Below are 144179 nucleotides of genomic sequence, written 5' to 3' on the forward strand. Positions count from 1 at the left end.
GACAGACACTTTAGGATAAAGTGGTGGTGCCAGCTTGTTTGCAGTGATGCTCCAGTGATGGTCCAGCCATGAACCGTGGGCCAAGTTGATGAAGCAGAACAAGAGCATGAGGCCAAAATGGTGCCATCCCTCCGCTGCGTTCATCCCTCTATGGCCTTGCAGTGGTGGCTGCTGCAGGCTGCTTGCTATGGTGAGGAGGTGCTCTCTATTACTGCCAGTATTATGGAGGATGAATCACTCTCTTCTGGGACATACCAGCTCAGACTCTTATTCAAATGGTTCCTCCTTTTCCCTTGAAGGCTGGTTTGGAAAGCAGAGTACTGTGCAAAGGTGGCTGCCTTTCCACCCAGCTTTCATGATGAGGTGAGGTGGCTGAGTACTGAGTGACGAATGCCTGCATGCAACATTTTGTGTTGATTCCAGTCCCCTCTTCTGCTGGTAAGCTGCCTTACAGGTATGGAACCTGGGATTTAGTTTCTCCATATTTTTGCTTCTTCACTGTGTGATAGATGAAAACCACTTTGAAAGCATTTCAGGCCCTGGAAGAAGGAGTGTTTTTTTCTGTCCAGGGGAATGTGTTTATGCTGTAACTGTGCTGGGGTAGGCCTGTAATTACCCTGTGTCTGTCATGTCATGCTGCTGTCTGTCTGAGCTATTGCTGGGCACTCAATGGGGATAAAATCCAATGTGGCTTCTAAAAGTGAGAAAATTTAAGTTAAGTTCCAGGTAACATGTGGGCTAAAGAAGTGACAAGACGGGGTTCTGCAAACACAAGAAGGTGCTAGGCTAGGGTTTCCCTCCTTGGCTCCAGCCCAACGATAACCATGGGGTACAAGCAAGAGGGCAGAAACTCAGCAAAAAATGTCTGTGCTGGGTACTTCTGATGATGCAAGCAGTGAATGTGCATTTCTGAGTTGAATACTCTGAACTGGGCCTAATCCAGAGCAAAACATCCTGAACATATTTTCAATAGGGGTAGCTAATTTTGCTTCCTGTCCTGAAATTACCTTGATCACCCCCACACCTACACCTACCCTCTTACCCACACCCACCCCTCAACATCACGGAGTCCTTAGACCTACTGCTGATGCTCCAAATACTTGCAGATTATTAATTAAAATCAAGCAAGCAGAAATTTTGCATAACAGAAAGAATGCCTGACTTTGTTCAGGCAACAAAGCAGCTGAAGAGGGAAGCTGATCCCAAACTCTGCCTCATAAAACCTGAACCTGCTTGTCCAATCCTTGGACATAAATAATTTTTCTTAATAGGTGCTGCTGTTGCACAGAATCCTCCATGTTGATACAGTCCTTCTTCTCAAAGCCTTGACGCTGCTCTTCAATCCTACACCTCTTTCAGCTCTGCAGTGGCAGACAGGGAGGAGGCAGAGGCATGGGATCCCTGGTGAGGCATACCAAGTGACAGCTGCCTGGCTGCATGCGGGGCTGCCTATCACTGCTGTGCCATGCCAGTGGCACTGCCACCCCCATCTTCAGACAGCCCTGTGAGGGACACGGTGTATAGGGTGTTCTGTGGTTCGCTTTTCTTATTGCCCCAGGATGTGACAGAACAGGTCATTATTGAAGCCATTCAGATAGCCTTTGTGCTCAAAGGTGTCTTTTTTTGTTGTTATTGTTTCAATGTCCCTTCTCATATGGAGTGCATATATGGAGGAAAAACAACTCTCTGATTTATTAAATTAAGTGCAAGGTGTATTTTTCTCCTGTTCCATCCTGACAGTAAATTTTCATCTGCCATGTAGGGGTGAAAGATTTCTCTTGTGCTTTGTTTTCAGGGAAATTTTGAGGGGAAAATATGTCTAGTGAATAGTATCACTTTATGCACTTAAAACTCCAGATTTTGTCAGGACACAGACAGCTGAAGCTATGTCTGTAAGATCAGTCTGAGGTGAGGGATGTAGTGCAGTAAACTCTTGCTATTCATTATCTGAAGAACTGAAGGTTGGTGGTAACAGTCCACAGATACAAATTTTATGGGGCAGGATGAACAGCTTTTCCCATCTCTGTACATAGGGGATATGGAAAACACCAGGGGCGGTAATTTAAATTGAAGAGCTGTTGATTCTGGGTTTTTTACCTCTCAGAAAATGCTGTGGTGTTTTCCCTCTTCCTTCTGTTCTTTCTTCTTTGCAGTTCTAGACTTTTCTCTCTTGAGCAGAGGTTTGCATTGAGAACATGGGGAGAGGAGTTAGAGGTTGACTTGGGAGAATAACATAGTTTTTCTGAGTATGAGGAATTAGATATAGGTTGAAATAGAAGAGACATGACCTTGAAACCCAGCTAGAAATGCTACAGTGTCAAACAGAATATTCACCGAATTTCTTTGAGGCAATATTTCCACATTCTTTGAAAAATAGTATTTTATACACACATTGCAGCAGAGATGAAGAGATGTTATGTTTATTTTCCTGGAAAAATATTTATTATAGAAATAATGAAACTGAGGTGATGAATACATACATAAACATTTCCAAATGACCTCTTCCATTTTCATTCCAGTGTTAGTGCTCTGGTCTTTAGGGAATACTGCACCAGAACTTGAGACCAGAGACTCAGTGAGGCACAGAAGATATGGGAATATCTTTCCATGTTGATGCTTTTCCATGTGAAAAAAACAGTTCTAGAAGGTAACCTGGTTTGTATGAGCCAGCATTTGCCATATTGCTGGCTGAATTTTTAAGTGCTTCTATCTCTAGCTGACTGTCAGGACAGAAGGTGAACACTTGCACCTAGGATATTGTCCACTGTTTAAGATGCTCTTGAGCATCATGTGGTGTATGGGAAAGATGCACTTATGCAAGTGCTGACCTCCATCCAGGGCAGAGAGAGTGAGATTGTTTTGAGGATATCCTGTAGACAAAACCTTTGAGAAACAGGCATAAAATGGAGAGCAGTCCTTCAGTGACAGGCAGTGAGCTGCCATGCTGTGAAACTCCTTTCTTTAGTCACTTTGGTGACAACATGAGTGCCTACTTTGTTGTTCTGTCCAGACCCTTCATTCATCTCATCATCTCGTCAGCTTGCAGATGAGCTGACAGCCCCCTGGGGCATATCAGCAGCTTTGCCAAAATGTGAGTTAGCCCAAACGGTGCTCTCTAATGCTGTGGCACGTAAGTTTCAGGCTACTGATTTAAGTTCACCTGACCTCCCATCTAAGCATTCAATACAGATGCAGTCATGCTGTTCTCAAGCTCTGGCTTTGGTTTGAGGTCTACCAGTGCCCATCTCCACCTAATATTTCTGTTAATGCCAAGTGTGGTGCTTGTCTGTGATCTTGTTCTCTAATTACAATGGCTTTTTTTGTAAGATTGCTTTTGTAAAAGACTGTGTTTACACTATGTGAAGTGTCTTTCATTCCTAATCTTTTAAAATTTAAAAACTTCTTAGTAACTCCTTTTTTTCCTCATACACGGAAGTAAAAAAAAAAAAAAATCGTTTCTCAGCTAGAAGGTTTTAGTTATCTGCATTATGTACTGTGAACACTGACTTTCAGCTCACAGCTGTGGTTTGTTTCTGCAAGTCTAGGAGAAACCAGGCATCTCCTCTTTGGGGTCCCACTGGGGCTGGAAGGGCTGCCATCAGTGAGCTGTGAGTGCTGAGGTTTAGAAGATGTTCTCTGGAGGGTAGAACACAGTATTTTTCACATAACTTTAAAAATCCCACCCAACAGCAATGACAGAGCCAGTGATTACTATTTTGATTTCCTATGACAAGTTTACACAATGTAATAAGGATCTGGCAGAACATCACTTTGCTAATTTTGTGCTCAAGTTGTGTAACAACACTTCCTGGCCAAGCTCAGAATTAAAAAAATCTGCAAAGGCAACTGGAAAATGAAGCTATGCAGGAAGCTCTGAGGTTTTTTTTCAAAGATAGAGATGACCTTGGATCCAAACAAATTGGGGAATATGTTTTGAGGACTCTGACATCTTGTCATGTTTCTGCCAAATCCAATGGAGCCAAGATTCAGAGGGCAGGATTGCCCTCTTTGGATTGCATGGAATCTTTGATGGGCATTTGGGAGGTCAGGGATTCTGTTTCATACTGTGATTATTTTTTGGGGGCAAACTACTTCCTTGTTTTGTACTTGCCTTTGCTGTTTCTGTTCTGCATCTGTATATTCTCTCATTTACCATTTTAATCCCTGATTGGCACCTCAGTCATGAGGTGGTGCCCATGCTGCAGGACAGAAGCTCTCAGTCCTTGTCTGCTGGCAGCACTTCCCCAGGGTCAGTGCAGGGATCTCGCCATCGAGGGCAAAAGGCAAACAGTTGTAAATAACCTCAAATGTGTTTGGACTTTTGCTTTCTCTTGAAGCTCCTCTTTTGTGGAAATGGTGCAGCAGCTGACAGGTATTTTGCCTTAGCCTGGACTCTGTCTCCTGTTTCCTTGTGAAAGCAGTAATGAGTTATAAGCATGAGCCTTCTTACCAAATTCTCACTCTTTTGCTGTCAGACTGAAGGCAGAGAGATTGTGCAGCTCTCTCAGGCAGCACAAGGAGACCTGCAGTGCATTGAGCCACTATGGCCTGATGCAAATGTACTTTGATTCCTCTTGGCTCATCCTGGGCAGCTGCATTTGTACAAAGAGGTGCTTCTCCACACTTCTGTAGAACACATCTCCTTGGAGGTGTTGGAGGTGCAGAGGCCATTTCGTTCTGAGCACTCCTCCCACCAGATCAATTTGCCTTCATTAAAAGATAACCAAATCAAACACAGCCTCTGGCCTTTCATTTAAAGACTGCAGCAAATCACACCAGGGTCGCATGAGTCTGCAACATATGCTGACTTTTCAGGTAACAATATTACAGTAAGTTAAAAAAGAGAATTATATTTTTTTTGGTTGGTTGATTTCAATGCATACAGGTTACAAGACCTATGTAGAAGTGTTCTGTGGGGTTTGTGTTGTTCTATTTCTTTAAAATGTTGAATTACTCTGTCATGTGCTAATATTTATATGGCTTCTGATGCACTGATGGGTTGGTGTTTTTCTCACTGATGAGAATAGTATTTTTCTATGTACAGCACAGTGATGGAATGAAGCAAGTAATAGTTGTGTAGGGCTTCATCTCTTTTCCAAGCTGGCATTGTTGGTGCAAGAAGCCAGGAAGTCAGGTAAGGAAAAAGAAAATATGTGTCTCTTCTAGGTCCACTGGCAAGACATATTTTGTATTTGATTTTATTTAAATCTCTCTGAAATGCTTGTTCATTGATGAGTTTTCCATGTAAAAAGTGCTGCAAATTCTCACTGCACAGCAGTGTGAAGACTCACTGCCTTTCTTTGCTAAAGGAGGAAGCAATGGTTGGATTTGATGCAATTTCATTTTTTCAGCAAAGTATAAAAATCATAATAACATATGTGGCTAAAAACCTAAAAGAAAAAACAATCGCACTATTCATTTCAAACTTAGTATTCTGGAGTATTGTTTTGAAATAAATACTTTGGTTTTAAATGACTAGTTGGGTTGGGGGTGGGGGTTTGAGGTAAACCAAATTTATAATGCTCTACTGTAACAGCCTATCAGATTTCATGTTGATTCAACCTCATTATGAGGTCTGCATTTTTTAATGAATACATATTTTCTCTGGAAAATGGGGGGGGGGAGGGGGGGCGGTGCATAGTTTCTTCGTTTTTTTCTTTAGGTTTTTTTTTTCCTTTGTTTTTTAGTTTACCAAGTATTATTACTTCCTAAAAACTGCCTATAACCTTTTGTCTCAGCAAATAAAGTTTGATTGACCACTGGACTGAGAAACAGACTAGATGTTCTGTTTCTACTATTGGTGGAAAATTCAGATGAGCTTTGAATAGTGATGGTTTCAATAGGGTAGTCAAAATTTTGAGAAGGGAAAATTCACTGCAATAAAATGCTTATGCAAAAGGGGTTTATAGGCATGTGAAAATGAATTGGTTACAAGCTAATAGATGGAGCTGCCTAGTCTTAAGGTCTTGTTTGTTGTTTCACATACTGTATAGAAAGGACTCTCATATTTTTATTATTTCTAGAAAATATTTTTGAGGATACTTCTAAGTAATGAAGAAAAATAGATCTTTATTTGTAACATTCAAAATATTTTATAAGCAACTTCGGAGACAGAAATAATGCACAATTGTGTTAGTACTCCTGATAAAGAAGTGGCCAAAAACCCCATTGTGACTTCTGGTCCTTGAAGAATTACTGCTATGTAATCATTGCCCCGTTCTAGGGGCCCTAGGTGCCTTGCTTAGCTAGCACCTTGTATTTTGAGGCAGATTTATGGACTCTGCATTTTAGAAATGACATCTCTGTAAGAACTCTTGCATAACTAAGTGATAAGTTTCTTGAGCTTTTGTTGCTCATCTCTGTGATGTAGATGGACACCTTTGCCATGGGTGTGACTGTGCCAGTGCACCTGGTCCTGCTGAGCCTCATGATTGGGAGCAGCCAGGGGTGCTACTGTGAACATTACCCTTGGGGGTCGTGGTCTGCCTGCTCACAGACCTGCAATTTCGGCACACAGACCAGGCACAGGTAAGGCCAAGCCATCTCACTACTTCTGTGTTTCTTTTCTATGAAAAAAGAAGAGAGTGGCACTCATGTCTGAAGCTCCACCTACCACCATATATTGAAAAAAAATGTCATGCTCAAGCATTTATCAGATAAATAGATCATATTTTAATTACAATGCTTTAAAGTTATAAGATTTTGTGTATAGAACATTACTGCCCATGAGGCAGACAGGGAAGGGAAGGGCTGGAATAAAATGATTATTGAGATCCCCTCCAACTCAGACCACTCTAATGCTATGAGCCAGTTCCTCCAAACAAACCAATACCTGCAAATAGATGTGATGAGGAGGAGAGTCAGGTGGACAGTGGCCTTGCTGGCAGTGTGGTTTGGGCATTCAGCCCCTGTGGACACATGAGGCTGGTGTTCAGTGCCCCACTCTGGGCGCCCTGCACGGAGCACAATGCCACAGGAGAGGTGAGCTCCAAATTTTCTCCCTGCTCCATTAGTTTTATGACAACTGATGATGTCAAATAAAGACTCAGCAGCATCAAATTTGATGCAGCTCTGTGGTATAATCTAAACTTGAGAGAAATTCCCTTTATTCCTCCTGACTCTGTCTGTAGCTATCCTCTGGGACATCTGAAGTGGCATGAATCAAAAACAATTGCTCTTTAAACTTAAGGCATATTTGGATTTTTCTTGTAATCAACATTCTGCAACTGCATATTATCTCTCAGGGTTTCTTAGTTGGGTTCAAATCATTTTGTCAGGCTTCACCCACAAGTAGAAAACACCTACGATCTGTCTATTCTTTCCTAGCACAATTTTTTACATTTTTTAGGCAAATAAGAATGGATGATTATTATAGCCAAAACTTCTGTGACCAGCTGTGCACAAAGCAAGAATCTCGTGCATGTAATCAGCAAACATGTCCTATCAACTGTCAGCTTGGAGACTTTGGCCCTTGGTCAGAATGTGACCCATGTGTTAAAAAACAAGTAGGTAGAAAATGTATTATATGGGTTAAATGCAAAAAATTATGCTAAAGAGATCTTCTTGTTTCAACTTTATAGTAATTGATCTAGAAAATGAGAGTTTAGGTTAACAAGGGAAATTGGTGATGAATTATACTGGAGAGCACAAGTTAAAATAAGCAAGTCAAACCAGAAATGGGTGATTTAGTAGAGTAAATCCATTTATGAGACTGCTTGTGATGCTTATGATAAACTTCCTTCAAAGTCTATGTCCACTGTCATAATTAAATGTGATTTTTTCACATAAAGAATAAACTAAACTGTAAAAGTTTAGTTCATCTGTTAAACATCTGTTTAAGCAGGAGAAAGTCACAGAATCTTAGCTTATCTATAGCATTCTATGTGTTCTAAAGACAAGAAAAATAGAATCAAATCATCTCTTGAAAAGACTCAGCAAATCCCAAGTGCTGCTGGCTAGAAATTCTTAGGCTGTATTTTACACTGATAGTCAGGATCAGTTTGAGATTGCTATTAAGAAATACAGAGCACCATTCCCTGAACCTTCATAGAATGAACAACCTTCCCCCCCGCCCTCGACCCCACAGGCAGGTGTGCTAATATCTGTGGGATGAACATCCAGGATGGTGTTTTTTCCTCTTGGGCTTTTCTCTGCTGACAATGGTACACTTAGAGACAGTAGAGAGGAAAGAAATGAAAAATCTGGTTAAAGTGAATTTGACCTAATCAAATCAAGCCCTGTCAAATGTAAGGTTGTAGAGGATAGAGGTAAGTGACAGCAGATTGCATGGGTATGGCTGGTGGGTATGAGCTTTGAAGCTGACCATGAGAGCAGCTCTAAGGTTCTCTGCAGACACAGCCTACATGTACTACATGCACCCCTTGGTTTCACAAATCCATGCCTGAAGAGCAATCTTGAAAAATCTGTCAGACATCATAAGTATATCTTTACATATATATCCTATTTTCTGGTGCCCAAATAGGGTGAGAAAGACACACAAAAGCTGTTCTACATGTGAGAGGTGAACCAGCCTGTGGGGTTGCAACTAGGATGGGCAATGTGAGAGCAGAGCAAGGAGAATCACTGAGAGACTGGAAGACAGAAAGCTTCAAGAGGTGAAAGGGAGTGTTCCTCTCAGTTGGACTGATTGTAATGCCCTCTTATATATCTGAGTTTCTTACCTTACATCCCTGTAGAAATGTACTAATTTTTACTAATTTCAAGTATTGATGCAACATATACACTTCAAGCAAAAAGGTGCTTTTGTGGACTGTGGTCCATTTTCCCCTATAAAATATAAAGATCTTTGTAACCTTTACAAATAGGAACAACTAACAGAATGCAGGATGTGGATTACAGTGTAAGAGTGAAGACTAATGTAAGCAAATCCCCATTGATGGGGAAGGATAAACAAGGGAAGCTCTGACAAATAATACAGTGAGTGCTATGGAACTGAAATGGAGCATAAGGAATGGTTCTCATGAGCTTGAAAACTTTCTAGTATTGCTCTTTGCACTCTCCTTTCAGAGTCACTTGGTTACTGATTTTTACTAGAATCTTCCTATGCTGTTTGTCTCCAGGGTCTGTCTACAGGGAGGGAAGTCTGCAAGGAACCATACTTTTCCTGTGGGAAAAATTCTTATAGGAGAAAGTGCTCAGGCACATGCAGACAGGTCTCACCAGAAGTCCTGTGAAGTGAACGAGAAAACATATCTGAAATGCTTTATCTATCATCCTTCAACTTTACTGTTCTATGTGGAGAGTGCTGTCTCAGGGAAAGACAACTCAATGAGCTCCCAGAAACTTTCAGGAAAAGCATTTTTGTCCTCTCTCAAGTCATCCAGTTTTCCTCAGACAAAAGGACCCACATGTGTGAGTCAAGCCATCTAGGTTGTCACTGTCAGAGTATTTCTAATTCAACAGAGATGGTAAAGAATAGAAAAAAAAATCTCTGTAAGCCTGTTCACACACAACTTCCTATTGTATATACTGAAGATGCAGGGATGGAATTTCTGATTCCTTTGGTGATGTAGACCAGCTAGTCTGCAGTTTAATAATTTGTGCTCCACCAGGGCTAATGAGACTCTTGGAGACCAGTTCCCTGCCTGCCTCACCTGGGATGATAGCATGGTAGAATCGAAGGACAGGAATGACTGATTTTTCCTTTCAGGGCTCTGGTTCCAATAAAACTTCAGCAGCACTGAAGCTCTGCTTTGGGTGGGACTTAGCTACAAGCACAACTCACAAAAACAACCCTGGGTTTATTTTGTCTGCCTTCAGTTTCGTACCCGGACACTCCTTCGACCATCCCAGTTTGGGGGCCAGGCCTGCACCGAGCCACTGGTGGATTCCCGGCCATGTTTCCCAATTAAGCTCTGCAACATAGTGGAAGTTGACTGCAAGAATAAATTTCAGTGTGAAAATGGTAATGATAATCCTCTTCGTGTAATTGCAGTATTACCAGTTAGTCAAAAGATTAGATACTGTGACAAAAGACATCCATACATTCCATGCATAAATTCCAGGGAAAAGAGACCAGGAAGAGGAGTTCATGTGAGGATTTTATATGTATTAGTATCAGCTTATTTTTTCAGTTTCTTCTGTAAGTAATTAAAATGCAGTCCCTAAGCCTGGGATGCCGTTATGATCATGATAGGTGGACAGTAGCACTGTTCAAATTGTATTTCTTTGCACAAATTTTTCAGATACAAACATAACCATAGAGTTTGTCTGAACATAAATTCTCACTATTTTTATTAGACTTGTGGCTATTTCTTGTTTGCTTCAATTTAAATATTCCTGATTAGACTAACTGATTTTATCTAATTATTCTTTTGCTAAACTTAAAATTAAATCTTTGCAGCTTAACAAGGCAAAACTCACAGAATTGAAGCAATCATTTCATAACTGGGATAATTCTGGCCTTACACTAACTCAGTGTTAACATCTATAGCAAGCTCACACCTTTGCAATGGAAAAACATGAGGCTGCCCTTTTCTACATTTAGACATGATGAACCTCTACTGCTGCTGTTTCTCTGGTGCAGGTCGCTGTATTTCAAAAACACTGGAATGTAATGGAGAAAATGATTGTGGGGACAACTCTGATGAAAGAAACTGTGGAAGAAAAAAGACTGTGTGTAACCGAAAGTATGAGAGCATCCCAGGTGTACAATTATTAAGCAGTGGGTAAGCCAACTCTGCTAATTTTTTGTAAGCTTTAGTTGTTACCTCACTAATTTACATGAACAAAATAATTCCCAGTTACTATGTGAGAGCATTCATTAAAGCATATAATCTCTCAAATTAAAACTGGCAAGAAATTATAAAAATGCAACAATATAATCAGGCTAGACTTGCCTGCTGCATCTTCCAGTCCTGCTCTGCACTGCTGGTAGGCTAGATGAAGAGGTGTCAAGGAGCACTATCCCTGAGTGACTTGTTCTGTCCCACAGCAACCAGAGCATGTAAGGGCAACTTTCAGCTCATGGAATTACTTGCTTGTACATCATGCCAAGAAATTTTGAGGATGTTCATCTACAGATGTTGTTTGTCTGCATGACATTTCACAGGATACCAACTACTTCCATGCTATTAATTAAAGCAATATAAAGCCTCAACATGGGATGCCTATCCCAAGCAGACTTGCATTTTTAAATTGAATTTTGATCTCAGTGTTGTCCAGTACCCACACTTAGGGCACAAATAGAGAACCAGTAGTTCATTTTACTAGAACCATTTTTAAGTTCTCCATGAAAGACTGACTGTCTTACGCTGACTTTGGGGTTATCAGTAAGGTTAGGCACTGCTGGAAAGTAGGAAACTGGATTGATGCTACTGCATTTTTCAGGTGAATTCAATATGAAATAGAAGGTGTTGTAATTCTTTTCAAAGCAGTAACATGACCTAGGTGCTCACGCTCTCCATCGAGTCTACAATACCTCAGTGCAACGGTATAACTTGAAATGTTTCAAGTCCATACATCTTCCTGGAGTTGTTTAATCTCTGGAAATAAATTTTTTGTTAGATTTCATATTCTGGCAGGAGAGAGCCGAGGGGAAGTTCTTGGAAACTCATTCAATGGAGGACAATGCAAGACAGTGAAGCGCAATGAGACGAGGAAATTGTATCGTGTCCCTGCGAACCTGGAGGCTGTCAGCTTTCAGGTACTCTTAAGCAGCAGCTCCTAGCTGTAAAACCCTTGCTGTAATCACAATCCAAGTTAAGTGCTCAAGTGTTAGGTAGTCCTGTTATGTTTTAGAACAAGATTTTTCAACCTGATAAGGCTTGAACATGCTTGAACAGTTGATGTGTGGAAAGGGGATAAATTCTCTTACTCCACTCATGCTGTTCAGATCTGTGTTAGCTCAATGCAACATAAATGAGAGTCAATAGGATGGATTTGAGCTTCTTCTGCTTCCTTGTGGCAGTGGCCTTATTTTGTTCTGATTTGGTACCAAGAGCCTTCTCCTACCCAGACATCATCTAAGCAGAGGTTTGTTCAACTCCAAAGCTTATTCCAGCATCACTTCTGTATACTTGAAGTACCAATGGCTGCAGCTACAGACTCCAGCTTCCTTCCTGTCACCTGCAGCCTTGGGACCCAGTTCCTTCCTGAGGCATTTCAACCCCTCAGTTCTGCCTGTTCCCTCTCCAGCCCCTCCACAGTGTCGCAAGGAAAGGAGGCAGGCACTGAGCTTGGGAAGCAGGAGGACAAAATATACACAGCCTGAGAGGAGGTTACAGGACAGGCTGGGAAATGAACAAAATGAACTTGGAGTGTATCTTATAAAAAATCTAGGAACCACTAGATTTTTCTAGTGCCTTCTTCATTGACACTAGCATTCAGAAAATGCTTTGAATAGTGTGGTTGGGGCACAACACCTGGCTGTGTACATATGAGCAGACCCTGTTTGAAGCCAGTAGATACTGCATCGGAAAGAAAGGAATGCAGGATGTGAAGAAAGCGCAACTACTGGATGAAAACTGATGATTTTTGCCACAGGTGTTGTGAGATTTTAGAATTACTTTAACAGAGGCAACTGAAAAAAAGGACACTCTGCTACATTCCACAGAAACTGCAATTGAATTGGCCATGACATGTAGGATTTATCAACAATGGTGAAAAATTACTGTGTGCAGAAATACTTCAGAGGTAAAGCAACATTTTAGTTTGCCCAGGTCTCTTTATAGCCAGTAAGACTTTGTAGTAATTAAGTTACTGATGTCCATTTGCAGAACTGTTAAGGGTTTGTGAAACTCACATTTAAGAGTGCATCTTTATCTTTTAACATTTAGAGCAGCTTCTCATATAGAAGAGTCACTGGATTGCGCCTTCTTGTAACTCCAGTGTATTTTCCTGCAAAAGCACATCACTTGTAAAAATGAGGTGGAGGGGGAGAATGGACCACCTCATATCCCAAAATGCTTGGCAGCCCTATTAAGCAAACAGGTGTAGAGGAGGGGAAAAAAAATCTTGTATTTCAAAAACATACAGGGATTTTCCCAAATTTTGGGAAATAAGTAATTTCTGATCTGATGCTGAGATTGTCTTGGTGCTTGCTCGACAACCACCACTGTAGGTTTACCAAGTCAATCAGCAGGTTTGCTCACAATTCCTCATCATCTGCCTTGAATCCATCATGCAGTATAGGTGCTAACAGTCCAAGTATCCTCTAAGACTCTCTTGTGGAAAACTGTTCATTTTCTAGCTGGAAATTGAAAAGAAAGGTCAAGAAGCACCAAACTCTATCTTATACAATATAGAAGCCATGGGGTTGGGAAGTAGTCATGATGTGGACACAATATCTATGTCTAGAATTATTTTAAAAATATGTTGAAACTTGTTGGAAAATAGTCCTAAGGTTTAGGGCACAGGGGTGAGACATTTTAGGAGAAAGTGTTACAGCTTTTTTTGTTGTATGAACAACTAAGTAAGTTTACTAAGTAAGTCTCAATAGGTCTGCTTTTTAACTTGTATTCATTTTGCCTCTTAACCTTTCTCAGTCTCATCTTTTGTGTTAAGAACAGTTTTGTAGCTTACTTTCACATCTCAAATAATCAGGCATATTTTTCCATTAAAAATCAAGAAATTAAGAATTCTTTGCTTAATAGTTTTCTGTTTCATACTAGCTTTTATGCATATGCATTTTGCTTTACTTAATTGTCAGGTCACAGATGAAGAGGGTGATGTAACATCAGACTTCTATGAAGATTTAACTCCTCTGAGTGATAGTGCTTTTCACAGTAGTTCCTCCTCTCATAGTGGTCGAAGTTCTTCTGGTATCCCATTTTTATTCTCAAAAAAGACACGGGTCCAGGTTACATCATCTTCCTCCTTCAGGAAAGCTATTAAAGCCTCATATGAAAAGGTAATTGAATGTTGCCTCTACTTTCTTCCTTTTGATTGATTTCTGTCTGGTCTTTTCAGAACTGAAGTGCCAATGGCTACTTTCCCTATCAAGACATTGGCCCACTAGAATTAAGTATTTAAAAAATCCTCTTCCGATACTGCAACATATTCCTGGATCCTGGTTTTAACATACCTTTTGATGCATCATGGTTTTCTGGGTTTACTACAGAAAACATAGGCTTATTCCACTATTAAAAAGCATAGATTTGACATTATCATATTGGATAAGCCACTCCTTCCCTTATCTCTTATTAAGAGAGCATAATACCTAACACTAGCAACAATTCCAAAAATAAAGAAAGCGCACTCAAGAATGTTATACATATGAATGTACTGGGTATTAATCTACTTTTTTTTTTTTTTTTTTTTTTTTTTTTTTTTTTTTTTTTTTTTAATTTGGTAGCTCACTTGCATGTTGGAGTCTCATGTCTGCCAAGATGAAGAAAAAAGTCATAAAAATAATCTCAGAAATAACATACCCACAGAAAAGTTTCTCAGAACAGTAACATTTTCCCTATAAGATTCTGTGCCTTTAAATAAATGAATACTGGTAGGGTGAAAGATTATGTATCTTTATAGCTTAATGCAGTAAATGATGGAATATTGTTTGCACTTCTGCATGGGAAATGCCATAGGACTGAATAAAGCTAAGGCCTGTTGAAACCCAGGAGTTCTAATGCAATTACAGTGAAACTTTTGCAAAAATATTAGTCTTAACATTAAGATTTCCTATGATGGAAGTTTGCTGCGGGCCTTGCTCACTTAAATGGTTAAGCAACTTGATTGCTTGAACAGTCATTGCTTATAGTTTGAATGCAACTATCCTGAAGTTCCAACTGCTAGAAACCTCTTCACTTTCATGCCCATGTAGATAATAGTACACAGATCAGACTCTCTCTTGTACAACTGACAAGTTTATTTTGGGGCAACAGTGGCTTCTTTTTGGCTTAAACCCAGACCAGAGCTAATTATGAAAATGTTGGTTTAAGTTAAACTTCCAACAGAAAAGCTCTTTTGCATATACATTGGTTTTCAGCACTGTGGTCATGGAAGGTGTTGAGGTGCAGGAACAGGTTGCCCAGAGAAGCTGTAGATGCCCCACCCCTGGCAGTGTTCAAGGCCAGGTTTGATGGGGCTTTGAGCATCTTGCCCCAGCAGAAGTTGTTTCTGCCCACAGCAACGGGGTTGAACCAAGATGGTCTTTAAGGTCCATTCCAATCCAAACAGTTCCATGATTCTGTGAAACCCAGAAACCCACCAATAACTTAGTTTGGTGTTGGCTAAAGATGACACAGTTTAAAACCCTTCCTTAATGAATCCACAGCAGGATTGGGTCTTGATCATGTTATCTACTATATCAGACAGGAAGCCTCTATTTTTATCTCTATCTCCATAAATTGTATAAGTGAGTATTTGCAGGTAGATGTGTACTTGTGTATGTTTGAGAGACCTACCAGTAAATTAGCAACAATTCCTTATATAGTGAAAAAAAGACTATATTGATCACTTAAAAGGAGGGAGGAACTTTCCTGTGCTTTGGGATGTCCCATTCAGACCTATGTATTAGAAAAAGTATAAATAATACAAATGATATGCGTATATATATTGCATATACACATTGCATATAAATATATGCACAGAAATTTTACATTACTATCCCAGGGTCTCTAGAGTGCCCAAGCCCCTTGAAGTGCTATGCATTTCTCCATATTGGCATGGAAGAAATATGAAGCCTTTTAATTTACCAGAAAATTTTTAGCTAAAGTAGACTAGTCCTCTAGTATATCTTCATGAGTTCTGATCATAGAATTGTAAAATAATAGAATGGCTTGTGTTGCAATTGACTTTTAAAGGCTACCTAGTCTGATTTGCAAACAGCTGGGACATCTGATCTTCAATTAGATCCTATTGAACAGAGTGCTGTCCAACCCAGCCTTGAATATTTCCAGGGAGGGGCATCAACCATCTCTCTGGGCAACCTGCTTTAGGTGTTTCATCTTCATGATAAAAATTTTCCTCCTTATATGTGTTCTGAATCTACTCTCTTGAAACCGTTACCCTTTCCCCTACTGCTGTAGGCCCTACTAAAAGGTCTGTCTCCAATTTTCTTATATAAACCTCCTTGAACTATCACAATGCCACTGTGAGGTCTCTCTGGAGACTTCCAGGCTGAATAACTTTTCCAGTGTCTGCTCCTAGCAGAGTTGCTCGAGCCCTCTGATCAGTGTTCTGGCCCTCCTCTGGACTTGTTCCAACAGGTCTCTGTCCTCCCTGTGCTGGGACCCCAGAGCTGGATGCAGAGCTCCAGGTGGGTCTCACCAGAGCAGAGCAGAGCAGAGGGGCAGAATCCCCTCCCTCCCCTGCTGCCCACGGGGCTCTGGATGCAGCCCAGGACACGTTTGACTCTCTGGGCTGTGAGTGCCACAGCCACGGCATGTCCAGCCTCTCACCCACCAGCACCCCCAAGTCCTTCTGGGCAGGGCTGCTCTCTGTGAGTTCTTCTCCCAGCCTGTGCACAATGCCTGGGGTTTCCCAGATTGCATGCAAGCACATACTGAAACCAACTAAAGTTTTAGAATCAATATTTGCCAAAGTGACCCAGAATTTTGTGTGTCATGAGTGAAACGTTAGCTGGCACCATTGAAAATTGAAAAAGTGGAGTGGAGCAAAGCAGTAAAATCCAGCAGGAGAACCTACATATAAAACATAAGGTGTTTTATAATTAATCTATCTGCCGGTTGGTTATTTGCTCCAGTTTCCTGCCCTTCCTTTTTCTCTTGATCTCTTTGCTTTGGCCTTGTGCCTATAGGTCCTATAGCTGTCACTTTACAAATCCCTTTTTTCAGTATTTTCTATTTGTTTTCTTTCTACTTAGTAGAACATAAATATAAACAAACTCCAGCATTGCAAAAACACATGAATAAGCTCTTTCAAATGCATATATTTTTTTCTACATGTAAGAGATGTCCCTTCCACCTCAGGATATCCTAAGAATCTATGTTTCCAGTGCTTGAACATTCTCTTTTTTTTTTTACCTCTCACGTTAACAGCTTGACACTTGAACTCAAGGAGATCTTTATCCCTAGGTTTAGTTTTAGTTTTAATAGACTGCTAAATGGTGGAATTTCCTAAGAGAGTTAATGTTCAAAATACTTACTCACCAGATTAGCTGTAAACAACCCATAGACAGTTAAAAGGTGAACACTTCCTCAGAATCTTTTGATTGATGAATTGGTCATCTTACCAATTGCTGGGTTTATTTTTTTATGGCAGGAACCCTTCTTGATTGGTAGGTGTTTGGTAAGCCCTATTTTTTACTGGAATATTTGCTATATACTCCCACAATGCAAGATAGCCCTCAAGAACACCACAGAGCTCTTGGAAAATCCAGAGCTGCTTTGTTCATGGTTAAAACATCTTGATATCGGGATTATTTTGTTCTTGCAGTGTATCTCAGGATATACTCTTTGCTCCTCTAGTTTCTGTGCTTACCTCCCTCTGAAGGTGCTAAGATTCCCCATTTCTTATTTCCAGAATTCCAACTTTATTAGAGTCCATAAAGTAATTTCTGTTGCAAACTTCACAATGAAACAGTCAGATCTGCAGCTATCAGACGTCTTTCTAAAAGCACTTAACAACCTGCCCCTGGAGTACAACTATGCTTTATACAACAGAATATTTGATGACTTTGGCACTCATTACTACACCTCTGGGAAGATGGGTGGTTCCTATGATATTCTCTACCAGTACAGCTCTGAGGAGCTGCAGAACTCCGGTATGTAATCTTTAACAAGAAAATATCATTATTTGTTTAACAGCTTTTATTATCCCTGTTTTTAGGTCTTACACCACAGAGTAAGTTCTCCAATAGCAAAAAATTCTTTAGACTTTCACAGACTCATTAATTACTCACATTTCTTATATATAGAGCAAGAAGAAATTTTTGATCTACACTATATTTGAAAAGTTCAGGAGAGTCCTTATTTGGTAAATGTCACTGTGTTCAGAGAAACCACTTAAGACTTTCAGACCAAGACCAGGAAAAGGTTTTCTTGCCTCCTATAGCATGGGACTGAGGTCTGAGAGGTTTAATGGATACTTTTTGGGATGCATTCAATAAAGTTGATAGTTTAGATTAGAAATTACTCTAAAATTTTCCCATGACTGCTACACTGTCAAAATGAAAAGACAATACCACAAAAACAGAAATCTAAAGTTAAAAGCTATGATATTTAATGCCACAGCTGTAACTTGCATGGGCATGGGAGGGCAGATGAAGGATGCCTCTGTCCAACACTGTACATGGGGAAACACAAGCTGCTGTAGTGAAGTCTCCAGTGGTGAGTGAGGAGGAGGGGAAACTGCTGGCTCACCTCAGTGTGGGAGCCTGGGGCATAGTGCCTGCCATATATCATGGTTATGGTGATGAAGATGCTGCTCTGTGGTATTTCTAGGCCTGTCAGTTGAGGAATCAACAGAGTGTGTCCGAACAGAAACAACCAGGCGTGTGTTCTTCCGGAAGAAAAAGAAAGTCAGTACCAGATGTACCACAAACAGGATGACTGTGACACATGAAGGTGACCATGATGAGAACAGGGCCCATGTCCTGTTACTTACCCTGAGAAATACCACTTCCCTCAGCTGTCCCAGGTGACCTCTTAGCTTTGATGAACTACAGATGCTCTTCTACCACTGTCAGAGGAGCCACTGTTTCCTTGGCTGCCTCTGATACAAGCACTGAAATCGTATTCTCATTTGCAAAAGAAATTATGATGTAGGTGGTGCTATTTTCTGCTCTGGAGCACCATCACCGGGGATCTGGTGGCACTGGCTCTGCAGCTGGTCACAGGTCTGTCACACATTACCCCTGGCCCTGGGTCCAAGGCCAGGAATGCTGAACTGAAAAATGAGCAAAGCTAGAAATTTGCTAGAAAAATGTCCATGACTGAGTCCCTGATATTCTTTAAGGGTTGCTCAGAGCTCATTGAGAGAGTTGGGAAGCAATAACGCACTCCCCGACTTCCCACCTTCCTCATGCCAAGCAGACATTTATGTACCAGGGTGCCAGAAATGTGTCTCAGAAACTGCAGAAAGCTGGTGCATTTTCCATGAGGATGGCAGAAGTCATGTTCCACATCACTAAGGATAGGGATTTCATCACTTCCACCATGATTTTGTCCTCAGTAGTTGATTAATATCCGTTACTTAATGTTTACAGCCAGGATGAAATCTGCCATGCTGTGTGTTCTAGAGGGGGCTGCTGCATCCTCTGCATTTTCCACAACTGTCTTACACTCTGAATATCCCCATGGCTCAGGTCTCAGATACTTTCATTTGGAATATTATTACAGGCTGCTGTCATAGCAGGCAGGAATTGTTCTTCTGAGCTTTGACTTCATTTTTCCAAGGATAATTTTAAAAAATTAATCTTAGTATATTTTTTAATATCCTCTTATACTTTTTCTTATAGTTCTGCTGTCACATCCACTGTCTTTGGAAGCCTTTGTCTGAAAACACTGTGATAAAATCATCTTTCAGGTTCCATTTTGGAGTCAGCTGAACGATCAGTTTCCCTGGTAAAAGGTGGCAGGTCAGAGTATGCAGCAGCTCTGGCCTGGGAGAAAAAGGGGGCTTTTCCAGGACACAGAGTCTTCACAGACTGGCTGGAGTCAACAAAGGATAATCCTGTGGTGATTGACTTTGAGGTAAGAGAAGAACAAGAAAAACACTGAGATAGCAAAGACTAACTGGTTAGCAGCTCCTTCGTAGACCTGTGCCGATATTTTTTTCTTGTAAACAGGGATGATGCTGTGTGTGATATGAACATACATAAATATGGGCATAACATAAACATACAGAAATTTTATTAGGACAACTTCTTGTGCATGTTGTTTATAAGGCACACCAGTTTTGCACTGCCCATGAACAGTGGGATTAAGAGTGAGGAATGTGAATTAATTGCTCCTGCACCAGCAGGAGCTCAGGCATAGGCAGGGGTTAGTTACAGTGCAGGAAAACAGTGCATGGGATCATTCTCTTGCCAGGCCTATGTTGCAAAGTATGTCACAAAGTTAAACTGAAATAAAACAGAAACGCCCTCTATCTCTGTTCTGCTCCTTTGAATGCAGCGTGCTGGTGCTGCTGTGAGTACACCAAGCTGTCTCCCTCTCCAGCTGGTACAGCAGCTGCTCAGCAGCACTTAAGGCAAACCGCAAAACCTGCCTGAATGCAGCATCCACTGAGGCCTCTCCTGCTGCAGCTGCTGAAGGCAACGCAGGGATGTCAGACGTGACAGGGACTGGATGTAAGCAAACCCTACATCCCACGATGCGACGTGATGTGTGGTAGAGAGTGTCCTGAATTTTAGGACATAGTATCCCGCTTTGTTGATCTCCCCTGGCTCACAGAGTCCTAAACTGGGGAGATAAAAGCATTAAGAACAGGATAACATACATGTATAGCACTGCCATGCTACTTTAGAACATCCATAATTGCTGTGTGATACAGCTTCACGTGTAGCCTCTACCTCCTTTAAAAGTCTCCGGCTACCCCCTGCAGTGCGGCCCCTGCAGCGTTGGGGCTCCTGCTGACTGGTGTCGCTCTCTGCCAGGTGTCGCCCATCGTGGAGCTGGTGAGGAACGTGCCGTGCGCTGTCACCAAGCGCCGCCACCTGAGGAGGGCCCTGCGGGAACACGCGGGCAGGTTTGACCCGTGCCGGTGCTCGCCGTGCCCCAACAACGGGCGGGCGGTGCTCTCCGGGACGGAGTGTCTGTGCCTCTGCCCCGCCGGCACCTACGGCGCCAACTGCGAGACGCGGGCTCCGGGATACACAGCGGGTATGGGGGCCCACCGCAAACGTGCTCCTTCTGCTGCCTCTTTGTCAGGGTTACTCTGCCATAACCCGCCCTTACTAAATCCACAGCACTTCTTACCACGTGGTGATGTCCAAAAAACGTGAGAATAAATGTAAGGATTGCAAATAAAAAAATCAAACTGAATAGCCGTGACTTAAAAGACAGTGCAAGACACGGTAAAATAGTCCTTAGCTACATAATTAAGGTAATATGAAATGAGCTATTCAGCAATAAGGGTGAAGCTGAGATCAAGGATAATTGATGCAAAAAATTAAGAAACCCATTGCTTAGTTTTCCTTGTAGCCTATTATGCTTAAGACTAAATGGCTAATGAACATAAAAATTGTTGGTTACAGTTTAGAAGGAAAAAAACAGATGTCATAAAGAGAGAGAACATAATCACCATTCTGGAGAATTTAAAGAGCAATTTAATGCAAAAACATTTTTGAATTAAATTGACACTAGTACCACACCTTAGGGAAACAAAGGAGATATTATATATGTTTATAATCCACAACCAAAAAGGAATATAAGGTGAGGTCACTTAGGCAGATACAGGTCTCATCTGACCCTGATAGAGGAATATTTTGAAAGAAATAAACAACTGAAGACAGTGATGGATACAGAAAGTCTGTGGCATGCAGAAAAAAAAGGGTGTGTAAGGAAAAAAAAAGGCATATTTCATGGTGGTACAGGTAATAAATGCCAGGGATTAAGAGAAGACAGTAATAGTAATGTTTTCATTTAACTGGCATGGGATGTAGATTTGGGGTTTAGACATGGTGCTAGAACTCAGATTTATTTGAAAACTCATTAAATAATGACCTAAGAAATTTTTCAGTACCATGAAAATACATACATCCGTGTGTCCAATAAAAGTATAAAATATGCTGCTTCTGAGTTTTAATGTTACTTACAATCAAATCTAGAAAGGTAAATGTATTTTAGGGCTTTATGAAGCAGTTGGAATTTGGTTGGACACCTTTTGGAAAACTTCATGTTCTAGATGCAGCCTCCTCCCTTAACATTAACAATTTTAAATCTTCTGAAAATGGCTATTATGAATTTACCATCATCCCTCTCATATGTGGCCTTAAAAGAAATACCATGTATGGTGCTGGTCTGCCAATAGAATATGGTGTCTCTCCATTCCTTGCAGTTGCTGTTGATGGCCAGTGGGGTTGCTGGTCTGAATGGAGCCCATGTGGTGCTTCCTTCAAAAGAAGAAGAACCCGGGCGTGCAATAACCCCTCCCCCATGAATGGTGGGAAGCCATGTGAAGGGCAGTGGGAGGAAGAGGAGGACTGTTATATCTCTGTGTTCACAGACAGGTAAGATCAAAAGATCTCCATAGTCATGGCATAGTGAAGGAGCCCTTCAGAATGGCACTGTGACTACCAAGGAGAAATAGCAGACAACTTTCCCCTCTGAGTTTTTTCTGTGGAGCAGAGAAAAGGCAACCTCTGAAAATCTCTGCAATTTGCTTCACATTTGGATTTATTAATTTTTTATTCCTAGAATTTTGCTGTTGCATTGCATACTAAAGTATGCCTATAGATCTTGGATGATGCTTTGCTCAGCAATCTTTTCCAAAGCCAAGGAAAAATCTTTTCCTTCTCTTCATTGGAGTTCACAGTTTCTAATTTTTTTTTAATCTCCTCTTTTCTTAGAGGTTTAGATCTGAACTCAGTCACAGAGAGAGTTTGGATAAAGCTACCATGTTTCTTGTATTTCCACTTGAAGTATGCCTGACATATCTTTTTAGCATGGTTTCAACTTCAAATCCTAACCCCAAACTAGCTCAGTTTTTTTTCATCTTCAAGCCCAAGGCTTCAGTTTTTCCACTGGGACCAGGAGCTGAAACAGAATTTTCACTATCCCTGCTGTAATGACTGCAGAGGGGATTCTGGAGTGAATCTGGGAGGATTACAACCAGCGGGCTCCATGGTTCTTTGTTACTGAGTTAGACACAATGGGCTGTACAGCTCCATGCTGTGCAGAGACCAGCCACCCTTTACCACTGCCTGGTGGCAACAGAATTACCTGGATTATTTAGAGACTTCCTGTTATGTTGTTCTTTGCTGCCTCTTTTCCTTGCTGTATAAAAGTATTTAATTAATTATGTTGATAGATGCATTTAGCACTTTTTTGCTGCTCTCATGCTCTCCCCTCTATCACTTTTTTACTGCTCTCATATTCTCCCCCCTATCAACCTGCAGTTTTGTCCATCACCTCTTATTTATCAGAATAAAATTATAGGGGGAGGATGACAGGACACACTTGCAGCTCTCCTGACACTCTGCCATTGTTACTTAGTGACATGAATGCTTAAGATACAGCCTTACAGCAAATTTCACTTTTCAGAGGTGCTCCTTGTATAAATGATCATGAAGCCAAGAGAGAAGAAAATGTCTTGATTGGTGAACCTGAGTCTGGATGTTCTAGGCCAGACCCACCAGAATACGGCTTTATCAGGGTGAGCATGAAAAATGATAAGTGTAGTAGTTGCAGAGATTGGACATTTGACAGCTTCTCTGCTGTGTGTGTCTGATACCCAATCTAGCTACTGTGCTAGTGAGAGTGCTGTGTTCAAGGAATGCTGCAGGACTCTAGCCCACCACACTGCACCAGCAACTGAAGAAAAATCAAGGTAAAATTTATTTCAAGCAGTCCTTGAATTCTTGTTTTGTAACCATGACATCAGTTACTGCAACTGGACAAAGTTATCATTATATTGGTGAGTGGATGATTCATATTTCAGACTAGGAAATGCATGAATTCATTACATCTTATCAGGATTTTGCTTATTGTTTCCTTTGACAATGCCCAGTCCCGTTACCATAGATCCTTGCAGAGCTTTTTGGTGTGGGTTTTTAATTTTTAATTTTTTTTTTTTTTTTTTACTTTAGAATGAAAAGAACCAATATGCTGTGGGGGAGGAAGTTGAAATTGCTTGTGTGAGTGGTCATAGCCTCATTGGCTATCAATACTTTCGGTGTCTGCCAGATCAAACCTGGACACAGCAACATGTTGAGTGCCAACGTAAGAAAGAGAAAATGAACAAAATGCACAGCAACAAAATAGAAGGGGAAGAAAAACGTACAAAAAAGATTTTAATAAGGGTGTTTAAAAAAAGAATCCCTAACATATCTGAAAAGATAGCATTTTAAGAAGGTATTTCATGTAGACATGGCAAAAACATTGTGAGTCACTGCATCACTCCTCTTTCAATTCCGAAGTGTTACTATTATGTGCTTTGTAAGGAAATTGTAATATTCAGTGCATTAGAAAATCCTCAGATGGATGCTGCAAGATCCTTCTCTTTTCTAGTTTTAAATACATTTAACAAAAGGACTCACCTTTTGTTTTCAGACTTACGTAGATATCTTGAGTTTGATACAGTTACGAAGAAGAAATAATTCTTTCAGAAATTTGTCGACAATCTTTTATATTAAAAGGATTATGTGTTTCTAACAATGACCTCCCAGGCTGCCTTGAAAAGCTCTATCATAAATCAATGCCTTGAAGGATTTATAGGTCAGTTAAGAATTGAGGATCAGAGTTGGTCTGTGTTTGCTAACAAGAGAGATTTTGGTAGTTTTCTAAAACTTGGTGTGATTTCATTGACTTAGTCATCTTTTTATCAAAAAGAAGTACCTGAATATACTTATGACCTTTCTATTGCCATTGAGTTTTTTCCATTTACAAAAGAAAAATTAAAATATGCTGTTAAATGCCATTCTTATTTTTTTTAAACAGCAAAATTAAATTACTTATATTGGGATACATTAGAAACATATTGTCATTATTTAGTTATTACTTGAAAAATATTTTAAAGACTATGACAGTGCACTGAAAATTTCTAGACTTAATTATGTTAGATTTTTATTAGTTTTGAATGTCAGACAAATGATCAGTGTTCCTGAGTGTCTTTATATGGCTCTTCAGATAAAGCATTATGACTTTCTGTAAATATCCACACAGCATTAAACCAACAAGAATTATGCTTTTTTTCATTGTTTGTTACAGCCTCAGTATGCCTCAGGCCACCAATATCTGACAGTGTCACAGTTTCCCCATTTAAGCAACAGTACAACATTGGTGAAACAATAAAGCTGAGCTGCCAAGCTGGGTTTATAGTCACCGGTCACACAAAGTATACCTGTGGGAAAGACCTGTCCTGGATACCTCCTATTTTGAGGTCTATTACATGTGAAAAAGGTTAGTATTCCTGCGGATACTTACTGGTTCCATATTGCTGGTATTAACAGTATTGTTTATTTCAGCTAGCTAAAACTAGAAGACTGATAAGTGTTTAAGACATATAGCACTGTTCATTAATTTTAGTTTCACTTTGTGTCTCCCATGGTGACAGAATTTCAGCTCTAAACTTCTGCATTAAATTCAGAATTTTTGGATGCAATCTACTGTAAACTTTAATAATGAAATTGAGACACTACAACTATTTGCTTAAATCCAAACCAAACCCAACTGCATTAAGAAGGCTTTGTGGAAGGAAAGTAGGAAAATGCATTCTATTGAAACTTCAGCTTCTCTTGTTAAACAGTATTTTCCAGTGATTTTTGAAAAGACTGGTGAAAATACTCATAGCATGCCAACCAGGGAGCTTTTGAAGAGATAAACTTAGGAAAAATAGAAATAAATCCATTTTACCTTTTATGGTAGGACCATAAGATATTTCTGTTCACTCCTTACTAGTTACAGTAGTTCTTACTCTGTTTTTTCAGATATGCAAACTAAAATTAGAGGTATTTGCAATCCAGGACAAAAGCAGGTTGGATCTGAGTGTGTTTGTATGTCTCCAGAAGAAGATTGTGGGTAAGTACTGTAATTAGAAATCAAAGTTTCTCTAATGATAGACCAAGAGGCCATTGTGACACCAAAGAGGAAGAGCAGGAAAGGACAACTGCAACTCAAGACTACTCTCTGTTCAGATATTAGCTAGCTATTCCTCTGTATTCAAATTACAGCCCTGTTTGTAGCCTATGAAATAAATGAACAATCACAGAATCACAGAATGGGTCAGGTTGGAGGGATCCCCTTGATCAAATTTCCTGCTCAAGCAGGGCCACTTCAGAGCACACAACACAGGATTGTGTCCAGATGGTGCTTGGGCATCTCCAGTGAGGGAGACTCCATGATCTCTCTGTGCAAACTGCTCCACTCACAGTAATCCACTTCTTCCTCATATTCAGGTGCAATTTCCTGTGCATCACTCACTGCCCCTTTGTCTCTTGCCCTGTTGCTCGGCACCTCCGAGCAGAGCCTGGTCCTCTCTAACCCCTCCCTGCAGACACTGACAGACAGGGATGGGGTCCCCTTTCAGTTGTCTCTTCTCAAGGATAAAGAGGGCCAGCTTCCACAGCCTTTTCTCATAACAGAGATAGTCCAGTCCCTTGGTCATCTTTGTAGCCCTCCACTGGACCTGTTCCAGGAGTTCCATGTCTCTGTTGTGCTGAGGACCTCAGAACTGAGCACAGCTCTCCACATGTGCCTCACCAGGGCTGAGTAGATAAGCAGGGTCACTTCCCATAATCTGCTGGCACTGCTCTCCCTTATGCACCCAATTACATTACTGTAATGAGACACCACAGCACATCCTTTTAATCTACACTGCTCTCTGCTACAGGGGACCCCAGCTCTCTTCTCTTTATTTCTCCAATGTCATCACCATGCACAAAGAGTATGCAAGAACTATGATCTCTACGGTTCCTTCCAATCCAAACCATTGTATGATTTTACGATCCTCTTTTTGGAAAATTACTAAGCTCCACAAAATAATGCTGCTTGGAAATGCATGCATCTTCTAGGAATGAATTCACTCAGTAACCAAAAGCAATCCAGAAAAAAGGGAAGTACAAGCCGCACGACTGTTTTTGCCTGCCCTTGGTCCCAAGACAACTGTGTGTCAGAGATCGAGCTGCACACACAGCTGCAGGGAGGCATTAACTTAGAAAAGCCACTCAGGCCCTATGGAAATTTCACATCCTTGTGGAGGTAATGACCTCTACTTTTTCCTGTAGACAAACCTCCCTTCAGTTGGATAACAATTCTTCACCTCTCAACAGGACAGGACCAAAGTTTCCCCATCTCACAGCACTTGTTTTATCTGGTCCAGGTCCTGGAGTAGCTAGGGCAGCCTTAGGTCTTTAGCTGGATCTCCAGCCTGGCTATGGGTTTGCTGTGTTTCATCCAATGTTGATGGACTGTTTAAAAGCATGGACTTGCCTGCTAAATAGTTTTTCTTCTCTTCCTTTGGGCAGTCACTACTCAGAAGACATCTGTGTGTTACATGCTGTTTCTGAACAGAATGTGACCAAGCCCAGCTGTCAGTACTCAGCTGAAATGTGCCTTGGTGTGCAATCATTTCATTTCTTGCATGCTGGCCCTTGCCATGATAACTCCAACCTAGACTGGGCTATTGAGAGGGCAAAGCTCTCTACAAATAGCTTGAAGAAAGTGCCCTGTGGCTATGACATCTGCTATGACTGGGAGGATTGTGAAGGTATGACTTCTGAATGGTGAGGTTTAGCCATCCCTTTGAATCTAAAAGTAAAATGTGCTGACTTTCACTGCTTCAAGACTGCTTCCAGAAGGGGATTTACTGACATTGTGGTTCCTCTGGGCACACGGAGTGTGAAAGTGTGGTCAGTCCTTTGTCCCTGCTACCTAGGGTTATACTTCGATATGTGCCTTTTCCTTTTAGTCAGAACTAATGTAGTGTTGTTACTTCCCACTAGTAAGGCACAAGAGGAACTTAGAGATTAAGAGAATGTTTTCAGGAGAATCAACATTGAAATCTTTAATGACAAAAATTTAGTTGGTAATATTTTCACCCATTCCTTGGAAGACTACTAGCTCCTAGTTTGTACTTTAGGAATTAATTTGGGCCATACCCTCTATAGCATAAAACTAAATTATGAAATTAAATCATTATACTAGTTCAAAAGCAAGACTGGGGCCATCAGGCTTAATGGGATTTTAATGGTAATATTTGCAAATACCCATATGTGAAAACTGTGTTTATCAAGAGTTTTAGTTAACCAGCTAAGCTGGTAAAATCCCTAAGAGGATTATTTTCTAAACAATATTGTGCAACTTGGCTATTTACTGTGTAACCAGGTGATAAGAACAGTAGGTTTTTCTGTAAATGTCTGAGGTGCTGACTGGCTCCATGCACATCGAGGGCTTGCCAGGTAAAGGCTGAGTGATAGACACAGACACTCCATCCCTTGCTGCCAGAGACAAATCTGATTCTTATCACACCTGGTCTGCTTAATGATAAATAGAGCAACACCAGAGTGCAGCAATCCTAAGCCCCTCTTTTGAAGATGCAAGATTTCTGCAGCAGAGAATTTGAAGTAAATACAGCTGTAAAATAACTGCATGACCTGTTGTTCCTTGTAGGTTCAAGCAGAGGGCATGACCAGGTGTGTCCATCAATGGACATGCTCGGGTGGAACCTCCAGGCACCTTGTGCTCCTGGGAAAAAGATTATAATCTTTTAAAAATTACTTATTCCAGAGCCTCTAAGAAGCCAAGCTCTGCTTCCACCGTGCAAGTGTCTGCCAGCTGGATCTTGTGCCAGCACTTCAGTGTTTCTTTCTCAAAGGCCTACAGAGGAGCCCTGTTCAGAAAAATAAGAGAGAAGGGAGAAAAATATATTAAATAAGATTAGTTGTCAATGTGGTGCTCAAGAGACTAGAACTGGACTCTTCACCATCTCCACAGAAGTCCCCACTTTTCATGAGTGTGCACAAACATTTAGGAAATGAATGTTTTGTTTTTCCTGAGAGTGAGTAGTTGGTATCAACACAGAGACAGAACATACTGCAGAGAAGACACTGCAGTACCATGAAAGAAGCTAAATGGAGGAAAGCAAACATTTTTCATGTGTTAAAAAACTGAAGGCAGAAACTCTGCCTAGGGTATTTCTGGGAAAGAATATAAGGAGTCAGAACTTGATTAGATCAGAAATAGGTAATGAAATAACCAGCAGGACTGAGCTTTACCACAGGCCAGCAGTAGGTAGCTTAGCATTCATAAAAAGAGCTTTAATGAAATAGGAGCTGACACAATATGGACCTTAAGACTCCACTTCATACCAAGATTGTGTTCAAAGATAATTGGGAAAGGAAAGTCAACTTAATATATCTTTGTTTAGAAGAAAAGTCAGGGAAAGCCAACGGATAAAAATAGTTAGATCAATCCTGCTTTTGTATGGGCCATGGTTGCAAAAACTGTTATTTAAAGCTGATTATGTCTCTATTCCTGATATCCAACTATCTAGTGAATGCACTACAGGCTTTTTGTAACTAATATATCACAAACATCCAATAGTGTTTTTCCCTGTTGGACTTTGAAATGTCATCAAAGTATAAAATTTGGTTTTAGTCATCACATTTGCTGCTATATTTCCACACATTTGTTCCCAGAGACACAGACCCAGTGCTCCTGCCTGATGCCTTACCAGTGCCCCAAAGAAGAGATCCGCCCTCACTGCATTCAAATGGAGACGACAGGAAGGAGGAGGACAGTCAGTCATTGCATGCTGGCAGCCATGAAGTGTGCTGGCATCAAACTGCAGGTGCTGGAGCAGGGGAGCTGCCTGCCATAACCCATTTGCTCTCTACAGACACCATGATCGTTGCATCAAATGCAGACTGAGCTACCCACGGAAAACTTGGTCAGTTATGAAAGGATAAGTGGATCAAAACAAAAAGATGAGGAAAAAAAATACAGCTCACTTATCAGCTTTTTGGGAGAAGGGTGGCAGTGGCTTTTTTCTGTCTGAAAATGACCTGGGCTTTTAGGTATAGGGACAGCTTGTCATTGCTTGTACCTCTGGGGATGTGCAGAAGGAAGGGAGGGGAACAAATGGAAAGGGAGAAAAAGAAGTACTGTGCTTGGTCTCCCCTAGAGCTGGACGAGATTTTTTTTCTTTCCTCAGCCATTTGTTGCTTTGTCCTTGTGCTTTGACTGCTGTGCACTCTTGTCTCAGTGGCTGAGTACCTGCTGTATCATGCAGACAGACAGAGCAGGCACTTCAGCATCACTTCTGACATCAGATGGGGAAGGGGTAGCAAGTTCATGGTACAAATGGAAGGAGCAATACCAAACATTGAAAACCACAATTATGCAATGATTGAGTGAAGTCTTCAAAACAATGTGATTTCTAATTGGAGCTGCTGAAGGGAAGATGTTTGCTTTCTGTGTTTGTTCCCTGGGTTTGAGCTTTAGGCAGAAAGCCTGAAATTCTAAAAAGAATTTTAATGGTATCCCTCAAGGTGAATTAAGAATGTTTGTACTTTAAATATAAAATAAACATTTAATGAACAATGCACTAGGCAGAGTCCTACTGCAATATGTGGTTCTACCTGGAGTCTGCAGAAATACAACACAATCAGTTTCCTTGCATACACCTGCATCAGCACTGAACTGAGAACAATTGCATGGGGCACTGGGGCACCTCAGCCCAGCCATGGTCCATGCCTCCAGCATTCCTTGGTCAAAAATCATTACTTTCTGAGGAGTTGCAACTAGAATTTTCCCTTCAACACTCAGAATTTCACAAATCTGAGTATAAATCTGACTTTTAAGAAGGGGAAAACTGAAAGTCCCTTCTTTCCTTACCAAGACATCAGAACAATGACAATCAGGAAAAAAAAAAAAAAACAAAAAAAAAAAAAAAAAAAAAAAAAAAAAACCAAAAAAAAAACCCCACAGAATTGTAGAAAAGAATAATAGAATTGGCTGAGCTGGAAAGGACCCACAAGGATTATCAAAGTCCAACTCCTGCCCCTGCACTGGACACCCCAAGAATCACACCATGTCCCTGAGAGCATTGTCAAAATGCTTCTTGGACTCAGGCAGGCTGGTGCTGTGACCACTGCCCTGGGGAATCTGTTGCAGGTTTTCCACCCTCTGGGTGGAAAAACCTTCTTCTAATATCCAACCTAAACGTCCCCTGACAAAACTCCAGACCATTCCCTTGGGTGCTGTCAGTGGTCACCACAGAGAAGATATCAGTCCCTGCCTCTCCTCTTCCCCTTTCAAGGAAGTTGTAACTGCAGTTACAACTGCAGTTACAACTCTCCTCAGTTTCCTCCAGTTTGAACAGAGCAAGTGACCTCAGCTACTCCTTGCAGAGCTTCCCCTCCAGACTCTTCACCACCCTCATGGCCCTCATTTGGACACTCTGTAATAGTTTAATGTCTTTTTTCTGTTGTGGCACCCAACCCTGTCCCCAGTCCTGGAGGTGAGGCCGCCCCAGTGCAGAGCAGAGGGGCAATCCCCTCCCTTGCTGGGCTGGCCATGCTGTCCCTGATGCCCCCAGGACGGGGTTGGCCCTCCTGGCTGCCAGGGCACTGCTGGCTCATGTTCAACTTGCCATGGCCCAAGACCCCAGGGCCCTTTCCATAGCAATGCTTTACAGCATCTTATTTCCTAGTCTCTCCATACATCCAGGATTGCCCTGTCTCAGGTGCAAAATCCTGCAGTTTTCCTTATTGAACTTCATAATGTTGGTGACTGACCAGCCCTCTCATCAAGGGTCTCTCTGCAGGTTCTCTCTGCCTTGGAGGGAGTCAACTGCTCCTTCCAAATTGGTATCATCTGCAGATGTAGTATCCCTTCCAGTCCTGCATCCAAAGTAATTTCTGCAGATGCACAGGACCTATGATGGAGCCCTGAAGAACTCCATAAATGACCAGTTGCCTGTCTGATGTCACTCCATTCACTACAATCCTTTACATCTGACACATCAGGCAGTTGCTCACCCACTGCATGATGCATGAGAAATACCCATTACTGAACAATCTGCCCTATGTATAAGTGTTACACCTTGCCAGAGGCCGGGCAAAGTCACCTGGGAGCTGGAAGTGGGCTGGATGTGAAGTGGTTATCTTTCCCTAGAAAGACAGAAACATATTTGGAATGTTGTCAAGTTCCCTAGAACAGCAGCTAGTCTCAACTTGATGAAGCTCAAGAAAAAGAAGAAACTAATCCTGCCACTAAATACAATAAATGCATGCTGTTTTTTCTTAAAATGTATAGTAAAAATTATCATAAAAGCCTGAGACAGGCTTCCCTTTGTAGTTCTGTAGCTCTTTCCTCCAACTGAACATGTCTAGTAATGCACTAGGGGTGACCTAGGAGTGAGTTGCATATTCGATTATGTTTAGATTGGTTTTTAGTGCCCTTGTTTCTTCCTGCTGGTTGCATTCTGTGGGGGAAGAATCACTCTGAATGATTGTGTATGCTCTCTGCACCACCAACAATGAAGATTTCTTGCTCCTGATCCTCTAACCTTAATACTAGCTTTTCATTACAGGCCTCTGATTACAATTTGACTGTCTAGCAAAGTTTCTGATAAAGGGAATTTTTTATCCCTGACACTTTTCACCATGATAAATTGCCAGATGAAGTTATTTCCTGGTAAACAGAAAGCAACCAGGTGCTCTCTGACTGCCCCCACTTCTCCAGCACCTCTGGTCTCAGAGTGATTGTGTGCTGTCCAAGTGCTTGCAGTAAGACTTGCTCTGTTGTCTCTTGCTGATGGGGATATTTCCCATAGTTTCTGTTTTTCAGGTGAACATTACAGCACAGAGTGGACACATCATCTGTGCAGCAGTCTCAGGTCAAAACCAGGTGGAAGCACCAATTTGTGTAGTGGTTGTGGTTTGCCTACTTTCATTTCCCGGACAATGCACCAATTTCTGTAGTGGGTTGATGGCACACTAGACTCAGACAGGGCTAGAATGATTTACTCTTTTTCTGCTGTGAGACAGGATTAGGAGAAAAGCAAAGCAGGCTCAAACTTTAAAGGGTATAAAGAAAGCTTTATTAAAAAAAAAACAACTACAAGAGAGAAAAAAAAGGAATCAGAATAAAACCTTCAAAACAGTTCTCCTCCCCCACAGCTTTTCCTTTCCCTTTTCACTGACAATGTATAGAGGCAAAACTCAGAACCCATGTCAGTTTACCACCTCTAAAATAGTCTTTCATCAGCTCTTCTAGAGAGAGAGAAGTCACTTTTGGTCTGCCATGGAAACTTCTCCATGAGAAAAACAGTTCTCTTGTGGCTGCAATTCTCACCAATAGCAGCTGCCTGGGAACCCACATGTGGAAGTCACACTACATGCAGCCTTCCCACGGCTGCATTAGGGGCCAGATAAACTCATGGGGTGCCACTTTAAAGATGAATGGTTCAAAAGCGGAGGTTCTCTTCATCTCTCTCTGAGATCATTTTTATCTCTAGGAAAAGAGATCATCTTCTTTTCCCGGGAGCAGATCTTCACCTTCATCTTAATCTCATCTCTATTCCTCTCTCTGTTCAAGCTTCTCATAAGATCACAACTACTCCAACATTTACCCAATTCAACACAAATGCCTTTGCTCTTATCTGCAATGTAAACACCCTTCATCTCCCCATGCATGTTTTCCACAACTTAAAGGAATATTCTAATATATTACAGTCCCTTACCACGGCCTTACAAAAGAATTTCAGCCTAAGCCTAGGCATTTTCTCATTTCTTCTTCCATCTAGGACTCTGCTCCTCCTTCACTGACCCTGATGTCTTCATATGGTCTCTCATATGGTCTTCGCTCTGTCCTGTTCTCTCACTTGAGAGAGGATTAGTGCTTTGCAAATTCCATCTGTGCAAGGAAGGAGCTATTATCTCTCGCAGGGCCTGCAGAGGTCACGATGGTCTTTTGCCGCACGATCTCTGGCCGCGCTGGAACAGTCTCTGAACCAGACAACAGGGCAGCGGCAGCTGGAGCAGCGCTGGGACTGGGCCAGGCTCTCGGGGGCTGTGGCTGCGTTCAGCTCTGGCTGCGGGGTCGCTGCACGGCTGCAGAGCTGTCCCTGGAGGGGAGAAGCAGCCGGGATCTCACCGTGCCTGCGGCTGGGGCTCCCCAACACTCCCTCCGCCCGCAGCCCCCGGGCCCGGCCCGGCCCCGCTGGGCCTTGCAGCCGCCATGGGGCCTCAGCGGCCGGATGGCAACAGCCCTGGGGCCCGATCCAGCGGGACAGCGCCTTCTCTTCTCCCCTCCCTCTGCCGGGGAGCTGCCTGCCCTGTCCCTGCCCCTGCCCTGTCCCTGTCCCTGTCCCTGCCCTGTCCCTGTCCCTGCCCTGCCCTGCCCCTGCCCCTGTCCCTGTCCCTGTCCCTGTCCCTGCCCCTGTCCCTGTCCCTGCCCTGTCCCTGTCCCTGCCCTGTCCCTGTCCCTGCCCTGCCCTGCCCTGCCCCTGCCCCTGTCCCTGTCCCTGTCCCTGTCCCTGCCCCTGTCCCTGTCCCTGCCCTGTCCCTGTCCTTGTCCTGTCCCTGCCCTGTCCCTGCCCCTGCCCCTGTCCCTGCCCCTGTCCCTGTCCCTGTCCCTGTCCCTGTCCCTGTCCCTGTCCCTGTCCCTGTCCCTGTCCCTGTCCTGCCAGGGCTGCAGCAGTGGCCCGGCTGTGCAGTCACCCCGCAAGCAGCCCTGCTGGGCCCGGTTACCTCTTCCTAGGTTGGACAGAAAGAGAACTTTTCCTAGGTTTCCCGATATTTAACCTGTGTATTCACAGAGGTGTGTGCAGCTTTCTAGCAGCCCAGCAAGATGCCAATGTTCAAAACTAGTCACTGATTAGTTTTGCCACAGCTTTTCTTAGAAAAAGATCACTTCTGTGGATGATTCCTCTCCTCACCAAATGTCAGTCAGTGCAAAACCAGCAGAGTCTGCCACTCGCTAATAAGGGGATGATTCTGCCCTACACTGAATCCAGAGGAATTCTTTAGCATGCTGAAATAAGTGGGATTTTTACTGTTGGCTTCAGTAGGGTCTGGATTGCACTTTGCAAGGACTTTGGGTTTGCTCTTGTGCTCTGTCACAGGGGTCCCCAACCCTTAGATCAAGGATTGAAGTTCTTTAATGTTTCCTGCAACATCTGTCCTTTTCTTAGATGTGATGACTTATATTAGGTAATGATAGTTTTCTTGTTCACAATGGGAAGGAAATTCCATCCCTCCTTTACCATTGTAAGCTCCAAGTAACATACCTGGCTTGATGGATCATTGCCTTGGGCCATAACTTATAATTGGAGAAGATACAGCAAATCTGAAGTGAATCTGTCAGGGTAACCTAGGTCACAGAGACCTTACCAGTTCTTAAAGGACATATTTCTTGGTAATGCAGCTTCTTTACTGCACAGAAAAATACCCCATCTATTTGGTCTTAACATTAGAGAGGAAGCATCATCCAAAATAATTATAACAAGCCTTTCCACACAAATTTCTATACAAATTCCAACATGTCTAATTTTTCACTAGTACAAGAGTGTGTGTAATGTATATAGAGTAGACTTTCCAGGGACTGAGACAGCTGAGGCGTGATTCAATAGCTGGACAATTGAACAGCACTGTTGTAGGCATCTCACCATGGCTTCTGTATAAATACTTATTCTACTGTAGAATGCAAAATTTGAGAAAATATAGAAGAGAACTGAATAGTCTGTTATAATGTTTATCCTTATACAACCTCAGAAAGGAGTAATCCAGAGTTTTGTTCAAGGGTTTGAAGGTAAATCAGATATATAAGTTTAAATATCACCTGCCAAACTTTTTCTGATGAGCCGCAGCTGAGTTATAGCAATTATTGTTCCTTGTTGCAAATACGAAAACATCTGGTATTAAATGTTTGAGTCCTAGTGTCTTTATATTTCAGATGATGTTAGAATGGTAATTATCTCTTGATTTAAGATTTTGGTGCAAAACAAGACTATGAAATGCAAAATTACTAGACATAGTAAACACAGTAGAAAATAGGCGCCAGTGGTTTTGCTAGTAACATTTTCCCAGTGAGTGATAAAACAGATAAAACATCTTAGCCAATGTTTTTCCAGTAAGTTCTGGCAGAGCCCACTGCTGTCCAAAGCACTCTGGGTTTGCACTCCAGAAAGGGCAGAGATACATCCCCAGCCAGCAGTATAAATTGTGGCATTCATGATAGCTCCAGCTCAACATAGATGTGTATTCAGAGGGAGAAATACTGTACCTTTAACAGAAACAATTCCGTTTCCCTGATTAGGGGTTATGGCATAAAGATGCCACAAATAACATGTTTTTAAAACCAAAACTTAACTAAATCAATGAAACTTGTACTTACAGATGTAAATGTTACCACTGGGGGGGGGGGGGGGGGGCGGGGGGGAGGGGAGTGTCTGTCAACAGCTCCCAAGGCTGTGTGTTCACATGTGGGTTGGCACGAAGATTTCCAAGGCAGATAGATCTAAGCAAGCTGATCTTCATTCCTTGATTAGCACAAATGAGATGTCCCTAAAAGGTGTATGGCTGCATTCAAGATAATCATCTTTGGCTGTCCTTTTAGTCATCTGAGGAGAGAAACAGACCCTCTAGAAGACAGAATTTCTGTCTTAGACATCTCAAAAGAAGCTGGGTGAGTCATGCCCAAATGGTGCCTGTCTTACTGTGCTGATTTTGAAGGAAGGTAGGGGGTGGGTAGGACAAATACAAATATTTATTTTATAGATTTCCATAATTGGATTAAACTTTTCTATTTCTGTTTGTTTTTTTTTTTTCCACGTGGGTGGAAGAGATGAAGGTGTCTGTATAAGACACAGCCAGCCACCAGCAGAACGGGGATGGGGGGTGAGTGGCTGCTGTGCATCCTGCCCAGCTCATTACCCAGACAGTGCAGTTGTTCCTGGACCTGGAATAACCAAACCCAGAGCAGACAGAACTTGATATTAACTTAACCATTGTCCATTTTTAAATTCAGCCTTGTTGCTAAAATTCCCGTTTTATCTTTGGAAGCTGTTACTTCCATAACTTGTGGAGTAGTAGAACCTTTCACCCAGCATCATCCTTATCTGGGGACCTAAAGATACGTATGTACTTCAAGCAGAGCACGTATGTACTTCAAGCATCAGGGCATGAGGGGTGCAGGTACACTTGTGGCCCAGACCAGCTTCTCTTGGGAATTCCTCATCTATCCATGACTCAGGAAACTCTTTCAGCCTCTCAAGGTCATCAGGCCCTGCCCCTCCTGGTCGTAGACCTTGCTGGTTGGGATCCCTGCCCATGGACCAATAAACCAGGCTGGCCTTGGCCTGTCCCCATCCCGAGGAAGGTGCTCAGGGCTGGAGCTGCCTGACCCTCTGACTATGGGGTGGGGAGTGGACCTGTTGGAATGAACCCAGAGGAGGCCACAAAGATGATCAAGTCCTGGAACATCTCTCCTATGAGGAAAGACAGAAAGTTGAGGCTGTTCAGCCTGAAGAAGACTTCTGAGAGACCTTATAGCACCTTCCAGTACTTAAATGTGGCCCACAAGAGAGCTGGAGAGGGACTTTTTACAAGAGCATGTAGTGATAGGACAAGGGGAAATGACTTCAAGCTCAAAGAGGTTAGATTTAAATTAGATGTTAGGAAGAAATTCTTTACTATGAATGTGGTGGAGCCCTGGAACAGGTTGCTAAGAGAAACTGGATACCTCAGGCCAGATAGGACTTTAACCAACCTGGTCTAGTAAAAGGTATTCTTGCCCATGGAATGGGGATTGGATTAGAAGATCTTTAAAGTCCCTTCCAACCACAAGCATTTTATGATTTCATGATTGGTGTGAGCTACCAGGTATTGCCTGCTGACCTGGGGGTCCCTGGGGGAACACGGCCCCTGTGGCATGCAGGAAGAAGTGCACATTTATATGGAAATCAAGAAAAAGTCAGCAAGTGCAAACTTATAATGATATTTTCTTTACTGAGCACATAACCAGGTTACCAGGGACTTTCTCTCTCTCATGTTCTCTGCTGCTGAGACCTTGCTAAATAATAGAATCAGTCTCCCTCTTTTATTAGATTGTTCTCTGAGTATAGTGTAATTGTGCAGCTGATAGAAGAGCCTTAGCTTTTATGTGATATCTTACTTTTCAGACAAATCAACTACAAGAAATTATCACACGAGTGATTGTGGGCAACTGGGCACCAAGTGTGAATTTCAGGCCCATGTGTTAAGGTCAATGTGACCCATGCGTAAAAACCCACTCAGGGAGAAAATAAAGCTGAATATCTGCAGTTTCCTCAGTTCACTGGCTGTTTATGTGTATCTCAGGAAGGCTTTCTGACACAGCACTGTAAAGCAGCCGATCTGTAGCTTCATATTACCAGTCCCGAGAGAGAGCTGCAATAAACAGTAAAGCAGAAATGAGATCTGTTCCTGGAAATCAGCTCAGCTTGAGGCAATTGAAACTTATAGCAGAATCAACCGTGACTGGTTGAAAGCACTCAATTTTTTGTTTTTCTCAATTTCCACAATTGTTGTTTATGATGCACATCTAATCAGGAAGATCCAGGTTATATTAAGGAGGTGGCATATGTGTCACTGTCAAAGCCTCTTTCCAGAAATGAGTCACTGAACACAGCACCAGCCACTCTGGGGGGTGCAGGACTGAGGAAGGCCTTGACCTCAGAGAAGCCCATCAATGCTTCTGCCAGCACAGCTAGATAATATTACAGAAAGGCTGTGATCTTGGTTTACTGGGAAAAATATCTATTAGAAAAACACATCTTGTCCAAGGACTACAGGGACAAAGAACCATGACACACACCAGCCAGGCTGCTAGATTCAACAGGCATTCTTCAGATTTCAGAAAGTAAAAGTAAGCTGGCCTTCTATCAGGTTTGGGAAGTACAGAGCTCTGGAGACACTTGTGTCCTTGTCAGAGCTGTAGAATAGAAGATAATGAAGCCACGTGCCCAGTACTTGATTGAAAATGTCTCAATGACCCACAACCCCTCTTTCTCCATCTTGGTCCCTGTAATTGTGACACTGACATGAATTGCTATTGAAAAGATAAAGTCTTAGCAAGGATTGGACAGAGACCTGCTACCACTGGGAAATGGATTCTGTACAACTATCAAATGCCTTGATTTAGGTCCACATTTTCAATGCTAAATTTGATGGCCAGTCCTTGGATTAACAAAAGTTCTATGATTTCTGGTTACAAAGCTTTGTACTGCATGTAATGACCTGCTGATTTCATTTGCAAAGGTTTGAAAGGTAGAAATGAGCCTGACAAATAAGTACCTCTCAGGAAATCATTTTGGGAGCTACTGTTATTACCAGTTACTGTTATTACCAGTGATCATCCAAGAGGAAAAAAAAAGTATTTCGCAAATAAATAGCACTTCAGAGTTGGACTTCAGCAATGGCCTAATTTCCTGGAAGTATTTCAGAACAGTTACTTTATAAAGCAGTTGCATTTAAGATTTCATTGCTTGTGTAAGTTCAAGATACTTTTAGAGAGAAGTGGTTTTTGTTCTATGTTCCCAGAAGCAGCAGAGAAGGGTCACCATAACATTGCAGCCATTCCTGTCCTCTGTCAAGCAGCCTGGTTGTTTCTGTGCTGCTAAAATAAAGAGGCCCAGGCCATAGGGTCCAGAAAGTGACACATTATTATCCTTCCTGTTGAATTATTTAATGTGGTTTTGGTCTGTACTAGCTGATTCTCCCCCAAAACAGCATTTGAGGCCAACTGAACCACTCACATGGGCCAGGGACTGTTTCCAGCAAGACAACTGTTTTTGTGGGGTTCACTGGCTGTATGTGAACTGACCCTACACCGCTTTACCTCTGGGACTGCAAAATGAGATCTGTCCAGTTTTATTTACTGTTACGATCACTGGTTATTTGTTCTTTCCCAGGAATTCCTAGACTTGATTTACTTTATCCACATGCCCATATCTGTTATGAAACTCCCTAGCATGCATTAAGTAGGGACAACAGTCCATTAGGGACAAACAAGAGTCCAAAGAGTCAGAGCTCAGGGCCAAAGAGATGTTCCAGTTTTTGGAGTATAAATGAAACATGACATAGTGTTTCAGTCATCTGGGATGCCTAAAAGGGACTGGGAAATTTTAAGAAACCAGGATGTCTTCTCAGTATTGACCAGATCCTCAAGCTATATTCCCTATGTGTCTTCAAGCTCTTTTAAGTAAAACCTGCATGATACAATATGTGTATTCGATGATAATCACCTCATATCCTTGGTTTTGTTTGCTAGGGAATAATTTCTTAATAAATACATGTAAAATCCTGAGTTATTGCATTAGCATCTGTGAACACATGGTTGTTTTGTCTGTGAAATCCCTCTGAGAGTTACTATGTCAACTTCTGTTGTGCAATGCTTTTATTTGCTGTGTAACAGGGTTAGACCAGCAGTGACTTTTCCCGTAAATGTGATTTTTTTCTTGGCTGACACAGCGTGCAGGGCCCTGCTAAAAACATCTGGGTAGTGGCTGCATTCCCTACTAGCTTGATGGGTGTGCCTGGGGGGTGTGTGCAGGTATGTGTGCACACAGGTGCAAAACTACACATTTACTGGAGGGACTGGAAAGGTTTTAGCACTGGCTGACAACAGTACAGGTCTTAGTGTCTTGGCTTAGTTTTTAGCCTTATATGTCCTACCATTCTAAAATCAATGAGATCTGAGAAAAAGCAGTCAGTCCTTGTTAGTCCTTACAGTTGTGGGTGGCACTGCTGGCCCCAGCTTTTTATTTGTGTCGCATCTTGACAGCCTTAAAGATGGCTGAAGTCTCAAAGAATTGCCTGTTGTTCATGTTAATACATTCCAATCTCCTCAGTGTTTATTAGCCAGCCAATGTATTTCCCCAGTGCAGTTACAGGTATCCAGACCAGGCTATCTGATGTCTAGACAGCTTAAAGGGCAGGAAGAGTTGGTATACATAGCCTAAAACCATCTTTGGGATTCACAGGGATCCAGTTGTCTCAGAATGAGACTTTATTGGTGAGTTTCCATTCTGGTAGAAGAAACAATGCAGAGAGAAAAAGAATAAAAGTCCAATTATTCTGTAGATAATGTTCCTAAATTTTCCCTCTGAAAGACACAATACCTCTTCCTCTTCCTACAACCAGTATTCAAAGAACCAGGAGAAGTTTGATTGCATCTTGGTGGGAACTTCACATACTCAGAAAGACAATATCCAGTATGTGTGTTCTGGGAACAATGGCATATAGTGAAATAAAGATGACAATCCTGTTTTCAGGTCCATATCAACATGCATGTGTCCTAAGAGATGATGTAAATAAATTCACTCTCATTCAAGAAATGCTAGCTTTGGCATCTTTTTCTATTTGGAAAGGATTTGCTGCAGCCTTTGCTTCTACACATGTGCCTGGATTAATTGCACAAGTAGAATGCTATAAACAGCTTTATGCACAGCCCAGTACATACACAGCTCTCCTCATCATAAGATTTGATAACAGGAGTAATAGTTCCCAAAATAAAAGAACATTGCTTGTATTGGTTGATTGTTGAGATCAATAATGTCTGTAGTATAAGCAATTTCAGTTATCCACACAACTTGTATAATTATTCAGAAAGGGAATAATACAACCACTTTAAAAGCCTTTAAAAGTGTAATTGATGTCAACAGTAAATTATAAAACCACAGCTTTGCTTTACCAAAAGCTACTGATCTAGTGTCGTTAAACTATCACTGTCCAAAAGTACTGCTAGCAGATGTTTGCCACTGCCTATCTCTTGCTAAAGTTTATTTTGCATATTCACACAGTACAGTTCTTAGAGACTGCATAATAAAAATCAATTTAAGGGAGTGCTAAAGAGAGTTGATAGTTTTCTCTTGCATGCTGTGGCATAGAACTCTGCTCACTGTCCCCTGACCACAAGAAGTGAAAACAGCCACCAAAGGAACACATGCAGGAGAGCAGGTCCCAGAGGCTGAGCTCTGAGCAATTGGCACGTCTCCTGAGTTAAGCCAGAAGATCCAATGTGCCAACAGCATCCTTCTGCTGGTCAAAAATAACTCCTTTGTGTTTTGCAGTAAAGAGAGAAAGAAATCAATAGCAGTTTATATTCCTGTGCCCCCTGTCATACAAAGTAATGGCTCTGCTGTTACTTACAGTGGCAGCTCATCACAGTGAGCAATGCAGCAGAGCCACAGTATGGTGGAAAAGGAGCTGATCTGTAATAGCATTATGAATGTGGTGATGCAATGGCTTTAGCTGGTAGCAAGACCAGGGCAGAAGGTTATTGAATAAGATTCTATTTGGGCTAGAGAAAGAACGAACTAAGAAGTGATGCAACAGCTCTCAGGCTGAAAGCAATTGGCAAAATCGTCAGATGTAAAGAAATTGTGAGGATGTTTTGTCAGGTTATGACTGGGGAAACATGTTAAGCCCTGCAAGAAGAGATTGAAGAGCGGAAGTGCACTGGCCAAAGCTGTCTAAAGGAGACATTACAAGAACAGGGAGAAAAGGGACATCTCAATGGTGGGGAAAAATATGTCTTGTAAATGTTATTTTTGATAGCTTTTTCATGTTTTCAAGTTATGTTCTACCTCAAAACATTTTTCTTTCAATTAATAATGTTTTGCTTTTGGCAGGCCACTAAACTGCTCATCTGTTTTCACCTGGGAGGGTCTTGCCCAGGGCTGCAAATCAAGGAGTACTGTGGGAATCACAGCTTCATGTGAATCCTGCTTCATGTGTCTCTCATTCTGTAAGGCAAAGGATGTCTATGGGTGTCAGGTGATGAGCTCAAGGAGCCATGAGAACCACATGGGGGAAATATAGTCTCTGGTGAAAAAGAGATTTGCAAAGGATACCTCACTCTACTAGTGCTACTGTTAGTACTTTAACAGCAGGTTGATGGACATAACTTGCTATCATTCAGTCAGTCTCCAGATATACACTGGTCACAAATCTTGTCTATGCAGGTGGACTCCCATCTGACAGGAACTTGGGAAGCTTCTGCCATGTCATTGTATGGGCAGACAAATTTTCTATCATTCTTCAGATGTTAATTTTCTCCTCCCAGATTAGGAAGAAATATATCAGAAGAGTTTTATTTCTTCCTAGGTTTCTATTAGCTTTTTGGCTGTTCTGCCTGGAGATATTCCACATCTTATGCTTAACCTGGGGGCACTACTACTCTGTGATAGCCCTGATGTATCCTTCCCACCTTCACTTCTAGGGCATTTCCTTCTTTTTCCAGCTTATCATTGTTCACAAAGGGAGCATGCCACATGGTTATTTGAGCAGAAGTCTAGTTTTGTGGCCCCATCAATAGTACAGGAGCCTGTAGTTTATCTTTTAAAAACATGTAATGCATTATTAGCTCTGAAAGGTATGGATTCTTCATTATCTTTCACAAAAACAGGCAGGTGGGGAGAGGAAGATCTCTCTTATATCTGCCCCAAGGGAGCAGACACAACACAGACTTATTTCCTATTACTCTGATTATCTACACAAATATAAATTCCTAGAAAACCAGGTTTTAATAGTGCTACTGCTCAGCAGACACTTTTTTGCAAGGAAGCAACAAAGGCTGAATTTCATCTCACATGCTGATAGTGTTTACCAGATAGTGTTAACTAGGAGGAATTTTTTCAGCATTCCTGTTTTCTAGAGGTCACTGCATTCTGTTCTTGTACCTACTGCTCTTTTTACTGAGCACTTTGTGATATCTTCCAAGTCACTGGCTTCAGATGATCTTAGCAGTGTGGTTAACAAGCTTACCCTACACAGATGTGTTCAACGTACCTTGATTAGAGTTAAATTTAATCTGCCGCAGCTGTCCAAACTTCAGGTCATCTAATATCAAACTCCTCCCAAGTATCTTGATACATGGTCATAGGGCAAATGCATGGTCATTTAATTCAGGTAAAACAAAGGGGTTAACCACTCTCTGCCAGGTAATTTTGCTAAGCTTATTGATTCCGTGAAACCATGGTCTCTCTGTTGTTCCCCTCACTCATTCATCTGATTTTGCTTTCTTACCAAGAATAAATGTCCTGCCTTTATTTGTCAGCTTAATATCAGTATGGTGGACCACAGTGACTGGAGATGCTTCTGTACTGAAAGGGACAAAGTGTGGCCAGCAGATACGCTTACCATAGGAATGACTGTGTGACTGGACAACATCATCCTACATGGACCTGTTTTTCTTTCAATGAATAGTCATATACCACTGAAGAAAACTTCTATCTATTCACCTTACTTTTCCTCTCATGCAGCATTAGACAGTCAGGCAGTTGGTTAAAAAAAATTTAAAAAGCCCATAATATCTATTCTAAAATGCTGTAAGATGTACTCAGGTTTTCAGGAGGGGTAATGGAACTGAAATGCCCCTTATGTGGCAGGGAAGTCACAAATCAGGCAGGGAAAGGAGTGTGGTATCACAGTAGGAAGGAGAGCAGATCCTTGCTGGACACCTTCAGTCTGGCAGTAGGAGGGAATGCGTCTGTGAGGAGCCTACAGAAAAGGAACTCACTGGGCTGAGAAGTAGGAGGGGAAAAGATGGAGTGGGTAATTAGAAAGAAAAAGGAGAGAAAAAGGATTTAAATGGCTCAGATAAACAGTGAGATGTCATAGGCTAAATGAAACATTTGAAGTGCAGCCTTCATTAATATTTTGGCTGCCTTATCTCAGACTAATTTATTTTATGGACATGGAGAGCTCTTCCTGCTGATGTATTGAGATGATTATCTGGCAACTTTATTGTTTTTTGAAACAGAAATTCTCAACATTTCTTGAGGCCCTGTGCTGGTTTTCCACATTTCCCTATGTTTGAAGACATGAATCACCAAGTCACTATTATTTCTGTGCTATCTATCAGGAAATTTCTAGGTGATTTTTTTTTGTGCCTTGAGCAGCTATAGAAGCTACTGCTACCCAGTGGACTCATGGTCCAATCACATGTTGTGCCCAATGCCACAAGAAAAAGGTTAGAAATTACGGAGAGAGAGAGACTTGAGAGTAATCAAGTAAGCAAATATCTGGGTGCTCTACAAACTATTACTTACTACTCCAGAGCAAATAATAAAGACAAAATAGCTGACTAAATTTATTTGAATTTTATTTTACTTATTTTCATCTGTATTCTATTCACAAAAATATATTATTTGTTCAAGAAGAAAAAATAACCAAAACCCACAACCTGATACTATTTTCCAGATAAAGCATAAAGGTTATAAAGGTCAGGAGGTTCTTTCAGTTACTGTGTGGCAACCTTCCCCTCCAACATGGCTAACCCCACAAGAGAGAAACTCCAAGGAAAGCCACTCCGGTTCTGGCTTACTCTTTATTGTTAGCATCACAGAAAGCAAAACTTTATCCAGCTGAGGGTAAGGTTTATGCAAGGAAACTACTGGTAGAAACATGACAAACAAGAAAGATGTTTAATATTACTATATTACTGATAGTAAGAAATAAAATCTGTTGCTGTAAAAGCTTACATAGGTATCACACATGCTGGTAGTACCACACTTAGTTGAACATCCAGTTGCTATCCAGCCCTTTGTCGTTGTTTGCATCTAAGAATAGTCAGAAGGCATGAGACTGCCAGCATGGGTACCTGAATGGACTTGCAATATGTAAGCAAAAATGTCCCAGTCCAGCTATGCCAGAGAGAATGCTTAGCTCTGTAAGGATGTAGGAGACTTCTTTTATTCAGGAATAGTCTTTGAAGATTATCCAGTGGTATCTGCAAGGGGACTGCATGCAGAATGTCTTCATTGCTGTAAAAATGTATTTTCCCTAATAGTTGCCTTTGAGAAAGTTTTGCTAAGGCAGAATGCCTTTGTCTGTAAGGAAACCAGTCTTGGCACAAACATAAATGCATGTGACAAATGTAACTGAGTTACCTGTGCTTACAAGTGTAGCTCATAGTAATAGTAATAGTAATAATAATAATAACAATGTAAAATGATAGTTTTTCATGAAGTAGTTCTATGTATGAGAAGCTGCAATCATAGATGTATTCTCATTACTTTAACATGGCTTTACTATTAATGCACATTGTTTTGATATTTAAGTGCATCAGGCTCAACAACACATTCAGTTCTACGCAGACTGCTCAACTCTCAACTAAGTGTATGGGAGAAAGAAGTTGCTTTATTAAAAGAGAAGAATCATACTTCTTACTCTGTAAAGCTTAGTCTGTATGCTTTGCTAATCTAAACCTACTCAGTGCAAGCATATGTTTGTGTGGCTTTAAGAAAAACTTATTGACAATGTCAGGGTAATCCATCACTATTATAGCTACTTTGACAATTGCACTTCAGCAATACTTTTGAAATCTGATGGAAATATGAAGCAAATCTGCCAGTACTAAGGCTGGTGCCTAAGCAAGAGCTCTGTTGTGAGTAGTTGTGGCAAGAGCATCTCTGTCTAACAAAGACCCTCAGGCCTTGATGCAGAGCTAACCAGATGCTCAATCTCATCAGCTGTGATAGATTTCACAGCAAAGCTTACATTTGGCAGAGCAAGGTTCAAAGTATGTCCTGACCAAGAGCCAACATATTTTGACATATCCTCCAGCAATAAGCAAAATAAAGCGTAACATATCTTATTTACTCTGCTTGTCACAGGGCTTTATGCTGACAAGGGTGACAGTCTCCCCCCGGCACCTGAGCAGCCCAACCTCGCACTCGGTCATGGTCCGATGGGCAGCAGAGCCGCTCACCTCAGCACAGACCTGGGCACCTCCCTTCTCACACTGCCTGTCTTCATCACAAACACAGATGTTGGATGGCACTAAGCAAAAACACAGAGGAAAAACACTCAGGATAGCATTCAAGTCACCAAAAAAACCCTCAGACTAAAATGTTTCTAGGCAATCTGTAAGACTGAAAGCAGTTTTCTGAGGGTGCTCAGCTTTCACAAGAAAGACATGAACCTGTTGGAGCAGGATCAGAGGAAACCACAAAAATTATCAGAGGGCTGGAGCACCTCCCCTACACAGACAGGCTAAGACAGCTGGGGTTGTTCAACCTGGAGAAGGGAAGGCTTTGGGGAGATTGTACAGGACCTTCCAGTACCTAAAGGGAGGTTACAAGAAAGATAGGGACAGACATTTTAATAGGGACTGCAACAACAGAATGGTTTTAATCTAAAGGATACCTTTTTTGGACTAGAGATGAAGAAGAAATTTTTTAGGATGAAGGTGGTAAAACACAGGATCAAGTTGCCCAGAGAGATGGTTAATGCCCCATCCCTGGAAACACTCAAGGCCAGGTTGGACAGAGCTTTGGGCAACCTGGTCTAATTAAAGACAGCTTGGGTGATTGCAGGGGTGTTGGACTAGAGGATCCTCACAAGTCCCTTCCAACTCAAAGCTTTCTGTAATTCTGTCATTTTTTTACTTAATCTAATTTCTTAATTCTTTCAGTAACACTAGCTGATATTCAGGGTTAGTAAAAAGAACTAGAAGTGGAAACAAATTTTGCATTGCTGGAGCTTCCTCTGCTTGGAGAGGGTGATCATGCTTGTGGGAAAAACTTGCTCAAGGTCTCTCAGGTGCTGTACTCAAAGCCTTCTCTGATGTTACTTCTAGAACTGGTCCATGTATCTGCTACTCTAGAGCTCACATAACTTGTAAGATGAGAGATTTGTCTTTGGACCCTAACAATCTGATTATGCAAACACTTACAATTGTATCTATATTTTCATACAGACAGTTTCATGAAGATCAAAGGATCTACTCCTATAAATAAATATGTGTAGCTGTATCAGGACATTCAGGAAAGAAAATTCTACCTGATATTTATTTTTCATAACCGTGTCTTTTTTTCATGTTGTATGCATTCTTTTTTGCCTCTGTCTATGCTGAAGCTCCAGATAGTTTTGACTTTGTTGTTGCTATCATTTTTGTCTGTTCAACCCTGCTAGACAAAACAGATAAACTCCTATCTAGTAATCCTTTTTATTTTCAAATTATGACAATAACCATGCCTCTAGCTTGGGCACTTCTAAAACCCTTCTAAAACCCATGAATTTATTATTTCATCTTCCCATTTCTGGCAACCCTTCATTAAATCCAATGTAGCATAGGATACTCAGAGCAAATAAATCAGGGAATTTGAAAACTTCCACTGCAGGCAAATTACAAAAATGAGGAACTATTTCTTCTGAGGGAAGAGACCTCACCTTTAATCATTATATGAGAAACTGGGGATAGATAGTGAAGTACAAACAACAGTAACTGGCTTTCCCAGCTAGCATACAATAAGACTTTTAATTCCTAGCCACAGGATCCTGCTGGTGAGACTGCCTGGCAAATTTCAGAAGATTTGTGACTTCTGTGGGCAGTAAGAATTTCTGCAATTGCTGTTTTAAGGAATCTGAACAGGTAGGTAAAGTGAAAAAGAGTAGGGCAGGGATTTCACCCAAAGGAGAAAGTGGACCAAAAGGATGATTCACTTAACAGGGACTAGGAATAATCTTTTCCTGTAGATAGCATATTTTGTTAAAATATCCTGCAGGGTTTTCTTTTCCGTGGCTGAAGATTCCTGCCATGTTTGGATACAAACACTTGGCTAATGGTTTGACCCAGCTTAGCAGTGCTTCGTGCTTTTGGCAGGGACTGCAGATGCCATACCAGCACACACCAACTGCCCAACTGCTAATGTGTAAGTGGGGATAAAGATTTCCTTTAACATGAACAATTTTGAATTGAATGAATGAATTCCTTTAAAATGAACATTTTTTGCTTACAGTTGTGAAGAATGTCTTACCATTGCATTTTTCCCATGAACGGCATGATCCACATGGTATTTCAGCTGCCTGGGATACTTTGCAGTTTTCTGCATTAGTCAGAGAGTATTTTCTGCCCATGCACTCCAATGCATGCATCTTGCAAACAGTTAAAGGTGTGTTTCTCTTGGTTCTTAGATCTGTAGCGCAGGTGTCCAGGGAAGGACTAAAAACAAAAGCAGGAATTGTGCTATTCAAATGTGCAATATCTTGCTAACTCTTAAAAAGAGCTGAGGGAGTGGAAAACAGTCAGTCTAGTTATGACTTCTCAAGGTATAGACATATGGACAGTCCAGACTTCTTCCTTGACTTCAGAGTCAAGATCTGTCCCATCTGAAGGACAGGGATATTACCATCTTTTTGCCATTGATCTCAGCAGCAGTGAGAGACTGTATTTAAAAATATTACAGATCTCAATTATTCTCTAATTTATGACACATGCATGAATGTAGTACACATACAGAAAACATTTTGTACACATGTGATTTATACAAACATGTACATTTTGTAAGTATTTCTTAATTTTATGGTGTTCAAATATACTTTTTTATTTTTGTGTCTTTTAAAATGCACAGCTTTTACTAAATAATACCTTATAACTAACCATCAGAAACCAACAATACTTCTGGAAATACACATACATCTCCACAGAAATTTTAAGAAAAAAAAATTACCCAGAAAAAATTCTTCTTTCTTGAAATGCAGATAGAGCTTTAACACCCACATAAATGAGCTTTTAAAACTGGTAATAACAATTCTTGGACAATCTTAAATAGTGTTTGCTTTGGGAACAGTTCCAGGAAGTTGCCACCATTTATGTTTCATGCTCTAAGTGTAGGAGGGGAGTAAAAAAACCCTTCCATTACTTCAATTCCAGGAAGGTGTCATTATTTGTGTTTCATATTCCGAGTGTAGGAGGGGAGAAAAAAAACCCTTTTCCATTACATCTGAGTTTTAATCTCAAACTCCTAGCTTCTCCACTTGTTCTCAATGCAATCAGCAGTATTTGTGTGGAATGAACAAAAGAGTGACTATCTGGAGCAGAGCATGCCTGTGCTCTCCCAGATGCACTTTACAGCCACGGGTAAGGGGCTTCACAGGGTACCAGAGAGCAGAGATAGGCTCCCAGGGGATGGAGAGCTTTGAAATTCAGACCCAAAGCCTAATTTTCAGCCAGCTCCTCATTTTAAGCTCACAAACACTTGCACTGAAACTTTTGGTGTCTAACAGGCCCGTTCTGAACATCAACCTCAGCTAAACAGGTGCTTGGTGTAGAGAAGAGGCTAATGAGGTACAGGTAAACGGCCCTAATGAGCTTCATGAAGCTGACTGAAGGGGAATGCCTGTAAGAGAAGGGAAGAGTAAAGTCTCATAAGAAATCCAGAACTCAAAACTCACTGACTTAACAGGCAGGCATTAAGATAACTTTCCCTTCTTTTTTTCTTCTTTTTTTTTTTCCTCTCTGTAAATTAGGAAGCAGGTTTTGATCTACAAGTAAGGCACTACGGAAAACAGTCTTTTCCAAGCTTTAGGAATGGTTCCTAAAAAGATGATTTTGAAGCCTTTTAAAAGAGCTGGCTTTACAGAAATTTTAAAATACCTGTAGTGTAGTGCATCTTTAAGTTATTTAAAATATGGCATGGACTTCATTAGCTGGGCCTGAAAAGTTTGGTACACCTACCTGCGACCAAATATTTTTATTAACTGCATTATATCTTCAACTTAGGTTAGCATCCTCAGAAACTACAGGTCCCTTAACTGCTGTGCTCAGTCAAAACAACAGCTACTAAATCCCTAGTAAAGTTTGTTGCATGAATTTTCCTTAATCCTCTTTTGTTAACATAAAGAAGGAGGTTAACCCTCTTATTCTGAGACACAAGAGAACAGACCAAGGGATATATAGCAGCAGGCATTTGATAAAGGAAACAGATGAACTCGTATGCATTGTACTGTTTGGTCATCTGGCTTCACAGTCTCTAAGACAGTGGAGTCCTGATTTTTATATGAAAGTTATCTTTACAGACAGAAGTATAATTAAAACTCCCTGTTTATATATTCTCTTAAAGAATAAAGTGTGTTCCAGGGAAAGTTATTTAATCTGTAATTAATTTTTTTATTATATTTAAAATTGTTCAGGTGTCTTCTTTACTTGCCTAAGTGATAAATCCCAATATCTGAGTGTTAAGGTCAGAATCTTGCAGAGAAGGCAGCTTACTTAACTTACCTAAAAATATTAAGATCAGACCTCTGCACTAATCTGTCTGCTTTGCACCACTTGAGCAACACCCAAAAGAGGAAAGTTAGCTGATTTAACCAGCTGCCAAAGGTTGAACCCAGGAGTTCAAACATTGACCACGTTGCCAAACTCTTGCTAGAGTTCAATGCCTCATCCTATTTTGAGAGTGATTTACATATTTGCTAAAGCTGGGTCAGCAGAAGAAAGACAGTGGAAATTAACATGTTAAGATGCCTAGGAAAAATGATGGAGAAGCTTCACTCAAAAGAGAAATTAATAATTTGCACTCTTTGCTGAGAAAGCATATTTCCCAGGGCTGGGAGCATCACAGCAATGCAATAAAAATTATTAGAAGTAAGGAATAATCCTTGTGTAAAATGAATGTGAGAAATTCAATACTTTTTACCTGAAAAAATAAGGTTAAGGATAAGGACAATATTTTACTAAAGCACACATTGTGAGAAACTAAATTATATCTGTTAAGCCCTTAAATACCTTCTCTCCCTTTCACCTGCAATAAGAGGTGGGAAACTTTTGGTGAAGTGAAAATTTCGTCATGCTGGGAATGATTTTAACTTCCCAGAATTACATTTGAGATGAGAAGTTTTAATTTAACACAGTCCAGGAACTCTCAGGAGAAACATAGATGCTTCGCAAACAAATTTAAAGAACAAAAAGAGGGAATAGTACTTAAAAATTATCAAATCTCATGTTTCACTGTGGAGATAGCTCTTAGCTACTGGAGGCTGAGGCTCCATCTGTATTAACACACTGGCCCCTTCCATGTGTTGGAGACAATTTACACAGAGTAACTGGTGTCCCTCTTTGCTCCAGAAGATGAGGACTACATCAGACTGGAATGGTCTCTGATCCTTGTCACCCTTGAGCTGTGTCTGGGAATTATAAAGGAACTGGCCCTTGTCAAAAGTCTACCAGGAATTGCTATAGCAATTTAGCAGCTCTGGTGCCTAGGGATCATCCTCTTGCTCTCACTGAGGAGGGCAGATGTAGCCTGAAGCACCCACCATGAGGGATGAATTACCAGCCTGTTCTAGGGTTCTTGTGCTGTTATGGGCAGTCTCTGTAGCTAGTCTCTTGGTAGTGAAAGAATGGAGGATAGGTCTGAAACCATGGTGTTCCAGAATTACCACATGAACTCTTCTTGCTCCAAGTTATCTTCAGAGAAGAGGCTATTGCTGAAAGTCACTGCCAAAACAAAGCAAGTTAATTCTGCTCTCTGAGGAAAGATCAGACCAAGATCTGCTTACATGCTTTTCTTCTACAGCCTTATAACAGGCTGGAAGATTAGCCTGCTTTGACAGCTGATGATTTATCCTTCTATCATTAGATGCATTATTTCAAGACAGTGAAACAATGGCATAAGGTAAAAGGAATGACTGTTATCTATATTCTTGCCATTGTGTACATAATTATAAAAATTAGAAATAGGCAAGTAGGAGATTAATTACAAATGAAGCTTCAGTGCATAACTAACTCATAGTGCATAACATTCATTTAACTTCCAAGGTTACTGTTACTCTGACCAAGGCCTTCCCTAGCTTTGATTCCCCTAGTATTCTGCGTAACTGACCTCAACATATTTATAAACCAGAAAATGAGTAGCTGATCCTTTTAAATAAGTATTGAGAGAAAAAGAGCAGAACCAGATTACTTAAAGCATTTAGGTGTTTAAGGATAGGAATAGCATTAGATTGCAGAGTTATTACAAACCTGGCGCTTACTTTCACACACAAGACAATGGCCTCAGACCCTAGGGAACTACCCAGTGGATCTGCATCTAAACTAAGCTCACCAATTTTAATTTTGAGATGTTCAGAGTGCTAATCTTGCTTTAAAATCAGTCATTATGCAAAGCACTCCTGGTCCATGTGACTGATGGGAAGTATGTATGTTCCACTGAAAGTTCTACCTTGAAATCACTTGAGACATCTTCACAGTTTCTTCCTCCTACTATATGTGGGTAAGACATATTTGGTCTGTCATCCTGAAGCTTCAAAACTGCTCAGCTCAGTCACATAATTAAAGACTTCATTTGGGCAGATTTCATATCTAGAGTTGCACCCACTTTATAGGATTGACTTGATAGGAGACTTCATCCAGTCTTACACAAACCAGCCCAGATGTTGGAATGCTTTAACACATCTGTTCATCATTGCCATTTGGTCTCAGGTGTCTTCTTGTTATTCCTCTCTTTTGGTTCTCTTACTTTTGTATCTCTCAAAGAACTGAGAGTAACTCATTTCCTTACATTATTTTTTCTGCATTGCTTATTGCAGAATATAGGCTTAGATCAAACAGGAAACAGCAAACTGTAATCTGCAAGTTATGAAGTCAGGAAAAGTGACATGACTGGTCTGTGAGAACTCCTGTGTAAATGTGAGATGAAATTAGATTACTGTGCCTTTCATAACTCCCTAGTCCCTCAGCAGTGAAAAGAAATCTGCTTTATTTCACTAGCTTATTGCTTTGGTGGTTTGCATCCCAAGGGCCTCTGTTTTAACTTTTTCTCAACCCTCTAAATCTTGAAAATATAATTTTATCTTTTTTCATCTACTTCACAGATCAAGCAAAATTATGCCTTCACCTTCTGTCATCCAACCAAATTCTAGCACTGCTAAAACCCACTGACAGTTCTGACAACACAGGTAAATGATGAAGAGGACACTGATTGAGGTGTAAAGCAAACCAAATACAATGTCTGTTCCTCATGTAAGTAAAATTTTCTCCTCTGTCATAGACTGAAAACTTATGAAATGAAATTGGTCTTGAATAAAGTGATAATCTAATTGCCAAATTGAGCCTGAACTTACCCACACTCATAGGGCATTTTGCACACACATTGTGACTGATGTACTTTCTCCCATGGCTGACATTTAGGGTCTGTCACTTCTGTTTTCACACTGGGCACTGAAGTAGAAGAATACGCAGATATTAAGGATCAGAAAAGCAAGGGCTGTTAGAGGTCTACTCTGAAATTATCAGTTGAGTTTCAAAGGCACTGAATTATTTGGTCATGACATAAAGTCAAATTCTACTTGGTCATTAAAAGTATCTACTACAGGGAAGTAATCAACAGTATTAAAAAGATATTATACACTTTGTGAAGTTACTGTTCAGTAATTTATCCATGGGTCACCACCCAGATGGAAAGAGACAAGTACTATGTTAAAGCTTAAACATTCATCTCATTTCTGCAGCAGTTATTTGTTTCTGCTAAATTTAGCACTGCTGAATCATAGCTGGGAACAGTTTTGTCATTAGGTTCCAGAATTATTGACTTCACTGTTGTCACTAGAGAAGCTAAGAATCCAAACCCCTACATGAACCCAAATATCTTTATCCAAATATCTTTATCTTTACACTGACAGTAATGAAAACTACAAGTTCCATCATCAGTCCTCAGTTTACACCACCTTTTAAAATAAAAATAGTAGTAATTATTGGGCAATTTTCATCATCACAGGTGTACCATTCTTTAAGTAGAGAGTTCTACTCCAAATTTTGCTAAACATTTCTTTATAGCTTTCTGTAGCATATTAATGGCAACACTTTGCTAAATCCATATGGTCACAATTTCTAAGGAGGTTTCATCTTGATTTTTTTTTTCAGATTGTGTGACTGCTAACATGAAAATTTAGTACTCTGGATTGTTGCCTTTCCTAAAAAAATACCTCCCTTACAGATTAAGATTTTCTAAGCAAAATAGACACATTACCAGAGAAGAAGAAAAAAAAAAAAAGAAAAGAAAAAGTGAGAGTTCCAGTGTATTGCAGCACAGACAGCAAGCATAACCCTGTCTTCCTGCAGAGGCAAAATTTTCATCAAAAATCACTGCATTTTGTTCATCCCCTGGGTAGTTGGTTCCATAGTGACTAAATACTCCCATCCAAATACATGTATGCCACTGTGTCTGTGCATACTTATTTTCACAATTTTTACCCTTCTTATCTCACACTCCTTGAGTTCTTAATTGTTATTAATCCAATTGTTGTCCTTTATTTTTTTAACTTTTATACTAATATAATGCTCCCATACAGCCAAGCACAAGCTGTTTCTTTCTTTCTTTCTGATGGAAGCATTTGAAACTTTCCAATTACGGCTGGAATTTGCTAACATGATGTTAACAAAAAAAACCCCACCAACCAAATGAAAACCAGTCACTGAGGCTAAGCCTAAGTAGCTGGTACACAGCAGTTCAGCACTGCTACTCTGGCAGTTTAGCAGCAGCATGTAATTTATGTACAGCTGTGCTATTCCTTCAGAAATCACTCTGCTTCGTGTTGATGTGTTTATGACAGCAGATTACTTACTCCAGGAATCTCACAGGACTGTTGCATTTTGAAGTCTAAGCCTGACTGTCACCTTCCTCTTTCTGCAGTTAAGGCAATGTCAGCAGCATAAGGAGAGAACAGAAAAAATGTAGGAGATGTGCCTAGTCTCCTGCAGGAGTGGCTGTTGTTCCCAGTCAAGGATCTCCTCAGGTGAATACCTGGGATCTCAGGTGAAGATGTGGCAGGCTTGAAGCACAAGCTGCTTGGGTGCCTCAGTGTCACTGATAAGCATCACAGCAGTGCTCAACAGAAATTTTTGTCTGTCTTCCACAGCTGGAAAAGATGACTTAGAGCTGCTTGAAGCTATAGGAGCTATAGCCTATTTCCCTTTCTGCCACTGCCTGCCCTTATCAAACTAGAGTTTAAACAGCATTAACTTAAAGCAGCATTTTCCTCTTGCTTCCAGTTCCTGGATATTTGCCTCATATCAACTGTCTGACTGCCAGATCAGCAAAAGCAGTCACTCAGCCCTGTCTTCCTCTGTCACAAGAAGCTCTGGTGCACTGAACAGCTTCCAAATAGAAAAACTCCAAGGTGTAGTTCATACAGTGGTAGTGTTATACAAAGTGTGAAAAGTGAAACGTATTTGGATGGCAGAATAGACTGCATAAATCCCAGGCAATTTCTTAAAATAGTGTGACAACACTAGATTGCAATAGAGGAGTGGGAAGCAAAAAGCCTTAATGAAACTTCAATTAAATGCCTTCAGGCATCTTATTTGAACAGACCACAGAAAACACAACCCCATATTTTCTGTGCTTCTTGCTGGTGATGTAAGTATGGCTTCTCTAACACTGTCTCAGCAATAGCTCTGTATATATCTCAACTACATCAAGCATAGTTAGAAAGAATCTCCTGCATTTTACCTGAGGGCTGCAGTGGTCTCTTGCACTGGATAGTCTTCACATCAGGAGACCACTTGAGACTGGGCTCACACAAAATGGAGTGTGCCCCTTCCAAGTGCATGCCGTGTGGACAAGACAGGGTTATTCTCTCACCAATCTCGTACACAGGTTTCCATGGCTCTCCTTGCAAACCCCCCTCCAGGTCAGGCAGGAGACATGCAGTTTCTGTGGATTGAATCATTTGAGACAGCCACAGTAAATCAGTGGAATGCATAAAGCAGTCATATGTTTTATTTTCTCCAAAATTCCTCAAAAAATTGAATGGTGAGATTGGCTGACTTTCCTGTAGAAACATATGTGTGTAGAAACACATCAGTATTAACACATCACACCAGTCAAACATGCAAAAATAAGGACACAGACACAAGAGTATCTTCTCCTACTGCCTGCAGGTGCAGCCCTAGCTGGATGAGGGCTTCCCTGTCCTTAGGACTCAAGTTTCTGTTGACAGTTCCTACTAGGTTCTACTAGCTTCCTAGCAGAGGTACATCACACATATGGGGCCCTGGGAGACCATATCCTGGTACACACAGGGATGGCCTTTAAACAGTGTGGGCTAGCATTTGTGGGCAGTCAGTCTTGCTTCAAAGAAGGAAAAGAAGCTGTTGGACTGCAGTGCTGAAAATTCTCATGGTCTTCTAAGACTGAAGCAAGCAACAATACTTGTTTCCACAAGAAGTAATTCCTGGGCTGGAATTTAGTCTCCCTCTGTTCCAGCCTTAATTCAAACTAGAATTTATGAGTATGTTTCTAATTCAGCATTACAATATCTGGATTCACAATAGACGTCAATTTAGACATGATTATGTCTAGGCAACAGGGAAATACACGTGCGTCTTTTCCCCTCATTGTAGCTGGAAAGCAGATGTTCTGAGATGTTCCATTGGAATTCAGAAATAGAGCTGTAGTTCAAGACAAGAATCAATTAGACATACCCTGGCAATATCTCTCTCCAACTTGCCACTGTAAATTACTGAGACACTTAGCAACAGGATCACCAACAAGAGAATATCCATGTTTGCATGCATAAACAATATTTTTCCCAACAGGGTATGAGTTTTCAGCATTCTGAAAGAAAATGAACAGGTGAAATTTTGGATATAAAATGTAAAAACTACCAGCAGCACTAACTCTCTTTGATTCCGAAATGCAGCAGCTGAGGACTGTGAGAAGTATTATTGCTACTCTACAATGCAGTGAATGAGAGAGTCTGGAATATTGGGGGCAATCCTGCTTATCGAGTCACTAAATCAAAAAGGTGTATGGAACAGCACTGTTCTGATGGTGTATAAACAAACTGCAAATGTGGCTGCTAACAAACATTAGCAGGGAAGGATAAGATCTTGAACAGCCTTGGGCTGGGGGGAGATCAGTGGAGAGTATATGGCTTTATCAATTTTTAGGATGGCATGTTATCAGCTTTCTAAAGGTTAACATGGTGGACTTTTCTTACAAAAAAAATGAGACTACTCCATGAATTACAGGATTTTACCTTTAGTTTGTGGACCAAAAATATCAATGTAGGAGACAACTATTGATTACAAAGAAAACAAAATCACTAGCTAAAGAGGGAGGGCAAGATTTTGGATCTCACCGCAGGTTGCAGTTGCGCAGAGGCAACTAATGAATTTTGAACTTCTGTCTATTTATTAAGCAAAGAGATTAAGACAGCCTGATAACATGAAGAAAGCATAATCCATTCCTCCAAGGGAGGAATTATTCCCCCTTATCAAATAGGCCAAAGCTATGGTGAGCCAAGTATCTTGCCAGGTCTTCATTTCATCAGAGAAAGCAGAATAGTGAGTTACAGAGTGAAGATAACTAAAATCTGTTTATAAATTCATTATGGACTTCTGGATGACTGAGCATTTTTTTCTCTCTAGTTTGTTGTGATTTTATATGTAATCTATGTGGCTCAGTAAATTTTTAATACATATATGGAATAAAGGACAAGTAGAGGACTTTGCTCTGTAGGTACTATGGTCCAGCATGTTCTGGTTTTGAGAGTGAGGCATTTTTGGTTTTATCTAACTTTTAGCTTGAAATTTTGGATATTGTCATATAAACGTCAGACAGTGAAAAATGCTGCAAGAGTGACTGTTCATTAGGCCAGATACTAAGCTTGCCAAGAAAAATACAAATTTGCAAGTGAACATCCATGTTAACTGTAGAAAAGACATTGCAGGTAGGGACAGAACAGAAACAGAGCAATAGAAATAACTTACTTGAACAAATCCGTTCTCTAAGAGAGGAGGAGGTGAACAAAATTCTGTAGGTTTTATGGATAAATCAAAACAGTGTGGTTCAATCAAGCTATGAAGCAAACAAAAGTACAGTTTAGTTTGAATTTATTTTTTTTTCAAAATGCTACACTCCTCTGTAAAGCCCATTTTCAAAACTCTTATTCCTACATTTACAACATGATTATATTGAAATCAGGCACTGCCAGCCTGTCCAAAAGAATGGTAAATAGAATGCTGTAAAGTTTACTGGCTTTTACCTCATTTTTTAGCCTTATCTTCTATGACATTCACAGCTTCTGAATTTCATTTTCTTTCAACTTAAATATTAAAGCTCAGCAAGTGATCTCATTGAATTCAATAGTTTATGCACCCCTCTGAAACAAATTTTTAAATCTTTCAGCAGTTGTCTCCAAGTGTTTTTTACTACTTACCGAAGATGCTGCAACTCCTCATCTTCACATGGTTTGCTTTCATGCTGCTCTCCCAGGCAGGCCTTCCCACCACCACGCGGGGAGGGGTTGTTGCAGCTTCGACTCCTTGATTTCCTTCCCCCTGAACAAGCACTCCAGGAAGACCAACAGCTCCATTGTCCATCAACAACACCTGTGCAACATTTGGGAACATTTGGTTTAATGTGAAAACTACTCTCTTTAAACCACTCTCTCTTTAAAGCATTCCCTCTGAGAACAGGTTGTTCAAAGCTAGTGATGGCCCCAACTGTGCCCTTACAGAAAATTCCAGATTGCAGTAATCTAATCTTCTATCTTTCCCCAACTTTGACACAGGTACAATTCCACAGAGGCTATATATTATCAATGCCTGAGAGAACATAAAACCAGCTATCAGCTAGTATTAATTATAAAATTAAAAAGTAAAAATTTTTGAAGTAATTGATAATTAATTTAGGATATGTACTTAACTATAGATGGTTGCATTGAGCAGTTAGTATTGTCCACTGTATTTAACACTAATAATAAAATTAGCTCTTTGCTAAGGACTGTTTAGACATGCTAAACAAAGACTCAGGCTTGGCATGACCCTCCCATGCTGTTTGTTTGCAGTGATATCTCACCCCTGCATGGGTGTACTGTGAGACAGACTCTGGAAGCAGGAGAGCACATTTTGCCACCTCTAAACTCTCACAGGTTTAAAGATTGCTGACCTGGCTGATCTTGCACAAGAGTTCCCAGCTCACAAGCTGCTCCAAAGGTGTAAGGCTTGCAGTAACACACACACTGTGTTCCTTCCACAGCTGCCTCACCACCATTCTGGCAAGGCTGACATTTGCAGGGATCATTTTCAGCCATATATTCTTCAATGGCGTGTTTTAGGTAATGCTTTTTGACTGAGGAGCAGGGCACTTCCTTTACCAGGTCATATAATGGTGTTAGCTACACACAGTAGGAAAACATGCATATTAAATAGTTATGACTGAGATATAAGAGTTCATAAGCACATTTCATGCAAAATAATTTGTGACATATGCTTCTGCACATGGCAGTTAGCACATTAGATACTCTAATTTTCTAATTTGCTAAAATCTTATGTTAGTATTTAACATTAGCCTTTCTATGAAAAGCTAGTTCTGTTTAAATGCATCCTTTAATGCAACTGGTATATCAGTCACATTTAAACACTTGAGCTATGAGATTACAGGTGAGATAAAAGTACAACACAGACCACCAATGTACAGTAACTGGAATTCTGACCTAGATGTTCCTAGCATAAAAAAGAGGCATTTAAAGAGCCCATTATGGCATTTCATTGAAGAGTGATCAACAGTAACAAAAAATTTTAAATGTTTTGCCTTTATATTGATTATTTTATGATATTATATGCTTTTACATTTAGCTGAAAACTTCCTAACAAAAATATTTGGGGGTTTATACCATTCTCAAATATGTGGGCAGTTCCCAAAATGGGCATAGACAAGGTAGCAGTGAATAGGGCCATGCCTTGCTCTGAAGTGTCTGACTTGGAGAATCTCCAGGTATGCAAAGCCATAAGGAGAGATAAAAGGGATATGCAGAAGTTGGCAAGTGAAGCAGAAGCCACGCAGACATGCCCATATGCATTTGGGAAAGGGGCTATCTCAAATCTGGTCTTTCTCCAATGCTAACATGACCCTCTCTTCCTAACCAGAACTTCACTAAAGTCACTGAAGGCTGGTATCAACCTGTCAATGGACTATTTGTGATGCAGCTGATCATATTAGCTTCACAGCATTTTCTTCCCGAGCATTTTCCTTTTTTACAAAGTGATCTGAAAATGAAATGAGTGTAGATCATGGCATGATTAATCACCAGCTGTAGCTTAATTTCTCCCTTTGAGGTGATCCCATCTGCTCACCTCTGCTTCAGGAAAATAACCTTACCTTTTTTTTAATTACTCTGGGATAGTCTGTCACTGATGCAGCCCACGAGGTGTACATCTGACTGTTCCCAGCAGGATTATTCAGGTCTAGATAACTAAGGCCAGCAACAGCACTGGGGCTTCCTCCTTCTATGTAAGGGTCTCCTTTAATTTTATTGCCACTGGTTCCTGCAGTTTCATGATCGGAAATACATAAATGTAGGCATTGCTATGTTTACAAATGGAAATAGAAACAATACACACAAAAACGCTGCTAGCAAGTAGTGAAAGGACTCACTGGTGCAATTAAGAGCTTCTACACTGATAGGTATATAGGAGGTATCTGTTTTTCCAGGTGTCTTGGCAGCTGTAACTTAGGGTATCCAGAAAAGTGCTATTTACTGGGAAAGCATTAGTAATAATTGACAAGTGCCAGAGAGCCTTTCAAACCACAGACACTTGATGTCTGGGTTCAGCACATTAGGACAAAATTCTTCAAAGTTATCAACACCTGCTCCTCATTTTGACAGCTATTTAGGATGAGATGAGGGATGGATACATGACAACTGTGTGAGTCACCCCCGAACATTTACCCGAAGAAGTCAGTAGCAGTTCATCCAGTTTGGTGCATTCCTTCTTCTTCTTTTTCACAATGATTGCATTCCAGCCTGATGAGGTACATTTGTACAAGTCTGTTATGCTGACACCTGTGGATAATCCATCCATTAACAATACTGTACACAGAAAGTGTGTTGGATTCATTTCCAAGTTTCCCACTAGCTAGAGAGGTCATGAAGTACTACACTTAAAATAGAAGGTAACTAACTAGCATTTGTGTGCTGTGGGAAGATCCACACATTGCTAAAGCTTATGGATGAAAGCTCAGAGGCCTGAGGTGTATCTGGGAACAGTTTACAGTATCTTTTATTTCTCAGCAGTCCATAATTCTACAGCACTGCTCTAACCGATTACCATTATAGGTGCCACTCTGTTATTTGCTCTGTGATTTTTTTCTGCTTTACAGTTTTACCCAATCTTCACCTCCATGTAACCTTTAAACTATAACATTTTTTGAGACTTATATTCAAGTTTAGCCTGAGGAGGTCCTAAACTGACTATATATATATATGAGGTTTTTTTATATCCAGAGCACTGCAGGTCACAAACATGGATCTAGAACTAAATGCTGTGGTTTGAGCACATTTTTTAATCTTCTTTCTTTTGACCATGAAAAGAATGTGGTAACTTGTATAAGTCTGTTACTTGATTTTAGACATTAGCTGGAAAAGCACACATAAATTTTTATTCTTGATTACTGACTTTACTTTCTGCAACAAACACTCTAGTACTTTACCTTCTGCTTTCATTTTATCAGTATCCATATAAAAAATAACTTTGTAATGTCCTCCCAGAGACCCAGAGTGTAAGAAGTGTGTCCCAAAATGTTCAATAAGCCTTCGGTAGACGCTGTACTCATAGACCACTGGAAGGTTGAACAGTTCCTTCCAGAAAGGCTCCGCAAGAGTGAGGAAGTCTGGGCGGTTGTTAATAAACTGAGCAACTTCCACACTGTTCTCAACAACCATCAGCTGCTTACTCTGGGGGAAGGAAAAGCCATCAGTCATGCTCCATGTGACTATCAGAGTGGCTCCTAATAGCCAGATGGCACACACATTCTATTGGCAACTAACCAACAGTTTTACAGAGCTGTTAGCTATGTCTAAGCAACACAGTAAATGCAAAAAGAACAACCTGAAGTAATGAAATATGGTTGGACCTTTATTTATAATTGCTGCAACATCTTTTTTTCCCCCCGTGTACTTAAAAACTAGCATAAGGACAAATGGAATCTCACTCTTCAAAGATCCAGAATTAGAAGCCTGGCAGAAGAAGGTTAACAAGCTTTGTGTGAAATTAAATCACAGGCAGTACAGTTGTTTTTTGCACTCTATTTTGTCTGGGTAAGGGTTTTATTGGAAGGGGCTCTAGCCATTTTAAAAATGCTGCCTAACTATAAAATCCAGTATGCCTATACAATACTGTTTACTTCAGACTCTCAAAGTTGTTTTTCAACTTTGTTATGCTGATTCTCAAAATACGTCATTGTTGGTGTCTGCTTGGGGGCCATAAAATGCATACATTTGTTACTTGATTTCATTTTCTGTAAGGTAGAGGTTGTTCTTTATAATTGAAAATTACTCTCAAATTACTTATCTAATGCTCCTTTTAAAATAAGTTAAAGACATAAGCACTGTGACCTCCTGGCTGTTAAAGATACCACATTTCTCTCTTAATGGAGTTCTACTAATGGAAAATGCATTATAAAATAAGTTAATTTTAACCACAGAAGTATTTCAATCTTTTTGCTCCACTATACTGACCAAGAGGTAGGAAAAAAAAAAAGGCAATCAATCATTTGGGGGAGAGAAAAAAAAAAAAAAAAAACAAAAAAAAAAAACAAAAAAAAAAACAAAAAAACAAAAAAAACAAAAAAAAAAAAAACAAAAAAAAAAAAAAAAAACAAAACACCAAAGAGAAGAAGCCAACGATTTCTCCTTAGATAGGGAGAAAAACAGATAGTAAATAAATAAATTACTACTAAATAGGTAAAACAGAGGAAGTAGAAAGAGCAGCCAGCTCCTCTGGATTGATAAGCAAACCAGTGATCTCTTTTAAAGGTTTTATGGGATATTTATTGTCATGCACTTTGTGCCAAAAATACCTTTATAAAACAAGCATTTTCATCTCACTACAAAAACACATGAATAAAATAATGAAAATATTTATGCAAAATACTAAGCTGCAGTGGCAAGTTATACATACCTTTTGCAGATTTTCATTCTGAGTCTGTTTGTACTTGTTTGAATTTTCATACCGTTCTTTGTGTTTCATATAAGACCAGGTGCTGTTGAAAAACTCATAACTGAAATCATTCTGAACTTTAACCTAGGAAGGTGAAAGATAGACATCTTTCTGAAGAGCTTCATGTGGGATTAAAAAACGTATAACTTATGTAACTTATAGAGTAGAGCAATGCCTTTCTGATGTAAAATAAGCTGATGTGTTTTTCAGGCTGAATCCATTTTAGACTTCATAAAAAGCACTGCACACTATTGGAAAAGCATGGAAATGCCTTTATTCATTTATATATATATGTATATATATATCTCAAGTATTTAGGCTATGCTGTAAAGTACATTATGAATTGTTTGGCATGCTTTTGATGAACATGAGACAAATCAAATCACTGAGACAGTGACTTCAAACAAAACATCTCTGAAAGATCTACACAAAGCATATCAAAGCCCTGTATTTCACCCCCCAAAGCATATCTTAGGGTGATTCAGGTCACTGCATATGCTAAGGAAATTAGTTTTACATTCAGTCTAACTGTGAGAGATTTAGAAATCACATCTAAGAAATTAACCTTTTTTTTCCCTTTTATTTTAGCAAGATATACACCAATATGTATTTGAAAATAATAAACAACTGCAAAGAGGCTACAGGTGTCAGTGAGCTGTGTTTAGGGAAGCATATATGCCAAGAGCCCCTGCAAGCTTTGCATCATTTTCTCAATTTTAATCCTGACTATAAATATAAAGCTATGCTTAATGGAACCATACCTGAAAATTATAAGCGAGAACACTTTCACTCAGCCTGTAGTACTCTCTTCTATCGCCGCTAAAGACCTTTCTGCATTGCCCTCCAAAGCTTTTTGTATGAATGACTCTTCCCTTAGTCTCACCAGTAATAATATCAAAGCTACAAAAAGAAAAAATATGTCATTAAGACAGAGACAGAAGTTTCAGAGCCATTATAACTGAGTGCTGTATCTGCAAATCATGATCACAGGCTGATTTAACCAAGGAGTTATCACTTGATAGACTTTTATACATATGGAACTGCAGTATGGATAGCATGTTACAACACTGAAAGGGAAATGTTGGTCTCGATTTGTCAACAAAAATTAACACATGTCATTATCTCTATAGATTAAGACATATCTATCTCAACTGATTTTATTGTTTGAACAATTACTGTAACACAGAAACAACAGGGCATCCATTATGAAATGGGGGAGGGTTACTATATCTGAAGTGTATTGCATAACAAGTGATAAATCAACACCAAAGAAACTTAAAACAATTATTTTGCTATGTTGCAGTTTCGATGTATAAACAGAAATCCATTTGAATCTAGACTGCTAAATTCAACAGCAATGAACAAAAAGAATGAACATTGCTGGCTCATTTTTTTCCATTCTGAAAACTTTCCATTCTGTTACTAGTTTCCATTTCCATTCTGTTACTAGCTGAAATTTGATTTCATACCTTAGTAGCTGTCTTCCAATAGCAGGAATGAAACACTGAAAGCTTTATCCTGTGCTTCAGGTCAAAGGACCTGTACATTTTGACTGAACTGCTGGCATGGTGGGAGCAGTTGTACTGAACACTTTTGCATATAGGATGCTTTACCATAAACCCAGGAAGTCTATCTGTTCACCCAGAGCTTGCAAACATATCAAAATATAAGTGTATTTGATACCAGTACTACTGAGCTTAGCACAGAACATTACCCTGCTCCTGTAAGTTCTGAATTCAGAGGTGTTTTGTCAATATCACATACAGTTTTCCTCTCTTCACATCGATCTTCATCTGCACCATCCTCCTCACAGTCCTGATCGCCATTGCACACTAGGGATCTGCTAATGCACTGACCTAAATCAGGACAAACATGCTTGGGGAAAGAAGTGTTTGTTAGCTTAAGAATAGATCACCTAAAATCAAAGCAGAAGTCCTATTAATCTCCTACAATAATTAGCATATCACTCCCATGATGGAACAGCCTGTGCCCATGAGGGCTTATGAAACATTAAATTTAGACATAGAGAAATAGTGCACAGCACACTTGAGAGAGCCATAGCCATTCAAGACTTAGGATACATCAGTGAAACAGTTGAGTTCTAGATACGCCTTCTAAGCTTTCACCTTTTGACCCAATCACTGGTGATTAACTGGATTGTTTCCCTAGTAGCACCAACACATGTTTATCACAGTCCTCTGTGATAAATATCTACCTATGAGATAATGTGCTCCTCTGTGAAGGTAATAGGAGCCACTTGGATACATTTTATGGAGCATTAGTTTCCATGATCCAGGTAATTTCACGTTGGGAAATAGCCTAGAACAGCTGCAAGATATCAATGTAAGGTTGCATTCCTTAACTACCTTCTTGTAACGAAAAAAACCTGTTCTCTGGGGCAAACAAGTAAGGCAGAATAAATTAGAGAGGGTACCAGGGCTACAGCATATTATCTTCAATGTTCTGTAATACTCCAGATTAAATTAAAAGCATGCATAGTTGAGGCTGGAAACAAAGGAAACATCCTCACCTAAGTCAAATTCCTCTGTAGATCAAAAACCCCGCAAATACATTGCCCATTTACTGAAGTTGAAAGATAACAAGGTTATTTTCTTAACTTCATGAGTAGAAAATACTGAAAATGGTCTTAGATGGTACCTGAAAAACACCTGAAGCGATCACCACAGCCATCTTCTGTTGGGCATCCCCTTGTGGGGGTGCATGATCTTGTTTCAAAGGCATCCCCAGAGCAGGGGTTGCCTCCATACTGGCCATAAACTGCCACTGTCCTTCTCCTAATCTGAATGCAAATCAAAGGAGATTGTGGAAAATCCAAATGAAAAGCCAGAATAGTTTGCTATTGCAAAGACAGTGTTACTACTCTAGACATTCACTATTTTTAGTGAGAACAGTCACACCTGGATATTAGCACCATAAGGTAGCAAACGCTCAAGTTAATAGAAAGACACACTTTTGTCTATAATGTCTTTAGACTGGTGCATGAGCCTGGCTTGGTTTGCTCAAAAATCTAATATATAACTGAAGTCAAGAGGAAGCTGTTAAGAAATTTAAGTGGTTTTTTACATTTTTGATACAACTAACTCTGCCTGATATGAATTTGTTCATGTTTTGCAAAGTAAACAATATCATTAAGGAAGATGATAAAATCTTACATCCAGTGGGCTAGTTTTTGTTTCTAAAAAAGTAAATACTGTCTCACGGCACATCTTTAATTTTGACTAATCTGTCCTTATACAGATGTAACATCAAAGTAAAAGAGAAGGAAAATCAAAAGAAAATGTCTTGCACATCTACAGAGTTGCAGCATAAAAATCATCAACTTATTTTCATTGAAGGTAACACTTTGCAACCAAGTTTTCTTCCCTTGTGACATGTCGCTAACAAAAAATCAGTGGAATTGGTGGCATCAGTGGAGAAATATCTGTGTTTACTGGACAGTTCAGCTGAGCTTTTTGAAACTATCACCAAAATAAAAGCAGCACAAATTACTTAACAACACGACCTTCACAGCCTTGAAAGGAAACATATTGAGACAGACTGGGGGATTTATCTTAGTTATTGCTCTTCAGCCTTCTCGTTCTACTGGGGCTTTTGTCTGAGTACCTTATTTGGGGGTTTAATGTTAGAGTGGCTTCTTAATGACTAGGGGAAAAAGAATATGCTAATGAGGGTATGAATACAGAAAAGATGTCTCCATCTTTACCTGTTTTTGAGTACAGCCATTGCACTCGGACCAAGGGCCAAAAGAATTCCAGCGGCAATGGACTGGAGAAGGGCTGCTCCGGTATTGGTTTTTGCATTAAAAAAACAAACAATAAACACACAAAACACAACAATAAAAAACCCACCCACCCAAAAACAACAACAAACAAAAGAAAAGAGAGAGGAAAATCATCAGAGATTTCCATCCATAAGTATGAGTGCAAAACTTTCCTAAAAGGCAAAGCAAACCTTTAATAATAATTAGGGGCATGATTAGGTTTACTATAAAACCACTTGGATTTGCTTTTCATGTGTAAGAATGAAATCAGTCCCAGCTTGGCCTTTCTGGCCACTGGAAAGAAGAAACTAGACACATTCACCTAGCCTAAAGATCAGCAACAAAATGAACTGCCAGTTTCCACGGGAGGCATTGGGGTGCAACCTCCCCCTGGGACTGGGACTGGCTTGGGGTAAGCTCTGCTGTTTTACAGATGTGGGTTGCTGTGCTTCACACCACCACTGTGCACTCTCTCCTCCAAGGATGGCTGACTCCTCTGGGTGGTAGAAGTTAAAGGATACCATAATGCCTCACTGTTGTCACCACTGGTGACAGTGGTAGAGCTGACATCAGTGTGTATTTCTCCTAGAAAATATACCTGATGACCCCTTGAAACCCTGCCTCACATAATGCACTACAATTATACATGCTTAACCTTTAGCATATATTTTATGAAATAAATATTCACCTGGAAAAAATGGGAAAGAAGCCTGAAACTTCCAGCAACAGAAAAATCCCCAGCACCTGAAAAAAAAAAAAAAGTAAAAGCAAATTTACTTTGCTTTTCTACTTTTTCCTCAATTTTTTACGTCGTGCAGTTGTTCAAGATTTCTGCAATCTATATGCTAGTCAGCTTAAGAAATAAAAGGAAAATGTCACACAGATTTTTCAGCTTTGTTGTGCAAACTCATTTTTAAATTTTCTTCTTTCTTGCAATGCTGTCCAATTACTTTTTTCAGCTAACTATTTCTCCATATAAATTAATATTTCATTGCACTTTCCAAATTCACTTCATCAGTAAGCAAATTAAGTAAGCAATTTTCTTACCTTCATGTCAGATAAAATACTCAGATACACGGCAATTACCAGGGAAAATGCACTTCTAACATTTTCAATTTGGAAGCCAAAGGAGTCAGTCAGTCTGTCTGTTGCTGTTCATCTCTTCTCACTCTGCCTTGCTACCCTGCTTTTCTTTCCCTAAAAGGGTTGAATATTGCCAAGGAATTTTAACCTTAACCCATCTAGTTCTCTCCAGGGACGCAGCCTGCTTTGGGAGCTGCTCAGTATTTTTAAGACATATAAATCAAGGCTTGGATATACTAACTGAGGCTGGCAGAAAATTGTGAGCACTTACTGAAAGAAGAATCATCTTTTCCTTATCCTCTCATAGTTTCTTTCCTCTGAATCTTAAGAGATCCCAGGCCACACGTACTACAATCCAGCTGAATTCACAGCTGCAGCAGGAAGAACTGCTCTAGAATAAAACTGACGTTGCCAAGGTTTCATTCTAAGCACAAATCTTCATTCTCCACTTCTAAAGTCATGCTGGTTCTTGTGTATCAAATTTCACAGTGGAAACCAGCTTATGGATCTGAATGCAAGTTTTGGTCAATTCTGGCCTGGTTCTGCATGTCTTTTGTGGAGATACTCATAAAGAAATAAGAACACTGAATTTTCTCTTTCCTTATCCTGCCATGTCCTCTTATTTTTAGTTTTGGGTTGTTTTTTTTTTTTTCACTTTTCAGAGCTCATCCACTGCAGTAATGGCATGAAAATGACAATGAAAATGCTGGGAAAATTTACCTTAATTTATCCTACTGTGATCCAGATAAACCCCTCATGGAAAAGCAGTACCCCTATGTGAAGACACCTCATATACTAGATCTACACCAGTTTTGAACTGCTGACACTGTCCTCAGAAAACTAAATGCTTCATATTATAACGTCACAACATGGTGAGTTCAAAGCCCTGAACTCTGTTGGCACGGTCTGCTTAACTTATGGAGATGTCTAGATCTTGGGTCACTCTACTCCATTCATGTGAGAGATGTCCACTCCTCAGAGCCAATTTTGATGAGCCAGAGCCTATCTTGGGACTTTTCAGGTTTAGCAACTATGAATCTCTTTGATAATGTAGTTCACAGACTTTCAACCCTTCTGTACATATTTTATTGCTTTTCATCAAAATCCTCATGCTCCTATTTAGTTTATGACCAATTTCTGCAACTGACAGTGGTCATTTGGCTATGAATGAAATTATTAAAACTGAGTTAAGATCTTTAATGATGGCCCAGAATACAGGATCTGCAAAGAGTATTTTATCTATCCAGCCATATATCTTAATCTTTTAGTCAGCTGTTTTAATGGCTTAGATAGCAATTTCACTTTTTTGTAAGTATATCATTAGCTATAATAACCCTCAGGACCAAGATATACTGTAATTTGGTCCCAAACAAAACCTGTAAAAAAATATTAAAAAGGACAAGTAGAGCTAGCAAAGAAAGTGTGTATGTTGGCATGGGTCTGGTCTCAATTAACAGGTAGTCAAATCATTATTAGTAGTGGTATCATATTCAAATGAGTTCATACTGATAGACTGTCTTCCTGCAAAAAAGTATTTCAGCAAGACAAAAATGTTTCTCTGGCAGACACTGTATAAAAGTCCTTTTATTACACATTTTCAAGTATTTCAGCCTACCAATTTTATCTTCTTTTATTTGGAAATAGCACCCTGCTTTTGTCCTGATCCTGGCTTCAGAGTAACAAAAGCAAAGAAACTGAACCAACATGGTGCAAACTAGAGGGAGGGTAGAGCTATATTTGTGCTGTTCCTAGGACTGCAAGTCCACAGGCCCCATGGTCCTTCACTGCTTTGCAGTGGATGGGTGTTCAGTCTCCCTAGAGCAGTGGGACTGGGAATGGCCGATTCTTATTTCATTTGATAGGGTACTTACAGGAGCTTTTTCTCTACTTAGCATTTAAGCTCTAAACCATTTATACAGTTTCCTACTTTTTTGTGTGTGTTATTGACACTTAAGGCAATACACAGTAGCACAAACTACTTACGCTTGAATTTTGTGACTGTATTGCACAGCCACGTTGACATGCAATTCTACAATAACACCAATTATAATAAAAGCCCTGATTGGGGAACTCCCCAGTGACTTATCCTGATGGCACAGTAGCAAAGTGCAGAGTACAACTTACAGAGAAGTGGAAGCTGATTTTCCCTTACTGTTTGTGAAAATGGCAACAATCTAGTAACCATTTTACTGTCTCATCATAGCAACTTTTGGTTCTTGCTAAACATTGCTACTATGTATTCATAACTTAACCTTTAGAATTAATAAAATAAAAAAATTCTTTAGAATGAAACCCAATGTTTTAGGGGATTATAAGTGGAGCAGTTTGAGAGACACAAAGGGTTAGCCATAAGGCAGGACACTTTTTGTCTTGCATCAAATGATAGTCCTAGCACAAGAGTGAACAATGCAATGCTTCATTTGCTGGACTAATGATATCCTGCCTGGTCTAGAGACAGCCTGAAATGCTATTGTCTGTATTCTACTTCACACTAAGGTCAGCCAGAATAAAATTATATCAATGATATTTCTCTGTAGACTTCTAGCCTTTTATAGGATTGATGCTAAGGTTACTCAATAGTTTACCAAGCTTTAAATAGTCTCGTGTCTTCATTGTCCAAGTTCATTATGTATTACAGCCCTAAAGACAGTTTGTGTTCTGTGACTACTGCAAATGCCAAAGTTCCAGTGACAACTGCATGGAGAAAGAACATCCTGTTTATTATGGTTTTGAGTTGTGAAATTGACTTGGAGAGTTTTTGTATTTGTTTCTGTATGCTAAGGCCATCTCAATTCCTTTTTTTAAAGCTTTTTAATTGCCTGTTTAGCTTTTAATGTATTTGTCGCATTTCAAGGATTAATGACAATGCCTTGGGATGCGTCTCCATGAAATATGTCAAATAGCATTACTGCTGTGCTAACTTTAATGCAAATTATTCTCTCTCAGGGGACCTTGTAGAAGGATATTGTCTTAGATATTGGAATTTGTATGCTGTGGAAACTGCACCAAACAAACAAGGGCTGTGAGGGTTCTGGTTTGAAAGAACTGCATTAGAACAAAAGAGCTGAAGTTATTTTAGTATTCAAAACTCAGAGAACTTCAGTGGTGTATCAGCAGTACATGACACATGTCCAGAGCACAGACATTTCAGGCTGTATGTACACAAAAGTCATCACTGGGCAAACAAGTAATTACTATTCTTTAGAGTTGTGTTCTGCTCTTAAAACAAAATATATGGTGAACAAATTCAGCAGCCTGAATCTGCCCAAAGCCAAGTTACTGTTCTGGTTTTTCCACATCTTTGCCTGCTTTTACTCCCAACTACCACCATGTGTTTGCTTCTTCTGCACACCTGGTGTTGGCTTTGGCACACTTCAGTTGTCTCTGAGCCAGTTTAATTTATCACAATAGCAGAAAATAATCCAGAAAAAAAAAAAAAAAAGATATCTGGATGGGTCTGAGCTGTTTTTATGAGTTAGGTCTTCCCCCAAAAAAGTCTGGTGAACAACAGACCCATGGAAAGGGTAAAAACATACAGTCACAGATAAGAAAGATGGGACAAAAGAGGTGGGAAGCGGGAAAATAAGGAGGCCAAGAGGAGAACCTTCTATTTGCAGATGCAGCCAGCCACTGCATCTGCTTAAGTGCCAGTGAACCACCATCTTGCACAAACTGTTCTGGTTTCTGCTCATTCTAGATTAGCAGATAGGGCTCGCTGCTTCAAAGGACTCCCCTGGACGGGACTGTGGCATCCAAATACACAATATTATCTAGTGATCAGCCTAGGCCTAGGCCAGCCTTATTTAGTTGTTCATTGAAGGTAAATATTTATTTTTCATTTCTACTGTTACTGATATTTGCCTCCTACTTTCAGGCTGACAAAAACTTTAGATTCAGACCATCTGTCTGGGAAGATGACAGCACAGTATGGCTAGTAAACATGAGAGGGATTTTCAATGGTCTTCATCACCAAGAGTTGGGAGCAAGCTTAGATCCACTTTGAGTCCTTCTCAGCCTGAAAATCTTGCCCACAGAGCTCACAGGGATCAACTGTTTCTGCATAAGCTCTTCTGAGAGCTCACCTGCCAGATGTGTGCAGAAGCAGAAGTACTGTATCTAGAGCAGATCTATATGCTCTTGTGTGTACAGCAACAGAGGGGCTCATACATACATAAAACAAGTGAATTTAATGAACCAGAGGGCTGGTATCAAGATTTTAGCACTTTAAAAATGCTAACACCGAAAGAGTCACATGGAACAGGCTAGAGTGAAACTATTATTCCATTTGTGTTAATAGCAACACAGAACTACAGAGTGTATAATGGTATGTATCAGAGGTTAAACTGCAGGGATGACTGCAGACCCTGTTCTAAGCAATTACTCCTCAGGCCTAAACAAAGACAATTTTTCACAAGCATCCAATGATTTAAGTTTTTGTTGATCTTTTTCTTGTATTTTTCTTGTATTGTTTACTCTACGTTTAATTCCTACAGTTTAATAAATTCATGAGGAGCTTTATGACTGCCTGAGAGAGCAGTATCTCACATTGATAATCCAGATCTCTACTGGCCTGAGGTCTTGGTGCTTTTTAAAATATCATCTCTTTCTGGTTTCTCTGTAGAGTGAATAGAATGTCAAATATCAACCATTAGTAACCTTGCTCATGATTTTATATTTCTGATTCTTTCTGAATCAGTGAATATATTCTAGACTTATTATTGTAACTAGTTGAAAAGCTAAAATGCCTCAAGCACCAAAAACCTTGAACAAAATCTTTCATCAAAGTCCATTAGTCTCCCTCTGAAAATTTCCAAGTATCATGAAATTAAAACCTTAAAAATGTTTTTCCAATAAGCAGAACAAAGTCTCCTTTCCTATAAAGGAGAGTTAGGGAACAAAATGAAGGCAGGACTTCAAAGAAACAGATCTTATTAGGATATCTTTTTGAACTACAGCATTTTTAGGACCATCTGAAATTCATTTTAATTTTGTCAGCTTACTTGAAAAGTCAGTAATTAACCCTAACTGCTACTGTGAAACTTCCTGGAAGAAGCTTTTGTGGATATCTTCCATCTGGAAAAAAAAGTTCAACAGATAAAGTAAGGTTTTGCAAACTTTTGTAGAGGCAAGAGATGCAGCACATTGCGTAGAAACAGAAGTGACACGGCCTTGACACTGGCTCTCCCTCATTCTGGACTGGCTATGCATACAACCACCATCAGAGTGCAATAATTGAAAACATGTACCAGTAATAAGAAAGGGATAATGCAGTTGCAGAGATTCACCTGAGCCCAGGGAAGTTTAGATGTGCTCAACATTTGCTATTTCTTCCACAAGAAGCTTATAAGCATAGTGAATTATTCTGGTTTCTCTCTGTACTTGCAGTTCAGTTAAAAGGAGCAGGACTGAAGTACAAGGTCACTGTGACCATACAAATTATGTACTTTTTTATTTCCAGATACAAAATTCTCAGAAAACCTCCTCCTATCCAGCCATCCAATTATTTTTATGTAACAGCTTTGATTAGTTGAGTTATATAAATAGGAAATGCTTTATATTATAGTAGAGACCATATCACTAAACATCTCTGAAAGAATCTTCACTTTTGGAGATTGGACTTGCCCCCACTTAGCCTGAGAAGACATACCATTCTGTGCTTATTTGCTTGAAAGACCATTGTAAAAGTAATCAAAAGTATGGTGTTTCTAACATAGGCGGAGGTTCTTTAGAACTTTTAATAGCTAGGAAAGAAGTATTCAGCAAGCAGCAACCTCCAGACTTCTTAGAACTAGCAAATAGCTTTGAGATTTTTAGAAATTATTTAAAATGAGAGATAAATACTGGTAATTCCAAAGGGAGAATGTAAAATATAAGGTTTGTGAAGCCTCCTGTTTCATCCTTTGTAGGGCCTCATGGCAAGAGAGCTACACAATTCTGCTCGTTTATTGGTGAAGATGTACTTAGTCTTCTGAGACAGCAATGAAAACAGGTGTGCTGTTTTTTGCTGGGGTAGAGTTAATGTTTTCACAGTACAGGGTTATGTTTTGGATTTGTGCTAAACACAGGGTTGATAATACAGAGATGTTTCTATTATTGCTGAACAGGGATTGCACAGAGCCAAGGCCTTTTCTGCTTTTTCTACTGCCATGCTGGTGAGGCAGCAGGGGGGCTTGTGGGAGGCTGGAAGATGCACAGCTGGGACAGCTGGCCCAAGGATATTCCGGATCATATGACACCATGCTCAGTACATAAAGTGGGAAGAAGAAGGTGGTACTGGAGGACATTTGGAGTGATGATGTTTGTCTTCACAAGACATAACCATTATGTGTGATGAGGCTCTGCTCTTCTGAAGATAGCTGAACAACTACCTGATCATGTGCAGAAGTGAAAGAATTCCTTATTTTGCTTTGCTTGTTCGTACAATTTTATCCCTGTTAAACCATCTTTATCTCAGCCCATGAGATTTCAGGCTTTTACCCTTCCAATTCTCTCCTCAATCCCACTATTGTGGGAAGAGCAAGAAGCTGCACGTGGCTTAGTTGCCAGCTGGGCTTTAAGCTGGGACACCAGGACAGGGAAATACTTCCATGTATGCATGCATCAGCCATGAGAAAGGCACCCTTAGAAAGGCTGGTGGTCAGTTTTGCACAGAGGTCAATTACGTACTTGTAAAATGGTAGAGACATGGAGCATAAAAAGTAAATTACCAATGTTGTTACTGGGAGGGCTACCATATTTTATCTGCTGTTAAAATAGACCAAGTAGGCTAAGACTTGCCACAGTTTTGTGACCTTTACACAATGCAACATTCTCTCAGACCTTTTTCCCTTCTTGAGCACTCACTTTTTAGGCTACATCTCTCTCTAATGTTTGTTCAAGCTCTGCTGAAAACTGTGCAACTAGTTAACAAGGTCTAACTTGAGGGATAACCCAAATCCAAAACTGAACATACTGGCATATTCTCCACCATCTGCCAAAGAAGTTGAGTTTGCCCTGCATCATCTGAAAGACTTTCCATGCTATGTGTGTTAGTCTAATCTAGGTCTCATGGCCACAGGATTTGTAAGTTCCGTTTCGTGACTGAAAAAGTTCAAAAAGCTCCACTTCTTTTCCATGTCCTCTTTACATACACTAATAAGGTTAGGCACTATTTTGTCCTCTATTTTTGGTAGAGTAAAGTAGTGCAAGAGGGAAATTGTGCATGGGTGTTAGGGGAATTCCCTGATGGAGCCAGTATGCCTCAGTTCCAGTAAATGCAAAGCTGAAAATGCTTGATACAAGGAAAACATTCCAGAATAAACAGAAGATAGCATTTGTAACTGCAAAGTTGAGCTGACCTTTGTTAGCAATTCATTTGTACTTAGGGAAGGTTCTCAGCTGGTGAAAATGATAAAATGCAACAGTGATTTTGAAGAAGGAAAGTGAACTTATTTTACCTGGGGAATAAGACTTCATTTTCAGTAAACATTAGACTTAAATTTGTCTGTTCCACTGCAAAGCCTTTTTTTTTTTTTAACAGCTTCTGTCTCACAGCCAAAAATTAAAAGCAACCCCCACAAATCCATACAGGGTAAAGAGTGCTATGCAAGCAACAGGTTTTTCTACTTTAAAGTGAACTTAATTTTTTATTTCTAGACAAGAGACCAGCTGACCAGGGAAAGTAATCATTTGTAGTAGTACCAAAGGAAGAAAAATGAAAATTCTTTACGACTCCTAAAGTGAAATGTAAGGCAAAGTAAATACATACACAAACAACTAATATGTTAAGCTCATTTTGTGGTTTTCAGATTGAACATGAGTGCCCAATTTTCTTCAATGCCCTCTTCTTTGAACTTCCACTTTACTGCTGACATTTATCTTTCTTCCTGAATATTAGATCTAAAGTAAAACTTGAAACTTATAAACAATAAATATTTATGAGAAGTGCATTTTTCCAAAAGAAAATCAGATACCTTACATTTTGTGCACAGCTTTACATTTACATATGTGGATAGTTCTAATTGCAATATGCATGAAAAATTTGAAAATTTAACATGTATATCCTGTACTAGTTATTTTAACATCAAAGGTGCAAAACCTGGATGAGTCCTGTAAAACTAAGTTACCTGCTTACCTTGGGAGAGATAAAGCCATGTAAAAAGGCATTTCTCTGCATTTCTCCAGCATTTCCAAGATATCAAGCCTTGTTCTAAGGAATGGCTGGTGAAAAGAAACATTATTTGTATTCAGTAAAATCAGACTATTACAAAAGATAATGTTATTCACATATGCACATTGAGCATAGCTGAGAAACACGAGGAGGGAATGTAATACCAGAGATATAACTAGCCAAGCATGTAATTCCATGTAAAAAGTGAGAAATTGAGAGGGTAAGATAGCCAAAGACTTTTACTCCCAACACTTCAGCAGGAAAGAGATTTTTTTTCCCAACCAGTTGATACTATATTTTTTTTACAAAGATTATGCCCATGTATCATTCATACAGAACATTTGGAAGTATAAAAGAATTGACATTTTAACTTATTTTCAGGCACTCAGCTTTCAAGATAGCAAATTTCAACCAAAACGTCTGGACTTAGGTATAGGCTGTGTCTGTAAGTGTGACAAGCTTTTGGTATTTTTTTAGTACAAAAGAAAGGAAAGTATTTTTAGGACAGCTAAATGTGTACCATCTACGTATGTGTCTGCACAGAAAGCTATACACGTGTCACAGAATATTCTGCATTGGAAAGGACCCACAACGATGATCGAGCCCGGCTCTTATGTGAATGGCCCATACAGGGATCAAAACCACAACCTTGCTGTTATTAGCACCATGCTCTGACCTACTGAGCTAATCTCAGGGCCGTGACTAGGTAACATTTGCTTTTCAGTTATATAAATACTTTCAATAATAGATCTTTTGGGTTTAATGAGCTTTGGAATAACTCCAAAAATGCAAGTCAGAGACTCACATAACCAGGGGAAGGATAGATGTTTAAAATGCAGGACTGTCAGTGGTATAAGAAAGGGGACATAGAACTTATTTGGCCATCCACCACAATGGGGAAAAGTAGACAAAATTTAAAAGCAGAATTCATGAAGATCTGACCTTTTTTTCCCCAAGTATAAAATTGGTCAAATGCATTTTTCTGAGAAAATGACAGCCCGAGAGATCAGAGATACAGTTATGTCTCTATAGTTAGAGGCCTTTTATGAAATCACAGCATGACAAAAGTACAGCTGGAAGGAACCTCAGAAGGTCATCCAGCTTATTTGCCTTCCCACTACAAGATCCACCAAATCTATGCCATTTCAGACAACCATCTGACAGCCTTTTCTCAAAAATTCCAGAACCGTCTGAAGGAAAATTAAGTCCAGTACTTTGCAGTCTGTACTGTTACAAACATTTTCCTTACAGCTCACTAAAATATCTTCTTCTGCAATGTAAGAGGCATGTGGTTAGAAGCTAGATGTTTCCACCTGGAATGTGATTTAGCCTACAATACCAGATGGTGATAGACCACATGCTTTTTGTACCTCTCCAATGAAAATTTTGCTCTAGGCTTGTGTGTGCATATATTTGTCCATGAATAATGCAACAAAGTTTTAAGACAACAGTGTCAAACAACACAAGATCAAGAAAGGTTGTTTTTTATCAAAATAATACTAACAAGACATTTTGTTGTTATAGAATTGAGAAATAAATGGCTGTCACCTTGTAAAGGAGCTTGTGGCTTTCTCCTATGCATCGTGTTTGATGCTCAGCCCAAACTGCCATCCAACCACCTCTGCAATCAGTGAAGCCCCCTCTGAGAATTACTTTGGTGCAACAAAGCCCCCACAACCCTGTACTGTATCTAAGCATAAGCATAAAAGAAAAAAAAAATCAAAACTAAACAAAAATAGAACCAAAGCAAAAAAACAGACAAACGGAAACTAGGGACATTTTAAAATTATGAATTATCTGAATTCTGTTGCACTGTGTAGCAAGTGTGTCCCAGGCTTGTCCCTACCTCTGCTGAGAAGAGATGTGCTCTGCCTGTTCCCCCACTCAGACGCAACAAGAAAGATTCTAGTGTTGTTTCTAGTGGGAAAGAAACCAGGATACCACCCCCAACTACCCTAAGATAAAGGTTAAAGGCAGGTGAGGAAATGGGTGAGGAGCTCTTCCTGCTATATTTGTAATGGTAGTCATGCTTCTGCCATGATCTACAAGTATTAATTAGTGCTCTCCCCAAGGTGGTCTGAAGGCTATTATCTAGTCTCTCTCTCTCTGATGCTGAGGAGTGGCAATAGAATAACAGAATGGTTTGGGTTGGAAGCGACCTTAAAGATCATCTTGTTCCAGGCCCCCTGCCATGGCAGGGACATGTTCTACTAGACCAGCCCCATCCAGCCTAGTCTTGAACACTTAAATGGATAGGGCACCCACAGCCTCTCTGGGCAACCTGTCTCAGTACATCCCTGCCCTGACAGTAAATAATTTCTTCCTAATACCTAACCTAAACCTGCCTTTCTTCAGCTTAAGGTCATTCCCCCTTGAACTATCACTACATGTCCTTGTAAAAGGTCTCCCTCTATCCTACTTGTAAGCACCCTTTAGGTACTGGAAGGCTGCCACAGAATTGTAAATAAAAAATACTGAGTTTTTATAATTTTTTTTAACACTTCCACTGTATTTTAACAAGCAATTTCAGAAGTTAGTGTCAGCTGTTTAATTTTCTTGTATTCATTTTCATCTTAAACAAATAGGAAGACTTTTCTATTATGCTTGCTAGTTTCTTAGCAGGATACAACAGGCTTATTCATAAGCACTGTTGTTTGCTAAAATGTTCTGTTATTTTCTGTACAGATAGTATTCATTAATATTTCAATTTATTAACCTAATTTACTGTAACTGAGAGTTTTTACTGAGTTGTTTAGTTAAAAGGTTTTACTTGAACTCTACTGTCATCTTGTGGTCACCAATATTTCTTGTTGAAACTCATACAAAAGTTTCCAAGCTAAAGAATTTGGATATTATACAAATGAAGTTATACTGCTTCTGCTTCCTAGATAACAAATAATCAGTGTCTTCCCCACTAATTCGCACTGAGACGTTTACCTCTGCAAATCAGGATGATACCCAGAAACAAAGCCAACCAAATGAACCCTCATGAAAATGTTGCCCTTGAATTCCTCAGTTTTCCTGTAGCATTCCTGAGATGCTGTTACCTATGTCAAACTGTTTCATATTCAGGAGGATACCAAAGGGCATTCCTTTGATTTACAAAATCGCAGTGTCTGCATCACTGAAGATAACTGAAGATAATATTAAGTGCTGACTAGCTTCAAGCATCTATATATAAAGGTTGAATTTTCACTATTCCTGTCCCTTTAACTAATCCCTGCTTGTGCAAAGGGTGCTACACGTGTGCACAAACAAATGATGCCATACGATGACATCAAACAGAACTTGCTTGAATATCAATTGTGCGTTTGTCACACACTAGTCTTTTCAGCAGTTCAAGTTCTGTAAAACCAGTTCAACTCTGTTTTTTGAAGTAAGTTACACCACAGGGTATGTCTGGCTGTACTGTACCCCAGTGACGGTGTGATGCAGTAGCATGACATCAAACCTGAGCAAAACAAATGTCACTGAGCTTATTTGTTGCTCACACTCCCCCCTCCTCTCTAAGGTCTAGCCAGCCCTGGGTTCTGATCTCCCTGTCCCTGAACTTAACTCAAAGGTTTATTTCCAAAGGCATATCTATTTTTTACTTCAGTGTTTTAACCTCAACCAGATCAGCCAGGCTGCAGAACATGGTGCAGAACATGGTATTCAATAAACCCTAGCCTAGAAGATTAATAGGATCACTGTTTGCTGGCACAACAAAGGGTTTTTTCTATCAACAAACCTGGCTGGACCAAAATTGCTGTGCTGTGTGGTATCCTGTATGACAGGATACCAACTGCAGTGACAGACTGCTGTTTCCTAGATCAAAAAGACAGTTCTGAAATCCAGACATGTCACCTTCTAAATTTTGAATTACTTCCTATGCAACAAAGAAGCAGTGTGAATTAGTCAGTGCTGAATTTAGACTGGTGCCATTCAGCAGCTGCAAGTACAGGACCCTCTGCATTCTGATGAATGGGCAATGAACCCTGTTCTCCCCTGTGAGATTTACATGGGCTAAGACCTTCTGGAATGGTACTGGGTCAGCCACAGCTCTGCCCATTCCCCACCCTAAAAGTATTTCTGAATACTAAAGACAAATCCATGATGATAGCAAAAATCTTCCTTTCTGAACAGGTTTAAAGACATGTAAATGAAGATTATTTTTATCCCACAAAGGACAGCAATGATTCCTGAATATTTTTGCAGGCAGCCAAACCAACAGACATCCTTTGGAGGCTGTTGCCATGGCACCTGTCCAATGCCCATGCCATCTTCCACATTTCTGAGATTTAGTGGAAAAGAAAGACCAAAGGAGGTACTAGATAAAAGGTACACAGCAAGGTTGCTGGGAGAAATATGACTCCAGTTCAACCTGTAGGATGTATTCATACTGTTTAAGTGGTTTGTTTGTTTTTTGTCTTTTTATCTAGACATTTCTTTTTTGATTTCTGGTAAGGAAGACAGAATTTCTATAAAATATCTTCACTGAGTCAAGTCAGGGCAAAATTAATTTTACCTAACTTCACCTACCTATGTACCCAGCCTAAGGGGCCTGCCTAGGCTTCTCTTAGAATTCATGGAAGAAGGGTTCCTCAATTTTTCACCCTAATTCAGACACCTAATTTAAAATGGGATGATTTACCATTTGGAACCAATCTCTATTTTCTAACTATTGCAGGACCATGGATGGAGTAAATGTCTGGATTTCATGTGAGGTACAATGAATATAGGCAAAGATTCCTATTTTTTCAGAAACAGAAATTGCCACCCAAAAATGAGAGAACTGTGCAAACAGCCTGAGCCACACCTTTGTGGGTCTGGAAGCTGTGCTGTTGAAGTCAAAATGGCTTTTTTCCCCTCCTTCAAAATTAGCAGAGGTCAAAGGCCTCTCACTACATAAATCAGCATCAAAATAATTCAACAAGAGGCTGCACTCCAAAAGAAGTGAAGATAAAATAATATTTAGACAACCATATGAACATGACTTGTCCAGGAGTGAAAATGTAGCAGGTCAGACACAGCTTCACTAATTGGGGACTGTGCCATGGGATTACCCATTTTTCTGATCAGTGAGCTCCATGTCACTGGGATTCAACTCATTCACAGTGGGAGGGTTGCTCACAGTTTGTTGGCTTCTAGTGGGCCCAGACAGTTGTACTTGGGAAAAGCTGCATTTTTAGTCAGTAAACAAAGAGTAAGATCTACCCTACCACACAAAGACATGCTTTTGTCAAGTACTGTAAGACAAGTTACATAATTCTACAATAAAAGATAAAAAACCTGGCTATAGCATCAATTTCTAGCTTTGTTTGGGATGACTGGGAAATGATCTGATAATAATATATATATAAAAAATTCTCAGATTTCCCCTGAAATGAACCCTCTCAAGATAAAATTGTGTACAGATTGTAAGTCTATTGAAGATGCATAGTAGGCAGGCATGTGAGAATTTAAATAGATTTTCAGAGAATCACAGAAGATACTGAATTGGAAGAGATCCACAGGTATCACCAGCCAATTCTTGGCCCTGCACAAGACAGCCTCAAGATGCATGCCATGTGTCTAGAGCATTGTCCAAATGTTTCTTGGAGTCATGCTTGGCGCTGTGACCACGTCCCTCTCTTTATTTACATCTCAGGCAGACTGTCCAGTGCCCTGGAGGGGTCTGGGGGAGGACAGGGGCAAACAAAGAGCGCAGGAGGGCCTATTGCTCAAAACAGCTTACTTTGAAAGTTATGTAACTTCATAAACAGGGAGGAGTACCCTGTGCCTGAATTTCACTCATTAAAACTCACCCATCAGACCTCATTGCTCTCTACAACTACCTGGAAAAAAGGTGTAGTGAGGTGGGAGCTGGTCTTTTCTACTGTGCCTATGGAGAGGACAACAGAAAGCGGCCTGAAACTGCGATATGGAAGATCCAAGTTAAAAATTTGGTCACTGCTCGGGTGGTCAGAAACTGGTCACCGAGAAGGTGGTGGAATCGCTCTCCCTGGAAGGGCTCAACAGGCGCCTGGGCCTGGCACCGGGTAATGTGGTTTAGGGGTTTAGTGTTACAGGAGTAGCGCTGGGCGGACGGGTGGACTGGACGGTCTTGTACATCTGTTCCAAAACTGGTGATACTGTGATTCCATAAAAACATGCTGTCGGTATGAGCAGGGCGAGAACTTAGCGCTGAGGCACTGGCCGGGCAACGCGGGCCTGGCACCAGAGGGGCCGCCCGAAGGCCCCCAGCGCCGTGCCCGGGCCCCCCAGCGCCGTGCCCGAGGCCCCCCAGCGCCGTGCCCGGGCCCCCAGCTCCGTGCCCGGGCCCTCATTGCCGTGCCCGGGCCCCCCAGCTCCGTGCCCGCACCCCCAGCCCCCTGCCCGCGGTCCCCGCCGGACGCCCCGCCCAGGGCCCGGGCTGGCCCGCCCCGGAAGGGCGCTCGGGGGCGTGGCGGAAGCGGGGCGGAGCGCGGCCTCTTTGGTGCTGGCGGCCGGCGAAGATGGTGAGTGCTGCGCTCGCTCGCGGGACATCCGCCGCCATCCACCTCCATCCGCCGCCGCGCAGCCCGGGGGTGTCGTGGGGTTCGGCGGGGATGCCCCAGGCTGTGCCCCCGCCGGGCTCGGCGCCGGGGCCGGGGCCGGGGGCTGGCGGCGAGCGCCGGGCCGGGCCGGGCGGGGCGGGAAGGCAAGGCCAGGCCAGGCCAGGCCGTGGCGCGGTGTGGGACCGCGGGCGCTCTGGGGGCTCCCGCTTCGTACCTGCTGCCGCCGTGGCCGAGCAGCCGGGCGGTAACGTAGCAGGAGCGAGTTCGGTCGCCAAGGGTGAGTGTGCGGCTGCTGTGGGAAGCAAGTCACTTTCCGTCAGTAGAGAGCAGTCTGCTGCTGTAGGGGGATGGGTGTGGGGAGAGGGGAGCCGATATAAACGTGCCGTGGCGTTTTACTTCAGCACAGAGGCGGGGCCACATGAGCGAAGGCGGCCATGTGTCCTGGAAATGGAGGCTCCTTGTAGTTAAAACCGAGTTGCGGTTCGGAGTTAAATGTGCCTCCGACGTGTTTAAACGACTCGGTTTGCGCTTGGCTTTTTAAGGCTTGTTCTTTTAGTTCTGTGACTCGGAAGTCTTAGTGATGTTTCCATGTCTTGAAATGCTTTTCAGACGAAGGGTACGTCATCATTTGGTAAGCGAAGGAACAAGACACACACCCTGTGTCGTCGATGTGGGTCCAAGGCGTATCATCTGCAGAAATCGACCTGTGGGAAGTGTGGTTACCCTGCTAAGCGTAAGAGAAAGTGTAAGTAACAAACTTAACTGGCTCTAGTTTTAAAAAATGTGTTTCTTTATCTTCAGTCGTTTGACTTGTTTTCCAGTCAAGTAGGAAAACTGTCATTTTGCAGTTTTGTCGTTTTGCATTTTGGAGCTTTGTTCAAATTAATGATGGTTTAACTATATGCTAGGTAATGTGCAGTATTGCTGCATTAAAAACTGATTTAAATTATAGTCAAGTTTTTTCTTTTGTCAGCTTGAATAATTGTAGCATACAAATGTAACATGTACCTAAAGTTACTTGATGGGGGCAAATAACAGTAACTTACATGTTTTAGATAACTGGAGTGCAAAGGCTAAAAGACGCAACACCACTGGTACTGGTCGCATGAGGCACCTGAAGAAGGTCTACCGTCGATTCAGGTAAAACACTTCATTTCACACTAGTGTGGTGTGAAATCTTGCATAGACACCACCTAATGGCAAAGTTCACCATTCAGAGTTAACATTCTGATTTTGTTTTTGTACCACCTAATGGTATATGATCTTAGATATGTCACAAAATAATGTGCTTTGTATAGTTGTCTGCATTTTATCCTCCTTTGAGGAGTAAAAAAACCTTACTGGAAAGACAAAGGATGTGTAAAAAGTTCTAAATGAAGGTAGTACAGAACAGAGGTTATTGTAATAAGCCCACACATCTAAAAATGCTTTATGTGGTATTGCATCTGTTTGTGATTGAGTTAAATAGGATAATTACGCTATAGTGGGAAGTTTTGTAGAGGTAAATCTCAAAATGCACTTCCATCCCCATTTACTCAATCAGAAAAATGTTGAGGACAGGAGTAACTTCTGGTTTCCCTCTTCATCTTTCAGTCAGCTTTAAATAGGTATTACATCAGAACCTGAGTTGCAAGTTTCTAAGACCTGTTAAAAAGCTTTTGAGATACACTTGGAAGGCACTGGGGGTGTTGTATGATTCCCATGGAAGTCTGTGTTTTCTGGTCTACTGTACAAAGCTATGCAAAAAATACATAATTCAGATTAAAATGTAGATTGGTGTTATTAGCAAAAGGTAGGAGATTTTTAAGTCTCAGTCTTGGGTGTGGTTGAGGGATCAATTTGCTCGTTTTGTTAGCTTATTCTTTTCCAGTGACAGCCATAAAATACCTTCCAATGTGCAGCTGTAACTTGCTTTCCACTGAGTGTTGCTCAAGTAGAAATGTCATCCAAAAGCAGCTTCTGGACTGAGAAGTGTGGCTGGGGGTATAGAGGATTTTTGTAAGAAATAGGCCTCAAAAACAAGACCTCTTTAGTCAGATTGCTAGAAGGAATATGAATTAAAATGTGCTCTCAGCACCTGAGCTGTATTTGCAGTGTTCACTCAGATAATGAAATCTTCCTGTTTCAAGAAGTAACATTTACTTCTGTAGGAGAGAGTGAAAACCATATTTCTTCTTCAAGACAATTTTTAATGTCTTTTTTTAAAAAAAAGGTCTGAATGGATGAGCTCTAGTGATTTCAGCGCATTTCTGAAATAAATTGAAAAAAGCTAATGAGCTTCATCTAAAACATGAAAATAACCTGGAGCTGGAATCAACTTCTCAAAAAGTGGTAACCATATTTCTACTTGCAGGAATGGATTCCGTGAGGGAACCACACCGAAGCCCAAGAGAGCAGCTGTTGCAGCCTCCAGTTCATCTTAAAGACTCATCTATTTGTTAAAATAAATGGTCTTACCCGGAAAAATCTGTCACCTTTTTTATATACTTTACTTCATACTTGCATACTTGGAAATGTAGTATTCCTGAAAATACATAAATACTTAAAACCACAAATTCTGAACTGATTAATTTTAAACAATCCTTTAATTGACTCTTCATGTGGTAGTGCCTCTGTCTTGAAAAGGACCATAATCTCTCCACAGAACTGAAAAAGAGGCTTGTATGTATTACTCAAAGGAGGTCCCATGCTAGCCATGTGGAATATTAGTACTGTGGGTTTGCTCTTTGTGCCTCTGATCTCAGTACACCGTAGCATGGAGAGACAGAATTTTGTTTTAACAATAGTAGCTATAATAATGGCTCTGTCTTGGGAGTGTTAGTGAAAGAGGGATTTCCAAAACTGTTCTTTTTTCTCTGCTCTGTGGTGCTGAAAAGCTCGTGAAGATTCTACTTAGTGTGTGGAGCGTTGCTTCTTGGGCAAATAGGAATTCCTAAGCCTGGAGTGCTGTAGGCACAGGGGTGTTGGGGATCTGCTGTGGATGAAATTGTCTGAATGGCCTGGTGGGGTTGGTGTGGAAAGTAGACAGATCTGAGTTAGCTGTGTTGGGTGTAAATAATAAATTGATACCAGAGAGTAGTAAGTCAGTTTGAATTACATGAAAATTACAGATAAATGCCTTATGAGTTTGTATCCTACTGTATTACTATTCTGTATTACTGGCATTCAAACTCACACTAAGAAAGTGATCATAAGGTGCCACTATGAAAGGCTGGTGAATTGCAGTAATTATTGTGAGGGTTTACAGGATTTTCAGATTGCTTTGCAGAGACAATGCTAGAAACCAGAAAAGTAGTGATGCTTTAAGCATCTGAGGCTGTTTACACTGCTCTTAGTTTTGTCATGAACTTCCAGAAGCAGAATATTGCTTTGTCACTAGGGAATAATCGGGATGTATCACCTTTTGCAAAACCACAGAAATTTTCAGCCAGGTGTGAGATTGGAGTGCCCAACTGCACTTTACTATGTTTTTAAATGGTGTTAGAGCTTTTGGATACTCCAGCATATCAACTTGGACCATTTCTAAACCAAAAGAAGTTATTTGCTGCTGTTGTGTAGCATTTAACAAATAAACTGTACTTGCTCTAGATTCAGCTGGTCCATTTGAGAAAGTCAGAATGTAAATGGTAGTGAGGCTGCCACTTACAGTAAGGCTCTTAAAACACACTGTGTACAGTACTGTCCATGGATTCCCAGGGATAAGGAGGGCCCCTGGAATGTGGTTTTAGGTGATGTTTGGGAAATGCTTATGTATAGGGAGGAAGTAATCATAAATGTGTCCTTATTCTCTGAGAAAAAACTTAAGACCAGTATGAAAACAGGTCAGCAGGATTCTAAGGAAGAGCTTTCTGAGCGATGACACAGTTGGATGGTGGTATGGCAGGTATTTGTACTGGGTGGGAGTGAAAGCCGTTGCTTGCCAAGTCTTGGGTGATCTTTCTGTAGCATGGGATTTTGCTCTGAGCAACCTGTTTGACCTGGAGACGTGATACAGACACTGTAAGGGCACGTGCTTAGCTACTTGATGCTGATGCCTGTTAGCTTATCATGAATTCTACTGAAAAATGAACATTTGTATAATAACACACCATGGTAACAGTGATTGAAACTTCCAGTGAGTTGGAGTAGCTGAAACTGTTTATTTAGGGAGAATTTTACTTGCAGCAAGAAAGAATTTTATGGACAAGAATTTTGATAGCCGTTTCCAATTGTTTTAAAGTTCTTGATGAGAGCCAGGAAATCAGTTTTTTGTGGGCTTTTTTTTTTTTTTTTTGTCTTGTTCAGAAAGGATTGTGTACTTCATGTGTCAGTTATATTTTCACCATACAGGAAATAGGTTTTGATGCACTTCTCTTATATGTAGTGTGTTAAATATTGAGAGGCTGCTTTGCTGGTTGCTCAGTATATAATCTTTTGTTGAGATCTTGTTAAGCATTTTAACTCAAGGGTTGTCAATTGAACCTCTGCATAATGCTCACTGTACACTTTATGTATACAGAAGTATTGCCATATCCAGTCTGTAATGTGTGATTTTTTGCATCCTTTAGACGGATAGATGGTGTAGTCCAAATTACATCAGAAATTACATTTCCTATTGTTCAGTGCACAAGTCTCACTTTTTAAAAGTGTTTTGGATGAAGGTGTCTTAAAGGCAGAGAGGTGTTCAAGTGACAACAGTAGTGAAAGTTTGCCTTTGGTAAAAGATCCTTGTGTGGTGATGTATTATGCCCCCAAACACCTCCCCCTACCCCCTCACCAAAACTGCTCTTGAACTTATCAGAAACACTGTCCTAATCAAGGAGGCTGACAAGAGATAGTAAGTCATCCCCGATAGCCTAGGAACGTTGCTTGCCTGAAAGATAGTCTGAAGGGAACAATATGGTTACGAGCTTCTGGAACTTTCCAGTAATTACTGCCTTGGATTGTGGCCAAGATGGAAACGGGTTGAGGACTGAAGTCAGTCATCTTGCAACCCTATAAACCGTGGTCCTGAGTGAGGCCCTTTGAGCTCCCTGGCACAACAGCAGGGTGCATGAGCATCTCCCTGCAGGAGAGTTCAGCAATTCTTAGGTTGAAGGAGCTAGTCAATGGGACCCACTGCCCTCAGAGTGGAACAGAGCTGGCAGATCCTTGAAATGCATGTTCCACAGGGAGCAAGAGCTCTCAATTCCCATCTGTAAGGAACCAGGAAAGGAAAACCAACAGCATGGCTGAGTCAAGACTTGCTCTCCAAACTGAAGGGCAAGAAGGACATACAAAGGCAGGGAGCAGGAAGAGGTATCCTGGAAAGAGCGTGGGGACATTGCTCAGTTGTGACAGGATAGGGCTGGGAAGGCCAAGGTGTGGCTAAAGCTGAACCTGGCACGGGATGCAAAGAAGAGGAAGGGCTTCTGTAGGCATGTGAGCCATAAGAGAAGGTCAAAGTGTAACTTCCCCTATCAGTGATATAGTAGGATTGAGTGCACCCTCCGAGAATTTGCAGGAGACACCTGAGTGGTGGGATTGATATGTTCAAGGGACAGGATGCATGCAGAAGGATATGGACAAGGTCAAGTGGGCTCATGTGAATTTGAAGATACTCAAAAAGGCCAAGTGTAAGGCCCTGTACTCAGATCAAGGCAAATCTCAACTGAGAGATGAAGGGATTGAGAGATTGTCTATGAGGAAGGATTGAGGTAATTGTGCTTGAAAAGCTGGACAGGAGCCAGCAATGTGCACTTGCAGCCCAGAAACCAGAAAGCCAACCACATGCAGGGCTTGTCTCCAGAGCAGTGTGGCTAGCAGGTCAAGTGAGGTGACTCTGCCCCTCTGTCCTTCTGTCTACAGAGAGACCTTCACCCTAGAGCACTGCATTCAGCTCTGGGGTCCCCAGAACAGGAAAGACATGGTTCTGTTGGATCAAGCCCGGAAAAGAGCCACAAAGAAGATTCAGGGGGCTGCAGCACCTCTTCTATGAACCAAGAGAGTTGGGATTGTCCAGTCTGGAGAACAGAAGGCTCCAGGAAGCCATTCAATACTTGTAGGAGATTTGGAAGAAAGATGAGCACAAACCTATTAGTAGGGCCTGCAGTTATAGGACAAGGGATAATAGTTTTAAACTAGAGGAGGGTAGATTCAGGCTATGTAAAAGGAAGAAGTCTTTTTCTATGAGGCTGCTGAGACATTGGAACAGGTTTCCCAGAGAAGCTACAGTACTCCCAATCCCTGGGAGTATTTCAGGAGAGATTGGCCTGGGCTCTGAGCAACCTGGTCTAGTTGTAGATGTCCTGGCTGATTGCAGGGCAAGCTGGATTAGAGGATGTTTACAGTTGCCTTCCAGCCCAGACCATTCTGTGATTTCTGCAGTGTCTTCAACTTAGAAGCTAGAAACAGCAGAAGAGATACAAGTCTAGAGCTGGGCAAAATGTATGCTTTTAGGGAGAGGAGAGGGAAAGTGGAAATAGTACCAGAAGAAATGTTCTGAACATTCAGCAATAATGTTGAGGAGTCAAAAGTCAAAAAGGGCAAGCATGTGCCTGTTTGCAGAGCCCACCAATGATGCCAAGGAAGTCTTAATACCAGCTAGTAGAAACAACCCACATTAACATTCCTTCTTGTTAGTAAAGCTGAGAATGTTTTCCCTTTTGTCTTCCATCTTTTGTTTTCTTGTACTGTCTAATTTTTACATCATCTATCACTCTTGGTCTCCTTGCTGGCCCTGAACTGTACAGGGGCTTGATGGCATTGCAGACATGCATTATGAAAGCCTTGCTGTGTCCCTGAACCTCAGCACCAGCTCCCTTGTGTCACAAAGCACATTCCTTGTGTGCATGCCAGAGCCCCAAACTCGTGGCACTTGTAACAAACATGCTGGGGGTGTTCCCACAGAACAGCAGCTCTATTTATGCTAGAGTCCCCTGAGCCTTCCCACATATGGGAATATTACTGAAAATATAGAAACAATTTTAAAGAAATAAATGGTACAAGGGGAATTTAACAGCAATTTTCTGTCTCAAAATGAGATTATGGATATAACTGACAGAAATCATAAAGTCAGCTTTGAGTTCATTTTTTGTTTTAAAATTGTCTTAGAAGTAGAGGCATGCCCAGTGTGAATAAACAAACAGAAAAAGTGGTTTTATAGTAGTGCATGGGCTTTTCAAGATAATTAGTGTAATGAGGAGATTATCAGAAAGTAAGTTGGCTTAAAAGACTTATGGAGTAATTCCTCTGTTATGTCTTGTTTCTACAGCTATTCTAAGAGGACAGCCGGCATCCCACACTCTAACAATACATTACTCAAATTTTCACTGTCAGCCAAAAAATGTCAATCTTTTAGTATGACTCTTACATGCAAAAGGCAATGGAGGAAGCAGTGCTGCTTAGTATTGTAAAGTGTTTATCATTACCTGTCACACTGAGTAAAGTTCAAGAAGCTGTGTACATTCATATGTATTGTACATAAGCATCAAATATTAAAATATTAATCCATAGTGATCTTACTATAAGGCTTGGTCTAGATTATGCTTGATTTGACTCAGCCTGGGAGACTTTACCTATTGTAGATTTTATGGTTGTTTTTTTTTTTTTTTTTTTTTTTTTTGGTTTTTTTTTTGTTTTTTTTTTTGTTTTTTTTTTTAAAGCAACTTAATGCTCTAGGTGTGGCAAAGAACTTTAAGTAAAATTGAATGCAGTGATATGAACATAAAAGTTGCTATACAAATGGACAAAATATTTTGGTAATACTCACTTTTCGCTGCAAATATAAAACTAATGAATGGCTTCTAAAGTCTAGTTCCCATCTGACTTTAACAGCTTATTTATTTTCATTTTCTAAAATGTTGTGGTATCTAAGAGATTACTTACTAATTCATGAAATGATATATTTTTCTAGAATAGATCTGTAGAGCTTTTTGAATTCTCATTTTTTTCATCATGATCAGGATAACAGCTTGAGTTAAAGCCAAAAATAGCTTGTAATCAGTTGGTATCAAGACCACCAATGAGCTCACAGACACCCCAAATAATTTTTCCCTCTTCACCTAGCTATGGCTTAATCCATTCTTTCCCCCCCCATTGTGATGTTCAACACATAATTTTCTCCTCATACTACTAAGAATGTTTCCAAAAGGTTAAAATAATGCTTTTTGCATTACAAAAAAGATCTTGTCATTTTTTTCTTTTCCTGATGTTAAATTGCTATCCAATCCCACTCTGAAATTTGATAGCCTGACAATAAATATTTTTTCCCCAAACCCCAGAACTATGCTAGCTTGTATATTCTGATTTGTGTGTCTCCTACTTGTGATGTACAAGATTTTTAGAGCCAAAGATCTAACATTAGGCCAAATAATTTTAAAAATTATGCTTCAAAGCATGAGAAACAAAGCCCACTGCTCAAATTTAAGAGTTTAATAAAGAATAATAAGGGACAGATCAATATAGCAAAAATAACAGCACTGGGAGCCTGGCAACAGCCAGAGGCACACCCATTTCTTCAGCAAACAGTCCTTTATATTGTTGCAGTTGCATTACTTCCTCAAATGACTTTTAACATTTCTCCGAGCCCGTTTACCACAGCTCTGCCTCAGGTTGCCACAGCTTTCCATAAGTCCACAGTTACAGTCTCTGAGAGTCAGAGAGGCAGTCCTTGGTGGTCTTCTGATGCCACTTGATATTCTCCTTTTATGGTGTCTTGTTTTCTGCCTGTGCAATTTTGCAAGAGCAGTCATATTGTGATACATCTTTTGCAAGCATGCTTACATCTTGTAATATTGCTTTGTGCACAGTTTTAGTTCTGCTGTTCACAAAAGCAATTCACATTACATCTACAAAAGCAGTTACAATTTATAATAATTTGCAAAAGCAAATACATAATAGCGAAGGCCCAACTGTTACATAGCAGACTGTAACAAAAGATTGTACAATTTTATCGTAGTGTAGTGTAACGCTACTATTGTAGTATAGCAGGATGCTCTAAGTGGGGTAAAACCTCAAATTTTGTCGTGTTAGCAAAAGTTACCAGAGGTGGGTGGAGGAGGGGTGTCATGCTGCTTTTGGTGTTGAAGAATGCTAAAACCAGCCTGAGTCAACTATTCAAAGCATTAAACATCCTGAGGATGTGAAAAACAATTGTTTCCTGCCAGAAACTGGCAGTGAGGAGGATGTGGCAAAGTTCCTGAGAAAGGACTCCACTAGTGACAATGCCGATAACTACAGTAAAGCTGCTGCGCTAGAAGCTGCTGAGCTGACACAGGTGACCTAGAAACACCTGGCTGACAATCACTTTATATGTGTGGTTTATGTACTATAAGAGCTCAGTCCCACTTTTAAATGGACACGCTTCTGACACAACCCTTCCCTTTCTAGAGTGAGTGTATGATTTCTCCCTTGAGTGGAAACACCCCTCAAGGTTACTTCCCTATTTTTAAATGCCATTAGCATAGAGGAATTTCTTAAAATATACCCTTTTTTTGCATAGACCAGAATTTCTGTTTTCCATCTGTTAAATTAATGACTATAAGTAATATTGAAGGCTCTTTGAATTGGATTTAGGACCATTACTAGAATAAAACTGTCCATTTCTTGCTGTCTGATGTATTTGTCTGTTTGCAAACACATTCAGGGGCTGTGTGTTGGTAGGCAGGAGAAGCCACTTCAGATTGAATCATTCACCTAATCTAGAGTACTAGGGAAAGGAAGTGAAGGTGTGGGAGTTGCCCACAACCTTCCTCTTCAATTGATGATCTCTCCATTTGAAAATATCCATCCAATAGTCGCTCCTTCTCCAGGTTTATGTGCTCCTTTCAGTGCGGAGTTGGAATGTGATTAAAGAAATTAATCCAGTTATAGGCTATAATTGAGAAGCATGGTCTTCAGTCTGTAGAAAATACCAAACGCATGGAACGGAAGGCAGGTTTAGGTTTAAATGGAAGGTGAATGAGCGGCGTGAGTGGCTGGCAAGGCGAGCTGAGGGCAGGATACGTGTCAAGGTATACGTGGAGTTAAGAGACTCCTACTTTTCTTCGTATTCCTGTAATAGTCTGGATGTGGGAAGAGGAACTGAGGAGAACAAATGGATTTAATTTAATCCAAGGTTATTGGAAGCACAGACCTCGAAGGTCTGTTTTGAGAGGGCAGACTCGCTGCCCCGCCACTCCCGACAGGCCGCCCCGCCCGCGCCGCCATTTCGCATCTCGGCAGCGCGGTAGGGCCCGTCCTCCCCCGCGCGCCCGTGGGCCGGCCCGGCCCCCCCGAGAGCCGCAATGGTCCGTCCTGGGGCAGGGCGGGAGTGCGGTCAGCGCGCCGTTCACTTCCGGGCTCGGGTGCGGGCGGGCGCTCTGTGTTTGCTCCTCCCGCCGGCGCTCCGGCCCGGCCCGGGCGGGCGCTATGCGCAGGCTCGGCCCTTGCCTCAAGATGGCGGCGGTGGCGGATAAACAGAAGCACGAGCACGGGCGGGTGAAGATTGGGCACTACATCCTGGGGGACACGCTGGGCGTCGGCACCTTCGGGAAAGTCAAGGGTGAGCGGCGGGAGCCGAGCCGCGGGCATTCGGCGGCCCGTCAGCGGGGCCCCGGCGCCGGGAGCGCCGCTCGGAGCGGGGCTGCGCGGGCTGAGTTGCCGGGGTGGGACTCGCCGTCCCGCGGCGGGAAGGAGCGGCTGGGGCAGGAACAGCTTCCTCATCTGTGCTGGCGGAAATAACCGCCGGAGCTGAATGCTGCGTGTGTTTAGAACAGCACCGGGCACGTAACCAGAGTAGGGAGTCTGAATCCTCGAGCTGCTTATATCGCAGTTTGATGCTCGAGTATGAACTTTCCATGCCCTTGTAAGGAGGGCAAGATTTCTCTCTACAGAGAAATAAGCGTAGAAAGATGGGTCTGGGATTGTGGGGTTAGTTGGTAACACAGCCGATGTGCAGATGCGGAAAAAAAATCATGTTTAATTTGCTTGGCCAGTCGTTAACAAAGTTTTTTTTCAGCTCAAGTTTTAAAAGGCTATTTTAAAAGGGCTGTGGATGCTATAGTGCTTATTTGATGGCTAATAAAAATAAGGTAGAAGTTAAACTTCCCCATGGCGCCATTCGCCAGAGATGGCAGGATTGTGCATTAGTTTACATCGTTCCTGCCGTGTTGTTTGTCAGAACTTCAGATGCTGGGGCAAGCAAATCAAAAACATCGTTTCTCAAATGAGTAGAGCGAGGCTTATGTTATATTCTTCATAAGGTTTGGTTTTTTTTGTTTGTTTGTTTGTTTTTTTTTTTTTTTTTTTTTTTTTTTTTGTTAACTTAGCAGCTGCATAAAAAAAGCCAGATTTTATTTCCCAGTGTAGATAATGCATTATATGTGTTCTGCACAAGCTCTTTTAAACTATCGGCATGTTCTGAAAAAAATTACTAATGTACAGGAAATAAGATGATATTTTGCTCTAGGAAAGCAGTAAAAAATATTTTGAGAGCAGAGCCCTTTGAATCTGTTTTTAAGGGAAGCTTACAAAGGGCCAGACCCAGCCATCTGGGAGCAGTGACCCCCGCATCTGGCAGCTGGGATACCATTCTTTTCTGTAGGAGCTTAGTACTTCCTTGAGTAAAGGGGAAAAAAAAGTAATGCAGCAGACTAGGTTCTGTTTCCTCATGGAGGGACTGCATGGTTGAGAGGAGGGGTCAAAAATGTGTGTGTTTTGTGTTTTTTTACCCAGCACACTGCAGAAGACTGAGGTTGGCATACCTCAATGTTCTAGTATGTTCTATCCTAAATTTAGGAGAGCACTGTTGCATTACTGCTTTTCTTGTCCCTATATGATTATGTTACTTTTGTTTTGCTTCAGCTGTGCTTAATAATGAACATTTTATCCATGATGCAATGATTTTCCTCTTGAGCACATGTTTCTTTCATTTAATATCAGATCTGCAATTGTTTTCCTGTTTTCATAATTTCTTTCTCTGGTGATATGGTTTCATCAATTGACATAAAGCGAAAAACGTGTTCATGTCTTAAAATTCATTAAGATTTACAGTGAGCTCAGCTAATTTATGGAGTCAGGCTTATGGTTTTTTGAAAGTGAATATTTTATTCTAATAGTGGTGGCAGCCCCAAAAAAATTGAACTGGAAGACCAGTGCTTTATTTGATAATTGTGAAAGGTCTCCTGCTGTTGCTGTCAGATGAATTCACTGCTGGTAGCTGTCACTGGTGTGGTTCTGTCCAGTTTGTCATTTTCACCTGGCTGTACCACTCTGAAATAATTCTGAGTGACTTGTTTTACCTGACTGTGCCTCAAATGGGCAGTTGCAGAGATGGCTGTTCTTAGCCAGCATCTAGGCAAAGCAAAAATGCCACTGCAGTGAGAGGCTGAGGTGGAAGAATACTGAATCTAAACCAATTGTATGAGACACATTCATGTTCAGACTTCACTAGGATTCAGTGTGAAACATCTATCCCTATTTATGCCAATTATTTTTTAAGCACTGCTGATGTTTTCTGCTGAAGCTAGATGCAAACTTTTATTTCCAGATACTTTGGTTTTAAAGTTATCTTTCATAAAAGTAAGACTACTTGGGCTTGCTGTGGTCCATACTGAGAACATGAGGGATATTACTTAAGGCTCTAAATATACAGTAATTGTTCCAGCTCTCTAGATCTAGGTTATCAACACTGTTCTCTATAGACTGCAAACCAAGTGGCCTCGGTCAAGGCAATAATAACAGACATGGAAATGAGCAGTGGAGAACAGGATGGTATTTGATGTTGTGCAGCAAGATGGCTTTGCACAGCATGAGCTATTGTTCTTCAGTTTTTTCCCATGTTACTGAAAACATTTGTTTAGCACATACTCTTAAAGACTGCTTCCCTCTGAGCTTTGGATTGGCTTTTTAGCCTGCTGCAAATTGTTTCATTAAATGAAACATAGGCTTCTGATTTCTTTTTCCTCTCAAAACTTAATGACTTATACCTATATTTCATGAGTGTGTTGTATTTGGTCTGCACAGCCTCATAATCTGTTTTTTCCAATTGAAGAACTGTTGGACAAGATAGAGGCTCTTCCACCTGCATTTCAACAGTTAAAAATAAGTCGCTGCTGCTTTGAGACTCTGTCACTGTCGTGAAAATCTTGGTGCTGTGCAAAGCCACAGTGAAGCCTGAAGGCAATTAGTACTATCAGAAAGGAAAAAAAAAAAAATATATATATATATATAGGAATATACTAGGTCTGTTAAATGGATTTTTTTTTTTTTTCATAGATTGTTTTGAAGGACTGATAGCTAGTTGAGGATTAGAGTGCATACCTACCTTCTATAGGTAAAACTTCGATCAAGTGGTAATGCAGAGTAGCTTTCAGGAAGGTTACACTGGCTGCTTACGTTCCTACGTGATGTTATCATCTGGGGTGACACTTTCACTTCTGTCCTAATGCTGAATTCAAAAGTGTCAGCAGTCTGTTACCAGTTGGTATCTACTGTTTTACTGGTAACAGATACCTTGAACTGTATCCAGGAAACTTGTATCTTAAAAGATTTGTTATACTTTCAAATGGAATTAAAGGAAGGCAAACATTTCTGAAGAAAATAGAGATTGAATTTGGAATGTCTTAAGTAACAGAATAAGCTTTTGATGATCTTTCTTCACTGGCACCGAACCACAGTATGTTTTCATTACAATAATTTATTCAGAGCTGGTGGAATTGAAGAAGCAGAAAATCTTGTTTTCTTCCAGTTAGTGAATAAAATTAAGGCTTGAGGCTCACAGCCTTGAAGGCTGTGACAGCTAGAATTGGTTTCAGTCAACTGCAAATGTTACTGTTTAATTATTTTGAAAGAAAAATTTGTTTTGAAAAGCTCTTTTCTTATGTGCCTTGCATATTGAACACAGATTGTAGCTAATGAATGACTTTCTAATGTTTTTCTGAGTGCTGACGGAATTCTAGTCTAAGGTAGACTGACAAATCTATGAAATAAAACAGCTTAAAAATGAGATTTTATAACCCAGTGCATATCAGAACTGTGTATTCTAAGCTGTAGACTTGGTCAAATTTGGTCAAATATGTTGTTACTTACTGTATGAAACACGTTCTTAAATGTACTTTGTACAGCAAAAGAGGATGCAGGTTCATGTGTTTGACCAAAAGATTTTTTGCCTGGTTTCTAACAAGTTGTTTTTTACTAACAAAAACAAATGTTACATTTTAACTTACGGATTAAAGTTAGTGGTGTTTTGTTTTGATTTTTCTTTTTTTTTTCAACTACTCCTGGTGTACATCAGTTCCCATTAAGGATGGGTAAAGACTTTACAATTAAAATAGTTGCTTTTCTAATTTTTATTAATTTTTGTGATGATTGTTTACTTCTGAGGGTTTGAGCATAGGTGATATAATTTGTTTGGTTCCTTTAAAACTTCAATCACATTTGAAAAAAATAAAGCAAACGTGGTTGCTTTAATTGTATGTCTGCTTCAAAACAAATAATTCTCATAAATTTCTAGGCACCCATCTGTCACTGCTTTGTGGTCTCTCTAGAACTTGCTGTGGATTCGAGCTTTGTTCTGCATTCCTCAGTACTGAAATGCGCCTGCCCGGCACTTTGTTTATTGTGGCCATTGTTAGGTAATGGCCCCTCTGAGCGAGGGGATGTCTTTTTATCCTGGTCAGAGCTCTTCTGTTTTTTCAGATACTAGACATAATCTCAGTGCAGCATTGTGATGGTTCTGGGTCTTGGGTAATCCACTGTTTAGTTCTCTATGGGAATTTGGATTGCTTAATTTTATAGGTGGCTGTCTTGTTGTAAAAATAAGCGTGCAGATGCTTATCATTATCTTTGGTCTCTCTGCTAAGAACTTATCACTTGCATTGGTTTTTAGCTCGATGTAGAGGCAGAAGGGAGCAGGAAGGTCTTTTGAGCTGAAATGCGATTTACAGATTGATTGGTGTTTGTTTATTCTATCCAGATTATCTGCTGAACACAGATTTTTGTGGATCACTGCTGTTTAATCACAGCTTCCCATGGATATATTTAAACAAGACTTGGAGCTTAGGGCTTATTTAAATTCTCAAATTAGGGTAGGCACTCAAATGAGTGAGTATTGTGTTCAGCACAGTTGTGTTACAAATGTCTATTCATGTGGACAAGGATGAGCCATGTGAGTGTCTGAAGAATCTGGCTTATCTTTGGAAGGTGGGAATCAGGGTGGCAAATGAATGGCATTATTATAATTACTGCATGTGGCAGCCATGCAGATCGGGAAGCCTTCTAGTGAAAGAGATACTTAGCTTCTTGGTGTTCCATCTGTGATCATGTTTTGGATTTAAGAAGAGTATTGTGGTGGACTTTGCTGTGACTACTCCCAATAGCACTTGCAAAGTTAAAGACTTTATGAGAGGTAACCGACTGTGAAATAGTTTACACTTTTTAGTTCCTCTGTTTAAAGTACAGTGAAACAGTCCTTAGTTTCTTTTCTACTTCTAGGAGTGCATTAGGTTGCATGTTTGCATCGTTTTTTGTTGTTTCTGTTCTATTTTTTGTGCACTTCTTACCGTATTTGCCACTTATTTAAATAGAATAAATCTCTGGTGTTACCTCTGCAGACTGTGGAGCTGTCAGACTGCTCCAAGGACAGATACATTTTTATAAGTAAACTGATCAGGTACTTATACTGGTAATTCAGAGCAATTGCTGAAGCACGCTTCTTGAGGGAGTGATAGGAGTGATCCTTGCAGAGGAGGTAGAAGAGATACAGGAAAACATGTTTGAGTGGATTGCCAAGTGAAAAAAGCTTGGAATTACTTACACAGGGAGAGAAAATGCTCTCTCTAGTTAGCAAGGATGGCAGGGTTTGGAGATATGCTTTTCTTTATTTTTTTAACCAATATTGCAAAAAATGTTATGCTACAAGACTTCTGCTGGTTAAGTTTGAAGAATTTCTTACATATATACATCTTCTAATGATAGAATTGAGGAAGAAATTGGAGTAGGGCTGAAGAAATTCCATACCGTCTGGTTTTCAACCTCTCCAATGATAATGGAAATATGTGGAATGCTGGTGTCTTAACTCAGCTGCATTCAAAAAGGAGAAATAATGTCTTAACTGAGCAATTGAAAACCTTGACTAAGTACTTCCTTGTTTCTTGCAGTTGGAAAACATGAGTTAACTGGACATAAAGTTGCCGTGAAGATCCTGAATCGGCAGAAGATTCGCAGCCTTGATGTTGTAGGCAAAATCCGCAGGGAGATTCAGAACCTCAAACTCTTCAGGCATCCTCACATAATTAAGCTGTAAGTTTTGCTTACTGTCATCAAACTTACTTAGGCAGTTATCTCTTTTTGCTCTCACTGATCTAAAATACATTTGAAGGGCAATACTACAGACAGTATCTTGTCAGAAACCAGCTTTAAAATATACAACTGTGCCTGCCCTCTGTAATGTGTTTTCACAAAGCTGATCGTTACTGGAGGCTGGAGAGTTTTTATTAGATCTTTACCTAGACATTCTTTGGACGGGTGTATGAAAGGTGATGTCATGACAGGTGTTTTTGGTAGCAGCCATCTCTGAGTTTAGTTGCCACTTAATTTTTCTTTTTCTGCTTATGTTTGATTTTTTTTTTTTTTTTTTTTTTTTTTTTTTTTTTTTTTTTTTTTTTTTTTTGCTACTTGGCAAATGAGTGTAAAGGTCATTTCTATAGTGAGTTACTGTATCTTCTTAGAATGTTTTTAGTGATGTGCTGGTCAGTGCTACGAGTTTTTTCAGTTTAGATGGTGCTCTGCAAGATTTTTTCCAGATTAAGTATGTACAGTTTGATAAATGTGATTGCTATTTCAGAAATCTTCAGCATAGCCACTGCCCTTTGTCTAAATGTGATATTTAAAATGTGTCTGATTACACCTATTAGTTGATCAATAGTTCATCAGTGGATTTCAAAGTACAACTATGTCCCAGAGTAGACCCCTCATGTCTCATCTGTGGTAATAAATTATAAATAATGTTGATTTTGTTTTGACTCTAATTTCCTGTTAAGATAATCTGCACTTCCGGAGTGTAGGTGACTTCCACTGTCTTAGTCATGATGTGGGTGGGTTTCTTATGTGTAGAATCTTGTCTAAAGACCCCATTGCCACTGGGAGATGTCAAGTCTCTGCACTCCCTTTAATTCAGCAACAGCTGTTACACTGAAGCTAAATTACATTGTGTAAGGTCAGCTCCCCCACTTCTTCAGTGTGCTAGTTTCCAGAAGACTGTTGAGCTGATTTGTCAGCAGAATTGCTAGTGTTTTCAGTTAATCTGTGAATGAGTCCAAAGGGCATACTTATAGCCAGAACAGAATAGGAGGTGTCAGTGCACCAAGTGACATTCCAGGATGAATAAGCAGCGTCTGCTTGTGGCGTTGGTAAACGAAGACAGTTTAGCAGATTTCAGATGACAGTTTCTTTCTCAGGGAATCACAGGGAGAATTTTTTCTTTTACATGTGTAATGCTGTAAAGGGAACAAATGAAGCAATTTTTAGGTTAGGATATGGAGAAAAAAAAATCAAAATCTCAAATTGTGATTTTTGTCCTTAAACTTGTTATTTCAAAGCTAGGTTTTTAAAATTTAATTGAAGTAGAATGATAAAAATGTCATAACCAGAGATCAATAGTCTTAAACACTAATACTTATCATTATTAAGAGGATTTTTTTCCTAGTCTGGAAGTACACTTTTTAAGTTATGGCAAGTGAATTCTTTTGCATGTTAATGTCAAAAAGTATATTTTTGCAACCCTAGGAAAGTCCTTTTGAAGTCCTGCATCAAGCTGTTGATGAGGCAGTACTGTAAAAAATGTTATAGAAATCACCTGAAAGAATAAGGACTGATATTCCTGATAGGGATTACAAATTTCCTGCTGGTCTTTGAAATGTGGTATCACACACTGAAAGGAGAGTAAAAAACTTCTGAAAAATATTGTCATTCCAATGCTGTAGATTGATTGATAGCTATTTTAAAGTATTTTTGATCTGATTATTTGTACAACTTTGATTTTAACTAAATGTAACTAGTGTTTTACTGAGTGTGTAGACTAATAGATGTCTTTTCTTGTCAGGTACCAGGTCATCAGTACACCCACTGACATTTTCATGGTGATGGAATATGTTTCAGGAGGAGAACTGTTTGATTATATCTGTAAAAATGGAAGGGTAAGAAGTAGTCCAGCTCTGCAAATCAGTGGCTTGCATTTTGTTATTGCATTTGCAACATTCTTGTGTCACCCTACACTCAGGGGACAGACTTTTGGGTATCTTTTAGGGTATCTTTGTCAGAATGATACAATTAAAAGTTTTCTTTTCTCAAAAGAATACTATGATTAGTATAGCACATGATTATGATTAGTGTCACAGTGGATTTCTGTGAGCAGAAGGAATGTACTATAAATTATAAGTAGTGTAGTACAGAATTTTTATACAACCTAACTTGGGGTATCTATTCACCTAGACCCTTGGTAGATCTGGTCAAATTTTAATACATAGTTTGCTGTATCCATATAACAATCACAGTCTAGCCTTGAAAATCATAGGGACAAACACAAGTCACTCAGTCCTCAGAGGAAGCCGAAGATGGTGGAGGTGCCTGTGGCCACCGAGAGGTCACGGGTTTCATTTCTATTTAGGAGTTGTAACAGTTTAATATTGAAGACACTGCTTTGGCTGCTGTTGCAGTTCCATATGCCGTGACAGAGTCATCCATGGCTCTGTGCCTGGGAACTAAAGGCTGGTAAGGGAGCAGGTAATCAACCTGGCACCCGGGAATCTTGAGGCTGGTAGGGAGGGCAAGAAGAAAACTGATGTGTCTGTTTGCTTCACAGGACCTCCAGGGCCTGATAATGAGGCAGAGGGCATGAGCACTTGACTTGTATGGTCACAGAATGGCTGCTTCCCTCACAAAATGGTGTTAGTTAAGCTTAACACATTATCAGAGGCTGGGAGCAAGGGGTGCTGGTTACTCCTCGTTAAATGTGGGTGTGTTTTCTTGTATTCAGTTTTCATTTTGCTGCTATCAATTAAAATATATTTTATGACTCTGTTTTTTTTTCTTGAAAGTACATATGGTTATATGTTAACACATTTCAAATCTTTATGTATGACTTTGTCATAGCATTCTTCCTTCCTACTAATCTGTTAATTTGCGATGGCTGGGAATAAACCAGATGAATATATACCCAGGTGGAGTAGCTGAAAACAGTTTCTTCAGTGTATCTCATTATTGGAAAGCTACTATTGTGCCCTTATTACTGTCTTCTACTTGTGTGAAAGATCTGAAGTCACTTTTTACAGACTATTCAGATATATATCATGGTTCAATTGCTGGGAAAAACTGATGTGGATTACAGGTCTTTGCAGGAAATGCCCACCTAAGTCTGCTGTTTGGGACTAGCTGCTGTTAGCATAAACAGCGTCTGAAATTTATAATTTCTGTCCTGCATTTCGCAGCTTTTGCCATCTTAAATCTTGTGCTGTGCTTAAACATCAAAGTTTGTTGATAATTCCAGTTAGACAAAATTAAATGTTTGAATGCTAATGTTTCTAGTTAGTGAATATGTAACATCTGCCAAACCAAATTTCAAAAGTGTGATTAAGAACTTTCAGTGACTTTCTGAGTATGTTTTGTTTTACTCACTTTAGAGCTGTGGCACAAACAAAATGATGTAAGATATGAAGCTGCTTGCTACAAGTTCTGATAATCTGCTGTATAAAGTATCAAATGATAAGTATAATTGATAAGTTTAGGTTGTGGGAAAGTTTCCTCTGGCTAGTAAAAATGAAAACCAAGTTAACTACCACTGTCTTTTAATTATTTAAAATCTTTGTCTGTTTTAGCTCGATGAGAAGGAAAGCAGACGTCTGTTTCAGCAAATCCTTTCTGGTGTGGATTACTGTCACAGGCACATGGTAGTACATAGAGATCTGAAGCCTGAAAATGTGCTTCTTGATGCACACATGAATGCCAAGATAGCTGATTTTGGTAAGTGGTCCTTTATTTTTCTCTCTGATTGCATTTCTGGTGTTAGATGTTATTAATAACAATAGGAAATATTGTATGTATACTTTAATATCCTGGTGGTGGGATACAACAGAAGAACATGAAGAAAATAGATGTAAAGCAAAATAATGTTCTTGCACATTTATTGAACTTGTTTTCCTCTCAAGCTTCCTTGCTTTCTTCTGAGGTATTTTCTTTGACTGACTGAAATTTTGAACTGATTAGTTTGGTTTCCCTTAACAATATTTTCTTTCATTTAAAATGCTAAGTAGACTTAGTTTCTGACTCTTCTTCTTTGAAACTCACTCCTGTCTGTTTAACTGTCCATAAAATGTAGATGCTTAGCTCTCTTGGAAGAACAGTGCAGGGGCAATTCATCATCTTTAAGAAGCTACAGTGCTATAGAAAAATACACTAGTCCTCCTGGTTTGTTTATTCCAGCTGTTCATGACACAGCTACAGAGAAGCCTTGAAGCTAGTTCTTGCAACCATCTGAGTCAGGAAACCTCACCACATAAGCATAGTAAGGTATCCCTGGTATCCACTGCTGTGTCATGACAGATCTCTTGTAGACATAGTGGATAATACCTGCTTATGTAAGTCTCCAGTGAAAGGTGTTAGGTAATGTCCAGTATTCTAGGTATGTTTTAAAAGTATGGTGTTCAACTGTGTGGGCCCTGGGAATCATTGATTCCTCATGTGAAGAAAATTATTTGGGTGAAATGGCTCACATGGTGAAGAATGAAGTACAGTAAATTATAAATATATCTTTCTGTAACTTAGCATCAGCAAAACTGTAGCACTCAGTTAATCATGAGTGGTGTATTAACCAAGAGTTTAATAAAAGCTTTTGTATGTTAGAATATGAAAGCTGTACTCTTTCCTCTCCACATTCCCTGCTGACCCATAAAAGGGCATAATTCCTTCTTGGAGACTGAGTTCTTTGCCTTATGGTAGTCTTGATCATGCAGCCTCACTGAGGAAACTAGAAGAAATTCTCTACAGCTGTTAGACTATACTGAGTGCTGGTGAATGCAGGTGGTCTAGTTCTAAAGCACACTTCTGTTGCTTACAGAGTATCTGAAAAGCACACTAGTAAACTGCAGTGATGCAGGAACCAGGTGTGTAGTTTAGGGGTGTAAATTGTGGTAAAGTCATGTTTACTTCTCAGTTCCCTTCTTCTGTGTAACCTCTAACAGTTTTTTAGGGAGTTCTGTGATAGCATTTCCCACTTTATGATTTTAGAAGCAAATGAAGTTTTTAGTACTCTCTTGTTAATGATCAAAATCCTATCTTGCTATACTGCTTCATCTCCCTTAGAGCAACTTTGTTCTCTGTCATGCCTGTGTCATTCAAATTTAATTGTTATAGTCTAAGAGTGAATATGCTCTCAAATATCTCTAGGCTGTGGGCATGGACTGATGTTACTCAGATTTCTGGTAAAATATATGGAGGATTATGTTGCATGCTCATAAAAATTCCATGATGCCAAACAATATTATTTCTTAAGTAGAATAAATTTGTTAATTTTATAATTTGAATCACTAGTGGTTTGTTCTAGGTGGTATATGCAGTGTGTAATAATTTTGCTCCCTGAATTTTTAGTAGTTACTCTTATACACTTTCAGGTCTATCAAATATGATGTCAGATGGAGAATTTTTAAGAACAAGCTGTGGTTCCCCTAACTATGCTGCACCAGAAGTAATTTCTGGAAGGTAGTTTCTTTTATATTGGATACACGTATGCATGTACTTAAGTCATGTTGCTGCTTGATTTTAAAGGGTACAAAACTAGTTCAATTGACAAGCTTGATGCTGAGAAAGTGAGGGCTGTTAGTTGCATTGATAATTTTTAAAATGTTTAAAGCTGGCTATGAACTAGCTTTGAATAGAGGTGATGTCTGATGCCCCAAATGCATTGTGTACACTCTGCCTGAATTGCTTTAAAAATCTCATGTACAGCTCAGATCTTGGAAGCTGAGGTGCAGAGTTACAGGCAGAGTCTGCTGTGAAGTTGAATAGCAGTGAAATACCTGCTGCAGAGTAGATACTGAGCCTGGAGGTAACTTAACTTCCCTTTTTGTAAACTATGATTGTCAAATCTGCTTTCAGCTACTTACCCTAATATTGTCCCATGTTGATTGGAGGCCAGATACCTGTTTTACTCTGGCAGTGGCACAGAATACATGACACATTCTGCCATGTGGACTTGTCTTAAACTTTTCAGCCACATTCTGGGGGATGGCTGACTTTGCACATATTCCTCTAAAACATTGATAACAATATATAACCGGGGCTTTCTTAGTAGTAGATGCATGTTTCTTTCAGTTTGCCATTGTGTGAAATTGCACTGTGGATTATTGTTACACGTTAGGGAGGGAAAACTGTACTTACGCTCTGTTGTATATTAGAAACGGTAGAGTACTGAAGCTCAAGGGAGGCATGGCATGGAACTGAAATGGTGTAGTGCTTGCAAAATCAGTTGTCCTGAGTTCACGTGCTTTTAATTACTGTGATACAAAGGAAAAATGAGAGAAAACCTATTTAAATGTATTAAATACAAGTATTTCACTAACAGTTATTTTATTTCACAGGTTGTATGCAGGTCCAGAAGTAGATATTTGGAGCAGTGGGGTTATTCTCTATGCTTTGTTATGCGGAACACTTCCATTTGATGATGATCATGTGCCAACCCTTTTTAAGAAGATATGTGATGGTATCTTTTATACCCCTCAGTACCTGAATCCATCTGTAATAAGTCTTCTGAAACACATGCTGCAAGTGGATCCAATGAAGAGAGCAACAATCAGAGACATTAGGTAAAACACTTCCTGATGTCTGATCACAAGATGCTGGAATTATAATGGTGCAAATACGCAGAACAAAGAAGTTATTCATACAGCTTGTCCATGTTTTCTTGACTGAGATGAAAAATTCAGCTTCTGATGGCTTGGTTTTAGCTCTAATAGTGCTGATGTCCAGTGGACAATGAAGTATCTATTGGAGATCATAGTAAAACAAATTATTTATATATGGAAATTCTGAGAAACTTTAGGTTTAAAGCTGCCATAGCAAAGCTGTTTACTTGCATAATGGTTTGCAAAAATTATGCTATATAGACTTCTCTGCAGGAAGAAAATTGTCTCTCCTGTTAGGAACCAGCCTCTCCTGTTAGGAAGCAGACATTTAGAACTACTGTCTAAATGTCTGAGGAAGCGCCTTAATCTTTAACTACTGCTTTTATTCGTATTTCTTAAGGCTCTGAAAAGTAATTTTTATTGAATATTCCACATGTAAGGCAACAATTTCTAGCTTCAGAGCACTGGCATGAATTTTTGTATGAATGGTGATTACTTCACCAAGTACTGATAAGTTAAAATTTCTAGGTGGAGAGAGGCCTCATGGGTTCCAGATTCCAAGAAATGATTCTGGAGAAGTCAGTTGTGTTGATAAATGTGCACTGGATCAAATTTAAAAAAGGTAGCTGAGAGAAGTGTACTTTATGCAGCAGCTTAATTTTCTTCACAAGGAAAGAATGTTGCCATACTTTCACCAGAGTGAAAGTGCTGCTCCTTTTAGAGTTGGAAGTTAGGACATCAGCAATGTTTGTTCTCTCAGTAGAACAAAAAATGTGGCACAGTTATCCCTTACTACTTTATTACAATGGGAAGTACTTCCTTGCAGAGATGAAAGCACTCTGAGAACTAAGTGCTGTAGAACTTGTGTGGTTGGGAGTTCAACTTACCTCAGTTGTGTTAAATAGTGTGTGGAAAAGAAGTGGTACAAAACAGGTGTTGAAAAATGTTGGTTACAGAACACGGATGGAATTTGAATCCGAAACAACTCGTCCTGTTATCCATATGACATGTCACCTCACAGTTTAAAGGACAAACTGAGTTTAATTGAATACCTTAATTCTTCTAGGGATTGTATGTATGTGCATGCAAGGGGAAAGGACTGGTGCCATGAACAGTAGCAATATTCCTCTGGGTTCAGTCATTCTGCCTATGGCTGAGCCTTTGTTGTGGTATGGGAAAACATTTTTCTGCTTCCTAATTGATTGTTTTTCTGATTAAACTGTATTTTGCTCAGCACATTTGAGGCAGTGTTCTCAGGATCACAGAGTTCTCACACTGAGAACTTAGTGCCCTGTGCTGGTTTGGGTTGGAATAGAGTTGAATTTTTTCACAGTGTTTTGAATTTGTACTGAAAATAGTCTTGGTAGCAGGTGGATGTTGTCGTTACTGCTGAACAGAGCTTGCAAAGAGCCAAAGTCTTTTCTGCTTCTTACACTGTCGCAACAGAGCAGGCTGGGGGTGCACAAGGAATTGTGAGGGGACACTACTGGAGCAGCTGACCCCAAGTGACCACAGGCATATTCCAGATCATATGGGGTCATACTCTGCAGTGAAAATAAGAGGAAGGTTGATGGGGCCGGTCTGCTGGTGATAAGACATTTCATGATGAGCAGTTGTTTTTATCTACTTTACTTGTCTTTCCTAGGTTTCCTTGTCATCTCTCTTGTGTTTTTTGATTTTTTTTCCATAGAATTTTTAAAAAGAAATTTATAATTATTAAACTTTTTTTTTTCTCAACCCTCAAGTTTTTTGCACTTCTACTCTTCTGACTCTGCCTCTCATTCCACTGGAGAGGACCAAGCAAGTGGCTGTGGTACTTGGTTGCTGGCTGGGGTTAAACCATAGCAGTCCTGTTTGCTACCCAATGTGAGGCTTGAAGGTGTTGAGATAATAACAGATTTGAACAGACCATATTAGATAAAATTATTATAAATTCTATTTTTATAATGGTTGTTGTGTCAGAATATTGATTCTTCTGTTCTCAGTATTGACTTATGTGATCTTTTCCATGTTCCATTTTTTGAACATGTTGAGGATTTGGGTTGTTTTTTTCAATTTGCTGTACTCTGTAGTGCTTAGTGATTTTTTTCTTTTTTAATTAGAACATTGGCTTTGAGCTTAATCTGCTATTGCAGCTCTGTACTGAAGCTGTTACTATACTGGTACCATCTCAGAGAGACAATTAACAATTACACATCTTTGTCCAAGGTTTTTTTTTTCTGGAGCAAATACAGAATGGCACCTTCACTGCATTCTTCTGTGATGTTTTCTCCCTCATTGTCATAACTTCAGTATCTTGAACATCCTTGGGCAGTCAAAATATTTCTACTGGTATTTCTTAGGAGCATGGTTTAGGCTTTTTGGAAGATCAACAAGCTGTTTGGAACATCTCACGGCCTCAGAGCAGTGTGGTTAGAGGTGGTAAGGCATGTGGGAGAAAATGTGCAGGTAGGACTGATAGAAATGGCATTTCATCATGAAGTGGTAGAATGTTTGAAAGAAAGATGCTGTTGCTGTTGCAAGGAGGCCTGGCTTATAACACTGTGGTGGGACCTGGCCTGTTCCCATTTGAACACTGCTCAGTACTAATCAGCACCCTCAAGGAGAAGAAGGGATTTCTGGGCCTGAAAATGTGTCAAAAGATACTTTGGCTAAGCCAGAAATCCAGCTTTCAACTATATCACTCGCTCCTATAATTAAAAATAATCAACCAAAGCAAAAGTAACCTTATTTTGTCAGGAATGAAGAAGCTTCTAGGAGGGAACAGGAGAGGGAATCAGAAGGATCAGCCCTCTGCAGCAGAACAGTCACAAGAACAGGAGGAGGAAGGGACAGAAATAATAATTGAGAAAGTAACCACCTGATTCCTATCCTGAAGCAATTTGAGATAGCAAAAACATTTTTCAGTTTCCTGCAAAATGTCTTGGGCAGGCAGTGATTACTTTATGTACTGTTTTATTGTCTGTGCCAGAAGTAGTCTTGGACTGGCAACCATTATTCTTTCTTCTAGAACATACTAAAATTAATTTTATATTTTAAAGGAATTTCCTGTTAAAAATGTTTTCTTTACTTACGTCTACTCAGATTTTTTTTTATTTTTAAATCTAGGGAACATGAATGGTTTAAGCAGGATCTTCCAAAATACTTGTTTCCTGAAGATCCCTCATATAGCTCTACCATGATTGATGATGAAGCCTTAAAAGAAGTTTGTGAGAAGTTCGAATGCACTGAAGAGGAAGTGCTAAGTTGTCTGTACAGCCGAAATCATCAGGACCCTCTGGCTGTTGCTTATCACCTCATTATAGATAACAGAAGAATAATGAACGAGGCCAAAGACTTCTACTTGGCCACAAGTCCACCGGATTCTTTCCTGGATGATCACCACCTGTCTCGCCCTCACCCTGAACGAGTGCCATTTTTAGTAGCTGAAGCACCACGTCCTCGCCACACCCTGGATGAGCTGAATCCACAGAAGTCAAAACACCAAGGTGTAAGACGGGCTAAATGGCACTTGGGAATACGGAGTCAGAGTCGACCAAATGATATCATGGCTGAAGTTTGTCGAGCAATTAAACAACTGGATTATGAATGGAAGGTAACAAAATAGAGGACCTTTACAGCAAACAGCAGTGCATTTTCGTTTGAGCTATGTAGTTTCATAGCCCAGACATCTGAAACTGTTTTCATGTTTTCATTAATCTCATGTGCCTGTGCTATCTGTGTTTGCTGTGCCAGAAGGGTTTTGGGGGTAGACTATACATGCTGACAGGAAAAAAGTCGTGCTAGAGTTTTCTCTTGGGGCTGCAGGAATATATGGCTAAAAAAACCCCAGCAACCCTCAAATCCAACAGGTAATGAAATCTGAAATCACTTGATAAATACTAGTGAGTTGAAAGGACAAAAACAATATGCAGTGATTTTCAAGCAGTTCTGGTTATCTGACTCAAATCTCTTTCATACTAGGTTGTAAATCCATATTATCTGCGTGTTCGGAGGAAGAATCCAGTAACAAGTGCATATTCCAAAATGAGTCTCCAGTTGTATCAGGTGGACAGCAGAACATACTTACTGGATTTCCGTAGTATTGATGGTATGTGAAGAGTTACTTAAGTTAATTAAGTTGTATGGGGAAACATTCTACTTGCAAATATCTTTATTTACTTATTTAGAAGTGAAGTATGTGTTGTCCTTTTTTATTTTAAACCAATCTAACCTGTATTAGTTTTTCCTTATTCCTCCCTGGACTACTATTCCTTTGACATGTGCTCAGCTGCTCTATCCCTTAAATAATTGTTTCCTTGCTATATCAGCTCCTGAGAAGTTCCATTTTATGTCTGCATCAGAAGTAATACCAGTAGTGCAAAAGGGGACAGGACTGTTGGAGGTGAGATTGGGACTAACTTAAGCTGCCTTTGGAGCCTCACCCCAAATTTAAACATTAACTTAGATCTGAAGTAAGCATGTGAACAGTGTTTTATAGTGAAGATAAAGTATGGCATCTAGGCATTTAAATTTGACTTGGAATGTACCTTGCGGACTGGGTCTGACGGGGATGGAATTAGTTTTCTTCCTAGCAGTAGTCTACATGGTGCTGTTTTGGATCTGTGACTAAAGCAGTGTTGATAACACAAGTGTTGCTGAGCAGCACTGGCATAGTATCCAGCCTTTTTTTTTTCCACACTGCAGTGTTGGGACAGGAACAACAACTCTGCAGAGCTGAGCCAGATTGAACAAAGGGACATTCAGTGCTGTATTATGTTATGCCTAGAAAAGAAAGGGATTTTGGGGAAGGTAACCTTGAGACCATTTGGGCATCAGTCTGCTTTGGGGATAGTGAGTAGTTTCCTTTGCGTCACTTTTCTCCCTCACTTACTTAAAATTATATTTCTACCCATGAGTTTTCTCACTTTTGCCCTTACAATTTTCTTCTCCTTTGCACTGAGATATCTGCTGCAAGGTAAAGTTAACCCACCAATTCTACTAGTAGCTAAAATTTGAGGTAGGGATTTTATGCTCACAGGAATGAAAATCTTGAAAGCATTTAGTTTAACCTGTACAAAAATATAATTTATGGAGTAATAGTAACACAGTATATATAAAGCCTGGTTAGATGAAGTGAATAGAGGAGCTAATAGAGACTGAACACAATGCTTATTTATGTGGTCATAGTAGACTAAAGGAAAATTATACTGCCAGTGGTGTACATTACATGCCTAGGAAAACATTGCGTAGAAAAAAGCCCCTTTTTTTTTTTTTTTTTTTGGACTACTTAGAGCTGTGCAGCTGGAGGAGGGCAGCCTGCTACAATCCTGGTTTCCGCTTTTGAGGAAATACAACCCAAGGGCACAGATTCATTGTATCTCTTCTAATAGTTAAAATGGTTTGACATTCCTTCTCTCCACCATGATTAACTATTCTCTGTTCCTCTTAACAATTAGTAAATTAAAGTAGCTTTGTGTAAACAGGAGAAATTGCCTTTTCACTCATTTCTCCTGAAATAATTTTTCAAGCACCAGCTTAGAGCCAAGTTAATGTTCAGTATTTTAAATTAGAATAGAGATGCTTCAGCAGAACACTACCGTTAAGACTACTATTAACATGAAACTTTTTTCTCTTTATACTGAAGGGAAACATAAGTTGTTGCAGCCTGAACGTACAACATTCTATGGTGAAAAACTTTCAAAAGGGAAAGATAAATGATTGCAGATGCTAACAAGTATAATGTGCTAATGAATGATCATAAAATACAAATAATAACAATGTGTAAATACCCAAAAGAGAACAAAAATAGAATAAAGTAGGTGATAGAAAAAAAATCTACAGACTGCTATTGAACTTAATCTTACAATGCTGACCTGTTTTTGAGTAACCTAAATTAGCATAAGAACATTTGCTGTTGTGCTACTACGTATACAAGCTTTTATTTTATATCAAATACAGTTAGTGAAAGCTGTTTGGTTATTAATCAAGATTTTAAAAGAAAATACTTAGAAGTGTGAGGAGGGGAAGATACTTGCTCTTCCTGGAACTGATTTGATACTGATACCAAATTTTCCTCTTCTCTTTCCTCGTTTCCAGATGAAATTACTGAAGCGAAGTCTGGGACTGCAACTCCACAGAGATCAGGTTCCGTGAGCAACTACAGATCTTGTCAAAAAGATTCAGATGCTGATGCTCAAGGAAAATCTGCAGATACATCCCTTACCTCATCAGTGAACTCTTCTCTTGACTCATCCACAGCTGACGTAACTCCAAGACCAGGGAGTCATACAATAGAGTTTTTTGAGATGTGTGCAAATCTGATTAAAATACTTGCACAGTAATTTTGAAGATGGGCTTATTTCTTTTACAGCAATAAGCATGCCTAAATCATAGTCAGATGCTTCCAGTTATAATCAAGTGAAATTAACTAAGGCGCTGAAAAAACTAGCCACAAAATGCAATTTGCACGGGGATAAAAATTATTATGGCAAGTTAGCATATATTATTTTGAAGCTGGAGTGAATTCTTATTGCCTGCTGTCCAATAGCATAACACAGGTACAGTAAATAACATGCCCTTTGGGTAGTGTTTGTAACATTTTACCTTGAGAGCAAAATAGGCTGCCTGTAACATTTAAGCTAGATGGACCTCCTTGTTTTTTTCTCTGGTTATACATGTATCTGATGCACTGTAAGTTAACATACACATACTAGTTCAGTGATCTCAGTATGACTTGTTGGTCACCCTCTACAGTTGTGACTCAGAACTATCAGCATCTCCTAACAGTAATGTGTTAAAAATGCTATGTTTCTTCACCCTTATTTGACAGAAAATAATAAAGAATGCTTTGATGCGTTACAATGTACTACTTTTTACAAAAAATGTTGTTAAATGCATGCAAATACAGCCAGTTGGAAATGCGTGTAGGTGCTCTGTAAGGAACTGAGGGTGAAAATTCTATGGACAGTGTGTAGAACAACTGAGTCCATAACAATGGCAGGAGACGTAATGCCTAGAAGGTGTGGCATCCCATGGGCTAAACCAAAATGTTGCTTTGTGGAGAAACTGTGAGGAAGCTCCTTGTCCTAGTGTGGTAGCAGCACAGCAGCTCCCTACCGCTACTGCAGGCCAGGAATCCTTTTCCTTAGGAACATATCCCTGTAGATAAGAGCAGAGCCTGAGGGCTGTTTTCAAGCTATTCCAGAATCTGAAATTTACAGGTTTTTAACATATATGTTAGTACTTTGATGCAGCTGGTTGTGATGTTAACTCGGGATATACTACACAATACTCAGTATGAAGTGAAAACTACATACCCAGGCTTCTAGTTTTTCCCAGGTGACCTTTATGGAAAACTTTGCTATTCAATGTAACTGAATTAAGCAGTCTTAAGTTTTCAGTTGAGCATTGAAAACTGATCATGACAACTTGAGTACTAGAGCTTTAACAGTAGGTTGCAATTACCCATAATAAATGTCCTTCTGCATTTATGCAGCATTTCAGGAAAAAAATGCTGAACTTCATACATTCAAATCACAGGTAGTACTTGCACAAAAATCTTTACTCTCTTTAAATTGGATACAGTTAGCCATGGTTCCATTTTCATCTGGCACTTAGTAGACACAGTCATAAAATACTTAGTTTTGCATTCAAGACTTAATGCTTGCTTGAAAATGAGATTCATGACCTACTCATGGCTGCAGCCCAGAAATTCCCATGCACAGAATCTGAAGAAACATAAGGCTGCTTTAAAGGCCCTGAACTGCTGTAACTGTGTTCTGAACTGGGTGATTGTGAGGTCTGTCTAATAGGTGGGTACAAGTTACAACTTCATTTCTTCATCCTCATCTGTCACAGATGGTCCCCGTAGGGACATTCGCTGTATCTCTGTACCTTTAAAGTGGAAGATTTTCCAAAGTGGAAGTTAGTATTGGAAGTTGAAACCCAAAACTTTAAGATGCTGTGAGGGACCAGCTGCAAATCCTGCAAGAAACTCCTGTCTTTTGTCTTGTAAAAATTGGTTCCAATGTACTGAATAAATCAGTGTGTTCATTTTTGTTACCCTTTATTTTGGAATTAAGTATTGCACTTGTATAAACACTACAAACGCACAGGTTTTTAAATTGTAGCAATTCCTCATCTAGAATTGGTTTGGGATCACTTGCATATGTTAAGCTATTTATAAGTGCTATCTGCTCCTTGTAATGCTGACACGTGCAAGGTGTAAAGATCAAAATAGTTCTTAATTTTATATACCTTTTTGGCCCTCTTGTGGTTTAAGACAACCCTGGTTTGTCCTTAGTTTTGGTATCAGGAGGTTAAAGCAAGTTTCTGGCAGAAGTGTACAATATATGTAGTTGTAAATAAAAGTACATTTTTATGGTAGATCAATTTTGATGGCCAAAGGTTTTCTGATTGAATTGAGATTTTTATAGGGAGAGGGAGGGGTGGAAAGGGTCACTAACAACCGAGTTGAATCCAGTTGCCTGTTGTGTGACTTTCCTATGCTTTGTAGATTTTGCTGTTGAAATTACTTTCTTCACATATTCTTATGATCTTGCAGACCTTTAGCCTTGCACTAGAAGCTGCCAACAGGCTGAGAAATGAAACTTCACTAAGAGAGCTGCCAGAGTTGTAAGGCAGTGTACGCAAGATACACAAACTGGTAAAGTGTGTTACTCTGTTTTCCCAAGCTTACTCCTGTTGGAGTACAATGAGGTACCTTGTCTTTATATTGTCATTTTTTCAGTAACATGGATGAACGTGGGCTGTCCATTTGCAATATAACTCACTAGGTAATGGAGAAAAATTCATCTTGGTGGTGCAATATGAAGAAAAAAACCCTTTCATGTTTGTCTTGATATGAGCGTTTAATACAAACTTTAAGCTAAATTTTATTTTACCAGTTGATTACCATTGTAAGATATGAAGTCCTGTTCTTTAACAAAGATGTGCCTACTTCCTGTTAATTTCTTTTACAAAGCTGAATGACAAAATTGCTTGTTTCTAACTGTGTAACTTTTTAAACTTTCAAAACTAAAAACTAAGTAAACATGAAGTACTGAACCATCTTGTTTGAAACCGTGTGCTTTCTGTTTCCTAATGTTGTATGTAAGAGGACAAGAACTGTTACACTCCTTTTAAAAGCAGCAGCCAATTACAATTATAGAAAAAGCAGCAACATGAAGAAAATTACAGTAGATTTCCCAGCTGGACAGGCTGGTGCACCAGCCTGATCCGACTGACCCTTTTCCCCTCGATCTTGTAAACTCTTGCTGCAGAATTTGAGACAACAAACTCTGACCACGTCTTTTGTGCCCCTGTGGATAACACGCTTCATTTCTCATCTTCACTCAGCCTTTCCTTCGCACACGCATGGGGCTTTTCTCTCGATATTGCTCCCTGCAAGTAGGGAGCAGTTTTAAACCCTGTCTTCCTTTTTTTTTTTGTTGAGGTGTTGGTTTTTTTTTTTTTTTTTTTCTTGGGGGGTGGGGGGGGGGAGGTGCTGGTGGTGTTTTTTTTGTTTTGGGTTTGGTTTGTTTCGGTTTTTTGTGTGTGTTTTAGTTGTGGTGGTGTTTTTTTCCCGTTTAGAGGAGAAACCCGTCCTTGTGAGCCTGGGCCGCTTCTCCCTGCGGGAGTTCCCGGCCGGAGCCGCCTCTGTGGCGGGTGGGGCTGTCCAGGGCGCGGTCGGTACACGCGGGGGACATTCCCGGTGTTCCGGCCTGTCTGTGTGACACTCCAGCACCACGGGCGGTGGCACTCCCAGACAGGGTGTTTTGTGTGTTTTCCCCGCTCCATCCCGGCTCCCGCCCTCCTCAGTCCGCACGGCAGCGGGGAGGCCGCCGGCCCCTCACGGCCTGCAAGCGGCCCAGCCGAACTACGGCTCCCGGCTGTCCCTGCCTCGCTCCTTCCTGCTCCTGCCCGGTCCCTGCGGTGCCGCCCCGCCTTTCCGCTTCCTGCCGCGGGCCGGGGCTGGCGCTTCCCGCTGGGAGAGGCGGCTGGGGCAGGGCAGGTGCCGCCGCGGTGTCGGGCTGTGTGTACCGCAGGGGCGGCTCAGGTGCGGCCGGGCGGCTCAGCTTTGTGCGGGGAGCGCCGCTCTCCGTTACTGCTTCAGCTTCCAGAGGGGCGAGGGGTGGTTTTCCTGCTCTGTACTGAAAGGCTGAATTACCTAACTACTTGAAATGCATTCTTCCTAGTTCTCCAGATGGCTTCGTTTGGGTGGAAGAGAAAGATTGGTGAGAAGGTCTCAAAAGCTACTTCTCAGCAGTTCGAAGCAGAAGCTGCGGATGACAAGGGCCTGGGTGAGGATGATGATGCCAGCTGGGTGCTGGCGGCCAAGAGGAGAAAGGAAGTTCTCTTGGAAGATTGTGTAAGGAAAAGTAAGGAGCTCAAGGATGAAGGTGCAAATTTGGCTGAAAATATGAGGTACTACTGTTGTCTTACTCTTTTTTCGTTGGCTGAAAATCAGTGGTATTTTAATCCCTTTTTTAAACACTAGTAATTTGCTGGTATCTGCATTGATAGTTTTCATAATTTGAAAGGTGATAATTTCTTTCATTCTGCCTTTACTATCTGGTACTAAATAAGTTTTTGCGTTTGGCGGTGTTGTCAGCTGTGAAACAAAGTAAATATTGCACCTTACCTTTGCATATTCTCATAACAATAATAACAACAAAGATTACAGAAGTCGAGAGATGGAAAACTGACTGGATCTGGAAGCTGAAAGGGTAAATAGGATGCAGGGTGATAGGCTATACCATTAAGAAATGCTTTAGCCACTCTTGAAAAATGTGTCTTTTTTCTCTTACTGGGAGTAAGCCTGTTTGCCTGCACAGAGTGCCCAGGCAAATAGGCAAGCAGCTGATGGCTGTTAGTCTGTCTCTGTTTGTTAAGTCAGGTAGAGGTGTGAGGGGCTCCTGACTAGTGGGACTTGGGCAGTTCTGGAAAGATACTGCAAAAGTGGTTCCATTGTCTCATTATACTTCAAGTAGGAAACACACCTCCCTTTGGAGGTGTGTTAGAAGAGGGAGAGGTGGTCTATAAATTGTATACTAATTGCATAATTTGGCCAGATCTTCACTAGAGGGGGAAGAAACAGTTCTGAGAGTAGTCCCCTTAAAATATTCAGAATTCTTTGAAATATCAATTTTTATACTTAAGTTTTAAGAGGATCTCCGCTTTATTGTCCTAGATCACAGATATTCTTTTCCTGATGGAAATATTACCAAGATGTCAGTATGTGCTTCTGTGCTGTTAAGCTTTTTGTCTTAGGAAATGTCATGCTAAAAAAGGGTTCTCTGGGCAATGTGAAAGAGAGAACAACTTCGAAGTCTAAAGAAGGCAAGTTTATATATCATAATAAACATACTATGTGCATGGTTGGGCCTGATTTAAAAAAAAAAAGTAATGAATAAATACAAAATCTCTTTGAGAAAAGGCAGATTTTCAAATATTTAAATGCAGTTTTGTCTTTTAGCTGGTCACTGAAATAGTGACACTGTTCAGTGAGTGACTTCAGTTGATTCTTTTATGTTCCTGAGGCCTGTAATTTCTGAAAAAAATTTTGAAGCCTTTTAAAGCTGAGTTTAAATTAAAACTTAGTAAAACTTAAACTTAATTAGTTTTAAGCATCCTGCCATTGTATTAATCAATAGATTTAATCCAGTATTTGTGTAAGTAGGTTACATTAATATTAATAGTTGAAAACATAGAATGTACAAATTAATAGTCAATTAACATCTCTGTTTTTGACACCAGAAATAAATCATAGATTGGTTTACAGAAAGGTAGATCCATTCTGTCCTTTTTGGAGTACAGAGCTTGCTAAACATTTTTATCTAATCTTGTATTGCTAATACATCCTGTACCTACATATATTAAACAGATTGATTTTTTTGTTTCTGTCTTCTGTTATACATATGCCTTCCTTGTATTTTGCTTTGGATATTGTATATCTTTTCTCTATGTTCTTTTTTTGTGTATTTTTTGAAGTGCAGTAAGTCTCTTGAAGAGTGGCAAATATTTTTTTGTAGATGTGGTTTTGGGCAGAGACATACTGAACAGCAGGTAATTTTTGATGTTTTTAATATTTTCACTTGGTCTTAGAAACTGAGTTCTCCATTACCTGTCAGTTAGAAAACAATACAAAAGCTTCACCCATCCATAAGTAGCAATGAAAGCATTTTTTGTGAGTTTAGAGAGAACTGTCTCTCATCAGAAGTGCTTATAAGAAACTCCCAATGCCTTATAACAGGTACACTAAAGTTAACATTCATATCTGAGGCTCAACAGAAGTTCACACTTGAACTTATAGTTTCCATCAGTTACTCCAGCACACTCCACAGTTCAGGCAGTGATTGTGATATAGTGCTGTTTGGGTACATAACTTTCAGACATATTTTCTCTTAAAAAAAAATTAAATCACACGGGTTTTACTCTCTCTGGCGGAAAGTGGTTGCTGTGATTGTGTTAAGGCCTGTGTGGTCTGTTTCTTGAATACACATTTGTACAGCATAAGCAGACTCATGTAAATAAGTAAATACTTAAGGTAAATTGTTTCCTGAAATATCAAAGTGTGGTAACAGTTAAAAAAAGATCTGAGTTGGACTATGTAGCATTCTACAAGAAAAGTGAAGACCTACCACTAGAAAGTGGCAAAGGTTAGTTCTTGGTTGATGTTACTTGTGGAGTGTAGGGGATCCTAAAAGAAAAACTCATGAAGAAGCAGGGGGCTAAATAAAAGAAAGAATGGAAAGTAATAAATCAGTGTCATTTCTCAGGGTAGAGAGACTCTGAGGTAACATGCATGGCAGAAATTAATATGATGAATTTTATAAGCAGGCCCACTTAGCTAAAATAATCATTACCATGTTTATGCTATATTAGTCTACTCAGCTTATTTTTCTGATGATGGTTACAAACCCCACTATGGTTTTGTTAGTCTCTGTGTACACCAAAGTCTGTGTGGATGAGTGAGTCTTCACTGTTTGTTTGTGTTTGTGAGGTGGGGTCTCACTGCATCTCTGGGGGAAGGAATAATGAATGAGCTCCTCAGGCACCAGAATTTATGCAGCCTGTGTTATTTGCTTGTTGTCAAAGTTGGGAGTGGCATGGTGGGATTGTTTGGGAGGTGGTGGCCTTCTGTGGGTTTTCAGCTTTCGTGGAACTGTTTGAGGAGTATTTGTACCTACTGTGATGTGTAATGAACCTGATGGGCTGGCACAGACACACAGAAGAAAAACAGAGATGAAGATGACATTTTTTTGTGGGATGGGAAGACAGATGAGGAGTCTACCAGAAAAAGGTGTTAAGCTAAGCTGATCATCACAGTGGGTGTGTGAAAAACATGGTTAAGGAGACTCTGACATAGAAATTTGGTAAGTGGGCAGTGTTGAAATGGCTTGTAAATGGGTGATCTTGTCAGAACAGCAAGAAAAAGCAGATGTGTGGAAGAAGTATCACATTTGTATGCTCTTTTGATGTGTGAGAAGGAGCAGTAAAACATTTGTACATTTGTACAGTCTTTTGGGAACAGGCACATGGTGCTGTTCTTTAGGCTGTCATGTGCAGGGCAAGGAGGTGGCCTTTGATGATCCTCAGGGTATTCTTTGATTTCTGTGAACAGAGTATTGTCTGTTGGTGGAAAGTATGGAGAATATTCTAGAGGAGAATTTTTTTTTGCTTCTAGGAAGCTTAAAGTGCTGGTGGGTTATCCATCTTGAGACACCAAGTATGGATGTGCCCACATACGCTGAAGTTGAAAACAAAGACAACTGAAAGCAAAATCAAAACCCAGCAGCGCCAACCTATTTTTTTTTTTTTTTTTTGTGTTGATAGTCCTACACTGTTTTAAATCCAGTATACGTTCACATATTCTGCCTTAGTATTTTGAACACAGCAATTTGCCATTACAGTGTTATTTGACTGGGAGAGAGGTGGCTCTGGCCACACAGTTAAGAAATGGTTGAGGTGCAGGTAAACAAGTGAAGTGGCTTTAAATACATGGCGTGTGAGCACTAAAAGGAGGAAGAAGAACTGTCAGACTTGAGTAGCCTGTCCGTGCAGTAGCTCGACAGTCATCCCTGAGCTGTTCTCAAGCCTCAAAGTTCTTTAGCTGCCCAGTAAGTGGCGATAGAGCTCTTCTCAATGTGCCCTGAAGAGGTGCAGGATTTCTGTTGGAAGTAGATGCTGTCGGGTTTAAATTCTCAATTATTTGCATTTATTTGTTTTCAGTTTTGCCAAATACAAATTAATACTGCTTTTGCTTCTGATGATGTTTATTGCACTAGAAAAAGAGTAAAAATTTCCACCTCGATTGGAAAGGTCATGTTTCATCTGGGGCACTCCTACATTACAGTTCCCTTATATTTAAAAAAAATTCTTTCACTTTGTCACTTGATGTATAGATTAGACTGATTAATAATATTTTACTTTTTTTTTCCTTAGCTTTTGCAATAGCAACATTAAACAAGGACATGTCAAAGCACAATAATTAGACCAGGTAACAGGCCAAATTTTAATGAAATTTTTCTAGAGAGATTAATTTTTTTAGAATTGTTTAATTTTCTAATCTATTGAAAAGAACTGAACTTTTCAGAAGGGTTATTTTTTCCACATTTTAGCAGTTGAGGTTTTTTTCTCTGATATGAATGCCAGCATGACTCCCAGATGTGTAGTTTGTGATTCTTCAGCTATATACCCTGTGACTGAGTTTGTTTTTCTCACTAGACATTGTAGGTTGTCAGATGGTGAGGCACACAGCTTTAAAAAATATGCTTAGTGTTGTGGTAATTCAAGTGTTTACTGAAAAAATATGTCCATCAGGTGGAGCAGATTTTAACAGTTGTATTTATTCCACTTACCCATGTGTTTTAGGTTTAGGTTATGGTAAGTTCTTGATTAAAAATGAGTTCTGAAAGTAATAAAATTGTTTTCAGATTATATTACTAGTTCATTTTGATGCAACTAAATGACAAAGGATAAACATTGCTGTGTTGAAATTGCTTTTCAAGTTTCAGTCAATAAAACTGATGTTACTTACATAATACAGTGTTAATAAAGAGGTTTCCCAGAAGATCCCAGCAGCTGTCTTTGGCAAAAACATTTCATCAGTTTAATCAGCTGAGTTACATTGTAGAGTAGCCTAGAAAAATAGGGTGTGTTAGAGAGAAGAGGGATCCAGGTGAGAGCAGGTGGCATTTGTTTCAAATTTTCTCACCTAAACTCAAGAGTAGTTCTTCCCAAGGAAGAGGAAATCATGTAAAGGTGAATAAGAGTCCTGTTTGGATGTATAGGAAGCTCTTGACAAAATCCAGAGGTAAAGTGGAAATTTACAAGAGGTGAAAGCAGAGTTGTATGACCAAGTCAGACCACTGAGACTCTGAGTATGTAGGGGCAGGGATGAAGTTAGGAAAGCCAAAGCCCAAGTGGAGTTGAATCTGGGGAGGGGTGTGAAGGGCAGCAAGAAAAAGGGCTTGTACAGGTATATCAGCAACAAAAGGAAAGCGAGGAAAAATATGGGGGTGAATGGAGTGAAGGATGAATGGGGTGCATAATCTGGTGACAAAGGATGCAGAACAGGCACTTGGTGTCTCTTTGCCTTGGTTTTTACTGGTAAGTGTTGCCTTCAGGAACCCCAGGTCCAACTGACCAGAGGGAAAACCTGGCTCAAGGAAGACTTACCCTTTGTGAGTCAGACTGAAAGGTTTAGATAGACCTGATGTATATAAGTTCATAGTACCTGATGAGGTATATCCCAGAGTGCTGCAGGAGCTGGCTGATGTCATCAAAAGAATCTTCAACTGCACTTGAAAGATTTTGGCAACAGGACATGGTTCCTGGATGCTCACAGACTGATGGGGCATGGTGTGGATTTTCCATCCATGTTGATACTCTGGACAGGAGCCTGAGCAGCCTCCTTTAGCTGACCCTGCTTTGAGCAGCTGATTGGAGTAGATGATCTCATTCCAATCTTGGCCTTTTTGTAAGTATATCCCATTAAAACTCCAGACGCAAATAGAATACAGAAGGCAGTTCCTGTGACTTTTTAAATTTTGATTGACTAGTACAGGTATCTTTGGCAGAAACAAATTAAAAAAACCTGCTCTGCCTTCTTACCATCTCTGCTAACTGATCTCATTTAGAGCAAAGATGTGTTTTAAAAGTTAAAAAATTAGAAGGATTTATTCAGTAGATAATCTGGGAGTCCATGAACTTTTAGTCTCTGGCTTTAAGAATAAAGTCTAGGAGTTCTGTTAGGCTGCTGGTATAGGATATTGGCAATGGTGCCTCTTTTGTATGAGTAATCTGAAGGCCCTACACAGTTTGGATTTATGATTAAGTGTAGGAGAAGTGAATGGAAAATGCTTATAATGAAACTTGGAGTATGTAGTAAGTATTCACGCCTACTTTTCGTTGTAGGCTGAAAATAACTGTTCAGGATTAGTCTGGATGTAATTTGCATACCATGAATTATTAGCTATTATATATAATGCTTATGTCCTTCAGAGTGAATTACCAATACCAGTGTTCTGCAAACAAAATGGAAAGTTTTAGTATCAGTATTAATTATTTGATTAAGTTGAGAGTTTTCTTGGGTCACTCATACAAAAATGCAGAGAACATAAGTAGATTTCACACTGTAAATAAAATTACACAATGCAAATAGGGACTTTATTAAAACTGTCATGAGTTCTAGTCAAAGTGATCACTTTTTAAAGTTTTTCAGTGTTTAGCATTACTGTCGTTTTTGTGTCTGTATAAAACTTCCTCTTGCTCTTCTTTGGGAATGCTGTACACATCATATGCTCACTAAAGAGACAAAGGGTGTGTAAGCTGCCAGTCCTGGATGCAGAACACATGAGCTGAAACAAATAAGACCGAACAAGTATGGACTTTGTACCTTCATTTTTTGAAGAAAGCATGTTACTGCTTCTCTCTTATTAGTCAGAACATATGGATTGTTTTTCAGGCCTCATTACCTTTATACAGAGTTTTAAAAGTGCAGAGAGTACTTTGCAGTGTTTAGAACCCTCCCGTAAGCTGTTGTGTCAAGTAACACATAAATTATTTTTCCCTGGTGATGCATCTTGCTGGCCCTTTTCATTGAGAAGTAAGTTCTTTGCAGACTGCTTAAGTAGTTATTCTCATTTAGGTTGTAATTTATCTTTAGCTATTTTCTTTTCATTCTGGGAAACTTTATTTTCCAACAGCTGGTTACTATTTGGCAAAGCAGGAGTTCAGTTATGAAATTGTTACTAATTTAGTGCAGATTTTTCTGAGAGTGAGTGCAAGAATTGTAGATTATTTAAGCTGTACCCAGAGTTTGAATAGTTTTGTATCTTTTTGTTAGAATTGTTGTTCTTTGAGAATACTTAAATGTGACACCATATAAGCCACATGTATTTGAATGTGTGCGTATTTCTATATGTATGTATTCGTAAATAGAAGCAGAAGGAATATCCATATGCCAGCTGTAGACTGTGGAATCATTTATATATGTCTTTATAGATAAATTTATATTTTCTTTCAGAGAAAGCATAATTTAATTAGTGCCTATGTATATAGGCATATGTATAGTTTAGGCAGTTATTGTTGTCAGCCAAGATAAGAATCAGTATTCATTCAAGATCTCTCAACAATGTGAAGAAAGAGGTACAGCCTGTGATGTGAGTGCAGGGTGACTGCAGTTCTCCTGTAAACACCTCAGGTTAGGTGTCTAAACTTAGGTGAGGGGCTGAGAGGAATTGGGTCTAGTAGCACTTTTTTGGAGGTGAAGGAAGGGTAGTTTGTGCTACCTGCCTTTATATTTATGTCTAGAGGTCTGTTCCTTCTGTGCATTGAATATAATTTTCAAAATTTTATAAGTGCAGAGCTGTGATTTTTGCTGGATATGTCCTATGCAGTGTCTTTTTTTAAAATAAGCTCTTTGAAAGTATATCTGTTAACTTAACATCTCCCCTGAAATTTAAATATGTAGAGAATGTTACTGGAACCGAAGAAGTGTGAAAAATTGGTTCTTAAGTGTTTCATTAGTATGTATTAATTTTTTAATGTATATGTTAATATCTCTGTCCAGAGTATTCATGCCTTACAGTTCCCTTTTTTCTATCCTTTATCTATATATGAAATTACTGGAAGCTTATGAATACTTGACTCAGGTTTTTATAAGCAGTAATCAATAGTTTTTAATTTTTACATTACTTGCTGCTCCTCTTGTTTTGTTCCAGTCCTAGCATGCTTTCCAGACAACTTTTGTTTATGACCCAGTAGGACAGTTGCATTGAATCCCAGAATACCTCTGTGGTACTTCTTAACTATATAACATAATGGACTGTAAATAAATAACATAAAAATATAAATATTGATACCACATTACTTTTAATTTCATTAGTCATTGCAATAAAATTTTACATTTAATTTTTATCACTATTCTAGCTGTGCTTAAAAAATTAAAATATGTTAAAATATTTAAATTTAACAAATAAAATAAATTAAAATTTGAAAATAAAGCACATGGCCTGGCATAGTTCTAGCTTTGTAAAGTATACAAAGGTGGAGTAATTAACTCTACCATTTTTTAGTTATTTTTTCTGGCAGTCTGATTTTCCTTGAATCTGATGCCAGCAGTCTTTGAGATATGTTCCCACATGAACATTCACAACCTTCTGCTGCATATGAGGGACAATGAGTGGATGTAGCAGAGTGCTACTGGGGCATTTTTTTCTTCTCCCAAGTGCTGTGTTGAGGTGAAGTGCTTCAGTGTGAGTGTCTCTCACAGTTGGTTTGATTTCTGAAACTGTTCTCATTCCTTTTCTCTCCCTGCATAAACATCTCTTCCTGTGATAAACTGTCTGAGATAATCTTTTAAAATAGGTGACATGCTGGCAGAATAGCCAGCACTATTGCCATTCTGCAAAAACCAGATTCTGCTAGCAGGTCTGTATTGGTGGATGACAGCTGGAGGTTCATGGCAATTCTTGGATGCAAGAATTCAGGTTAAAGAACATGCTTGAGCTTAGAGATTTTGCTTATAACTTCAGTTAGGAATTCTAATGGTGCAGCTTTTAAATGTAGGCAATTCTATTATGTATATGTCTAGTATAATACAATTTAGCAAAACCTAGTAATTTACGTTAATAATCTAAGCAGTTTGCATAGAGAAATACAAGCTGGGGCTTTTTTCCACATCCTTTGTAGGACCCCCTGTATTAATGATATCATGTGTTACCACGTGGATACTGTAAAATGTGATCATATCTCATTTTTTTAAAGTGACAGTGTTGTTGTTTTGCTTTTTGTCCAGATCTAGTGTTAAATGCATCTAGTTTCTTTTACTTGAATAATGAAACCTTTGTATTTAGAAATATTTTCTTCATAATATTATATCTCTTCATAGGGGAAGCAGCTGGGAAGAAAATTAAGTGATTTCCTAATTTAATAACTTTGGTCAGTTGCTTTTTAAGTCTAGTTATTGTTGCTGACAAAGATAATATCCCCCTCCACTGCCACTGTCATTCATGGAATTTAATTTTGGAATAGTAATTTAGTATCTATTGCTCAATCCTTTCTTAACATGATATATACCTGTTGTCCCTATCTTCCAAAATTAAAATGTACTGATTATAAGGGATTGTAATTGCTCATTTGGTTCAGTGTTTTCCTGCAGAAGTAGGATACACTTGTGTACTTTGTTATAAGGTCTTGGTTCCTATATATATGTCAGCTTGTCTTCTAGTTCCCTAAATGGTGTCCTCCATATCCTGTGGCATATTGTGACAGTATCCTTAAACTGAAAAAGACGCTTGGCAGTAAAGACTTAGAATAAACACTCTATCTGAACATCTCTTCAGCCAAGTCTTTTGAAGGGTTAACTCAAACAGCAAATGGGGAAAATTGAGAGTGGTGCATTAATTAAGAGTGGTCAGCTTACATTGTAGAAATATTTGATGTTGTAGGACTGATGGTTGTTAACGAGTTGAGTTCATAACATTGACTGCTTCCACAAGAATAACTGCTTGGAAGGGTCCTGTATAGTAACATGTGGTGATCAAATTTATAGGAACTTAATTTCTTGTGTATCTTGACTTCCTCTATTGTTTTTTATCCCATTGATTTATTTATATGGCACTTAACAATGTAGTAATTTTCTAGACAGCTGTTAAATTATGTCAGGGCTGAGTTAACCAAAAGCAAGGGCTGGTGTGTGCATTCTCTCTAGCTTTGGTTGTTTGGAAGTTTCTGGTCAAAGATTGCAGTTCTATCACCGAGTAGACTGATTTGAGTTGGGTGTCAGTGTGACCCAGAGTTCTTCTGCCCTTTCCACTACTTTGCCATGGTCCCGTTTTTTTTTTTTTGTGGTTTTTTTTTTTTTTTTTTTTTTTTTTTCCCCTGGGGGAAGCCAACTCAAAGTACCAGTTAGTCACAGCACTTCAGAAGAAGTGTGGCTGGAAAATAGGCTCTTTCTGGTTGCTGCTTCTGATCTGGTTCACAAATGCTTTTGACAAAATAGCCAGAAAAATGGGAGTGAGTGGCCAAACAACAGGGGAAGGGGAAAAAAATTATTTAATTTTTGCTGTATTGCCTAATTGTTGCCTGTGTTGTGTTACTGTATTGCATGTAAAATTTGAATTGGTTATCTGTGAATTTGTTTGCACTTGTAGTTGTTTTAAACTTTAAAAATACTCATCTGTTTTCAAATGAGTCTTACTGTCTTACTTTTATCACTAGACTGTGAACAAACTACTTCTAATTAGTTCGTAGGGACTTTACTAGTAGTTATTTTCTCCAATTTTAACAATACAAATTAAAGTAAACTTTTTTGATGCAGGGTGGGTGCAGAGAGAGTTTTAATATGACAAAAAAGTTAAAATATATTGTAATAAATTTCAGTAAATAATCTGACCCATATGAAATGGGTGAGAGACATTGTACATTTTTCTTAATAGAGTAATTTGGGTTACCAGTACATTTGTCCTGGTCTCAAAGAGAAGACTCAGTATTTACAGTATCACCCTCAATTTTATACTGTTGTGTTTAAATACTGAAATTCAGGTGTTTTAGACAGGAACCATATGAATGCTGTCCAATACACTCATACTATATAGTGAGAGAGGTAATGCAAGCCACCTCTCTTTCTTTTTGTGCCTTCTGAAAAACAGTCACAGAAATTTTCTTTTTATAAAGAACTGAAGTTTGCTATTTTGCAGTCAGTTCAAACTAATTAATAATTTTTACAGGCTGCCATTCTTAGCATGAATTGGATATATTTTCATGCCAGTCTCTGGAGGTTTGCTGGCTCTAGCCACTAAATGACAAATATTAAAGCAATGTTTTATCTTTGATCTGTCAGCTGGTAATAGAAATCCAATGTAGCAGACCATGCACGGCTTAACCTTTTGTCTTCTGCAAAAATTAGGAAATGACATTAAAACGAAATGCAGTTCATAATTTTGGAGTTTCTTTCAGCTACAGTCTCTGGATAAGAGATCTTGGCAGTGAATAATGGATTGTATTCAGCTGGCTCCACAGTCCTGGTTTTACTGTTAAAAATAGCAGACACCTGTTAAATAAGTTGAATAGCATAAACTCACTGAAAGGAGTCGAGAGCCTAGACTTCTCTATAGTAAGCTGTATTTTTCTGGAAGATTTAATATGAACGTTTCTTTTCCTGGGAATGGGCTCTTGTGACGATAAATTCGCCTCAGTAAATTTGGATGTTGACATAGATGTTTTTATATTGGTTTTATTATAGGCTGTGAGTGAAAGTCATCTGTTTGTCAGAAGGTTCACCTTTCCTGGTATTGCTCACATAATTTTTTTTTTGGACATATTTGAAATATTGTATATTTTAAAATAGATTTGTCATTGAGTTCTGTATTTCAACTTCCAGTCCTCAAAGAGCATTTCTGATTTGAATTTGATTAATATTTACTGAGACCTCAGAAAGGACTTAAATAGGGGCTTGATGAAGAAAAGGTGTACATAAGGCATTCTAGGGTATCGGGTGATGAGATTGAAATGAAAATTTTCCAGTCCAGAAAACAAACTTTGTTTTATTCAGCCCCTGCTAGACCATCTTTCTGTCACTGTCAGATTAGAAAGTCTTTTTGCAGAGCTCTGAGTATGAAGATGATAGGACGCTGTTTGCTAAAATGCAATTTTTCATAATGCATTGAGTTCCATTACTGTCACAACAGCAGTTTTGTTTGTTAAAGTAGTTCTCCAGCATACTTCCAGTGTAACACTGTCCAATGTTACAATGGAGAGTTACACTGGGAACTGGTATCTTAAAACAAGCTGTTGGGCAGGTACAGCAGTTTGTAATAAACTTGATTAGGCTGTTGGTTTGCTTCAAGGAGCAAAAGCTTTTATGCTGGTGCTAAGCAGGGACAAGAAAGTAAATTGAGGTAGGTGAAGAGAGTGCAGAACAACTTTTAAGGACTTACCAGAAAGTTGCAGAGTCGTTGGAAGACATTTGTCTTTCAGAAATACAGCAGAATTCTGAGGCTTCTCTGTTGTGGGTGGAATTGAATGAACAAGGTTTTAGAAATTACTTATTTTAGTAGCTGATTTCTTTTGTGGTCTTCAAAAGTGAGAAAGGAACTGCAAGCAATACTGGAAAAAATTTAGAAGTGCTGTTGGTATAAAGAATGAAAGAAAATGATACTAAATTTGAACAATAATAATTAAAATGTCCTAATTAATTTACAGAATTGCTGTGATAAAATCTAAGGAAATTTTATGCAAATCACTGGTATTATTACATTGAGCATTGCGTAAGCATGAAATATCTTTAACCTGGCCCTTTTTTCTGTGTAATTTATTGATTTTTATTTACTTTAATTGATATTGAGGATGTCCAGATTGCTTAGTTTTGGTCTTTATATTCTGATAATAAATTGAGAGAAAAAAATCATAAATATTGAGCAAAACTGTTGAAAAGCCACCAAGCTGAGGTAGTATATGTCCTAGTCTAAAGAACATTCATTGGTTCTTCTGGAGTTTGTAGATGGTAGCTTTCCATAAATTCAGGAAAAGGAATTGTAGAGATAGACATTTGTCAGACTTAATTATGTTCATCTTATCAGTGTAATCAACCTAACATGTAAAGAGAGAAGGTAGTAAAGAGTATATGTGAAAGGGTGTATTTTTATAATCGAGACACAGATTTGTTCTCCAGAATGCAGAAAGCTATCAAGCTTTGCTTCATTTTTGTTTGGTTTTTTTTTTTTTTTTTTCTCCAGAAGAGACCTTCCAGTTTATAGATGCTTTACAGCCCTGTATGTTTTCATAACAAGCTCTGTCTATTGTTGCCCTGTTTGCTTTTTTGAAAGTGTGTTGTGAATCTGTTGATGGTACCGTCTTTCAGAACTCAAAATATTCTTAGCAGATGTTTCGTGCTAGGTGGAGCATAGGATTTGAGTCATAAATTAAGACCACAAGGGAGAATGAATTTTGCAAGTTAGAATTCAGAAGCATGGGATAATCGAAACAAATCACTGAAGTGTTCCTATCCCGTAGTCAATGCAGATAAAAACATCTGATATCTTAATCTTCTGTTGAATCTTTAATGTTTTATTTTGCTTTGCATGCTGTACTGTAGGAAAAAAAACCTATTGAAATAGATAGTTCCAATAGTTCTTGCTGTTCTTCTGAGAGGCATTACTTCATTGTGCAAAATAACAGTGCCAGCCAAAACCATCAGTCTGAATGGTTCCTGTAAGGTTGCATTTCAGTCGAAACAGCACTGTAAGTTATTAACCAGCTCTGTCATGGGTTTTGAAGCACAAATGTAACTCACTTGACCCTTTGCAGAACATTTTTGTCTAGTGACCCCAAAGGCCACTGCTCCTTGCTGCTGTAGTGAGAAGTTTCCCCTCGTCCTTCCACTTTCATGTGGATGAGTTCTTTGTTACTGTGAGATTTAGAACTGTGATAGTTTCCTTAATTCTAGGTAGTGACACCAGTCTCCATACAGTCTGTATATGTGTGTGTATATATATATATGTACTATGTCCTTGCAGATATATTGTTCTGTTTATTACACATCTATATTTTACTTATTTCAGGGGACTTTATGGCTTTTGCTGACTAGTATTTGCATTAGTACTTTACAGTCATTTGAAATCAATACTTTCTAACAGTTTCAGCTTTGTGGGAGGTTTATAGAGTACCTGCCTACTTAACCTACTGGAACTTTAATGAAAAAATAAAATTGCCTTTCAAGTATGCAAATACAATAGAAAAGTATATGTTTCCCTTATATTCGTCTTTTTCTCTGTTTTTGTCTATAACTTTTGTCAATATTCATCTGCAAACATTGTAAAGAGGCTGTAAGTAATAGAAAGAAAACAGAGCAAAATTACATTATTTAACACAGATAACAAAAGCATGTCAACTAGATGAGAGGCAATTGATCAGAATACAATGTGAGCAGACTGTTGCTTTTCTTGTATAATCTCTCCCAAAATGTTTGTCATATTAATACTTATTACTGTTGAGCATCGTAATTTGGCAGTAAATAATTTTGAGAAAAATAGAGGAATGATGGTATTTAAAGCCCAGCATTTAACAAATCTTTTGTTCTGTTGACTTAAAGCATTAATTTTTATGTCAGATTTCTGAGAACTGTTAGGATCATAATGTTAAGTAAGAGAGAGCTGTCTGCTGTTGGTAGACAAATAATTAAAACCTTAAAAGGAATAAATGTCTTCACAGCTAAGAGCAAGAGAGACGACATCTATCATTTTGGCCTCTACTACTGTGTGTCTAAAGGGTATCTGAACAAGTAATTCTCAAGACCAGAATACTGCTTCAAATGCAGCTTAACAATCTTTTCCTTCCTGCTGCTTTCAGAGGAACTGCTGTTGAAAATATTTTGAGGAACTAAAGCTTTCTATTTAAAATTTCATTTCAGCAATAAAAATATGTTACTTCTCTGTGAATTCTTAAAATACTACAGCTATTGCAGTGTCTGATACTTGATTTTTATTAATTTGCAGCTTCTGTTTAGAATACTAAAATGGTGAACTGATTTTACTGGGACAATACAATTAATTCTTATTTGAAGCTTGCAGGGTTAGGATAGTCAGTTCTTACTGCTTAAATAATGAAAATAGCAAGTTGAGGTGTATAAAACTTGATTTCCTTCTTGTATTTCCATGTTGCTCCTATTTGTCCCTGTTTATTTGGGCTTCCTGCAGTGCTCTCACCTGTAAAATGACAATCAATACCTGATTTTAATTATGTTAAATTACATGTCTGGTATTTAACACAGCACCCCACATGTTCATAGATGGCTAAAAAGCAGCTTTTAGACTCTGTAGAGTGATTCTTAGGTGTTTTCTTTTTTAGCAGTTGTGGTCTAATCTGATACTAATGTTGAACATAAAAGCATTTTTAACTGAATTTTTAACTGTGTGAGTGTAATTTATATTTATTCTTTTTAATGTTTGTAAATGAACACTAGTTACACAACATACTAAATGTTATTCTGTGTGAGAATATTTCTCAGTGGTGTGGAATGTTGTGACAATTGCTGTTCTTAAGTGCTCTAATATGACTTTCAGTATGTGAATCTGTGTTGTTTCCTCTGGATCAACAAGTCTAGTGTTAGCATGCCTTTCTAAATAGGAGACAGGTATGTTACCTAACTTGCAGCTTTAGATATCAGAGAAATACAGGTAAAAGGTTTGCCTGTCTGTAGAGAAGTTTTCAAATGTTCTGTGCGACCTGGTGAATTCAGATATTTCATTGTGCGTATTGACACATCTTAGTGTTCTATTTTGTAATTGACAGTTTAGTATTAATAGAATATGGGTAGAAGTAGGTTATTTCTTTGGTCTCTTCCTGAAGGTCAAACTTTTTTCCATAATGCAGCTTCAAATTTTTACATGGTAAAAACCTAAATACTTCTCACTGCAGTCTGTCTGTTAATATTGCTGTTGTTAATCAGGTATGCAGTCAGTGACAGTAGTAATTTCTGATTGAAATCTAGTGATTTTCATGGCAAAACTAAACCAGCAAAACTGCTACTTAACTGAAAGAAGTGTAATTTCTTGGAGTTCCTTTCCTCCACTCTGAATAATGCTCTGGTGTCTGAGTTAACAGCTTGTAGCAAGACCTTGAGATATTAGGTATTCTCACTTAAAAAATACAGTACTGAATTCCCAGGACTACTGCAAATGATTAGCAATGTATTTTTAGCCCTTCTGACAGTCAGCATGGTGTAATCTTATTGCAGGTAAGTAAATTCCTCTGTTTTATATAAGTTAAATCCATATTTTGAGAGAAAAATATGAAGTAGCGGTGCCAAGTCCAGAGAGGATCTGCAGCAAGGCCAGAAACAAAGCTGTAGAATGTCCAGTATCTAGAATTTTCCTTGTGATTGGTGTCTTTTAACTAGGATTTTGTTTAGTAATGCAACTTACTTGTTCTATTTCCCTGAATATAAAGGGTTTTTTAAAAGAAAAATGTGTGCTTTGAACTTGCTTGTTAACCAACTGTATAATTCTCTTCAGTCAGAGCTTAAGTAATGATGTCATTTTTGATGACTGAACACAAGTGTAGTCACATGCATACATACTTCCCAAAGCCTCCCTTGGGCACAAAGCCCTGAAATTGCACACAGTGATGGCCCAGGAATGAAAGTGGTTGTGGAAGTTGTCTTCAAGAAATTTGATAAGCACCTAGATGTTTTTGCATTTGTGTTGCAAATTTTCTTGTCTGCTTACAGGTGAGTGCAGTGTCTGAGTGCTGTGGACCATGAAACAGTGATTGACCAGGTTGTAAAGAATGGAGTAGTCAAAGTTGGAAGTCACAGGTAGCAGAGTCCTCAGCTCATAATTCAATTTAAAATGTATTTGTAAAAGACAGGTTTGCTCACTCCCCATTTCCTCTGTCAATTGTTGCTTTATTTATTTACTGCAGTGTATTTGATTCCTGTATCTCAGAAAAGTGATTGTGAAATAGTAGTAAATTCTTTGCGACTACTTTTTCATATCATATGTGAGGAAATTAAATATTATTCCTGTGTGAGAAAGGGTGTCTGTCAGAAATGGTACCAGAATCCTCATTCTGTGCAGAGTACTTGGTTTTTTTATATGAACTTGTTCATCTTTCTCCAGTATGGTATTTCATAGATTTTCTTTGATAAAAATAGTTTCAAAACTGCACTTGCCTAATAGATAAAGTGATAGAAATTAGCCATATTTACATGTGTGGCTGAAATAAAAATTAGGAAACTGGTGAGTAGAATTTACATCAAAAATTTGATCTTGTAGTTCATTGCGATGGTAGATGGTAATTACTTTTGGCACATGATGAAATGGTAATTCCCATCTGTTCTTCTGTGAAAGTTGTTGAGAAAGAGAAGTCTAATATATGCAAGAATAGTAACTCTGAATACATAGGGTTTGAAATTATGTACTTCAGGTATGTGCATGCTGTTTTGCTCCACTGTCAAGTCAGAAGAGTTTGTCTTCTCAAAGGGTAGCTGCAGTGACTTTGTTTTGGTCTCCTTTGCTGTGGGGTATGACCCACATGTGTGGTTAGGTGCTATTGAAGAATTGCTATGTACCTCTTGTGTAGCCACACCTAATTGAGACTCTTAAAATTATAACAAATTATTGAGGGTTCTAGTGAATAGTAAAGCAGCTGGTTTTTTCATACATAATCAGAAGTGACCTTTGACACTTTACCACAAAATAGCTGTGCTTTTGTGGTGCAGTGATCATGATTCACCAATAGTTGTCAGAATTGTCTGACAAAAAATTGGGAAGTTGCAAGACTTCAAAAACATTTTAAACACATGAAGCATGATAGTAAGGTGTACCAATCCTATGACTGTTATCAGGCTAAATGTGCTGTGGACATGGATTTTCTGTGTGTGTTTAAGCAAACAACTTCTTGTCACTTATTTATGAACTGTTCTTATCTAAGTGCTTCTGCTAACTGCTGTACATCTCCCTCCTCACTCCCAGCAGAGGAAGTACTTTACTTTGAAAACCTACCTGTGTTAGAGAAATCTGAAGTTTGTTAAACACAAAAAACCATGTTACATTAATTCTCCTTTTTCCTTCTTAGTTTCCACATTCACCTGCTGTTTATATCTTTCCTCCCAGAGTCTAGCCCTGCATCATCCCCCAGCTTAAAAAGGGAAGTTTATTCCTGTAACCAACTTCTGCTTTAATTTTCATTTCTCTTTTTATGTAGTCGGTATAATTACTGACTAGTGTTCTTTTCCTCTGGTTTCTGACAAATAAGTTGACCCTCCACTAGGTTAAAAGTGTTCTGGATGGTGTTGCTGGTGGCCACAGACCACTCATGTTCCTCCTCTGTGATAGCAATCTTTGACAATTAGGCTTTTTTTTTAAAAAAAATTGCTGTCTCTTTCTTAGCTTTGTCTGTATTTTTCCTTATTATACAGTAACATTTGACTGTAAGAGTATCCATTCAAATCTAAAAGAAATCCCAGGGCTTAATGTTTCTTCATGCCTCCTCCTGACACTGTGCTCTTGCCTCTCTTGTGCAAATGGGTCTTGTTTTGTCTGAATTTGATACCATCTCCTCTTTTTAGTATATTTGCAGATATTTTCAGTGCCACTCTGATGATGTCCTGTCTCACTCTGTACCTGAAGCATCAGCTTGTAGTAAGCCTGAGAGTAAAAATACAGGACTCTAAGTCCTGCTGTGGTGGTCTTTTTAGCATTTTCTGTATGTGATTGAAAAATCAATCTCTGTGTAATCTGAATGTTAGGCTTTATACCAAGAAGGCTCAAACTTTTTTTTTTTCAAATTTATTTTAATGATTTTGTTTAAGAGTTCAAGAGATCCTGTTTTCCCAGAAGTAGTGTTAAAAAAGTGAAGTGTAAGCATGAGATGTTTGTTTCAAAAGTTTGGCAAGCTGTAGAAAAATGTGCCAAGTTTCTGGAGCTCCCAGATGGTCAGGAGGATGTCTGAAGAGAGCAGTTTTAGTACTTTAGAGGAGCTATGGGGTTTCATGGCCTAAATAAAATAAAAAATGTTAAATAAAAAATGTCAAAATTCATCAGGTCTTGTATCCTGAAGCCATTCCATATGTATCCAGTTGTCAAAAACTTATTTCTTTTTACAATTTTGCAATAAAGAGGAGAAAGTGCTAATCGAATTCTTATTGTAACTGTATAATCTTTTTCTGCTACTTGGCTGAAATCACTATGGGTAGATCAGTGTACTGTATCTGTGTACTCACATAACTAGAATTCTATATTTCAAAATATTATAGTCTTATCTTAAAAATGCTTTGTATTACTGTTTAGGTGCTTAGTTGCAAATGTACATACACAAAAGGGTTTTAAATTTTCTGGAAATACTATTTTCATAACCTATTAAAAACAGGATGTCTGTTATTAGTATTCTGTGACTTTACTACTACAATAGATAATTTTTTATAGCTATTCCCAAAATCTAAAAATTAATGGATCTAGTTTTTGTCAGTTTATGTTTTTTGGTTTTCATTTAGCCAAGAGATAATATCATCTTAAATCATGTATCACTGGTTTTGCTGATCTCTGTATCATACTATCTTAGTGAACTCGAGATTCTTCTGGCTCCTGCTTGAAGCAAGGTCAACTGCAGTGAGTTGCTCAGGACACTGTTGAGTTGAGTTTTGGATATCTCTAGTGATGGAGATACCCTCAAACAGAATTTTCTGTGCTTTGGTTTGTGCCTATTTCTTCTTGTCCTGTCACTGGGCATGACTGAGAAGAGTCTGACCACCTTTTGAACTCCCTGCTCCACTTCCAAATTGAGTAATTTTGCACCATGGTGAAATTCCCTTGAGCCTTCCCTTCTCCAGACTGCATAGGCCTGTTTCTCTTAGCCTCCCCTTATATGACAGATGCTCCAAGCCCTAAGCAGATGTCATATCTATATCAGAGCTTTCTTTTTCAGAACTACTACTCCTCACAATTAAAAGTGCAGTGGTAAGGCTGTGCAGCTCAGCTCAAAAAAAAAATCATGAGAAACATTAAAATGATCTATTTTTAAAATTATTTATTTTGCAATACTACCCCCGTGTTAACTCCCTTCTTATTTCAGCCAGGGTTTATAGGTTTCATAAAGCATTTACTGGAACACTGACTTTATAATCTTATATCCCTAGGAATCTTTTTCAATATGGTGTTCAATATTTAATACAATCCTTTATGTAATCTTTTCCTTTAGAGGAATGAGGTAGAATATTCTTTGATTAATGGACTACCTTTTTATAAAGATGTTTTCCAAATTTGCATTTTTAGAGCAAGCAACATGGCTCATTTTCACTTGGTAAGGACAGTATCCTTAGTTTCTCCTGGAGCAGCAATAGAAGCATCTTTTTTTCTAAGTATTTAAAAGAATAGAACAGCCATGTTTTATCAGACCTTCCTCTAAAGGAAATATGTGCACTGAAAGGATGACTATTTCGTGGGCCTGTGGGTGTCTGCAGACTGTAAGCTGGTAGTCAGGAAATCAGTCTCCTGAGTAGGTGGAACCTTTCCTTTAGCCCTCTGCTGTTGTGTTCTTAGTCTGAAGTGATTCTGGCATTCTCTTGTTGCTTCTCTTGGGTCACACATTCTGAGGCTCACAGGCAGAGGTACATAATGTTCTGTTCACATACAGAACACATGTAGCATAGTGTTTCTGTGAATGTACAACTTTTTCTCCCTTGTCCATCTTTATTCTCTTGGCAGACTGTTGACAAACTGGCAGCAAAACCCATCAGAATTTTGGGAATATTAGCTAATATTTGATCCTTCTTTCAGGGGTAGCAGGTTCTTGCTATGAATTTTATCACATTCAGATTGGAGCTTTGAGCAATGATATTTCCTTCAAAGAAGGAAAAATGAAGGTTCCTGAAATGCAACTTTTTGTCTTGCATCTTTTAATTGCAGAACGCCAGTGCTGTTCCTTCCTTTCTTTTACTGATGTTATTACTGTAATTGCTCTGTTCTCCAAAACTTTTTCTTACTAAACTTTTTTGCTGTACTCAAAATACTGCACTTTTCTGCATGGCCAAGACACCACCTAACTTAGCTGAGGACTCTTACTCATGTAGGCTTTATTTGCAAGATCTGTGCTAAGTCTTGAACTAAACAATAATCTTCTTGTCCAAAAGTAGTTCCAACTAAGTAAATAGCAGCATAAAGCTTCTACTGAGGCATGTAGAAAATGTCATGATGTTTTCTTTAGGGTGGACACCTGCCCACAGGGCATGAACTGAGATGAAAAATGTGCAGCTGGTGTCTGAACTTTGAAAAAATGTGAAAACTTATTGAAAATCCTTTGCTTAGCACTCAAACATCACACTTATTAGTGTAATTTGCGAACTATTAATACCTAAACAATAGTGAGAGTTTGACTTCCGTTGCCTTGCTTTTCCAGTCTGTTTTTCTTTTTTAAATTGATTCAGAAGTTTCTGAGGTCTTTATGTGACTGCTCTGGAAAACTTGAGCCTGTAATACAACCCAGAGGACTGAAAACTAAGGGAAGAGGGAGGGGAAGAGAAGGGGGAAGGGAGGAGAAGATGGGGAGTAGGGGAAGATAAAAACTGTTTTTTATTAGAGGCATGTGAAAATTGCTGTAGTTTCACCTATAGTATAGGTGAAAAAAAAAGTTGAAGCATGTGTGTCTCCCAAGAGTAACTGTTTCTGTACCTTTGCAGTGTAATTAATATAAATTCAGGCCTTCCCACACAGTTCCATAACAAATGTGGATTTTGAAGTTTCAGAGAACGTGATAACGCCACATTCATTCATGTTGATGAGAAGCCACCTTTATTGCTGAAAGACTGCACATCTGTGATTGCATCTCACTGTTCTGTTGGTTCTTCATTGTGGCTCAACTTTCACCTCATTGTTCGAGACAAAAGGCTACTTTTTACTGGTTTTGGTTAACTCTTCTGTTTTTACCACTTTCCTAGGGAAGAGCAACATAGCATATGCTTTCCCAAAGAGCGATTTCAGTACAGCTGTTTACTTTCAATTTCCTTCTTGTATTTGTATACTAAAGTTGTTTATATGTCTTTAGATTCTTACATTATCTTACAGTTCAGAAATGTGGGCTTTTCAGAATGAAAAGAAATCCTAAATTATGATACATACATGCCATGTATCATGGCATGTTGAGTTCAAAATATATTTCTTTGTGCCTAGCTAAGGATGATTTTGACAGTGAGGGAAATTGGACTCAGTCCAAAATTTCTAATTTTAAGTCATTAAATTTCGCCTCAGGTTTCCAGTGGTGCTTTGTAAATTCACTTGAGGGCAGTTCTGTAGTAGTACTTAGCATCCATTTGATCAAAAAAAACCCCAAAAAAACCCAGTTCCTAAAAACAGTTCAAAATGTCTTATGGGGAAATAATTAGAAAAATAATTAATACTAATCATATGCTATGGCACTTTATTTAGGATAATGTCAGGAAATAAGAAGCAATGTACAGTCCCTTTAAATACATTGACACTGCAATGTTGTTTTAACTACAGGTACAGAGAGGCTCTTGTCAAGTGGGATGAGGCACTTCAGTTAACTCCAGAAGATGCTACACTTTATGAGATGAAATCACAGGTAAAAATATGATAATTCTTTGCCAGTTTATAAATTAGAAAAGCAAATCTGTGTGTAAACAGATATTGGTCAACATTGTTTAATTGTTGTATGCAGGAACTACAACACAATTTAGGTATTTTCATTTTTACCAACCAACAGGGTGACTTTTAATAAAAATTGGAATAATGCTGTTAGCCCAGCCAGACACAATAAACCTCTTTGTTGGGTTGTGAATTAGGATGCTACATTGTGGGGAAAAAAATGGAAATGCATAAGAATTTATTGGAGGGATCAAGGAGAGCCTTAGTGTCATAGACTAGAATTTGACCATTAAAAATCTGCCTGTTCTTTCTAAAGAATGGGCTTAATACTATCTATCTTTGGTATTAAACATGGGTATTGTATGTAAATGGTTTGCTTCAATCTGATTTTGTATTAAGTGCTACATAGATAAATCAATTGTGTAAAAGACTTTGTAATATCTAATCTAAACCTGCCTGCTTTCAGTCTGAAGCTGTTCTCACTTGTCCTATCACTACGTGCCCTTGTAAAAGGTCCTACTCCAGCTTTCTTGTGGCTCCCATAAGAAGAACCTTTGAGATTCTAGAAAGCAGCTCAACAGGTCCCACGGACCTGTGCCTATTCATTTTTAGCAAGTGGCCTCGAAAAAGTACATTGTTTGAAGAAGAGAGGAAAAGAGGTAAAAAAAATTGGTAAATGTATTATATAACTTTTAGGTAGTTTGTTGTACTGTTTAGTTTTAAAATCTTTAATTGTTACTCTAATAATAGAGTTGTTACTCTAATTCTTTTATTGTGTAAAAATCCCAAACAAGACTCTAGCATCCCTACTTCCCCAAAAAAGAAGCCAAAAAAACCCCAACCCCAGCAAACCCCAAAAACCAATGCTGGTTCTTTTCCTGGGTGTGGTGGCTGATTTTTCTAATGGATATCACCACATTTGCTCCTCACAGTCATCTTCTGATGAAGAAAGTTTGAATCTGCAAAAGAATTAATAATCATGACTTCATTTCAATACAGTAATACTGGAGGATGCTTTTGTTTTAAAGAGCTGCAGATGGTTAGGTCTTACCGAGTTAAGCATTTGGTTTGAGAGATACTTTATGGCTTAAAGGTTTTTCTTTAAGTTGTTTTGGGAGAAGTGTGTTGTCTTTCCGTAAGTGTTAGTGTAAATGAAAGATCTGTCTAGCCTAGTGGAATGGCTGGGAAGGAGTTGCTCAAATGTCACAAACATGTAGCAGTACTACTCTCCTGATACTTCTCCTGGGCTCCAGCAAGCTTTGGCTCTGGAACTTCTCTGTGTTTGGAAGTGCTTGAAAGATTTTTCTTCAACAAATTTTTTTCAGTGCTTTCTGTTCCCGTGTAAATTTCTAACATCTGCAGAGCTATGTATTAAGGAATTTCAAATCCTGATTATGCATTATTGAAAGACACAGGATAATACAAGTCTGCTTTAATTAGCTGCACTCCAGATTACTGTAAAGGATATTCACTTACATAGCAGTTCCTTAATATGTTTAAGACTTCACTAGTAAAAAAAAAATGCTAAGACATGAAGATGGTATTGGTAAATTTTACTGTCGTAGTTTAAAGATTTAACTCTGTTTTGAATAAAACAGAAAGTTGTTAAAAATCTCAGGACAGTTCTGCTCAGCAGGGCAAATTAGTGAACAGCTCCATTGGAACTGTTCTTTATTATGGTCTTATGTGAATGCAAGAATTTCAGATAGGTCCCCAAAAGCATTCTATTTAATTGAAATTATACAAAAATGAAGTATATTCACACTGAAAATAGTGGGAGAGCTGTGAAGTGTGTAAGCTTACCGGATCTGAGCTATGATGCGATGAATTATCCAAAGAGGTGCTTACTACAACATGCTTTAATCTATGATCCAGATGCAATACCTAATACTGAGGGATTGTTGATTACTTGGCTCCCCAGTCCCTGTATTTCAGCAAAATGGCAAAGGTGAGCTAGAGGCACACAGCTTTTCGTCTGACCAAGAAGAATGGAGAAGCAGCTGTGTGACTCTGATTCTTCTTGTGAATTATCTATTCTTGTCTAATGAAACAATTGGAGAGTAATGAAAGCTGAAAAAATGAAGGAGCCCAGGCCTCTGCTTACACCCTTACACTCATGCTTACTTGCTTTTGCTTTCTTTCATACATGCAAATAATTATTGGAGATTTTTTTTTTGCAGCATGACTTACTATGACTTACACTTACTGGAAGCTGCTTTGTAGAGTGTGTAATTTGATACCCTTGTACTTCTAACAGCACTGATGTGAGCTGTAGGAATCCACTTTTGCCAAAATAGAAATATGTAGTTCATTCAAAAAATATTGTGGCCAATATTTAAAGGACACTGTCTTAGAGCTGACTGTGTTATTCCAGTCCAGCACAAATACTGCAGCTATTGCAGTGTAGCTCAGTGAAAATGTTTCCAAAGAACTGTACACCAACTTCAGCAAGGCCTTGACCACCACTGGGTCTATAAAAATCTCCCTGTCTTGGCATGTGTGTCACATACTAGGGAGGAGATTCATGTTAGGAATGACTTTGCACAATATGCAAAGATTCTTTATGGTATATATTAATTTTCTATCAGTGAGAAAATGCCTATTCATGAAGTAACTGTGTTCGAGAAATAACATGGGAGGATGAAGTGGGATTTTTTGCACAGGCTTGAGTATCTGTCTTATATCCTTATATATATTAGGATAACCTTATGTTGGGTTACACAGCAGCTTCTCTATTCTTTAGTATTTCCTTTCTCAACAGCAAACTTAAAATTTTCAATACGGTATTGTTTGTTATGGAGCTCAGTTAAATGTGATAGTGACGCTGTAGGAATCTGTAAAACGTTTGTGGTAAGTTCCCAAAGATCTGTATTTTAACAGATGCAGGACAAATATCTTTCAGTACTTCTGAAGAGCAGAAATAGTGTTTAAAGTTCCTAGTTGTCAAAGATACTTGAAATAAGTGTATTTCCAGAAAATCACATGGGAACTGTGGAATTGCTCAATTGCTTCAAAAAACTGTAGAATTTGATGAGATTTTTTTCCATTGCTCTCAGCTATTCCTTCAATTCCTTCATCCATTTAGAAGCAAATTTTTATGGTTTTTGAGAGGCTGGGGTTGCACTTTTCTTTACATGCAAGATCTGTCAGTATATATACTTGATACTTCATCACCAGCCTAAGCTGTTTCCCCATTGCAAGAACAATGACTGGAAAGTAAATGTTTATGCAAGTGCATTTTGGCATTTTTGTTGAAAACCAAAAATCTTTAAAAAGACCCAACAGCAGTAGCCTAATGTTGATTCTAGTGTTAGGTAAATAGCATTTTAGGTATATTCAAAGGAATGTATAAAGACTGCCTATAATAATTCAGCCACTGAGACTACTGGAAATTAATTGTGGGCTGAATTTTTTAAATATTGACTGGATTATTTTGTTACTGCTTTGAATTACAAAGATGGAGGAGCAGATTTTGACATAATCCTTGATTTTTTATCTTAATATTTGGTGACTGGACCATGTAGAACGTTGTTGGATGAAGAGGGATATCAAAGGACTTGACACATTGTGATGTTATATAACAAACTCTCTTGAGTGCCAGACTTGCTGTTATTCAGTACTATTCCTGAGAATTCACCTGGATCGTGTTGCTTATCTCATGACACTTGCACCTCAGATCTCAGATAACTATGCAAGTATGACAGAATTTTTAAAGTAGACAATATGTTTTTTAAATATATATTTTTAGAAAATAAATAAATTCAAATGTAAACTGTCAGGTTAAGTTCTTTCTAATAACGTTTTTGGATGTTTTGTCATCAGCTGTATGAGAATCTAGTTTCCTACACTGCTGCATCCTCAATTTGTATTCATTGAACAGGATCAAGATTTCATTATCTCTTCTTTGTTTTTATACATGAAACCCATTGTTTACTACTTATGGGTAGGATGAATTTTTTTCATCTGTATTTTGAAATGGGTTACTGGATGGAAAAAGGAATTGGGTCAGTTTCACTGGACGTGGAATGTATCTATATATAGTACTTCAGCCTCAATCCACTGAACTCATTTAAAACCAGAACTTACTCAGATTCATAGCGCTTCCAAAATATTGTGAGCAGAACAGGCTGGGTCACTGTACTGCCTTGATTTCTAGTACTTGGTCAGTCTCCTGATGAGAGTTGCTATGTTTGATTATTTTTTAGCCACTGAGTTCTTCTAATTCTTCTAATCTCTCTTGTATGACTTCTTCTAAAGCTAGATGTGTTAAACTAAGTTATTATGGGACATGCATGTTTTTTTGTTTTAAAGCATGGAATAAGGATAAATTTCTTGGAATAAAGCAAGTCCTCAAAATCCATTTACTGAAAATCTTTATAAGACATCTCTCCCCAGTCCCTTTTAACACATATATATGTATATGTGTGTGTGTGCACTGAGAGTCTTGAGATGTTTCTTCTGCTTTGTAAATTTCTTTTCCTAATTTTTGGATTAGTTTTAAGGATGTTTTCTAATAGAGTAATATCACTATATATGTATATCACTATTTATGCACACATCTGTTTATTTATACACTATATATATATATAATGAATGTGTGTATGTGTGTATATATGTGTATACACACATACTTGACATGGCTGCAACACTGAGCATGTGACAGGCATGTTGTGTGACAAGGGGGGGCTGCAGCACATGTGGGCCCTGTTTGGCTTTGTCTTGCACATGTGGCTCTACCCCAGAAGGACTAAGCACCACTCGTCAAATCTGTGCACAGGAAATCTTTGTGCTAGCAGTGTTTTTTATTCCTTGTTCAGTGTGGGGTTTTGGGTGTAAAATAGCTGGTTTGCTGGTTCAGATTCCAAGTAGCATGCAGAGTTATTTTATTGAAGTGATTATGATGTAAAGGTAGAGTAACACAAGACAAGGCTACACGCATTCATGTCTGCCGTTATAGGTTCATTTTGATGACCTCTTCACCTGAAAAAAAGTGTAGGAAAATAGTGTACATTAATAAGTGTATTTGTTGTACTGATTGACAAGTGTGGGGGAGGAATTTTATTAATAACTGAACAAATTACCTGTGTTGGATAAAAATGCATATACATTCAAATGTGTGTTCGAATGTACTTTGAGAATCTAATGCCAAAGTTAGTAAGACCAAAGTAATTACTGCATGATCTAGAAGAGGCTTTTTAAAGCAGCTGTTTTTGTTAGTACACACAATAGTCATAAATAGATGAAGGTGAAATAATTGCCGTTATTAGTGAGGTAATAATTCAGTAAACAAACCAGTAGAATTCATTAAACACTACAAAAGATTTCCTAGGCACTTACACAGATGTTTTATAACTAGTTTGCAGTAGAAAGTACTGGTAGGAAATACTGAATACTTGGAATGGATAAAAATGTTCCTGTGAGTGTATACTTGGATATGTTTGATGTTGAAGATAGCTGATAGATGCAGAATCCTTTCATCTTGGTAGGATTTACACCTATCCACTAGTAACAGTTTGATTCACTTCATACATTTGCTGCAGATAAGGGAAGCTGCTCATACAAATGTAATTCATCTGAAAGTTTTAGAAAAACACGTAGCGTTCATCACAGACTTTGATACAAAATGCAGTCATTGAGAACTGTTGAGCAGGAAAAAGGGAGAAGATGATATACTGCTGTAGATTGTTTTTCTAAAGACTTCTAGGTACTGCTGAATTCTAAGATATGGTCAATTAAATGGAATTAAAGTGAAGCCATAAAACTAGTCTTTAGAAAAATTTAATCATACTAGAACAGCAGTGGTATCAATCCAAAGGGTTATGCAGAAGCTATGCTTATGATGTTTCTTGTTTTTTTTCAGTCCAGGGTTGCTTTCTGTAGTAAATCTTTGCCTTCCCCTTTCCCTCCTCTTTTTTTAAATACACTG

The 144179-nt window shown here is 39.4% G+C and overlaps 5 protein-coding genes across 7 annotated transcripts in view; 4 read left to right on the forward strand and 1 right to left on the reverse strand.

The window, feature by feature from the left end:
* The first annotated feature begins 5073 nt into the window (after window positions 1–5073).
* On the forward strand, window positions 5074–30014 carry C6 (complement C6). The gene is made up of 18 exons (XM_083884076.1): window positions 5074–5134; window positions 6371–6528; window positions 7349–7505; window positions 9781–9925; window positions 10547–10688; window positions 11527–11665; window positions 13670–13870; window positions 17446–17686; window positions 18366–18488; window positions 19450–19616; window positions 20522–20747; window positions 21925–22096; window positions 23130–23241; window positions 23675–23807; window positions 24795–24986; window positions 25514–25604; window positions 27050–27291; window positions 29222–30014. Exons 2-18 carry the CDS (start codon window positions 6371–6373, stop codon window positions 29401–29403), a joined length of 2823 nt encoding a protein of 940 aa, XP_083740202.1. The 5' UTR covers window positions 5074–5134; the 3' UTR covers window positions 29404–30014.
* A 14644-nt stretch (window positions 30015–44658) lies between these two features.
* Window positions 44659–68531, reverse strand: C7 (complement C7). 2 transcript variants are annotated; one of them, XM_083883661.1, is made up of 18 exons: window positions 68438–68531; window positions 67772–67827; window positions 67027–67099; window positions 65961–66102; window positions 65017–65158; window positions 64064–64202; window positions 63264–63386; window positions 61795–62038; window positions 61034–61147; window positions 60463–60629; window positions 59251–59479; window positions 58520–58691; window positions 58071–58158; window positions 56781–56913; window positions 55807–56010; window positions 53420–53516; window positions 48334–48518; window positions 44659–46354 (listed from the first exon to the last, which is right to left on the reverse strand). In XM_083883661.1, the coding sequence occupies exons 1-18, from the start codon at window positions 68450–68452 to the stop codon at window positions 46167–46169; spliced, it is 2511 nt and encodes an 836-aa protein (XP_083739787.1). In that variant the 5' UTR covers window positions 68453–68531; the 3' UTR covers window positions 44659–46166. The 2 variants fall into 2 exon arrangements, with proteins under 2 accessions (XP_083739787.1, XP_083739788.1); XM_083883662.1 differs by lacking the exon at window positions 68438–68531 and adding an exon at window positions 68131–68388.
* Window positions 68532–82713: 14182 nt separating this feature from the next.
* RPL37 (ribosomal protein L37) lies at window positions 82714–85299 on the forward strand. Its single transcript, XM_083884280.1, has 4 exons — window positions 82714–82794; window positions 83443–83578; window positions 83889–83973; window positions 85187–85299. The coding sequence occupies exons 1-4, from the start codon at window positions 82792–82794 to the stop codon at window positions 85254–85256; spliced, it is 294 nt and encodes a 97-aa protein (XP_083740406.1). The 5' UTR covers window positions 82714–82791; the 3' UTR covers window positions 85257–85299.
* A 7857-nt stretch (window positions 85300–93156) lies between these two features.
* Window positions 93157–112512, forward strand: PRKAA1 (protein kinase AMP-activated catalytic subunit alpha 1). Of its 2 annotated transcripts, XM_083883733.1 has the most exons (9): window positions 93157–93334; window positions 98931–99072; window positions 100874–100967; window positions 102645–102789; window positions 104436–104523; window positions 105402–105626; window positions 108774–109260; window positions 109629–109755; window positions 111744–112512. In XM_083883733.1, exons 1-9 carry the CDS (start codon window positions 93202–93204, stop codon window positions 111986–111988), a joined length of 1686 nt encoding a protein of 561 aa, XP_083739859.1. In that variant the 5' UTR covers window positions 93157–93201; the 3' UTR covers window positions 111989–112512. The 2 variants fall into 2 exon arrangements, with proteins under 2 accessions (XP_083739859.1, XP_083739860.1); XM_083883734.1 differs by lacking the exons at window positions 93157–93334; window positions 98931–99072 and adding an exon at window positions 100122–100181.
* Window positions 112513–115646: 3134 nt separating this feature from the next.
* TTC33 (tetratricopeptide repeat domain 33) overlaps window positions 115647–144179 on the forward strand; it is a 41807-nt gene continuing 13274 nt past the window's right edge. Inside the window, exons 1-3 of the mRNA XM_083884339.1 lie at window positions 115647–115704; window positions 115844–116072; window positions 138149–138230. Of these exons, the coding sequence (XP_083740465.1) occupies window positions 115852–116072; window positions 138149–138230 (303 nt within the window). The 5' untranslated portion in view covers window positions 115647–115704; window positions 115844–115851. The remainder of the gene's footprint in view (window positions 115705–115843; window positions 116073–138148; window positions 138231–144179) is intronic.

Source organism: Zosterops lateralis (assembly GCF_965231275.1).
Source record: "Zosterops lateralis genome assembly, chromosome: Z".
Lineage (NCBI taxonomy): Eukaryota > Metazoa > Chordata > Aves > Passeriformes > Zosteropidae > Zosterops > Zosterops lateralis.

Excerpts from the sequence above, each read along its gene's own strand:
- C6 (XM_083884076.1), top strand. The coding sequence starts at position 6,371 with ATGGACACCTTTGCCATGGGTGTGACTGTGCCAGTGCACCTGGTCCTG. Across the intron at positions 6,529-7,348 it reads GGCACACAGACCAGGCACAG|GCAAATAAGAATGGATGATT; the intron begins GTAAGGCCAAGC and ends TACATTTTTTAG. Across the intron at positions 24,987-25,513 it reads GTCTATTACATGTGAAAAAG|ATATGCAAACTAAAATTAGA; the intron begins GTTAGTATTCCT and ends CTGTTTTTTCAG.
- C7 (XM_083883661.1), bottom strand. Across the intron at positions 58,692-59,250 it reads TCTTGTGCAAGATCAGCCAG|GTGTTGTTGATGGACAATGG; the intron begins GTCAGCAATCTT and ends AATGTTGCACAG. Across the intron at positions 56,914-58,070 it reads TAGAGAACGGATTTGTTCAA|AATGCTGAAAACTCATACCC; the intron begins GTAAGTTATTTC and ends ATTTTCTTTCAG.
- RPL37 (XM_083884280.1), top strand. Across the intron at positions 83,579-83,888 it reads TGCTAAGCGTAAGAGAAAGT|ATAACTGGAGTGCAAAGGCT; the intron begins GTAAGTAACAAA and ends TACATGTTTTAG. Across the intron at positions 83,974-85,186 it reads AAGGTCTACCGTCGATTCAG|GAATGGATTCCGTGAGGGAA; the intron begins GTAAAACACTTC and ends TTCTACTTGCAG.
- PRKAA1 (XM_083883733.1), top strand. The coding sequence starts at position 93,202 with ATGCGCAGGCTCGGCCCTTGCCTCAAGATGGCGGCGGTGGCGGATAAA. Across the intron at positions 99,073-100,873 it reads CATCCTCACATAATTAAGCT|GTACCAGGTCATCAGTACAC; the intron begins GTAAGTTTTGCT and ends TTTTCTTGTCAG. Across the intron at positions 105,627-108,773 it reads GCAACAATCAGAGACATTAG|GGAACATGAATGGTTTAAGC; the intron begins GTAAAACACTTC and ends TTTTAAATCTAG.